Source organism: Numida meleagris, chromosome 7 (assembly GCF_002078875.1).
Source record: "Numida meleagris isolate 19003 breed g44 Domestic line chromosome 7, NumMel1.0, whole genome shotgun sequence".
Taxonomy (NCBI): Eukaryota; Metazoa; Chordata; class Aves; order Galliformes; family Numididae; genus Numida; species Numida meleagris.
Genome location: NC_034415.1, coordinates 4823333 through 4966349, shown reverse-complemented (window position 1 = coordinate 4966349; position 143017 = coordinate 4823333). Strand labels below are relative to the sequence as shown.

At 43.1% G+C, this 143017-nt stretch overlaps 2 protein-coding genes, 2 long non-coding RNA genes and 2 pseudogenes across 27 annotated transcripts; 3 read left to right on the top strand and 3 right to left on the bottom strand.

Annotated features, from left to right (window-relative positions):
* LOC110402702 lies at positions 28000 to 35774 on the bottom strand. 17 transcript variants are annotated; one of them, XR_002441243.1, is made up of 7 exons: positions 35505 to 35774; positions 35303 to 35378; positions 34482 to 35116; positions 33563 to 33688; positions 32787 to 33006; positions 30605 to 31830; positions 28000 to 30492 (listed from the first exon to the last, which is right to left on the bottom strand). It is a non-coding gene; the product is annotated as an uncharacterized LOC110402702 (long non-coding RNA). The 17 variants fall into 17 exon arrangements; XR_002441239.1 differs by having other exon boundaries at positions 34482 to 35147; positions 35505 to 35773; XR_002441233.1 differs by having other exon boundaries at positions 34482 to 35144; positions 35505 to 35771.
* On the top strand, positions 28314 to 34498 carry LOC110402704. Of its 3 annotated transcripts, XR_002441252.1 has the most exons (5): positions 28314 to 28443; positions 30573 to 30861; positions 31275 to 31355; positions 33950 to 34046; positions 34132 to 34498. It is a non-coding gene; the product is annotated as an uncharacterized LOC110402704 (long non-coding RNA). The 3 variants fall into 3 exon arrangements; XR_002441250.1 differs by having other exon boundaries at positions 33950 to 34498; XR_002441251.1 differs by lacking the exons at positions 33950 to 34046; positions 34132 to 34498 and adding an exon at positions 32046 to 32282.
* Positions 39770 to 53962, bottom strand: LOC110402696 (annotated as a pseudogene).
* Positions 70295 to 71234, bottom strand: LOC110402694 (annotated as a pseudogene).
* SUCO (SUN domain containing ossification factor) lies at positions 78436 to 118838 on the top strand. Of its 6 annotated transcripts, none has more exons than XM_021405051.1 (24): positions 78436 to 78695; positions 88624 to 88732; positions 90946 to 91047; positions 92322 to 92467; positions 95410 to 95550; positions 95729 to 95876; positions 97816 to 97936; positions 98154 to 98278; positions 98755 to 98822; positions 99486 to 99593; positions 100080 to 100185; positions 102438 to 102458; positions 102671 to 102726; positions 103743 to 103834; positions 104537 to 104602; positions 107268 to 107342; positions 107939 to 108035; positions 109018 to 110187; positions 111109 to 111196; positions 113104 to 113208; positions 114932 to 115086; positions 115424 to 115515; positions 116645 to 116755; positions 116860 to 117001. In XM_021405051.1, the coding sequence occupies exons 1-23, from the start codon at positions 78631 to 78633 to the stop codon at positions 116707 to 116709; spliced, it is 3321 nt and encodes a 1106-aa protein (XP_021260726.1). In that variant the 5' UTR covers positions 78436 to 78630; the 3' UTR covers positions 116710 to 116755; positions 116860 to 117001. The 6 variants fall into 6 exon arrangements, with proteins under 6 accessions (XP_021260726.1, XP_021260722.1, XP_021260723.1 ...); XM_021405047.1 differs by having other exon boundaries at positions 78437 to 78695; positions 116645 to 116700; positions 116860 to 118838; XM_021405049.1 differs by lacking the exon at positions 78436 to 78695 and adding an exon at positions 79448 to 79467 and having other exon boundaries at positions 116645 to 116700; positions 116860 to 118838.
* On the top strand, positions 118988 to 130971 carry FASLG (Fas ligand). Its single transcript, XM_021405066.1, has 4 exons — positions 118988 to 127383; positions 127686 to 127731; positions 129191 to 129244; positions 129680 to 130971. Exons 1-4 carry the CDS (start codon positions 126991 to 126993, stop codon positions 130072 to 130074), a joined length of 888 nt encoding a protein of 295 aa, XP_021260741.1. The 5' UTR covers positions 118988 to 126990; the 3' UTR covers positions 130075 to 130971.

Below are 143017 nucleotides of genomic sequence, written 5' to 3'. Positions count from 1 at the left end.
AAAGCTTTTTCAGGATGGGGTGAGGACTGTAAATTTAGTTGATTCTTTGATGTCTGTAAATTTAAGACTGGATGATTTTCCCAAGGGAAGCTGAAGACCCAACAAAGGTTTATGGGCTGTATAGGAAGATTAGCGTAGGCTCTCTGGCTTGTATCGTGCAGGAGGCAGTCTTAAATTTAGCAAATTGCAAGTTATTGGGTGCATAATTATTGGTAAACTACAGCTTGGCACTTTCCACTTAGGGACATAAAGGATGATGCTGGAAAATGCTAATTCCCTTTGTTCCATTATCAGCATGCTAGGACTGTGTAAAGAGCTCTCTTGTGATGCGTGTGAAACACTAATTGTTCTGTCACGGGATCGCAATTTTCCCTTGTTTTTAACTATGCATTGTGGCATTTTACTCATGGTAGAGAGAAGTCTTCAAACTGCTAAAATGGGTAGGGAGGCATTAATGATTATGCACAGCAGGAAAAAAAATCATTCAGTGGTCCCTGGCTTTTGCATTACATACGGTACTAAGCCAGAGAGAGAACGAAAACACCAACAAAAAACCTTCTTGCTGACAAGTCGCTGAACACTGACGCTATTTCGGCTAGACTACCCAGGAAACGATGAGAGTTGAGGCAGTCTTTTCCAGGTTCCCCAAATCCCTGTCTAAATAGCACCAAGGTGGCAGGTAGGCTTGCACTTGAAAGCTGTTTCTTGGTATTACTTCCACAGAACTGTTTTTTATAATTGATAAATATATCAACTTTTGATTTCTACCAGTGCAGCTATTGCATAAATACATAAGAATGAAGAACACTATCCGATGATTTCTGCCACTCCTCCTTTGCTTTCTCTAAGTGCAAAATGTTGTTAATGATTCTAAAATTAGCCAGATTTTATGGTTTCTTATGGGAGATATACAAGCAGTGAAGACTGCACCTCAAATATTGTGTTTGGTTTGAATTATCTCACTACAAAAAGGGTATTGAATTGCTCTAGCTCTTGTGGAGAAGGGCAGTAAAGCCAGTGCAGGGACTAGAAAATAAGAGTTATGAGGAGTGGCTGAGGGAATCGGGGTTGGAGAAGAGAAGGCTTGAGGCGGAGATCTCATTGCCCTCTACAACAATGTGAAAGGAAGCTGCCGCAAGGAGCGTCGGCCTCTTTTTTCAGGTGACAACTTACAGGACACCAGGAAACAGTGTTGAGTTTTCTATGAAGGTTTAGATTGGACAACAGAAAGAAATTATGCACGGAGAACACGGTGAAACATTAGAACATGCTGCCCAGGGGAAATGATGGAGTACCTGTCCATGGAGGTGGGGATGTGGCGGTAGGGGTCTTGGTTTAGTGAAGGGGCTCAGTAGGTGAGGTTGATGATTGGACTTGATAGGTCTTGAAGGTCTTTTCTAATCTAGATGATTCTTAGGTTCTATGTGGTATAATTTCATAGATTTAGCACTTAATCTTGTACATTTGCATCTAAGTTCATAAAACATTCAACCTTAGTAGGCCGTCCTATTCCATGGAAGTGAAGTTTAGTGCATCTCACTTAGATGACTGCACTTAATAGCTGTCAACATTAAAGCATGCTAGGTTTTGTATTGCACTATAAGCAGATCATTTTTTCTCTATTAATTCTAGTTAATACTGTTTGTCCAGATTCCTCTTTGAAAGCAGGATTTTATTTTTAACAGCAGGCAAATAAATTCCATTAGATCCAAGCAACCCATAAATAGCCATGAACAGTAACTGCTAAATGTCAGCTCCCAGACAGAAAATTGCTGGGTTGTGTTATGAGACTAATAATTAGACACATTCAGCTGACATCAGGATTGCTCAGAGAACTGATTTCAGAAAGAATAAATTTGCGTTGATTACAATTAATGTCAAACCTGTATCCTGAGAATCTTAATTATAAAGCTAGTGTAGGACCTCTTTATTGAGACGCATGCAGAGGGCTGGGAGCCTTGCCGGTCTATTCTGCAAAGCACATAACTGCTGGGCTCAGGTCTTGATTTCTTCTGATATTAGTGGAGAATCTGTAATTCACTGTGCGATGATTCAGTCAAGGGCTGCAACTCCAGCCGACTGCGTCTGTATATCTAAAACATGAATGTCAGCACATGAGGAACTCCATTTTAAAAAAAATGTATGGATGCATAGATACATACACCTATGTGTTTATTATATGAAGATTTAGATGTATCCTAGTCTTCTTCAGTGGAGGGCAAGGACTTAATAAAAGTCTGTGTCATGGTTTTGTGATTTTTCAGTTGTTGGTATTCCAGATCATAACATCATGTAGCGTATGTACCTGGTTCTCAGAAGAGGACTACTACATTCCCCAGGGTACTTTGCTCCTCTGTCACCATTTCCAGCCAGAGGGAAAAGATAAAAACTTGCAGATCATGAGACCTTGTCCCTTCTCTTTCCACCCATCTCTCGTCCTGGCAGCACCTCACTCCCTAGCCATCTTATCATCGGTAGTAGAGTAAGGCAGGCCTACCTTGATTTTGGACATTCTCTCTGTGTTGTATTTATCAGCTTAAATTATAATAATATTGCATTATAGTGTGTTGTTTTGCATTCTGATATCTTATTTAGTAAATTAGTTTGTTTCTCCTCAGATTGTTGCTGCTGTTTTTGCTCTCAGGCCCATTTCCCCACCCTTTTTTCCCTTTTCCTGGGGGTGTGGGTCCATGGGTCCCCCGTCCTATTTGTCACAGAACCAGGCCAAACATCCATAAACCATTGACAGTCTGGGAAATTATCCAGGAGTCCTTCCTTTTTCAATCTTCTTGATTTTTCTAGTTGCATGTTGCTCACCATCACGATTTCAGTGTGAATAATAACAGGCAGTTGCAGTGCACATGTAGTGCTGAGATGTCCGTCATTTTATTTTGTTATTTAATGAAAAACAGGGAAAAATTGCTTCAGTTGGTACAGTCAATGAATTGCTTTATTTTTGCACCACTGTAATATCACTGATTTCTGAAGTACAATTGTATCCACATATTGATCCACACCATGTCTGCGCAGGACACCGCAGTTCACAGGTACCTCGGAAAGTGCCTTTTGAGGTAAGATGACATTGAGAAGTAGTTTTTTTGGATGGAGGAAGAGTATGGAAGAATCCTGTTGCTAAGAAACACAAACAAAAAACCCAAATCCATAAGATAAGATCCCATACCAGTACCCTCTCTAGTTAGTAGCTTGCTGGTGATGCTTGCAAGCCTTTGCACCATGAGCTCATCAAGAAAGTTCGAATTTCAAACTCTTGTCTGCATTAGCTGAGTCAGTATTGTTAAAGATAAACCCAAATAGTAAACCATACTCAATTTTAATGATTGATGTACGTAGGCTCAAAGTTGAGGAAAAAAATATAAGAGTGAAATGCGTTGGTCTGCTAGTTTTGAACCCTGGATCATTCACATTTTCTCTTGAGTACGCTGAATTTTATCACTTAAAAATTTACATCTTCCTAGTTCTTCTCCAAAGTCTCAGTGCAGACAAATCAGGTTTCCAATATAACTGTACAGAACTGTTAAACTGAGGAAGGCCGGTACTGATAGAACTGCGTAGAAGCCTTTTCAGAGATTATGGACCTGGGGGCTAACAATATTTTTGTTTCCTCTAAACTCATAAAATTCTACACAGCATTAAACATTTTAAAGTATTTTAACTTAAAAGAATTTTCATTAAACTGTATCTAGCAAGTGCATATTTGAAGTTGTCATACATGTGCTATAATGCCACGCTTCTTCAGTTGCGCTCTGCCGTGGGACAGATCAAATAATTCCATTTGACTGATACTGAAAGGCACTTAAAAGAGAAAGGAAAATTGGCTTTGAGACATAGGTATCAGTTGTGCTATTTTGCATCACTTATTCATTCAATACATTCCAATGATAACATTAGCAGATGATGTTAGCAATTGTAACGCTATCTGAGACAGTATTAATGGCATACAGGTGGCTTGGTTGTTGCTGAGCAATTAATACATATTACTAGCTGTCCCTTTCTTGAGTTTCTTCCCTTCCATACCTCTGTGTCAGCTGAAACTTAGTAGAACTCTAGAAGTGTCAGCCCAGAGCATGCGTTCAAGCCACTTCCTCCTTAGCGTTTTTGTAGAAGAAATAAATTTGTTTGCATCTTTTAACAAGTTGATCATTCAGATACTACAAGTTTCCTCATAATTTTGACAATTATTTTATCATTGCTAGAACAATACAAACATAAGGATATTCAGATAGTGAAGCAAAAGAAAATCAGTGGGCAAGATTTCAGTCTAGTCTCCCTTCTAAAAGATGGGAGATACTGATTTGTATCAGAAAAAATTCTTTGAGAGAAAAAGCATTAATAAAAGATAGATGACTAACTTCAATTAGTATCAGCTGCTGACATCTGTTTGCCCAAACTGCAAGCACAAAATGACTGAGCTTGGCAGGGGCCACCTGCTATAGAACTCACTCATTGGTAGCCTGAGAGGAAACAGGGAATCCAGATTGCCTTTCTAGTTAAGACACGTCCTGTTTACAGAGTTACAGGTGTTTCAACCTCCATTACGTGTTTTTCAGGGTGGTTTTTTTTTTTTTTTTGCTTTTACTCGTAATTTTGTTTGGATCTTTTGAGCTTCATTTCTAAAGAAGGAAAACATGATTTCCTTAGAGAAAAATCACCAGAATGTTGAAGGTAAGTTCTGTTTAAACAGGTTTTTAGCTTTTCCTATGGGCTTTGCTTTCATACACCTTAGATAATACAAGAAGTGATGACCTGCATTTAACAAGTAATGTTTTATTCAAATTTACAAACTAATTTTATGTTGGGTTCTTCTACACATTGCTCACGCAAATCAGTAGAACCACTGTGCAATAGCTGATATACAGTGAAATTCACCAAACTACTTTATCTTGACGCTTGAAGACCAACCTCATCTACTGTAGCTCACAGACTCCAAACTGCATGTAAGAGATAAATAAAATGCATTAAAATGAGTTACATGAGTTAATGCTGTACTAGATGAAATGACAAGAAGTGGAGAACAAGGCAAGAAAGATTTCTTGAGCTGAAGAAAGCAAGCGGTCAGCAGTTAAACAGAGCAAAGATCAACAAACCCAATTATTGATGTTTCAAGACCAACAAGGAGTACAGGCAGAGACTGTAAAGTATTCGTTTCTAGACTCTGCGTGGCTTGGAACAGGCTCAGAAGATAAGCTGAGAAATGAATAGATGCAGAGGGCAATTCTTAATGTTGTAGTGCAGCCCATAGTAGGGGTAGTCTGAGTTGACTGAGATGCACTTCAAAAGCTGTTACAATTTTCCCCAAGGAATTTTCCCCTTCTTCTCATTAACAGGAATTTTGCTCCCTTTTTAACTCAACTTTCTCATTCAGAGTCTTTTCCCTACTTCAATAGTATGAATTTGGAGTGTTCTCCTAAAATGACACCGATGCCTATGAAAGGCTGAAGGTGAACAAGAGTAGTTGTCCTTTGATCTTTAGGACACTGTCATCCTAACACCAATCCACTGGAATTTTGGCAGCTTTTTTTGTTGAGAAGATACTGCCAGTCTCTTGGAGAATGTTAAAGCATGAAAACCGATTCCACAAGTAATCACAGCTGCCTTGCCCTTCCTAAATATTAATAACATCAAGATTTCAGAGAGCTATGTGTACTCCTATGAGTTTCAACAAAAAATAAAGTTTGAAGTAGTTAAATTGGAGATGTAGTGGGGGCTTTAATGCCAATTGCATCATTAATCCCGCCTACATTATTCAGTATCCTTCAGTTGTCATGTATATGTTGCAAAACCAAAAGTATGCGGGGAACAAATCCTGCCATTAAATTTATAAAACACATAGTGACATTGCTCTAGACTGTGGGCATGGGGAAAAACAAAACATACTCTTCAGAAAACCAATTACAAGTGCAAAGAAACAATAGATTAAGCACAAGGGATGCACTGCAAGAACTGGTGAGGAAAATCTTGTACTCCATTTTTAGGTGAGATTGATTTCAGATAACTGGGCTTTTTTTAAAAGAAACACTGGTAGAGTGTAAAAGGCTCAGCTGCCAGCTTTGAGTTTTATAATGTTTATGGTAGAAGGAAATAAGAAGCACTGAAGTTTTTCTGAGGTTGATTAACCACTTCAGAAAAGAGGAGAAGTGTGCAAAATCCTTATGATTGCAAAGGCAGCATTTCAAGGTTGTGTAATTAGATAAATCAATCAATAAAATAACTTCATGTCTGCATCCTGGCTACTAGAACTGCACTCACTTTCCATTTGCAATACTGTGGTTTAGGGACATCAAGATTTATATTTTAAGGAGGGTGAAGCTGGATACAACAGGAAGTCAAGCATTTAATACTTCTTATGCCCTGTTTTTTTAAAAGAGGAATTAAGTAGTGTAGCAGAAATGCTAAGTCACTGCTTGAACCAGTAGTGGAGCACCAGGTGGGAAGGCAGGGCCAAGCCAGGGGAGCTCAGGTGCAAGTGATGCACCTGAGTGACAGGAAGGGGTGCAGCCAGGACCCACCCCTTCCCAGACCTCATTTAAGGGCAGGCAGTGGATGTGAGGGGATCTTGCTGGGGATTCCTGCCTACCTGAGGCCTTCTGAAGGTAAGCACCTTCTTTTCTTTGTTTCTGGGCCCACAGCTGTTGCATTTGAGCAAGTCCTCACTTAGTGCAGCCTAGGACCTTGCTATTCTGCTGTCATTGCTGCAATTTCCATTGCCTTTCGAGTTTACATGCAGATTTTAACTGAAGTTGAATTTGAGATAAGTTTAGCCCACTTTATTTCTAGCCAAAAGGAAACATAATTAATAAATATTTAGGTGAATTTGACTTCAGTCTGTACAAAGCAGATGTAAATTATTAAGACAAACTGCCCTTGTATTAAGCTTCTCTTACACAAAAATCAGAGTAACTCATTAAGAATCCCTCATGGGTAAATTTCCTGTTAAAACCAATAGCCTTCAGAGAGAAACTGAAGTAGTAAGCACTCAAGAAGATTCTGTTTTCCCTGTCGAAGTTTCATCCTGATTCTCAGAGTCAGAGCTTCCATCTCTGGATATTTGGATGAATTTTTGTGTTTTAGTCTGCTATAACGGAAAAAAAAAGTTGACTGAACTGCTGTATACTGCAGAAACACCTGAGGATGTTTTCTGCCTCTTTCTGAAAGCTTTAAACTTATGTTTTTCTCCCTGCAACGAGAACAGGATGCAAAACAGATATTGAAATAATGCCCCCAGTAAAGGGGAATTATCTGGCTATCTTGCAACAGAAATTGCCATCAGCAGGATGACATCCTTTATCTCTTCTACAGATGAAGTATTTTAACAACATTGTTGCTTAGGGCTTAAAAAGCAAACATACCAGCTTCTTTCTGTACATCCCCTTGTTTTGCCCAGCAGCCTTATTGAAAATACGAGCTATCCTATTTGAGCTCCCAACCAAAACTAATAATAGACTATCTGAATACCTAAATTTAATTGTTCTTCTATACACCCTGCCTTGAATGTAGTTCTTATTTGTTATTGTACATCATTTGCATAGAGGGCAGGGTATGCATTTATGAAAGTTAATCTCTGTAATTAACAAAACTTTATTCAACGGTTTACAGGCGTTAGGCCCGATTCCGTGACAAAGGGGACGAGGGACCCAAGGGCCCACGTCCCGGGGAAAGGGGAAAAGGGTAGGGAGATGGCCCTGAGAGCAAAGAACAGCGGCAACAATCTGAGGAGAAACAAACTAATTTACTAAATAAAATATCGGAATGCAAAACAACACACTATAATACAGTATAATTACAATTTAAGCTGATAAATCCAATACAGAGAGAGAGAATGTCCCAAAATCAAGGTAGGCCTTACTCTACTACCGACGATAAGACGGCTGGAGAGCGAGGTGCTGCCAAGATGAGAGACAGCGGAAAAAGGGACGAGGTCTCGTGATCTGCAAGTTTTTATACTGCGAGCTTCTGTCTTTTCCCTCCGGCTGGAAAATGGTAACAAAGGAGCAAAGTACCGTGGGGACTGTAGTAGTCCTTCTCTTCTGAGGACCAGGTACATTCACTACATGATGTTATGATGTGGAGTACCAATAACCGAAAATCATAAAACCATGACATATTGTCAACTAAATACTCTTGAACTCTTTTCCACATAGTTGAGCAGAGGTTAGTAGAGATTAAGGTCAGGTGAGAATCTTCTGACAAAATGCCTCTGCATGTGACAAAGTGCGTACTTGTACAGGAATTTTAACCAACAGAGCAAAGTCAGTAAAACTGCACTCACTTAGTTTGTTCCTCTTTGTATCTTAAGTCTTGTTTGTGAAGTCTTACTGAAGCCTCACTGTGTACTAAATAAACATGTAGAAACTTGCAGTTTCTCTGAGAAATTGTGTCCATGACCCTTGCTAGCTCCTTTTGCACAATGAGCTGTCTGTCCCACAAGTGGGACAAGATTATCACATTTAGTCACTTCCAGAATATCTTCCAGCACAATCAGTTCAGCCCTTATTCACAAGAATACAGTGCCTTATGCCTATACTGTTATTTATACACAGGTACCTGGATACAGCATTTCTGCATCTGTGAAGACAGTGATAACCTTCACTGAAGGGTTCGTGTAAATTATAACTGTTAACTGAAGAGCCGTGCTAGGGGAGAGGACTCTGTCCTTACCATTAGTCCTACAGAGAAGTCATAAACAGATAATGGGGAGGGTAAGTCTTGGCCACTCTGAGCTCAACTAAGTGGCCATTTCCAGGAAACAAGCTGACCTCATTTATGTCATGGTTAGATGTACTCAAATGAAAATAGAAGGTCAACACGATTCAGAAACAACCAGCCAGAAGGTTCCGGAAAAGTAGTGTTGGAAAAGTGAACTTTAACTTCCAGCAGCTTAGAGACAAATAGTTTGTTTTGCTCATTTCAATGGGAAAGTAAATGCTCCTCCAACCTCCCACTCCAAGGAGGGAAGGAAGGAATAAGAGTTCTGGAGTTGGTAGTGTTTTTAATAAGATGAATGGATAATAATGAAACTTTTTATTGGAAACACTAATCTTGACTCTTTTCCTGTATATGGTGCAAAGATAAAGTTTTAGGTCTAGGGAAGTGACATTCTAATTGTGCTGGAATTAATTTGAATTAATTCCTGCTTAGTTTTATATGATTCACTGCTCAGCAATTATCTTCAAAGCTGTCAGCGTCAGCCTCTGAATGTGGCAGGAGAGAGATGGATAAATTGCAGGCAAATAAGGAGAGCAGATTCCTAACAGTCTGTTGAATGTGTTAGTGTATACTTGTGCTGTGAATACACAAGGCTGGCAACCAGACAGCATGTGAAAAAGAAAACTTTAAGTAATGTTGCTACAAGTCACCAGTACTATGTTGCCTGCACATTAGAATTCCATCATAAACCTAAGAGAAACCTCATTTAAATTTCTGATGTTCCATTTTTTAATTCTTAAGAGATGAAGCAAAGGTTGTGTTTATTTGACTGCACAGCATAAGAAACAAATTGTATTTAGAGGCATTATATTTACAATCTTGATGTTTGCTATTGATCAAGAAGCCTTAGAAGAAACTGGTTTAATGCTTTTATTTTTCTTGAGAGCATATCATGCATCTCTCTAAATTGCTTGTAATATAATTGGAAAGCACTGACCCATGCCTACAGAAATATCATAGATTCCAGCTTAGTGAATCTTGTAGTATAGACAAGCTGGAGTGATAACGCATGAATTAGCTTATTCTGTCTTCTCCATTGTCTTATTTGTAGGTGTGGCACTGTACTACAGTTCCTCACAGCTTCAAAGCATTACATACACAGTACAGATACAGGTGTCCTTGGTGTTTCAAATATCCACCTCATTTGGAAAACCAGTGTCCATGACATGTGTTTAAAAATTTAAATAATCACTGAGCATATTAATTATGAACTAGTAGGGAACATTATTTGTTAAAATAGAGACATTTTTAATGCTTCAATGTTACTTTTTTCATTCAATGGGAGGTTGTCTCTCATAGAAGTCATTAGAATAACTCCATACACAGCAAAACCCTACTTTCTGGCATTTATTTTTCTCCTTAATTCTCATTATAGTACATTTCATATTTCAGCATGACTTCTACAAGGCTAACAAATGTGTTCAAGTGACATGAAGAATGTAGGAAAATCAAGTAAAATTGAGATATACTAGAAGTTCTTAGTTTCATAGTATTCTATCATGAAAATATTATTTCAGAATAAGAAAGCACTGGAAAGTATTACTGATCTTTCCAGCAAAAAATGATTTTTTTTAAATGTATCCCCTATCTGCAGTGTATATTGAAAGGTACAAGGTACATCATTTTTATCATAGCTCTTCCTAAAGTGCTTGCCCTAGAAAAAACAAGTCATTCCTGTGCAAGATAATTATAATTATTTTAAAAGTTAATATACAATCACAGAGCTTTGAATTAATTAATTATGTAATTAATTTTGGTGCCTCTAGCTTCTTTAAATACAGTAATATTCTAATTACTGAGCCTCCAAAGTCATGTATTCTGATTTGTGTTCAGATGGATTAATACAACTTTGCTAAGGTTAAGAGAGGTAACAGGTAGCTTTGGGAGAGGGAAAACATATCCTAAAAGTCTTCCACATCACACATGTGATGGATAATAACACATAATAGAATAAAAAATTGCAATGTTATAATGGGATGGAACAGCAATAATAGCAGGGTGGAAATGTCTTTGGCTACAGCAAATGAGAATGAGCCCAGACATAGTAACCACAGACACAAAGGGAAAGAGCTGCTTACCTTTGGAAGGCCTTGGATAGGCAGGGATCTCCAGCAAGAAACACCCTTGCCTCCCCCTGCCAACCTTTAAATGAGGTCTGGGAAGGGGTGGAGCCATGATCCACCCCTTCTGTTCACTCAGGTGCATTGTGTGCACCTGAGCTCTCCTGGGTTGGCCCTGCCTTCCCAGCAGGTACTCCATCACTGCTTCAGGCCTTGGCTTAGCATTTCCACTACAAATGCATGCATTTTTTATGGTAGGTATTGGAAAGAAACATTTCATACTCTCTGTCTAGACTTTAGAGAAATCTCTAGTGAATACATTTAAGGAAGGAAAAGGAAGTGGACAAAGAGAGTTAAAATGTGACTACCCATCCAAAATGGATTAAACATATTTTTTCAAAACAGTACTGAGTACAGACCATACGTTTATCTAGTGATGTAGTATACAGTGGTTCAGTGGTTTGAAAAGAGGATCTGCTTATTGGAAGTAACTGGGATTTCTTTTTCCCTCTTTATGACTCCCCAAAGCCCATCTCAAACCAGTCGGCACAATCCAAGAAGGTAAGCAGAGCTTTTCAAAATTTGACATTAAACCATTTAGCTTTTCAGCATCTGCTCATCAATAAGGAATAACAAAGTATGTGTTTCATAAGGGTTTCTTTCTACAAGGCATGAATGACACAAACATCATAGTGTAGAAGCCTAAAGCAAGCACTGGGAAGGTTAGGAACCGTAGAAATCTTCATCTTCTTCCAGAAGACCTTGAAAAATTGTTGGAAATATGATGCCTCCTATAGAAGCTTTGCTGGTAATTCCAGTGTTCACAAAGTGATTCTTAATTTTAAAAGTCATGCTTGATTTGATTCTCAGCTGTGTTTCAGAAGACGAACTGCAGTTCATGAAGTTTTGTAAATTGTGAAAGTGAGTAAGGTGTGTTCAAAAAAAAAAAAAGTTCATTTACTGTTCATTAACAGAGCTGGGTTGGTCCAACATTTGAAACTCTCTTATATCTTTCCTGGATTCTTTCAAAAGTACTTTTTGGTTGAAGTGTCCTATATCAGTACATTAGTCCAAGTAAAATTCCACAGAACAGAGATAATGTCCAGTTTCTTGTTTGCCTGAATATAATTTCTGTTCACTCTGGAAAAAAAAGCACAAGAAACAGCACAGCTTTAGTCCATCCAGTGCTGCAATGAGTCTTCAAATGCTAGGAACCAAGTTTTGAAGTGTGCTTCTCCATTAAGGCAGAAAATTCCACTAGTGAAAAGGTACCCGACCTGTTTCTGCTCCATTGCAACAGTCTTGCAAGTGATGCTTTGCTTTAAACTTGTATTGGAAAGAAATTGAATGTTGTTTACAGTCTGACTGAATATGAATTCTGATAGAGTATGCTAATTAAAAGTCAATTTAGTTACATCTATATGTTTTAGAGGAGTCTGATCTCTCTATCAGTCATTGTTTTTCAACATTTCTACTTCTTGCTCATATCTGCTTGCTTTGCGTATCATTCAAGGAGCCTAACTGTATTCTTTAGCATATTAAGAATAAGTGAGAAATATATTTTTCCCCCTTCCCTACTACTGTAACCTCCATAACAGTTTCCTGGTTTACCGCTCCTGTTTGTGTTACAATCTCTGTCACAGAAACTAGAATGGAATTTTAATGCCAGTGCAGATCGTGAAGCAGTAATCAAGTGCGTGATCAAGTTGTTGGAGTGTGATGTATTAGGTCCATAGTGCGCTTATGGATTCTCCAAACGATATCAGAAAAGAAGATTAATGAGCAAACTAGCAACACTGCACAAGGCAGAACGTTACATTTGACTGTTGGAAGCAGATAAGAAATTCATTTTTGGGGTAGGAAAATTTCCTTGAACTCTTCCTTTCCTGTATTACACCCACAAATTACATTACGCAAACTAAGTTATTTACTGACAGATCACCTGTAGAAAGGTAGTAATAACCACACTACTAGGATCCGGGAAACAGAAAATAATTGTATGTCTTATGCAATTCTGTTTTCAGAATTGGTTTGGTCCGTGAAATGAATTAAACTCATGTATTCATATCCTCCCCTAATTCTTTTGTAACCTCTGACTCATTTTATTTTATATTTTAACTAAGAGTTAACCAAGGGTGAGTGTGTGTTGGGATATATCATCACATAGCTGTCACTGCTGATCAAATACTTCAGGTCAGTTATTCAATTGCAAATATATAATCACAATAACTGGGCTTATTCAAGCCACTTCAGTTTTACACCGTACTAATTTAGATATGAATTGGACTGTTACATGAAATCCTGTTCATACTCAGTGGGCGGCACTCACTGATTTTTATGAAAATATCATTTTGTTCCACGTGCCGCAGGCAACTGCTTCATCTAGTGTAATGTTTTTAAAAGGTTGAAATTGTTGTACGAGTATTTTTTGCCTTGCACTCATCTGCACTACATTTCATGTAATGCCTTTCCTCCAATTTACAATGTGATGCTCTCTCGGAGTGTTTTGTATAATGTTGTCTTGTCTTGGCCATTCTGAATGGTCTTACTTTGTCAGCAGTTATTCTTCATATTTTCTGTCTTTGAAATCCTTTTCATGGCTTTGTGAGTTGTACTTTATTTACTGTCCTTTTTGAAACACATCAAGAGAATGACATACTATAATCTTAATCTCTGAGAACCAACTTTGCTTTGCCTGGCCCAGTTCTCCACATTTTGGATGTTTAAAAGAATTACTGCTAAAGCACTATTGATATTGTTAGTACAATATTACCTACATGATGGCAGCAAATGCTCTGTTCCTCAGCTCTGGTAAAGGAGAGGGAAATGCCTACAGTTAGAGGAATCCTGACAGATGAGTTATCTACAGATGAAGCTCTGTGATTTCCCTGTTCTCTCCTCAAATGAAGATTTAAAAAGGAATTACATTTTTACGGTGTCACATAGCACTTCAGTGAAGGTGGTTTGACAGCCATCTCTGAAAGAGATGGTGCAGGTGAATACTCTGGGCAGAAGGGCAGGTGGTGGGAGAATACTCTAGGTGGATGCTTTTCCTCCAGTAGATCCTTTCATTCCAGCATATAGTTGGTGCAGAAAGGAAATCCACAGTGTAAACTTAGTAGAAACTTCATTTTTTTAGACAGAAGCTATGCTTCTTTATTTTTGGAGGGATTTGAAAACTATATAAAAGATATCTGTTATTAGTTATTTTAAAGGACATTTGGGCAACAGAATGAAATTGTCTTTTTCCCTTAACAATTTTTAGTACTTTTTTAGAAAGAGATGACATACTCAGACATGTGGAAAGTTAGACTTCTGTTTAGTTTCTCCTTTGTGTCCTTCTCCCATCGCAACCTCACAGGATACTTTAAAAGAGGCCATGGAGAACTGAGAAGAGTTTGTTTAAATCTCTGAGGACACAGCAGTAGCCTTGAGAAGCAAGTAAACAAGCGGGTGAGCCAGAGCTACCCTCCCTAACAAAGGAGTATCGAGCCAGGGACCAAAAGAAATGTTCCGGTTGGCCAAGAGAAGATAGGATTCTAGTTTCTGCGGTGATCAAGAGATATTTTTTTGTCAGACCTTTTCAAAGCAGCTGGGGGATGGTGAAGCAAGGATCTAGCTACAGAGGCATGAGAATAGGCTGGTTTTGAACAGCTGCGGTTGTAGTTTATTCTCCAACCATATACAACATTCCCAGTGAGTGTTTTGATTCCAGGTACCTCTGTAAGATTAGTCAACCAAATCTGTCAATCTTAGCACTTAAAATGCCAGGCATATTTTTTGTTTAAAACTTTAGTGGACTTCTTCCTAATTGTACACAGCTCTAAGGGCAAACCTCTTTTTCATGCTAAAGAAACAGTTCTATGCAAACAGCTGCAAACCATAAAACTTGAGCAGGTTATATTAATGAGGTATAACATGAAAGAACCATCAAATTATTCTTCTCTAAAAAATGGAAATATGTGGAAATTGCATGCAAGGATGAGTTAAAACAGAAATGATTCAGAATCTGCTGCTCCAAACTAACTGGGTTTGATGAAACACAATTACTAAAGGCCTCAGCCATTTTGAGAGTGGGAAGGTGGAAAAAAAACATGTATATATTCTGGATCACTTCAATAAATGTGGAAGAATAACATTGTACCTGAACGTAGGAAAAAAAAAGTCTATTGGAATGTAACAGTAAGTGAATGAAGGTTGCGTTGTCTACAGTGTTGATACATGGTTTCCCGCGGTACCAAAAGGTTACACTGGGCACAGATTTAGGTCCTGCCGTTGCTGTTGATGATTTTTATTAGACGCGTGATATCATTTCTGTTCAGTGTACAAATACCCGACTCTTTGAAAGCCAGTATTTAAAAAGAGGTACTCTGTGGCATGAATATATGAAGCCTTCTTTTGGGAAGAAAAGCTATCAGATCACTCAACTTAATAGTGAATATGTTTTCACCACCTTTCGCGTGTTTAAGTTTGGAGTAATGTGTTAGAGATGGAGAGGAAAAAAAATTAAAAAATAAGGTCTTTCAGTTTTTAACCAACTATTTAAAGGGACCTTTTGGTAGTGGGTTCATGGTGGGTTTTTATTATTTAGATTCACTGTCTTTTTTTTCTTATTATTATTTTTCAAGCTGGATGCAAAGGAAAAGATTTCCTTTAGTTTTGTCCCTGACTATGTTGAATTGCTGGTGAATTTCCTGCCCTGCTCTAGCCTTGTTGTACAAAGTGCTTTTTGCGGTGCTCAAAATGGGATGGCCTTTCCAAGTGTACACCATGCCACTTTCCGAAGAGGAGAGTAAAATTTAATTCATAATGCCTCTGAAATTCAGTTGGAGCTGTTGCTTTTTTTGCAGTGTTCCTGCAAGCGTGGAGCGCTGCTGTGTAACCATTAATGCTGAGCGAGTCACTACCAATCAGAGCTCTACTACCCTTCTTTAATGCTAAGGTGATGTTATTTTCAGCCTGTTTATATACAGTTCTACACGTTATATGACACTTGCTTGTTCTACACACTACAGTTCTACACGTTCTACACTACAGTTCTACACGTTATATGACACTTTAAGCAAATGTCATGATCTGTCATGCCGCAGTGTGGTTAAGTTATGCAAATATTGACTTTTTAGTTAAGATCACTTTCTGGATGATAAGACATTTGTGTGTTTGATTATCCATTTCATCTTGAGCTGTAAGGCATAATTCTATGGGAATTAGAGAAATATATCTGGATCTTTAGAAGTCATCAAGTCCATCTTCCTGTCCCAAAGCACGATGATGTAAATCAATTACTTTTTTTCTTCTATCAGATGTTTGTTTAAATTGCTGGACCTTTGAAAGACCTGCAAGAATGGTGACATCCTTCAGTACTTCCCTATTTCTAGAATGCCACAGACTGTTTATCTATTGGGCACCGTTGCCTCCATTGCTGATAGAGCCTCGTATTGCTTCAATAGGTTCTGACAAACCTGTGTACGATGATGTTTTGGGGTGCGAAGAAGCATAAGAAAGGCTTCTACAGGTACGTTAGCCAGAAACAGGGAGTTCAAGAAGGCATACTGTGCCCCAGCGAGCAGTACAGGCAGCCTGATAACAACAGAAGAGGAGAAGGCTGAGGTACTTAACATTTTTGCCTTAGTCTTTCTTGTCAGCTGCTCTTCACCCAGCCCTTGAGTGGATTGGTTGGAAGGTGAGGACCGTGTAGTGGCAATTGCCATCTCTTATTGTTGCACGAGCCGACCACAGATAACATATACAGGAAATACCATAGACATTTTATACACAGGGAGCTGAAAATGCTAAATGCAGGGAAGAGAAGAATCAATTTTTTTTTACTTTGACCATTTTCCCTATTAAAGCTTTAGGTCATTCAAGGCATCCTTTGTTGCTGATGTCAGTGGAAGAGATTAATCTGTGTATAAGTATTCTTACCTTAAAACAAGAAGGGGATTTAAATGTTGGGCTAGTCTTGAATCTACAGTGAAATCTTCAGTATTTCTCTAGCCATAGGTGCCAAAATTCCACTGCTATTACACTGTCTAGATGGCTCTGAAGGAGCAGGCATCGACTGACAGGGAGCTCTGGGCCCAAGGAAATGACGTGGAAGCAGCGCTGTCTGAATCAGTCTCAGGCAGGACTCGGTGGCACAGTGAAACAGAAATGCTCAGTGAAATCAGCCAGCAAACAGATAGTTTCCATTACCATGAGCCTGGTTATTGCTGTTGTCACAGCGTTGGTTGAACGACTTGGACTTTTAAACTAGAATACAAAAATAAGTCAGAAACGTACCAAGATGAGAACTTTATTGATGTAGTTCTAAGATGGACAGATCAACCCGATGCACCAGTTAAAGTTTTGTATGAAGATTTGAAAGGATTTCATTGCTGTATAGTTGAATGTACCAGTTTTGCTTGCTGGAATAACCCCTTAAAAGAAAACCATCTTTCCATATAAAGAATTGGACGGAATTATTCATGGCTGCAAGTTGAAGAGCTGACTCATTTTGTGTAAAAGATTAAGGATTAGGTCAGGACTCTTGGCCCTGTAAGATGCGCTGGCTGTAGTTTCATTCCAGCCACTTAATTCACAGCTTTTGTACTCTAATTTAGCCTTAGCAAGGTCATCTATGCTTTTAAAAGTATAAGAAATAAATATTGAAAGGATAGTTTTTAAGAATCAAGCTGATTGAGTTGTTTTATTTGTTGGATCTTTCACAAATAAGCCACCAGAACACCTCTAAGCAAACAAATACGCTTAGGTGTTCTCTCTTCCAAAGGCTATTTAGTGGTCCTATACTGCTATCCATGGTTTGTTGTTACATCCTCACTGAAACCAAGATTTTACAAGCTTCCTTTTGCTTGTCTTGGCTGAAGCGTGGAACTCTGCTTTGTGTGACTTTGAGTGGGTGAGGTAAAACCTAGGAGGACTCACCTGTATTTTTAAGGAAGCTGTACCTATATGGTTTTTATCTTAGTGTTTCGTAATGCCTGTTTTGATTGCTGAAGTAGCTGTGATATTATAGTCGATAAAATGTGTTAGCACTCAGTATCTATGCAGCACATCAAAGCTGGAGATATATATTTTGAAAGTTCTTCAAACAGCTCTATCGCTAGGATGACGTAAGAAGGCACATTTACAGAATTTACCCTAGTGAACTGTTCATAGCAACAGAAAGGTCTCCTGCAAAATTATGGTTTGAGACACAAATGCAAAACTGTTTAAATATCCCTTGTTAAGTAGCTGGAGGTTTTCATAGGTGCCTTGTGTTTTAAGATGGAGGCGGTAGAGAAACGGAAGGATGTATTCTGTCTCTGTTTCTTGAGTAAGCAGTGAGATGTTACTGGAGATAAACTGATCTGTAAAAGAATACTGACCTCAGCAGACTAACAGATGACGTTACTTCAATTTTAGGTCCTTAGCTTTTGTTTTGTTTTGTTTTTGTTTTTGTGAAGTGAAGGTAAAGTAAATTGTTTCACATTAAATGTTCCTTTTGACACTGAGTGAGAATGAGGAGAAGGAAAGGAAGTATTTAGCAAATAAATCTCTATATTTGATGATACACAATAAAATCATATTCCCTCTTTCTTTTCTTGACTCTGTTGTGGTTAGAGTAAAACCCTGAAAATCTTGTTGTCACTGAAGAAGTAACTTTCTGCTAGAGACTGATAAAATGATAGAACAGCATTCAGCACCTTCAATAAAATACAAATCTTTGGTCTTGTAATTTGGTTTTATTTTGAAAAATGAGATGTAGCTTCATCTTATAATGATATAAAGAATTATTACATATAGAATACATTTAAATTTGCCTTTATAAATAAATAAAGATCACAGAATTAAAGTGTCTTGAGTGAAGCAGTCCATGGCTTATCTATGCAAAACTCGCTAAATCTCCAGTGATTTCCAGCATCAAAGATCACCCCTTCTACTTATAGTTTAGTTGCCTTTACATTAATTTCTTATTTTATGCATCTTTATAATTTTTTTTTACTCCTATGGTTAAATACTGAGAACAAAGTTCACAAAGGACTAGATTTTGTAAAATGTGGTCGGTTTTTTTTTTAGGGACTAAGGAAGTTGTTTTTTTCAGAAAAATCTGCTACCTGTGTTTTCAGAAAAGTAAAAATGGCAAAATTTATCTCTTACCAATGAAGAGCATACATTCAACAGTACTTTTAAATGGCGTAATCCTAAATAAGAGGCAAAATACATGTCTATAACCAAGAATAAAACCAAAGCAGCTGATCTTTGCAGTGCCTCTCAGGACTCTGAACTTTGCAAAAAAAAAGAAAAAATGATAAACAAAAGAAAGATATTTTAAGATGCTGATGAGAACAGAATAGATGAATGATAATGGGTGTATGTTTTAGATATGCTGCCAGGTGGATGAGATGAAGGTGTGCATTTGTCGCATTAATGTTCTTGGGTTTGGATTGTTCCAGCCAATTTAAGCGGCTGTTTCTGAAGCGATGCACAAGTTTCGCAATAGCTTGCTTGGTCTAATAGAAGTTGTCTTGCCACAACCCAGAGAAAAAGATGTTGTTTTTCTCATATGCTTGAAAATAACCTTTCTTCCTTTAAATTCTGTGTACTCTGTCCCATAGCTCCTGCTGTATCTGAGCTTAACTTCAAATTCCTTGAAGTCAGTGACAAACTTTCCATGCAGCTGAAAGATATTGGGCTGATGATCTATTCCTAGGGTGCAATTCTTATCCATTTATTTTTTTGGGGGGAGTAAGTTACATGGTTATTTATATGTGGGAAATGGGATTACTTTATGAATCATATGAATTTAATTAAAGATATTTTGGTAACGTTTTCTGCCAAGAAGCAGTTCCTGATTTTCACTGGCATAAATAAGTGGGAAAAAAAGTTCAGTGGTTTTCCCTCTGATAAAAAGGCTGGGACTGTAGGTTGTACGTGGCTTCAGAGACATACCAAGAGCCAGCAGAATCTTTGCCTTATAACGCAAGGTTTAGACAGCAAACTTCAGACTACAGATTGTTGGAAATATTTCCACATCAGGGACCGTTGTTGAAAAACGCTCCCTGGAAACTCTTCTCTTCCTCTCTTTTCTTCTTCATTTTCCATTTGTAAAAATGAATGTTTTCAAACAACTTTTGCTGGTAGCCTTCCCTTAATGCAATACGTAATTTCTCAGCTAAAGGAAGAAAAAGAGCCACCCCAAACCAACCTGCTTCAGACAGGTACTTGAGTCTCTTTCACCTGGATCCCAGATAAGAAAGCTGAGTGCTAGGTGCCTGGCTGACCTAAATTAACACACTAGTGACATTACTGAGCGATCGTGAGTTTTCCACGAATGGAAATGCTTGCTTCATCTCAATGTTTTCACAAATAGCAATGAAACCATTTACTACTCTTCTATCCTCTTATTTTCAGAACCTCTTTAGAAGAAAGAAAAGCTTAAAGTAGTAGGAGAACTGCTTCCCCTAATTCATTTCTACATTTGTTTTTTGGTTCTAAAATGATCTGTCATTAAAAAGAAATACTGGTTAAAGCCTTTTCATCCACTCCACCCCCAACGAGAAAACACTTCCTGAAGGCAGCAGAAGAAACCGCACCCTGTTCCTTTCTGTTTTTTAATTTTTATGGAAAGAAATGAGAAAGTCTGCAAGCTGACAGTTTCTTTTCTTTGAAAATGAGCTCATTACTACTCCTTTCCCTCTGCTTTTAATCTGTTCAAGTGAATTTCTTCTTGAAAAATTTCATTAGGCATTTCATGACTCTGTAACAAAAGCAAAGTTTAAATGCAGACTCCTTCTAATGAGAGATATAGTCGTGCTTTGCTCATGAAGGTGAGAGTTAAATTCTTGAAGGGAGGAAAAGATGGATGGGCCGCAGAGAAGTGAACTGAGGAAACAAATATAAAATTTCATAAAGGGAGAAAAAGGAAAAGCTGAGAAGCCCTGGGCCAATATTAAATTTGCCAAATGAAATGTGCAGCAGACTACAATATAGCATCAATGACAGATATGTATAATTTCCTAGTGTCATGGATATTGGTTGGGCTTTGATGATTTTTGATGTTAAAGTCTATGGGTAAGCAATTTAATTTGTACAGTGATAAACTGAAAGATAATTTCTGAATAAAACTGAATTTGACCTATTTCAGATTTTCCTGATTTTTGTGCATCTCTGCTGGACGCAATGTTGTGTGTAAAAGAGAATGGTTTGCTTTAGAGGGCTGATGTACATGCATGGCTTTAAATCTATTCATTTACTTGTGTTCATTTATGGGATCTGATGGAATGACCCGACTTAAGAGCGGATAAAGCTGCTTGTCAGATAACACCAGAGATTATTTGCAGAATCACACAAAATTCTACAGGGTTCCATGTGTAACATTAAATGTCCCTTGCTCCTTTTTCCTTCTTCTGAATCCTCAGTTTCAGATGCGTTCATTGAATTATTTTTCTCCCTTCTCACCATCAAGTAATACATACTAACCTGTTTAAAGATGTTATTACTGAGCTTTCTGCTTTCTTACATGAATTAAGACTTGATTTTGCCAAGCAGTGTAAGAATTCAGAAATAAACATTTCTTTCCTCTTTTTTCTTGTGTGATGTTCTTTTCCATTATTTCAGGTGACTCAGCATGTGTCATTTCCATGACGCTGAAAGCACGATTTACAGCTGAGAAACGGGCTCTGAATTTGTGCAGCTGGCAAAAACCATGGCCTAAAAAGGCATCAAAGCTCTTTCAAAATGTTAAAACATGTTCCAGAAAGAGAATTTTTTTTGCACTGTACCGTAGCACATGAGATTAAGATAATGGAAAGAGACTTCATCAGGCATACTCAGAAAGGCATGCTCATCTCTAATTAAGCAGCTTTGGAAGGCACAGCTTGATGCATATTTTTTCCCCGTTGAGATTGCATTTATTTTACACATTTGGTATATTGTTTTCAATATGCTACAAAGTTAATTTTTTTCTATCAGACGGTCACAAATGATGACTGATATCCTTTGGTACTTACGGAAAAAAATTAATATTAATCGAAGTAATAATAGGTGCTGAACTGTCCTGGAGTCCCTGTGCATGCTACAGACAATAAGCTAAATATCTGAACAGCACAACTCGAGGGCTGTAGTAACTGGAAGTCAGACACTTCCTACGCAGGCTGTGAACTAATTTTGCAACTGCGATGTCGGCCAAAAATTGGAGCTCACTGATGAGCTGGTGATTCTCGAGGGTCTCCTTTATGTGGTTTTGAGCAAAACTGTATGCTAAGTTGCTGGCCTTCACTTGCATTCCGGATAATTGATACATTGAAGGCTCCTTTCCTTGTTTCTTGCTGTATGTATATGTTGCAAAATGACTGTACGTAGTGACGTAAGGACATTTTAAAATTGGGATTCTGATTCTTCACTGATTTTCATGTAGACAATTTGTAAGTAAAGGTACCTTATTCCTTCTCATTTCCTTAGGAATAAAATTTTATTTTATTGCCAGCCTTCTCTGAGGTGTTTCCAACAGAGAAATGGATCTCTTAATTTGAAAATCATATCAGATAACAACTGGTCCCCTGAAGACCTAGAAAGTATGCAAAATCTTCATCTTGCACATTTCCATACAGGTTAGCTGCCGCTGCTGCCTTTTTGCTCTTCTTAGTAGTAGGGCTTCTGCTCCTGAAGCAGCCGCTTAGGTACAGATTGCTGCAAAAGCCTGAAAGTGATGATCCCCTTCCCATTGGAGAGCTGCACGGGGACATATATCCTACAGCACTAGAGTGTTTTGATGTCTTTTACGTTTCCTGGACACTGACTTTTAACGGTTATTCAAGCACAATGTGAATTTTCCAGCTCCCTCTATTAAAAGTCATGATGTAATTGAAAATGATGATGATAAAAGATGGCTTTGTGGCCTATGACAGGGCAATATGAGGGAGATGAATCTTCATTTAGAGTCCAGATTCTAGCAGAAACACTTGAGAAGATAATGAATTACGTTACTAAATGTAAACATGTTTTACACTGATTTAAATGCACTCTGCTATGAGTGAGCATGCTGGGTTTTGCAGTTGAACTTCACAAGGCCTGAAACGGAGACCTTTAGAGGTCTCTTTGTTTGAGATCTCTATCAACCACAAGAAAAAAAAAACAATAAATGTTACTGAATAAATAACTTTTCTATAAAAGGGAAAGTCGATTCTCAACTTTACTTTCTGAGGAAAAGTGAGGTTGACAGTTTTACACTGGCTACAATATCCAGAGCAACAAGTCAACGTAAAATAGATTTGTAGAGAGATTCCTGTTCTGAATCTTTCAAGCTTAGTATTGAAAAATGGAGAATGCAGATATAGTTAAATATGAAACAGCCCGGTGGATTTTTTAGACATAGTGCTAGGTAACCTCTTAAAAAGAGAAAAACCCTAGTATTAACATTCATTTTCATTAAGTAAAATCAGAAATTCTTAATACTGAATATTTTGATAAAGAGTTATGCATATATTTTTAAATAATTGTTTAAAATAATCTTGATCTGCTACAAAAAAATAATAACAATTAAAAAAAATTCCAGCAACTTACTGTAAAACTGATTCCAGCCACTTTAAAACAAAGACCACCGTAACGTGTACCCATGAGATTTTCAGACTGAGTACTTCAGGGTCAAAATATAGATTGCCATTTTCCAACCAAGATGCATTATCTTTATTGGTATTTTTTCACCTGTTTGTTTGCTTTAAATTTTGTTTGCTTCTTTATTTTAAAATGCTGAAATACACATTTTGCCTCTGAGCATTCTTTTATTTCTGGATCTTAGGCACCTTGTTTGATCTTAGTCTTACCATTTCTTTTTGTTGTTTTGGACTCACTTTTTCTATCTTGAGTGATTTTGGCACCCAACTTGAAAAGCTGGATATGTACCACTGGGACAAGAAATGGGTGCAAGTTGATGAAAGGAGATGTCATCTTGTTTATGTAAATCTGCTGAGTGATAGAGCATTTCCATTTGGTAGCGCAGCTGATTGCCAGACATTCCTATTTTTCATGCAGTCTGAGTTCTGTTCCGAGCTCATTCATCACTGAGCACGTGCTGAAAATGGAATTCCATTTACATTTAATATATCTTCGTTCAACTTCTTCTTTCTAGAAGATTTGTTAGACTCACTTCCTCCACTTCCTGTCTTCCTCCTTTATTTTCTTGGGTTGCGATATAAGGGCATGAGCGTTCTTCATTACGGAATGCTTTGTCTGTTTCTCTTCCCTCAGCGTGTGATTACTTAGTGAGCTGCTGAAGAGACTTAATAGCCCTCTCAGTGTACAGACAAAATACTTTAGAGAAAGGTAGGTTTGTCAAAGTAATGAAAGTCTGGCACTTCAGCGTCGTGTATCATCTGAGCGTTACCCAATTAAAACTAACACAAAGGACAGAAAGAACTGGATAGGGAAACAAAGAGAGTGGGAAGGAGTAGAGGGAACGCGACGATTGGAGAAGGAGGCATTCCGCAGCGGAGCAGGCAACCCACGCTCAGATAATTCACCCAAGAGGAATAACTTCACCAAAGGGACCGTCGCCTGCGAAGGAGCCCCCACTGAAGCAGGCACGGCCTGAAGGGACAGTGGCCTTCTAGGGGCCCATGTCGGAGCAGAGGAAAAGAGTGAGAGGGAAGGAACGGCAGAGAGAAACCTCAGTGTAGTCCTTCGCTGTCTACTCCATCACAGAAGGGTCTGAGCATAACCTGCAGCGATAATGAGCTCCTTAGTGAGAAGTTAAGCCCGGGAAAGGGGAGGAAGAAAAGTGTTTTCCCAAAGCATATTATTTTTTATTATTATTATATGTCTATTATTATATAAGATTTGAGCATACCACTCAAATCAGTAATTATTTTTTTTAATTGGCAGTCAATTAATTTTCCCAAGCCAAGTCTATTTTTCTCTCGACAGAACCGGTAGGTGATCTCCTTGTTCTTTTGTCGACCCAGAGACTGCCAGCTTCGGATTCAAATGAAGAGGGGCACTGAGGGAATGGCTGGGTGGGATCATGTCCGTTAGCTGCAGCCAGCTCACCGCAGAGTGAGAAACCACTTGCAGACACTCAGACACTTTTAATGTAGAAAGAAGTAGAGCGATTGACTGTAGCTTTGAGCTTTGTTCTAGTTGTGATGGAAGCCAGTTCACTTTTAGGTACTGCCGGACAGAATGGAACTGCGCTCCTCGTCATCCATCTCTGCTGTAGTAAGAAACAGGTAGCAGTCTCTTAATTCTTCTAACTTTGTTTAGAATAATATTTTGAGTTCGACTGAACTCGTACAAAAAATACAGCTTAGAAATAAGAAACTGTTTCCCATCACTGAGAGAATCAATTTGCGTAAGGGAATACATCAAGAAGACAGTAAGTTTTCAGTAGCAGTGAGTAGTTATTCACTTCCAATTAACATAGAAATCATTTCAAAATGAAGCCAGAGAATATGACTTCCACGATAACCAATATGTTTCTGTTGTGAACTGGTGACACAACCTACATGATGGTAAGTACCCTATCTAGGCTTACCTTGACAATAGAGAAAGTGATTTATTTGGTAAATTTCTTTTGTGCAGATTTTTTTTTTTTTGAGTACTTATACAGTCCTACCAATTGAGTTGTTGTATTTCAAGGTGACTTTGCAGTCTGTATTTTATTACTGGTTAGAACATTAATTAGAAAAAGTTAATCAATCAATGGTACGTGAGTTCAGAGATGTGATCATTGACTAACACAGTTCTAGCCTTGCTGGGGACTTGAAAATTGCTGGAGATGCTGGCGCATCAATTGTACAATGAATACTTTTCCAAAACCGAGTAGAATTTTATCAAAAGCAAACTGGATCAAAAGCCACGTCGGCTCTCTGCTCTTGGCTTATGATGTTGTATCTCTATGTAATCATATATTGTGTACGTAAATAATAATAATAAAAAATTGGCTCAGCCTCAGTCAATCTGTTTCTATCGCAGAATGGCTTGGGTTGTAAAGGACCTTAAAGATCACGCAGTTCAAACACCTCTGCCACGGGCAGGGCTGCCACCTGCTAGATCAGGTTGCCCAGGGCCCCATGCAAACCAGCCTCGAATGCCTCCGAAAATGGGACAATCGCGACGTCTCCAGGCATCCCATGCCAGTGCCTCACACCCTAAGTAAAAAATTTCTGCCTCCTAATATGTCTCCTAGATCTCCCCTCTTTTAGTTTAAAGCTATTCCACTTTGTCCTACCTCTATCAGACTGTAGCGGAAATGCCAAGTCACGGCTTGAAACAGTAATTGAACACCTGGTGGGAAGGCAGGGCCAAGCCAGGGGAGCTCAGGTGCAAGTGATGCACCTGAGTGACAGGAAGGGGTGGAGCCAGGACCCACCCCTTCCCAGACCTCATTTAAGGGTTGGCAGCGGAGGGGAGAGTATCTTGCTGAAGATCCCTGCTTACCTGAGGCCTTCCGAAGGTAAGCAGCTTCTTCCCTTAGTTTCTGAATCTGCAGCTGCTGCATTAGGGCTCATTCTCATTTGCTGTGGCCAAAGACTTTGCCACCCTGCTCTTATCTCTGTACTTTCCACCACGTTATAGTGTTACACAGACCATGTAAAAAGTCAGTCCCCTTCCTGTTTATAAGCTCCCTTCAAGCACTAGAAGGCCACAAGGAGGCCTCTTCTTCTCCCACTTAAACAAATCCAATTCCATCAACTCTTCCTCATAGAAGGGGTGCTGCAGCCCTTTGATCTTCTTTGTGGCCTTCCTCTAAACCCACCTTAGCACAGTTCCACGTGTTTCTCGTGTTGAGAACCCCAGGCCTGGGCACAGGACTCCAGAGGGGGCCTCGTGATGTTAGAGTAGAGGGGCATCTTACAGCACCTCGCAGAGAACCTGTTTCACTCAGCATCGAGTCTCCACAGATAACTGTGGTGTCACCTGATCTTTCTGTGGAGATAGCCACTTCCAACGTGTTTTATTCTTTCTAGGGACTCTGTGCATACGGTAGCGCCTCTTTAAGATTAAAGGCACTTCAAAGCGTAAGAATTGTTCTCCAAGGGTGAATACTTCCACAACTTGCTGAAATTCCTCACGGTTGCTAGCAAGGTGAATGAGGTATTCTTCTAGACAGGGAAAATTTAGATCTGACTCTCTTTAACTTGAGGGAGAAATTGGCTAATAAAGTAATTTTGTGTTTGGAAGGCCGAGTTCAAAGTGCTTGCTTCTGTTTCCCTATCATTTGTGAAACTGGAGGACAGATGCAGATGTTCACTTCTAAGACAGAGACAAAGAAAGTGAGCACGAGTACATTTGTTTCAGCTCCCCACTGAAACAGCTTTATTTATTTATTTATTTTCCTCAGCAGATTAATTTTTAGCTCCCATTGTTCTGTAGTTGTCTGGCTGCATGAAGTTATCTGGGGCATGTTGAGAGGATGATAGGAATACAATGATAAGCTCTGACCAGGTAGGATATACTTGTGGAATAGCAATTACAGTGGTCTGAGGAACAAGGAAAGTATTGTTGATCTGATGGCTTTTTTGCACCACAGAGAGAACCTAAGCACTTTAACATAGGATTACCAAATCCAAAAACCTAAGAGCTCAAATATCCTACAGGAGTGCTCGGGGGAGTACGGAGTCAGAACTTCTCCGCAGTGGCTGATCCCTTGGCTGCTAGGCATTAGATTTTCTTTTTGGTTACCTTTTGATTTTTCTTCTTCCAAATGAATATTTCTAATCAAATTCTTCTCATCTTAAAAGTTAAGATTTCACTTCGTTCCTGTAAGGCAATAAATGCTGCCTGAGGAACATGGTAATTGCTTCGCAAAGTAAGGAAATCTTACAGGGTAATGATAGTGCTACAATGTTTTTACACACTTATCTGAGCACATAGTTATTCACAATTTCTTGAGAGAAAGTCAGTCCGACTCTAAGCAAACCCACGTGAGAGGGAAAAAAAACCTTAGTTTTACGATCTCTGAAAAATCTGGAAGGTGAATTCACCTTTCTGAAAACTTCTGATACTCTTGACTGCTTCTGCAGGTGGGCCTTCTGAACGGTGTGAATCTTCTATGGGGAAATAAAATTAAGGATTCTCTAAGCGGAGAACGTATTGTGGTGTTAATGATTTGGGCCACAAAAAAGAATTTTCCTAGATACTTTTTTTTTATAGAAAATTAAACGAAGCACTCTGACTTGGAGGGTAGAAAAATGACATTGCAAACTTACATCTGGAAATCAGATTTGTTGGAAACCCATTTGTTCTTAAGAAATTTATTTGCTATATCCTTATAAGACGTAGATAATTGCCCCATCTCGGAATCGAGCAAATTCTTCCTGCAGCTTTTCTAAGTAAAACCTCAGATTTGACCTCCTATCTCACCATAAATGATTGAGAAGAGGGTTCTGTGAGTCAGATGATGGCTTTATGAACGCGCTTTTCTGTTTGATTGTCTTATTTTATCAAATGCTGGTTAAAACAGTAAAAAAGCCCGCCAGCCTGGCTGTCTCCACAGCTGCCTTCCCCAGCAGTACCACCTAGCAAGCTTATTTTCCTTCCTTGGAATTCATTTGACCTGTCCTCGCGTGCTTTTGTTTGGTTTGTGATCTTGTCTCTTGGGAAATGCGTTTGGAAGGATGAGAGATTCCACTTCTCTCCAGGAAACAGTTCTGCCTGACTTCTTCAAGGCCAGCGTGTCCAGGTAGTGTAAATATCTTATACTATAAGCAATAAGATTTGCAACACTGTATCTGAAACCTTCCTCTTTCCTTACTTTTCCGCTTCTACCACTGTTTCTTGTTGTGTCAAGTACTTAAGAATCTATGAGCCGCTAAGAATCGCTATATCAGTAAAGAAGTTTAAAAGACCTACTGTTGTCCTAGCACACTTTATTTTTATTTTTACTTTTATTTCTTTTTAAATTAAAAAAAATCCCCATAGTTTGACATTCATTGTGTAGGTTTGTGGGGAGGGATTTATTTTCTCAGCTCAGTAACCCAAGCTGATGCAGAAGCGAGATTACTATGTACATAATTACCACACGTGAGTATAGAAAGTGGAGAAGGTTAGAGCTTCCTCGTGTGCTGTGCGATTAGGGATCGGTGCTCGGTACAAACAAAGAAGGAACAAAGGTCAGATTTTTGAAACTGCTTGCAGTCAAATGCTGTTCGTTGTCGCCAAGCCTACGTGAATTAAGGATTAGGGCTTTCATTTCTGATTTATAAGGATTTTTAAAAAATGAGAAAGGAAATCCTTTCTTCTATTCACCAGTGGAGTAGAATACCTAGTAATGTCTGTATCCAGAAAATGTGAATACTAAAATGACTTGGACTGTAGCGGTTAAAAATATCCACATTGGGGTGGGAGAAAGCCTTTACTCATTAGTTATAAATTTATTACCGATTAAAGATGGATCTTTTTATGTTCCTGTCTTAGAGAGATGTGTCCATTAGCTTCAACTGTCTAATGTGCTCTGATTCAGGAATTGCTATCTTTACTTTTTTTAAACTGTTCCTATGAGTTTATCACAGCTAAGCGACATCCAGCTGCTAAAGGTAGCACCCGGATGACAAAAACTAGATGATGCCTTCGCATGTGGTCTAGTTCAAAGCATGTATTATTATGCCTTTGAGTAGGTAAGGATAATCCTAGTCAGGCAAGAGGACCCCAAAACTAAATACTGTGTCAGAAAACAGTCCTTCCTAATTGTACATCTTAAAACAAACAAAACACTAAATTATTAGCCCCATGCAAAAGAGGTTCCAAGTGTTAGGAAAAAAATGAGATTGCAAGAGGCTGGCAGACAGGCGCTATTTAGGCTCCCCGGGGCTTTGTTTCAGGACTGGTTCTCTTTAGTATTTCTATAAATGGTCTGGATACAGGACTTGAATGTGCATTAAGTATGTTTGCTGATGGCGCTACATTAGGAGGAGATGTTGACCCCTCCCGAGTAGAAAGGCTTCACAGAGAGATCTTCACAGGGAGATCTCGGGAGTGCCTTGCTCCACAGCTCTGAAGCCTTGCTTTGAGCACTGTGCAGTTTTGGGCAATGCAGTATGAAAAAAAGAAATAAAACTCTTAAAGTAAGTGTCTAAAGATGAGCTAAAACTCACTCTCTATCACCACCTGAAAGGAGGCTGCAGAGAGGCAGCAGTCAGCTTCTTTTCCCAGGTAGCCAGTGCTAGGATGAGAGGGAACAGCTTAAGTTATGTCAGAGGAGGCTCAGGTTTCTTCTCAGAAAGAGCAGTGAGGTATTGGAACAGGGTCAGCATCCCTGGAGATGTTCATGTAAAGGGCAGGCGCTCAGACTAAACAATCTTGCAGTCTTGTCCAACCTTAATGATCCTCTGATACAAGACACTGAGGGGGCCAAAGGGTGAGATTTTCAGGAAGCTGATGAGGTCCTGCAGTTTTTTCAGCCCAAAGCACAAGAGGTCAAGGGGAGGCTTTGCAGCAGCCTACAGCTCCTCAGAAAGGAAGCAGAGGGGCAGCACTGAGCTCTGCTCTTAGGCAGCAACAATGGGACCTGCAGGAATGGTGTGAAGCCTTGTCAGAGGAGGGTCAGGTTGGAGGGCATGACAAGGTTCTTCACCAGAGGGTGATCAGGCACCGGAACAGGCTCCCCAGGGCAGCAGTCCCAGGCTGACAGAGTTCAGGAAGCTTCAGGCAATGCTCCCAGACAGAGCATTTGCATTGTGGGTGGCTGCGCGCAGAGTTGCAGGTCCATTCTGACCCAGGCTGCTTTATGAGTCTGTAAACGGAAATGGACACTTCCTTGAGTTAGTGTATTTGTTTTTTTAATAAACCTATCCTCATTGTTGTTCGCATTAGAGTTTGCTCTCAGTTTGGGGGAACTAACTCACCGAGATTGGACACGAAGGGTTTTCCCCAGAAGCTCTGGTTCAAGTTACCCTGCTGGGAACCAGAGATAATGCCCAGGGAACCAACCTTAAACAAGGAAAGCAGAAGTTTTTTAAAGAGACAGTCAATGCCGCTCCACTCTCAGGACAGTGCGCCCGCCTTCAAGCTCGGGAAGCTCTACCAAGCAAAGCAACACTACTGTACAGCAATTCAGCTGCAACAATAGGAACACCAGAAACATACTCAGCTATTTCATTTGGTAAGTCAAGCAATTCTGATACATTGTAGTTTTGAAGTAGGTATTTTGTCAAAATATTTGTTATGGATGTAAAGCCTTGCTTTTCAGTTTATTTATTTATTTTTTTTAAAACAGAACATGTAATGCTAAATTGCTGATGGGGTAATTTTTCTCACTCATCTCATCCTCTGGGATAAATAAGTGAGGGTCAGTAGCAAGGGACTAAGTCCCAAGCACAGAAATAGCCAGAGCATACTTTTTTTTTTTGCAGTAAGCAAGGATTTAGTGTTGTGTCATTTTGAGTTGACAACAGACAGGTCTCCACTTCACCACAAAAACTTGAGCTAGCTAAGGCCAGCCATGCCATCTTAGTATTGATGTTGTTAGGCATACTAGTTCCTACCTGTAACACAGGGCATTTCTGTCTTTGGTAGAAACAGTCTTTCCAAAAAAAGCATAACAAGGTGATAGTTCTTCAATAAAACGGTTGTATCACCACCTACTTCCCAGTGCAGGTAAGCAAACTTTGTTTCCAGTATTTTGGGGGCATGTTGAAATGAGAAGAACAGAGTTACACCTAGAAGTTCTCCTCTACAGTTTTGCTTCAGCAAGAAGATACAGATAGTCAGAGACATCTCTCTTAAGAGGGAGATCTAGTTTTTTTTACTATTTAAATTTAAAATCTTCATGCTTTAAGTTGCCTGCCTACTGATTCAATTCAGGGCACTTTGAGAGGCATCATCTTAAATACCACAATTTAAACCTCATCCACACTACAAGATAAATAAATGTAGAAAACTAACTATAAAAAAACACCACAACAATTTGGCCTTGTTAGAGGCCCCTCACAAGAGGAGGTTTCTTAAGTACTTACCTTTTTTATTTTCCCAGACTGACCTTTCATCCCCCCCAAGAGTAGCTGGCAACAAAGTCGTAGAGAGCAGCCACTTTCCTCCTTCCTTATGATCTCAGTCCATTTAGGTTGCTGATCTTGGTGTAAAACATCCATAGCATACAGAGGATGCATACTTGGACGCATTTCCCCTCTGGCTGCTTACCCAAACCCTTTTAAGAGGGGAAACTCCCCCTGCACACCCTGGGGCAAAGTTACTACATATGGCTACCTTTTAAGTCAAGGACCAAGGGTTCTCTCAAAAAAGGTTTTACCTGAGGCTTTAACTAAACTCAGCTTTCTTCTCCCACAGAAGAGAAAGTCCAGCTCCTCCCCATCCCATCTCCTCCCTTCCAGCCCAGGACCAGCAGCACCACAACAAAGCAGCCACCACCTCACAGGAGCCACTCCAGCACCCAGGAAAGATCTCTTCAAGGAGGGGCTCCCCCCCTCACACCCCCAGTCAGGGGAGCCCCCCACAGCCAGGGGGGCTCCCCCCACCCCCAATGGGGGGGAAGCCCCCGAGCCCCCCACAGCCAGGGGGGCTCCCCCCACCCCCAATGGGGGGGAAGCCCCCGAGCCCCCCACAGCCAGGGGGGCTCCCCCCACCCCCAATGGGGGGGAAAGCCCCCGAGCCCCCCACAGCCAGGGGGGGCTCACAGCCAGGAGGGCCCCCCCCAGGGCCTGCCCCTCAGACCCCCAGCCCCAGACAGACATCTGAAAACAGCCACACCCACCCTCCCCCCAAAAATAAAAAAAAAATATATCTCTTTAGAGATAGTGCAAAATCCAGAAAACAGCCCCATATAAAAAAACAAAGCACACACATTCCCCCACACTACAAGCACAAACATAACAGCCCACCCCAAAACTGACATCCAAGCACCCACATCACAAACACCTACAAGATCCATCCCCAATACATTTCACTCAACACAGCAACTAAACTGTCCTTCAGCACCAACACCTCTAAGACAAACCAGCCAACCTAGCCCAACAAGCCACCACAGTTCAACAGCACCCTACAGAACACTGAACACACCCCAAGGCCTACCTCTTGGGTCACCTCCACTTCTTCAGACCTCAACAGGGAGAGGACAGATCCCAGCCAAGGATGAGGGGCCTTCCTCTTCAGACAGCAGCTGCACCACAGGCAGCACTCCACACTCCACCAATTCCACACCTGCTACACACCTTCAGGGCTCAAAGGAAACCACCATGGAGCTTCACTTCAAAACAGAAGGTGCTTCTGTCACCCAGCCATGAACTCCAACCTGAGGGGAGCACAACTCACAAGGCACCAAAGTCACACCACCAGAATCCTCACCCCAGACCTGAACCTGCAGGAAAAGCTCTGTGAACTGCCTTACAGGGGCTGCCAGGGAGTGCAGCCCTTGGATTGCAAGGCTCACACACTTGCCCCCCCCCAATCACTGACCTCCCTCCTTCATCCCACCCAATGAAATCACTCACATATTCAGGCCCATGCTCCACTGCAACCCTCACCCTGGAACAAGCAAAGAGCAGAGGTGCAGGGATTGGAAAGGCCCTGCTAGAGATCATCTCATCCCATCCCAGGGGAAGCAGAAAAACATTCCACTGCAACTTGAATAGCTCCAGTGAAAGACACTCCACCACCTCTCCAGGCAGCCTATTCCACCCCTCTCACTAGGAAAATATTCTGTCTCATGTTCAAGTCCATGAACACTGCCCCCCCCACTCTACTGCTGCACACCTCCCACCTGTGTTCAAAAGACCCCATTCCCACCAGCTAGACTCCTACACCTTAGATACTTACTAACAGTAGTCAGATTTCCCCCTCCATCTTACCTTCTCCAGATGAAATGGCTCCACAGAGGTGAGGCTGACTGGCACCTAGTTGTGCAGGGCACACTTCTTGCCCCTTTTTGAAGGCCACAGCAACGCAGGCTATCCTCCAGTCCTCAGGCACCTTCCCTATAGGAAAAAAACAGAACAATAAAGAGCAGAGGCCCCCACCTACTAAAGCAGCAGGCCCACACAGTCCCAAGTCTTCTTTTTGCTGTTCACAAACTTGGAAGCTTCTGTCATCCTTGACCTCCCCTACCAAAGGTGATACTAAGTCAGCCTTAGCCTTCCTCACCCCCTCTCTTCCTTCTTCCCTTCAAGTTTATCCACAAACTCCTCATTTGCCCATGCAGATCTCCTGCCATTTTTGCTCATATTTCTTACTCTTAGGGATCCACCACTCCTCAATGCAGAGTAAATAACACTCAAGCATTGACAACAGCTCACAGGACCCCTTCCAGTGCTCTAACCCCAGGGATACCTCCAGGTAGGTCCTTTTACAAAGACAAAGTTCTCTCTCCCCTACAGTCCAGTGTTTCAATCCCACTTATTGCTACACATCTTCCACACAGGATCTCCAACTCCACTGTCTCATGGCTGCCACACTCAAGACCGCCCCTGGTCTTCACATCCCTAACTGGACCTTCCTCAACAGGGAGAATAACCTCCAGCAGCACCCCTCTCCCCATTGGCTCCTCCATCACTTTCATGAGAAATTTTATCTTCAGTACATTGCTGGAATCTCCTGGAGTGAGCTTGCCCAGCAGTGTCGCTTTCCTCACAGCTGGCAGGCTGGTTCCAGTCCACCCTGAGAACTCACACCCACAGCTGTGAGGCTACTTTCAGCTGGGTGCAGAAGGTCTTATCAACTGCCTCATCCTGGTCTGTAACAAGCACCCCCAATAAAGTTACCCACATTTACCTGCTGCTTGAGCCTCACACGCAAGCACTCCGCTAATTCTTCATCCATCCCTAGGCAGAGCTCAATATATTCCAGTTCTCTCACTGGAAGAGAAACTCCCCCGCCTTGCCAGTCTGTCTTTCCTAAAAAGAACACAGCCATCCACAACAGCATTCCAGTAGTGCAAGCTGTCCCACCATGTCTCCATGATGGGAATAAGATCACACTCCTGAAGTTACACTTAAGGAAAAGAGGCTGGGAGGAGGGGGAGGAATACATAGTCCCACCCTGCTCACTCCCATTGCTGGAAGTGGGAGGGGCTGAAGCACCCACCAAATCCTTCTCAAGGGAAGAGGCCACCCCAGGGTCATCCTTGGTCTCAGGTGGTTCAGCAGCAGCACCACACTGATCCAGAAGAAACAGAGGCAGCCAAGCAGCAGCCCTACACAAGTCCCAGGAAGAGAGAGCTTACCTTGTGACTCCCAAACACTCACCGCTTGCATGATTTCCCTGGCTTGGGCTGAGAAGAGGCTCTGCTGTAGCCCACACTCAGCCTGTAATCGTAGCTTTCTCCTATTTCAGCAGCCCTTGGTGTTACTTCTTACTCTCAGCAAGATCAAGGCAGGAGGAACACGGCCCCATTCCACTCACTCCCCCTGAGGAGCACAGGAGGAACTGAAGCACCTGCTGAACACAGTGGAAGCCAAGAAGCAACGCTGTACCAGCTCCACTAAGCCAGGGAGCCCAGCAGTAGCCCTGTGCCAGCCCCAAAAAGAGCAGGCTGAGAGCCCAGCAGGCTCCTGCCACAAGCAGAGAGCCCCTAACAACTCCCAGGCACTCACTGCATCTACGGTGCCTTTACTACCAGAACTGCACACCAGTTGGGGCTGATCCTTACCGCAAAGGGTCTCACCACACCTGAAACGACACAACAAACAGAGAATATTAAACAGAATCCCCAGGTTTCCTTTTAAAAGCAGCCCCACATATCATCTTTCAGCCCCAGCAGCACCAGGACCCAATAAAGGAACAAAGCCAGCTCACCAGCAAGCAGGCAAAGAACCCTCTAGGCACTCCCTCTTGGCTCCCAGCAGCCTCCGGTGGAGCTTAAGAGGCTTTGAGGGCAGGCCCTGCCCTGGGCTCCCAGCGAGGCGCAGCTGTGCCTGGGCAGCCGCAGCCCCACAGCACCTGGGAGTCGTTGCTTCGTTTGCACAGGCAGGCCTCGTTAGGGCCAGCCCAGAGCCCTGACAGTTAGATGTGTGGACTCTAGATGTGAATTGTGGACTCAAATTATGCTTTAAATTAATGCTTGTTATGCACTTCTCCTTCTCACTACATTGCAGGGTTCATTAAGAATTTAAATAATTGTACCGAATTTGAACTGATCGCTTTGCATTTGACGTGAATGGAATGATAGAGAATCGCGCTTCCAAAGAACGTCCCCAGCCTGAACGGTTTCAAGAGGCCCCTGCCGTGTGCTTTCTGTCTCCAGTCTGCTGTCTCTTGCCCCTCATCCAAAAGAGAAAGAAAAGGAAAAAAAGTTTGCTAAACCTGTAAAAACTTTTTACCTCAGAGGAAATGTGACTAAAGGCAGCAGTGGGAATACGGGAGCGGTGATGTCACGAATGGCCGAATGGGTTAATGACACGCATGAGAAAATTGCCAGCTGGTGAAATTTGAGGCAGAGCTTTACGAATGGTTCTCTGCAGTGTTGCTTGGGATTATGTTCCTGTTTCACATAAATCAGCAGGAAGACTTTCAGTGAGATTTCAGTGATCTCTAGTTAAGGATATGGGTACTACGCAAAGACTTCAGCGATGAAATCTACTTTACATAGCAGTTTCATTCTTAATTTAACATCCTGAATGTTGGACTGCACTCACTTTTATTTTTTACAAATGTAGAACTGTGAACGTGGTGTACATCGTCACGGATGTATTTTCACAGCCATCAGCAGCACGCGATGGGAAAAGAAGGGACATCCTGACATGCAGAGTGGGGCGAAAGATCCTGCCGAGGGCACGCAATGTATTGCGGCGTTCTCCGGGAGAAGCCGGTTCCGTGACGGGCATCTCGCAGCTGAGCAACGTCCTTACATTTGCTTGAATGCAATAAGGGAATCATTCTGGGAGACAAATAACATCACAGCTTACAACTATCAGCATGAGCTGTTGCTACTTTATGAATAGTAGCGTATTTTAATCAATGCAATAATGAACTTCTAATTGTTGAACTAGCTGAAGCGTGGAGAGGACTTCATATTTCTTGGAGCGAGCGCTTCGCTGGACTCTTGGAAAACACGCCTCGCGTCACTCGTCTGATCACCGGATGGTGAGAAGATAGGAGGAAGCGAACTGTGGGTTACGATGAATCGTATGCAAAGGAGGAGTCGAAAGGAGTCCCTCCGAATCCTGGGTCAGAAGGAGAAGGTACTCAGAGGGAACATGGGCGTTAAACATTCCAAAGAGCTATGACCCCAAACTACTTTTAAACTACCTAGACGTCTGAACTTCTTCATGAAAAAGCCTGTAATGTGGTATAATAAATACTAGGTGGTTTCACACCAGGGTACCTAAATTGTAAATAGTACATTTCGCTGGCAACTTTAGGCCATTGTACTAAACAATTAAAACAAGCACTTTCTCACAACACGTCTGGCTTGGCGAGATGAAGACAAATGACGATAGAGTTCTTCCCATAGGAAAATAATTTGGGGACCAACTTGTGAAAACATTTGCGCTACTGTTCTTCTCTCTAAGTGTAAAGCAAACAAAGGCGATGGCTGAGCCTTTATTTAAGATTCAGGCACCACAGAACAAGGTAGTAAAGTGAAAGGAATTAACTCATCCCTCAGGAAAGGGGGGGTTGAGGCACGGGACCTTCTCTGCTTTGAATCCCGCTGTGGCGGTGGGAGAGGCAGGGAATGGAAGGCACGGGGAAGCCCATGCACGTGCTCTGAGTGCACACACGCTGCCGGAAGCACAGCTGGGGGGCACCGCTGAGACAGGGGAGGAAGGAAGGGTGGATTGAGTTTCCCCCCACCCGCTCCAGGCACCCGGGTGCCCACCCATCGGTTTGGGCCGTGACCCAGCAATTCCACTGCACCCAGCAAAGCTGGCGCTCCCAGAGGTGTGTTCCCTTCTCATTTCTTGCTTGCCACTGGACTCACCCATCCCACCCCAACATGCCAGGCAGCCTGTCAAGAACAATTTAAACTCCTGTTCTGCCGCCTCATGTCCCCATATATTCACACTTCTTCACTTTTTATATTTCTCCAGAGGGTGAATTAAAAAATAAATAACGTGAATTAAAAAAAAAAAAAAAGAGAGAGAAGAAGAAGAAGGAGGAGAAAAAGAAGGGAAAAAAAGAAAAAAAAAAACACCATTGTGAGGTAACGATCAACTCTGGTGTGCCCAGGAGCAGCCATGAACAGCATTTCCCTGGAGCTCCAATCAGTGCCCACAGTGCAGGGCGGGATGAGGCCAGGGTCCCCAGCAGCCGCACCGCAGCTTTGGCTGAGGAGAGGAGCCAGCGGCGCGGCTTCGTGACAATCCTCTGGCGTGCTGGATGCGGCTCCGGGCAGGGCCGTGCTTCCCTGGGGTTCCTAGCGCCTGCGAGCCCCGATGCCTGGGTTCAGAGCCCCTTGCGGCCTTTCCGCCACTGCCCAGGTGTCTGCCCTTCATGCTGACTTTCCAGCTATACCCTTCAGTACCGAGGACGCTGCCTTTCCAAACTATAAAAGCCACACGCATACAAACGCTGAAGTGCCCATGCTGCTGCAGAAAGCAGAATGGCACAACTTGTATAGATCTTTCTCAATCCCTTCACCCTGCAATCACTGTTCCATTCCACGTGGTTAGAGATAAGTGCCATTTTGTCTTCATTGGCTGCTCCTGATTTTAAGAATCAAATCACTTATTTCTTTTTTTTGGTAAATTAAAACTACACTTTTAACACCTCACTGGGATACCGTTCTGCTTTGCTCAACAGAGGTGTCATGGTTTTGTGATTTTTGGTTGTTGGTATTCCGCATCATAACATCATGTAGTGTATGTACCTGGTTCTCAGAAGAGAAGGACTACTACATTCCCCAGGGTACTTTGCTCCTCTGTTACCATTTCCGGCCAGAGGGAAAAGATAAAAACTTGCAGATCACGAGACCTCGTCCCTTCTCTTTCCGCCCGTATCTCGTCCTGGTAGCACCTCGCTCCCCAGCCGTCTTATTGTCGGTAGTAGAGTAAGGCCTACCTTGATTTTTTTGGACATTCTCTCTCTCTGTATTGGATTTATCAGCTTAAATTGTAATTATATTGCATTATAGTGTGTTGTTTTGCAATCCAATATCTTATTTAGTAAATTAGTTTGTTTCTCCTCAGATTGTTGCTGCTGTTTTTGCTCTCAGGCCCATTTCCCTACCCTTTTTTTCCTTTTCCCGGGGTGTGGGTCTGTGGGTCCCCCATCCCATTCATCATGGAACTGGGCCAAATGCCCATAAACCATTGACAAGAGGTCAATAGAAAAATGAGCACTGTCGATCAGTGATAAAAATGGCTGGGTATGCATGGGTGAACCAGTAGAACACTGATGAGTAAGGGCTGATAAAATGGTGCAATATTTCTATTGAAACTCGTGCAAGATTCCCAATGACTTCCACTACCACAGGGGCTGTGCCTTGCCCTCTTCTGAGGCAGGTCCCTCAGGGACAAGCCTACCAGCCCAGCTCACAACACCAACCACGAGCACACAGCTTGGAACCCTCCAGCCTCCAGGGCAGCTGAGCACATCCCTCACCACACCCACAAAGACCTGCTGTGGGTGGGCACCCTATCCCAGATCTGCTCAGATACCCTTGACTCACACCAGCTTCCACATGCAGTGTGTCAGGGATGACAAATTTCCTGCCTCCCTCAGTGCAGCCTTGTCCATACGCTTGAGGTTCAGATTCCTTCCCCGAAGGCTGTTCCCTATGGCAACACAGGCCCATCACATTGTCACTGCAGAGCACCTCATTGCATTGCTGCTGCAGAGGGTGCTGCATCACCCAGAGCCAACCAGTTCCTACTTGGGTGCCCAGGATCTCCAGCACCAGGAAAGAAAGCACAGGGGAAGCAAGCCAGAGCCTGCTAGGCAGCTTCTGCCCCTGCACTCAACCTCATCCAAGGTGAGGCCTGACACAGACCCTTTCGTGATGTGTATCTTCACAGCAGGCTGCCACAGCCCTGAGTCTACAAAACGTAGGGGAGAGAGAAGCAATGCAGATGCCCTCTTGCCCCATCAGTGAAAGAAGGAAGATTTCATCCATTTTGCCCATGCACATATTTATTACAAAAACATATATTATTGTAGAAACTATTCTTATGGCCTTTCAAGTTTAATATTGTAAATTATTTCAGAAAATTCCAAACATCATTAAGCATTTAATTTAACATTTCTGTTGCTTTTTAAGATGAGCCTTCTTACACCACACCATAAAAACCTAAAATGTTTCTGTATTCTCCTGTGCTGCAATGTACAGCTCTATGTACTGCATTCTTCATTCTCACTTGAACATGCTGTGCGTGCATCAGTTTCCCATATTGTTCTCTTACTTCTGGTCAAACTTCATCTGTTTGTCAGTCAGGCTTGCAGCTGAAGCAGATGAACATGAAATGGAAAGCAAACAGCATGCTTTAGAAACAGTCTTGCAAGGTTGTTTTTTTTTTTTGCAATACCATGCACTTATCATTAATTAGACCAGGCTTGGCTTCCCCTTGCTGTCATCCATATTTATACCTTAGTCAGGCTGAGATGTTCCAGGAAACCCACTTAATTAGTAAGTCATTTCTACATTGGAAACCAGCACTTCCATGTAGAATTTTTATTAATACATTTAGAAAGAGGTAGTGTGGTCTTGACTTAAAGGAAAACACACAGATATAGACAGTATTGATGATACATTCATCTAATCTCTTCAAATCTACAGTATACTTACAGAGGAATATGTTTCCATATCACCACACCTGTGGGCGGGAATCCTGTTCACAGCCACCCTTCTATAGCCTATATCAGCTCAGGGAAACAGGATTATGCCTAAAGGCAGTGATCAGTGAAAATATACAAGATGACGATCCCTGTTTCACAGTGCTGATCCTGAATCACCAGATGCTGCAATACAGCTGAGTCACGTGTTGACTGTGCTCTTACCCTCTCCTTACCCTGTTAGATCCAAGTACCATGAACAGGAGATCAGTTTAGATTTCAAATGCCACTGCCATGAAAAGCAGTAGAATCAAAACAGAAGGGCATCTCTCTTCCACTCAAGAAAGTTCTACATATTCATGAAAACAAGGAAAGGTCTTCAGTCAGTAGAACAGTAAGCCCACCCCTACCTGTGGATACATTAGATCATTCACATTTTTCAGAGTAATAGCGGAGTTAAGGCACAACCTACCTGGGCCTTTGCGTAGCTCCTATTCAGGAGGATTTCTGCAGACTTACGAGCTGGTAGGCAGTGGAAACCAATTGTTACTGGAGCTGTCTTGGTAGTAGAGCATCCCTTCATACAATGCAGCACAGGCTCTGTAGAGTAGCACTTGGAATCAACACCTGCAAGCTGAACTGTCTTCTCAGATTTCACAAATGAACAATGCAGTTTGCAAGCTGTAAGAGTCAATGGTAGTTTATATTCTTATGTGCAAAATCTTCAAATCTCCCCAGACCGACCCACCTGCCAGCAATGTTTCACATTTGCAAGCAGATTGCCTCTATACAGACTGAATGCTGATCATAAGCAAAGCAGCATTATGTCACTGACTGACAAGCTTTTCAAATCAGCTAATTAGATACAGAGTTAATGAAAGTTATTCTGAGATGTAACTAGCTTAACTTCCAGATTAACATGTAGAAACAGTCCAAAATACATTCTAATAAACATTTTGCAAAGTAAGCTTGCCCTCTGAATAGCTGCAAAACCACATGCTAAAGCTTTGAGTATTCATCAGGGAAAAGAAGAAAGGAGTGTTTCCAAACAAATAAAGAATTACACTGTTACCACTGTCATTCAGACTCAAAATCACTACAGAGAGAGCAAGGATCACTGCCACCAGCTGGTAATATTGGTCTCCTTTTGGATTCCTGGGGCAAGTTACAAGCATGTGAGAAGCTAAACAAACCACATACAAGGTTTATTCCCAGCATGCCAGTAATTTTCACCATATGTTGCATGGAAACTCAGAGTGCAGTAACTAGCAATAGCATTAATTTTGTGTTAATACCTGTGTACTGCACATACATCCAAAGCAAGTCTGATGACAGGTATTCTTTACCAAGACACACAGAAGAATGGCAGTTAGTATACAGCTAGACATGTGAAAGTCATCTCCAGGTGACAAGCAAGTCCTTCCCATTGTGTTCACAAAGGCACCATGTTTGTTCTCCTCCCTCCTCCATGGTATGCTGTTGCACCATAACCTCAGCTGAGAGAATGGAGCACACTGTAAGATCTTGATCTACAGAAACACTTAACATATAGCCCTTATTTTTTTCCCCCTTCTTTCAACTATGTAATCAAGTCCCTGGAGCCACTCAAGTGCTTGACAGGTTGCACTGTTTCAAAGCTCAGGTGGTCAGATATAGTAATTGCTAGCCTCCATGTGATTTTTTGATGGATCAAACATTGGCTGGAAAATGCTGTTTGCTTACATCAAAGCATTCCATACAAATTTTCTTACTTTAACCTTCTTTCTCATAGTTTTCATTTCAAAGCTGAAAGAGGGGTTTTTATCTCAGCTTGATTCATTTTAACCAATTTTTTTTATTTGACTAACTTGCCATTTCTTATTCCTTTCTGAAGTGAAAAATATTTGTTACATATAATATAACTGAACAGTGAGACCTTTAAGTGTTTTTCCCAATATATTTAAAAAATTTAAAATTTCTGAACAGTATATTTTAGAAACAATACTAAGTTAAATTAATCAGAGCTTGCATACCTCCTCTACATGGTGTTTCCTCCAAGATCCAAGAATGATCAAAGCTCACGGCATCATTAGCTAAATATCCATTGGGCATATGATACTCCCATTCACATTCTGCATATTTTCCACAGATCCCACACATTTTCCCAGCCATGCATAAAGAAACTTGAATCTTCAAGAAGAAAAAAGGGAAACCCATTTCACATTCAAAACAAACAAACATAGCAACACTATAGAGCAGATTTTTGCTATATATGTGCCTTCCAGTATCGTAACATATCAGAGTGGCTTGGGTTGGAAGGGACCTCAAAGGTCATCTAGTTCCAGTATGGCAACACATAAACCTATAAATGTTCTCCTTCTTTGCTAAGAACTCACAAGGATCTCACAGTCAGATGCCAAACTCTGAGTGTTGCAGTGCCCTTAGCTCTGTTGCAGCCTTTAAAACCTGCTGTGCCTGGCTAGCTTATTAAGTTACTATAGTTTTGACTATTATTCTGAAGCCTTTACATGATAGATGTTTTCCTAGTAGGTGATAGATGCAGTATGGTAATACTGGTTTCTTACCATTTCTGTTTCACATTTTTCTAGCACAGCCTTTAAAAGGTGGACAGAAGCTGAAAACTTTTTTCCCCCTGCAGATACACTGCTGACTCAGACTACGTATGCTCACAGGCCCATTTTCCAACACACACTTGGTGCAAGAACAAATTACTGGTGAAAGATTCTTGGGTGTCCTATTAAGAAACACAGAGAAAGACTCTGCTGCACTGGCTGCTGTATCTTCTTTTCGGGTTTTCTGAGGAAAGGCCTGGACAGATTTAGCTTTGCTGAAGTACATTATTGCACACATACATACAGACTCGAGGAGATCCTATGACATGAAATATCTCATCTGGGTTTAAGAGGAAACTATACCGAGAGTGTTTGTCCATCAAAGTTCAATTTGTCAATACCATAGGCTGGGGCAACAAGCACAAGCCCTTTCTTTTCACTGTGAATCCACAGACGCACCTAGAAGAAAAAATAACAATAAATAAAACAACTCAAACAGACCCAAACTGCCTCCTTTAATAGAGGAAAAAAGAAGGTATCACATTTTTAAAAATGCTCTTTTGCCACTTATACTTTCAATTCCTCACTTGTTCTCAAGAAGCACAGAGAGTAAAAAAAATATAGAAGTGTATATATAGATAGGTATATATAGATAGGTGTTTGTGAGAAGTTGGAAAACAATTTTTATTTCCACAGATTTACTTATCTTTCCTGGGGCTATTAGCATATCATGTTTATTCCTAGAAAGGAATACAGAGCTGCTTGTGACTCTTGTGCAGCTGTACAGAACCCTGACTACACTGCTTTGGAGTAAGAAAATACAAAAAACATGATTGTCACTGGAGACATTTTCAGCACAATTAGCACTCTCTAAGTACATAATAATTAGGGTAGAGGGCAGCACTGGCAGATGCTGCCCCAATTTCAGCAAGATTTAGCCTGAACTGTATACTACAGATACAGTCAGGGAACATCTGCATTGTGCATCGCCCCAAATGCATAGCAGAGAATCAAGCAGTGCCCTCCTGTGTCCTTTCACAGAAGAAAATATCCCTGCTTGGAGAGAAAAAAGCAGCCTATTTTTTCCTGTATATGCACAGTTCTCTGTATTTACTCCTGGCAGACTTAAGAACACTAACCAAATGTGTACCTACAAAACAAAATGGGAACATCTTGGATCCACGAGGGTGGTGAATTTTATAATAAATTCAAAACACTTCATCAAGCAGGGCTTGATACTATAACTGATATACTTCTCCAATGTGGAACTCTGGTAGGAGCCACAGTAATGCATGAAACATTAGTTATGCTTTACTTTGTTTGGCCACCTTGAGAGCTTTACACTCCAATCAGTCTCCATATGTGTTCACATGTGAGTAAAACAAATTCTTAAATAACCACCATTCTTAAATAACCACCTGACAGTGAAGAGTATAAATACTTAACGAACACAAACTTGTGGAAGCTCTTGGATACAATTCAAAAGAATTGTATTCTCTAACTATTTCTCCTAACATATACTCACCAGCAGATATGAAGGAAATGTTGCTGGCTGGGCTCTCAACCCCATCCACCAGCAGTTTCACCCGTTTATTCCCAGGATGCGTGCCAGTTTTGCTGTTAAGAAGAGAGTTCTAACCCTGTTTGTGTCACATTCATACACATACACTGACCAAGTGATTTTCTTGCTCACTAAATATCACTGGTCACAACATAAGCACATTTCAACTGCTTAAATTACATCAGGGCATTCTTGCCACCTAAAATGCAGAATAACATCACAGGCATCTCATTCAGGACGCACAGAAAGTAAATAAGGAAGATGCTGGAAATCCACAGGCCGCTGAACCATTGGATCTTGTTATATGAAACTGAGCAGCAAGCTGGTTAAATAAAATGCCAGGGAATATTTGCTTTTCTGTTAAGAAAAGCTGTTAGATGACATGTTTTATTTTTAGTGCTATATTATTGTGGTTTTTTTCCCTACATGATATTTCATATAGATTATAGGGGCTTTTTGCCACCAGCCACCCATAGCTTGAAAATGCATGAAAAACAGTCCTCTATCTAATAAAATAGTTGCCAGAAAGTTTGTTACCACTCCAGATAACTGCCAGTCTTGATTTCTCTGAAACTCTCTCTACTACATTCACAGTATTCTCTCCCAGTTGAACCATCCTTGCGTTATGGCATCCCATTTCCTAATGGACAGGAGACAAATAATCCCAGGAAAAAAAAAAACAGAAGATGCTCAAATAGATGCTGGAGACTGATGACATCCTGCTCCTGAACCTGATTCAACTCTGACCTTTCAAATCCTCAAGCACCACAAAGGGGGCTTCAGCACAGATGTTCCAGATCAGAGGCTGCAGCTCTGAAGCCGGGATCTTGGACCCACAGGGAGTGGCAGAGGAAGCCACGTGGCTTTTTGATAGGTCATCTGGAAAGGAATTCAGAAGCACTGTAAAAGCATAGTCATACCAAGTATTCACAACAAACAGCTAAGCTAGCCTTTTCTCCTACATGGAAATCAATTTTAGTCTCTTCTGCCTTGGTTGACAAAGAATTTATATGAACACAATTATCTGACTCGCTGCCCACAAGCTTTTGCATCTGCTTACAATTTTCTTTCATGGTGTGGGGTCATCATTCAGTTAGTATCTATGAGAGAATGTATCACTTCCTTTTCTAAGGTGTTTATGCGAACACTCAGGGAGCTACTGCAGGTGGAAATGCATGTCTTCGTGAGTACCCACCACACTCCTTTTGCACAAACAAAAACACTGTATGCATATTCTTGGATGAAATAAAAAGACTGAAAATACACAGGAGCTGTTTTCATCATCCACACCCAAACTGAAACTTGCTTTACTTAGCTTTTCCTTCTAAGAACTGGCCCTGTGTAGTTAAACAATACCAACAATCTCACTTTTCCATCAGTAAAACATAGTAATGACAATGTTTCATATTTACATCAGGCAGCTTGACAACAGTACCACACATCCTCGAAGAAGTGAGAGCCATGATCATCCTGGCTTGTCAAGAAGGATTCTTGCCCATTCTCTCAGAGACCCATCATAAACACAGCCCCAGGGACAGACTCATAAAACCTGCAAAAAGGAAAGATCTGGTGAAACAAAGAGGCAAAAAGGGGCACTCATCCAAGCCAGGCAGCCTCACATCTGTGAGGAAGTGGCACACCAGTTCTTCAGGATCATTGGCCACATTCCCACAACCACTCCCTGTTTTACTGGTCAGTGTTCAGTGAAAGGAAGAACCCATTCCCTGGTTTTCAGTATTACCACCACAAGGAATTACTGTACACAGGATGGCAATGTCTCCCGTTTTGTGTCTGAGGGCAGTACTCAGACAGCTCACAGAATTCAAACATAGCTGGTGCTCTAAGCACTAGAACCTCATGGGTGGATACCAGTTTTTTCGCATTTGAACAACATCACATACAAGTGGCACTAAAGGCTACAACCTCACCATTCAACAACAGATCTGACACTCGAAGGAACCTTGGCCCACAGCAGCTTCATTTGGGCAGCAGTGTGCCTGGCAAACCACCCAGTTACAAGCTCAGTAGAAACCCTGTAGTCCTGGCAATTTCGGCCCCATTCCAGGGGATCCTACAATGGAGTGAGAAGCAGTCCATTTTTAAAAACAGGGAACATTATTTTGTTTTTACGTATACAGTTGTATATGATGATTTTGAGCCTTACCACTGCCTTGTCAGCATTGAGGACCAAAGCTTCTGCACAGAGCTGCTTCCACTTGCTTGAATCTGCGAGATTCGTCACAAATACCCACATCAGGGGCATGACAAAGTCAGTATGAGCATACACCACAAGCTGGAGGCCTCCTGTCTTCTTATTGTTACCAGTGCCATGGAGAAAAGCTGCTAACACTGGGGTTTTGATGTCACCTAGAAACTTAGGCAAAGAAGGGGGACAAAGTACACAAAGAACAACATCACAAAGGAGTTATGATGGAGATTTTAAATGCAAGATCTAGAAAATAAGAAACTGAACTACAAATATAGAGCCGCAGATGTACTGCACACGTATCTAGATATGCTTGTAAATTCTCATGCATGTACACCTGTAAACACAGACGGATCTCATCACTGTATTTGAGATAAGCCAAAGTTTGTGCCCTTCACTGGGCTACACCATGCTCACCATGAAAAGCATGTGGGGGATCTACAGTGCGTGTCTTACTCTCAACTGTGATTCAAAACTTGATAGTTTGGTGTTTCTCTGTTCTCATTGCCCTAGCTGCACAATTACTGCAAATGCACAGCCACTCTGCCACTCTTCCAAACTGCCAAAAGCCCCTAACAATGATGCAGCTAACCCAGGAAGCAGCTCAGGATGTGCCACAGCTGGATCTGGTAGAGTATGTGCTGGTAACTTGGTCACCTGGGAGTTTTCTTTTAGGAACTGCAAGAAGAAAACACATCATGCTCATGAAGGTAATTAAAAAATCATACTCAAGGAAATTGCACTAAGCAGAGCTGGAGAATATCCTTTGTTATGGAGCTTATTACTGATATGAGTCTTCAAAGAACTGCCACTGCTGGTTTGGTGTTATCAATACTGCAGATTCCAAGCTCAATTAACTAAGAATAGAAAATTCAGCTCTTCAGTATCTTAAGTGATACTGATAGATCTCATAATACCCCTTGGAAAATAATAAGGAGGAGATCAAAAGCCAAAAGCCTTGGAAGAAAAGAAACGCTGCAATTGCATTCAGATCTGAGCACTGGGAACTATGTCACTATTTCTCTATCATTCATGCATAGTTCTGTACACTTAGTTATAAGCGCATAGTGCAATAGTTGAAATTGTTGAAGTAGTTTATAACATTCATGTTTCTACTTCAAAATTAAAATATAAACAAGTAATTTAAGATATAAACAAGTAATTTGTATAGTTGAAAAAACAATAAATTATTGAAACATGCTTCCCAGCTGTAGCAATCAGAAGGACCACCACGATGGAAAAGGTGTTGCAAATGAGGTGGAAGGACCAACACAAGAGCAAGGTGCTACAAAGGAAGGAGATCACTCACTCACTCACCCACCCACCTCAGAAGATTCCAGGTTCAAGGCAAGAGTTTCCACCAAGGAAGGATCCCCAGAAAGAGATCCCTCCTCACTGGGAGTCAGCCCTTAAATGAGGCCTAAGAGGGGTGGAGCCAGGCTTCCGGTCACACGGTGCATTGCCCTCACCTGTGCTCCCAGGACTGACTGAGTCTTTCCTCCAGGTGCTCCATCAGTGGTTCGGGCCATGACTCAGTAATTCCCATACAGAGATTCATCCTTTTCTCTCTTGAGAAAAAGAAATCCACACACAGAAAAAAATGCAAACAAAATTTTTCAAGACAAGGATTCCTTTTTCACATAATCTGCATCAAAGAATCTCATTAGATGACTCAAAAAAAGATGGAACCATTGTTAACCTTCCACTGCGCAGACTAAGTGATCGACAAGTTGCAGGATTTTAAATGCTTTACTTAATCACAACTCATAATGAATGCTTAATGATGGAAGAGGGAAGGGGAGAGACTTTCACATTCTTTACGTTTCCTCCTTGAATTAGTTTCAACTGACCACTCCTAAACAACCCTCAGATTAGGTTCCTATTAACTTCTAATTAATATTTTCTACATGATGCTGTACATACAAAATCTGATGTCTTACTTCTTTCTAATACCCAGGAATTGTTATATTTAGTCACAGCTAATTGACAATCTTGACTTCAGTAGTGTATTCAATATCTTCTAAAATTTGCTTTTGTAGAAGATTCTATGTAAGTGCAAAATATTGTGAAATAAATGAAGATACAAATTGGTATTAAGTGTACAAAGTATACCAAAGTACTTTTTGCTATTACAGTAAGATTGATTTTTAATGGATTTTTACTTGAAGGTTATCAAAGATTATTAAGTACGTTACTGCAAAATCTAGAGACTGGTAATCTCTTCCATCATCACTGCATGTTAAGTTCAAGAAAATGAGCATTTATTTTTTATCAGTTGTAGGACTTCACAACTGTAACTGCTCAGTAAGATTTTCTTTCCCTGATCTCAGCAAGTTCAGTGGGGAGAGATGCTCTGTCGCATAGATCTCCTGTGCAGTGACAGGTTTTGTGGATCCTTCTCCTCAGTTTCTTATGTAGTCTCTGTATGCAAAAAGGAATTTGCTTAAATTAGGCTTATTTGCTATCAGTATTAGAAAAATCCAAGATCTAAGCAAATAAAGATAGGCTCTACCTGTACATCAATTCATGGCCCTAATTTACTCTATAATTTACTATTTTTTCTATGATTTTAATTTAATTGTCAGTGCCTTTTCCAGCTGCAAGACGTTCCAGGTTACCTTACATGTGTTCAGATTCCCTGTGACAAACACATATAGGAAAGAGAATGGGATACACACAGTTTCACTGAGGAAGAAATATTCCCGCAGTGGCCAAACCCTTTGAATTACAGCCAGCAACTGCTACAGAGAAACGTCCAGGACTTTCCATATGCACGTTCCTCTCTGGCTGCAGCCCAATGAGCTCATATTTTAATGAATAATGGAGCTTTATAAGTATCATTTTTGCCTGCATTAAATGGTAAACTTTCATAACTAGCCAAGAGAAGAGGGAAGAAAGACGTAAATGTTTCGCAGCTTTTACAGCAATCCACATAAAGCATTAGGAGACACTAATTCTGAAAACTAATTATTTATGAACTACCTACACATAATAATAAATGTGATAAATGTAGTTCAAGAATCTAGTCACAGCTGCAATGAGCAAGTGACAGCCTTGCAGCGATTAAAAAGAGATGTTAATGTTAAATGTTTCTAATGTATCTAAGGTACTGTTTTTGCAAACTATCCTGATGTGTTTAAGAAAATGCTTTACGTGGATGTGCAAGTGTATGGATTATAAAAAAGCTATTCAGTGCATGAAGGTGCAGTCTTTGTGTGCAGGATCAGTGGAGCAAATATGTCCTGCAAATGGCTCTCATTAGGCTACAGTTAGAAATCAGCTGTTCTAAAATATCATCTCTGCTGATTCCAGTTCTTCAGTTGAATTCCTTGTAATCCCATTCCCATATCATCTTCCCTTCTTGTTATGTATACTAGCAAATTCAATATATTCTTAAGATGATTGTGTGTAGTGCACTGATTTCTTTGCAGAGACCTGGTTTTGCTAATCTTAAAATGGTATTTTTAAATTCCTAAAATAAACTGAACAGAAAGCTATGTATGAAATGTAGTTTTTAAAGAAAATTACAGTGCTGATTCCACATATGTAAATATGCTGTTTTTTATGTGGGGTTTTTTTATTTATTATTTTTATTTTTAGTCTGAATCTATTGGCACTTTCATTTGGTACCTTCTGTTTGGCCTATCTGTTGAAGACCTCGTTACCTGCTGAAAACCTAATCATGAGGAAGCAGTTTTAGGTCAAGCAAAGAAATTGGACAGAAACTAGTATTCCATGCTATCAGCTTGATACTAAACATTCTCTATTCACTCATTGTCTGAGCCTAAAAATATATGAAAAAAAATGAAATGTTGCTTATTTTGAGACAGTGTCATTTCAACCATGATCACAAGATGGCATTGTTACAAAATCCTTCAAGTCCAGTAAACTAGAAATCTTGCACGTCAGAAACTTTTATCTATCCTTCAATTCTGCCCCCCAGCTGAAACACTGAGTCCGTTTTGTTCCTTTCAGGGAAGTGTCAATCCATTTGAGAGATCTGACGAGAGGGAAGAAGAGTGGTTGGAAGTCTGTAAAGCACATCAGAACTGGGGATACAGGTGTGAACTCTGAGAAGAGCTGAGGTATACATCATCAAATGCTTTTCACAGACAAAAAGAGTATTTGTTTAAAACGCTTTAAGAAGCAATCAACTTTAAGCATAGCATAGTTATATCAGTTTGGATTTGGGAAATAAGCAGAAGAGTGAGGCACTGAATCAATGCTTTGGAAGGTTTTGGGGTCTAGATTACTGAAGTAGTTAAGTACAGATTAGAGATGAAGACACCAGTCAGAAATGACTTAGTTAAAACTGATCTTGTTTTGGGTAAACTTATGGTCTCAGAGTCCTGTTAAGGTCTCTCTTTTTCTGTTTTCTGTGTATATCTCTACACACTCATCTTAGATCACTCTCAGGTTCAAAACAGGCCTTAAAACTTGACATTGCTCTCTAAAGCTCTGAGCAGGGGAAGTACTGGCAGGTGATACCAGTCTCTTTTCCCTGGCCACTGAGGGTAGTACATGAGGGAACAACACTGAGATGCACCAGGAGAGGTTCAGACTGGACATGAGGAAAAATATCTTTACTGTCAGCGTGGTCCAACAGAGTAGCAGGCTTCCTGACAAAGTGTTGATGCTCCAAGCCTGTCAGAGCTCAAGAGGCATTTGGAAAATGCCCTCAGAAAATGCTATCGAAGCCCCTTCCAACTGAACCAAACTATTCTATTCTAGTCTAATCTAACTACTGCTACAAAGCGTCTTTGGCTTTGTTGACCAAAGCAACATGCATAATTTTCCTTTCCATAAGAATGGCATTTTCTGAGGGAGACCAGGAAGCCAACACCTTTACTCTCTTGTATAGTCCTGAGTTCTCTCCTGTATGCTGTTCTCTTATCCGTATGTTGCTATTGCTACATTCAGACAGATGAGCCGATATTCTGTTGGGAAACACCGCAAAAGAGGAAACGTATCTGTCAGGTAAAATGGACAAAACACCAGATGTTTTTAGTTATTTTTTGAAATGAAAACAATGAAGCAGGCTTTCTCTGTCAGAATGGCTGACCGGATACTGCTTGGTGCATTAATTTGCCTTGGATGAGACTCGAGTTAGTTCTTAAGCCTTTTTAAAATGCAGAAATAGATCATATCAGCTAGTTACGCTAGAAGAAAAACAGTAAAGATGCAATGAAACCATTTTTCATTAGCAGGTAATGAATTAATGTATTCATGTATTACTTAGATGTCATTAGTGTAAGTATCTTTTCGTATATGCAGATGGATTTCCAATGTGATTGATGAAGAAAGCATATATCTGTGCTAGTGAATTACTGGTATGCTTCCTTTTCAGAAAATCTAACATTAGGATTTGCCAAATCGCTATCACTCTGTGAAGCTGCTATTACTCTCCGTAGTCAAATATGCAAACACTGTACAAAACATCTCCCTTCAGGTATTAGTATGGAAATATAATAAATTACAGGGAAAATAAATGCTGATAGAGTAATTTGACAGCAAAATATTATATTCCATTTTGGGATATTCAGCCCCGTACAAAGTAGCTTCGTAGTTAAGGAAAAAGTAACAAAAAGTAACATGATGTTTAATAACCTAAAAGTTTCAGTCAAAATGTCTGCGTGAGGTCACTCCAAATGTAATGCCTGCTATTTATTTCCCAGGAAAACGGCAACAGATATAAAGAGCACAGTACCACTATTCAATAGAGCAAATTCACAGCTACAAAACACTATTTTTCAACAGAAGCATGACCATTAACTATGAGTTTTCACCAGTGATGAACAAGAGCCTGCAGGCCATGCCCATGAAAATACGCACCAGAGGAGGTGACCCACTGTTACTGCTGCCACTAGTGAAATGCTACACTAGCATTCTAGCTACACTACTTACAGTAGCCATACCATGTGGCAAAAACAGTTGAGGAATATGGTCACCTGACAGCTTCAGTCTTAATAGAATCAATGAAAGAAGTAATGTTTTGAATAAGGATAAATATTGGAGGGATTGGCCAGGAAGTATGTCATAGCAGCTTTTCATAACGTGAAATATCACAATATAACAACTCCTATGGTTTCATTATAATTCTTCAATACTGTTTGTGCGAGAAATTTGGAGCAGAGTTGGACAGAACAGATTCTTCAGCAGCCTGTACTTAACGCTGTCCCTGAGTTTGCTCCAGGAGCTGCAGCGACTGTTCACCCCTAAGAGGATGGCTGTATTCTAGACTAGCAATAGCATTTTGCTCACCACCTTCCTTCATGTGCTTCTCCTCCAGATGACTGTCCTGAAGACCAGATAAAACAAAATTCATGGGATGGCAGTTATTTATTCAGTCTCATAAAAGAGTACTTTAACAATATGAAGGTTATGTAGGGTTAGAGTAAAGGTGTTTAACAGGAAATTTTTGGCCATTATTGAAAGAACAGATTGAATAATAGTACACTCCTAGCCTTCCTTATGCTGCAAGAGAAAATGTATGAAGTGCATTTAAAAAGAAAGCAATGATGATTTGAACTTCCTGAATCTGTAGGCATTTTGAAAGGTTCTCCTTGAAACTCTCCTGTACCTGCAAGCTGTATTGGATCATTTGTGAAAAACAGGGCACTCAGTGGCTGCATTAACAAGATTGACATGGATAATGTTAGTTGTTGTCATCATGGACAAGAAGAGGTGCTAGTCCAGCTGGAGGTAATAGCCAGGACGCTTGCTCCCTTTCTTGCCTTAAGGTAAGTAAAGAAGAGACAGGCGAATTGGGAAAGGAAGATTAAAGGTCAATGGAAAGGAAGAACAGAGTGAGCAGAAGCAGTTATGGCCTTCAAAGACATCATACATGATTTACCTTGACACAGAACAGTACAGCTGAACACAGACCAGTACAAAAGACTTCAGCTACTACATAAAGATCAGATGTTCCTCCTCCAGATTTTGTGATCCTTGTCGTCATCATCTGCTGCAGATGGACAAAGGAAGAGCAGCATTCAGACTGTGTCACTCAGAACTCCTAAATCTCTCTTCTTCCACGTGGATTTTTGATCCTCTTTGTTGTCTACGACAATGTACTAAGGCTTCCCTTCCGTCCGCACCTCCGTGTGCAGGGGCATACGGGACACATACACGGTATGTAGCGCCGAAATGCCAATTTAATGCTGCGCAACAAGGCTACTTATACCCGTAAACGCAACCGCCCCGTATACCCGTGACCCCCCCTGCTCCTCCCTTGGTGCTCGCAGGCACCACCCATCCCATTTAATCCCGCACTCTTCACCATCCTGACCTTGGATTTCTGAAGGGTTGGGACAGACCTCCTCTAATGCTGACCACACTTGCTCACTTCAAATGTTTCCTGCCTAAAGGCAAATAAGAACACACTGTTTAGAATAATAGTCTTTTTTGGTTGCTCCACTGAATTATTTTTCGTGTTTATTTAAGCTGTCTCTTTCCATATGAGATGTTAATTCCCTAAAATGACTAATTCCAAAATGCAACATTATCTTAAACATACAAACAAGTCTGTATCTGTGATAGATGTTAATTTATGATGGTCATATAGAAAACCCAGTTTGATTTGCAAAGAAATTAATCTATTGGAGGACCGTATTTTGACCTCTTTGTATCTAAAAGGATTGTCTGTATTATGTACAATCACATGCTTTGGAACTGCAGTAATCTTAATGCTTTGGAACAGTGTTAGCATTTGCATTAATGGAGATTTATATTGCTGTTTTATGGTGTCTAGTGGAAGGACACATCCTTCCCATTTGCTGTTTTTTTTTTCTTTCACTGAAAAGAAATAGCATCATATAAAAACACTTAATCTAACTACTTGAACTTGCTTACACTAAACCCAAAAATTCTTCCACTGACAGAGTACTGTTTGAGTCATAGGAAATAGTGAGGTTCAGCTGTGCAGGTACTGGCAATATGGTCACAGCGTGCTCTCTGTGCGTTTGTGGAGCCTGATACATACGTGTTCCGTTGGAGGGCTGCTTCAGAACTGGCAGTCACCTCTAATAGCGTGCTGTGCAACTCAGTGCTTCCATTCCTGACTTGCCCTCCAACAGGAACCCTCCGAGCATGCTTACTAGAAATGCTTCATGTTTGACAACAGTTTTCGGTACAGAAACAAATGAGAGAAACTTTCAGTCTCTTGGACTGTTATGCTGAGGTAAGGGACCATCACACACAGGTGTTCCCCTACTACTTTTTCCTTTCATCACCACTGAGTGTTGTTTCTCATTTCTCCCATAACATCTCCTCCTACTGATTTTTGGGCATGGTTCCTGCTGAACCACTCTTACTGTCATCCTTTTTCTGCTTTTCCTATTTTCTTGTGACTTGTCACTAGTATTAAGTTGCTTTTCTCTTCATGATTTTCCCACTTCTACTCAAGATCCTTCCTCCTGAGCTGATGTTCTGGAGACTCCAGAGCAGCCATGCTGCGTCTGCTTAGGCCAGGATGAGTTTTTAGTAAGCAGAGACAGTAGACTAACTAGTCAGACCTGCAGACCATGTCTTGCCTCTGTTCTTCAGCCATCATGGCTACATGGAATCACAGAATTGTAGGGACTGGAAGGGACCTCCAGGGATCATCTAGTCCAACCCCCTGCTAAAATACAGCATTTTTGCTTCTTGTTTGGATTTTCTGCCAAATGCAGAAGCTGGTGAAGGTCAAGAGGGAACGTATGAAGATAGATTGATAGAAGAATTGGGAAAAGGAGGGCCTAGGTTGTGTGGGTCTTTCAGAATCCTACTGAAACAGAGAAAGTCATACAGAAGTCAGATGAGTCATCACACTATTACTCTCTCAAGGACAAGCCTAGGAAACGGGCTACCTGTATCTCTGAATAATCATGCCAGTGTGAATTGATATTTATTTCCCATCTGAAATAAGCCACTCTTCTGTTCTGGAATGCCTCACATCCAGATTTTTATTGTCACTTAAATTAAAATTTGCCTGCAGTCAGAGCCATTTAGAGATTTTTTAGAACTATTTTCCTGTTAGATTCTGCAAAAACAATGAATGTCACATAACAGGGTACTCTGAGAGGCCTGTGTTATAGGGAAACCAAGATCATAGAAAAGGGAGAGAATAATGGACTTTTGTTTACAGCTTCAGATCTATAGGAATGTATCATACAATACAGTTATGTGCATGCCTTCTGCAAGTGTTCTCTGGTGGTCACGAGCAAACAAGAATGTAAAATGTCAGTGGAAAAGAAAGCCTTTTATTTAGAAGCATGTTATCTGTGCTCTGAGAAGAGAAGCCATCTTCTTAGAATGGGGCCTCCCATGGTAATTACAGCTTTGCTTTACTGAAAGCATATTTTGTGGGCTATGTGTGGGGAGTGATAGCACTCTGCAGAGGGCAAATGCTTGAAGAGCTCCCATATGTTTCTGATCACATTTTAAGTCTAGACTTGCTTTATTTAGTTTCATTTGCTCTGTATTTGCCTAACTGAAGCTTTTTGAGACTTATTTTAAAACAGGAAAAATGGGATGTGCTGGTTAAGGCTAAAAATAAGTATAAAACTTTTCCTTTTTAAAAAGTTTTTGCGTGGGGGTAAGAGTTATCCTCTGTTCAAAACCCCACTGAGTTCTTCAAAGGAGGAGTCTCTGCAGCAACATCAAGGAGTTATTAAATACATACTTAGTCCGCAATTTTCATTGTTAAGTTCTTTATGTCTGCTTAATGTGTGCTAGTTAGAAGAACTGATTCTTTCTGCAAACTCATTTACTCAACCCTGGAGACCTATGATCCCCTGCCCCTTTAGCACTACCTTTTACAAACACTGTTTCCAATTTTTTTTGTTTTTTGTTTTTCCACCTAAAAATAAAGGGGGGGAAAAAAGGCAAACAACTCAGCAGAGTGCTAAAGGGGCTGGGCAGTGGGATTCGGCCCCACAACTAGAAAACACAGTGAAAATGCTTGAGACAATAAGCAAACAGGAATTAGTGCAGAAGTGCCGTTCTTATAAGACAGAGCTTTCTATGAATCCGGAGCAGCCCTTTGCAATCTGGGAGCGAGCAGCTCGGTGCTGCTGACGGAATTGCTCTGATAGCGCAGAGAAAACGCTCTCCATGCTGTCTCTCTGCATCTCATCTTTTGGCTCCAGACTAAACATTTAATTGAGCTTAGTCACATATTTCCTCACTGCCATGGGCAGCCAGTGCAGCCGGACCTGCGGGGGCTTGCTGTGCCGCAGCTGCCCCAGCTGCACATTCATGGGCAGGCTGCAGCTCCCTTTGCTGCTCCGCTCACCAGCCTCTGCACAGCTGCCATTTGGAGAGGCTGGCAATACCATTTATTTAGCCTTTTCTCAACTTCAGGCTCAGAAAGCAGCTGTGCCGAAGCCAGGCCAGGCTTCCTCAGATCTGTGCTTCAGGAGGTGCCCACTCCAGTATCCCGGGGTGGCAGTTTGGGAACATCTGGCCGGGATGGAGGGAGAAGCAGATGCATGCGGGTAGGCCTCTCCTTCAGCCCTCGGGGTTAAGTTCTCTGTTAGAGGAAGAAAAGAAAGTCTGAATTGTGCTCCCAGAGTAAAAAATGGTCATGTAGTGGCTTGTCACCTTGGTAGGGAAATCTAGTGACAGTTTCTGGGCTTGTCCATTCCCTCACTTTTTTCCTTGAGCTCCAGCTCATGCCATCATGACTGCACGCTGGTGGCTAATGAAGGCCAGGTCTCTTCCCAAGGTGCAGCTTTGTGCTGGGCTGTGCCCGAGGACAGCGGGCCATGGCCCATCTTGCTGTGCGACAGGCACGCAGACCCAGATGCTGCCCAGGAGACCATGAATGATGCTTTTGCAGGTCTCTCAAGCCTTGCCTCTTCCCAAAGGCTGCCCAGGGAGGTGGTGGAGTCACTGTCTGTGGCGGTGTTCAAGAACCATGGAGATGTGGCACTGAGGGACGTGGGCATGGTGCGGGTGGGCTGACGGTTGGACAAGGTGATCTTGGTGGTCTTTTCCATCCTGAATGATTCCTTGATTATTTTCTATGAAATATCTGCCACTCCTCTGGAGGGTGCCTCTGACTTCCAGAGTGCAAATCCCACTCTTCCAGCCGTGATGGGATCAAGGAGCCAGAAGGAAGCTCCGAGCAGCTGCACTGCCCTGGGAGCAAAGCAGCACCATTATGGGGTGGAAGAGAGGAATGGGAGCTGAGGAGGTCTGCCTGTGCCTCACTGCATCCCTGTATTTTTCGGAGCAGTTTTGGATTGGGCTTGAAGGAAAATAAAAAATAATGGTCAAAGTGCAGCAGCAGCTCTGGGTCAAGGAAAAATGAGGGCTCAGACCTGATCTTGATTCAGGTTTGGTTTGGGTGATTAAATCCAGGATAACCTCCCCTTGTGCCCTCCAGTTTCTGATCCAGCTGGGCTAAATAGCAACTTGACTAAATTACATTATTTGAACTTATTGTGCTGCATTCGACCTCATATTAAAATGCATGCTTTGGCCTGTAACTTTTAAATTTGATATGAAGACAGATGTATCCATTTTCCCTTGTTTGTAAATTGTATACACATTATATGGTGTTTTCAGTAAGCACTAAACAATGCAATCTGAGCCATTTCAACAAAGGAATAATTTAATGCAACCCAGCAGAAATGCAGATCCTTAGAAGTGGTTCTTTATGAAACTACTAATTTTGGAAATGGATCCAGAAGACCTACACTGGAGCAACACAAGAAACAATAGTTAACACAGTAACATTTTTTCTGTAAGAAAAATACACCATGAAGAAATTATATTTTGCCTATTTTTTTTAGCTTGCTGATTTACTTGAACGCTTTGGTTGTCCTGTTCTCTGTTTGTTGCATGTTAGGGATTAAAATTCTCATTTCTTCACCAAAAGAGAATATTGTCATACAAGATGCACTTTAAGCCAAGCAAGATTTTTTTTTTGTCAAGTGTAAATTTGCCTCATGTATTATGTTCTAGTTCAAAGAAAATTAACACATTATTGTACCCTTTTCATCTTCTATTTAGTTTTAACAGAATGAGACAAATTTTCTTTGTAATCTTCTTCAGAGACAGGCAGTTCCTACTTTGACAGGTAGAGGACAGAGCAGGAGAGGGCCCTGTGGTTTGCTGGGGTGATTGATAGTCTGCCAAAGCTGGATTAGAATTGAAGAGCCCTTGGCTCCCCACCTTGTTCAGGTCACAAGCTCAGATATATGCTCTCATGATGATCTACGTCAGGCTGAGGAACAGAGAGAGCATTCGTACTTCCCATTAAAGAAAATGAGGGGCAAAAATGCTGTGTTAAGAGATGGAATTGAATAAATTGGAGCAGCAGATTGCTGCTGGAGGGAGCTGAATAGCTAGCTAAGAGAGCAGACTGGCAAGGAGATGCAGTACCAGGCAGAAGTGTCTAAGCCAGTGCTGGAGCTGAAGACCAAACAGGTACGTATCTCTCAAATCTTTGCATGGCAGAGGGGTGTTTTAGCCCAGGGGGAATGGAATATTTACAAAAACACTACTCCTAACCAAGCTGATTTATTTCCATGCCATGCCGATGTGGGTCATGTACCCTAAATATATGCAGAAATGTAAAAAGCAGTTGCATAGTGATCAGAGAGTAGCTACCTGCAACTTTAGTGGGGCTGGTGTGTCCCCTTTAACAGACTGAAGAATCAGTTCTGTGGCCACACCAGTGCTGTGGTCCCAGTAAGACCAACTGTGTAAGAAGCCACAGGTTTTAGTTCTGCATACAGCAGCTGAAGTTGCTGCTGGCTGCTTTCCCAAAGGCAGCTGGCAACCCTCATATGTGCCCAGAAGTCCATTCTGTGGCTGGCCAGGCTGGGAGTGACCCCTGAGAAAATGGGAATAATGATCATCCACTGCTGATTTCCCTGGCATAAGAGAGTGGCTGCGTTCAGAGGTTAAGCAGACTGTGAGCTAGAGAATAGAGCTGTCAAGTACATGAGAGAATTGATGCACGGTATGCATGCAGCAAACCCTTTGCTTTCTTCCTTGTGGGTGCCAATATACATGGAAATAAGATTGTTGTGCTTAGGTGCATTTGTAGGTTCATGTAGCGACCGCAAAAGGTGCAGAGTTCGTTGGTAATGTTTGTGCTTACTGTTTCTTCCCTCTTTTTCTCCAGTCGAAGACCACCGCTCTCACCTACTTGGCCCACTCTAATTCGTCCGTTAGATTCATCCCTGTTAGACTAAATGAAGTTTCTGGCATGCCCCTTGTTGTTAACCAAGTATGTAGAAGCAAATTACTTGATAACTGTTGCAATAACCAATGTACTGTCACATGTATGGACACCTATAGGCAAGTAACCAGTTTTACTGATATACTCTCTGTCCATTCTGCATTGTTTACGAGCTCTTAAATGTTTTGGGAAGGTCTGTGCTGTCTTGACTTTTTCTTCTGCAATAGCTGATGTTAGCTAACGTACTGACACACGTGTTCATCCAGGCACCCATGTTCACAATCCTATACAGTCAAAGGAGGACTTGAGTCTGTGTTTCTGCACGTGTTGATTTTAGCTGCTTCTTTGTCTCTTACCTGCCAGGAATCTTGCTTTTATTTGTAACTTTCACATTTTCTGTCACTTGGCATTTTACAGTTGTGCCCACTTTCTTTGTTGATGACTAAACTGAGCAGAGAGAAATGATGTGGTTTCTTATCAAGCTCTTCTGAAGGCCTCACACTTTCATCACTCTTGCAAGAAGCTTGCTGGAACGCTGCTTCTCCTATAATTTTTTCTTATCTGAAGCCAAGTTTATTAGGAATGTCGTTAAACAAGAAGGGTGTGTGTGGGACAATGTATGCTTTACTTTCCTTCCCCTCTGCTGACTGATACACAGAGTTGGTTGGGTGGCTGGTAAGGATCAGGCTGCAGCGCCCCAGCTTGCAAGGTGTGGAGCTGGCTTGCCCTGCAGCAAAGACGTGAGAAGGGCAGTCTGAAGAGCCAGTGCGTGACAGAGCAGCGTGTGCCAGCTTGCTTTGTTCTCTCGTAGCACTCACTCACATCGGTCCTCCCACTGAACTCATGGGAAACCTTGTGTGTAAGTGAGGGCATGTAATATGTATATATATGCTGCGTGGCAGGGTTCAGAGAACTGAGCATTGCATTTTGTCATTTTGTGAAACAGGAAGAGATGTATATATGTATAAATATATGCACAGCTGTAAATGGGCTACCACTTCTCTGCCCGCTGTGGGAGCCTAGATTTGCACCTGAGCTTTTCAAGGGATCCCATTTGGGTTTGAGATATTTTCTCACTCCAGTTGATAAAGTTCCATGACATCCACTAAATATTTTCCCTTTGTGTCTCTTGACATCCTACTCACCTCAGATTAGGAGCCATTTTATCCAAACAGGTGCTGAGAAACGCTCAGCTCTGCATCCTGGCCATGCATTATTTTAGCAGATGTTCACTTTCAGAAGTTCTCTACCTGTTCTTTTACACTGTATATTAAAGTAATTTAAAAACCTTTTGTCTTAACTGCATTACTTAACTTTAGACACTTAAGGCCACTGTCAACCTTGTAGTTTAAAACCTCTCGAGTTGACAGAATTAAAATACAGATGAATTTGGACTTGTGTAGTCAGAATATATTAATTGCTGTTATTGCAATTATTGTTACAGATCCCTAGGCAAAGCAACTGGTGGTTTCAAAATCCCCCACTATAATCAGTCCAATAAATTCACTTATTGAAGCTGTATGTAGGGCTCAGTATGCTGCAGCCCTGTGGTTAGGAAGAATCCAATCAAGGAGCCACAACCAGTGGGGATTTTGCCTATTAAATATTCCCAGGCCGCTGATTGAATAACAGTTATGTTCACTACCAAAGCAAATTGTGTTTCTGCTTGTAGAAGAGAAATGAGTTTGGGAAAGCGTCGTGATTTGTGTGCTAGCCCAACTTTAATTTCCTGTCAACCACATACTCGTGACACACACCTGGGGAGCTGAGGTCAACATCTGAAGCACAGAGGAACTTGTCAGAGCACCGGCATCTCGGTCATCTCAGAAGATTGCTTAAATTGCCGGTGTTTGTTTGGAGAATAGGCTTAGATCTTCCACACTGAGCGCACAGAATCAGCTTTCAAGGATGAAAAGATTGTAAACCCAACTACATTTTTTTATTTTTACTACCAAAACATCCACCCCAAACATATTTTGATTACTTTCTTGTTTTGCAGCTTTCTGCTGCGCAGCACTTTCTTCTGTAAGGTGCAGCCCATCTATCAGATGTCCATACTGTTGCCTCACCAGCAAATCTGTGCATTGTTGTCAGAGCTCTCTGTTACTGATGGGCAGCTGCCTTCTGACAGAAGGGCAAGCGGAGTGCCTCTTCCACCTCGGCCACAGAAAGGCACTTTAATCCCAAATGTTGGTTTTCGTTCAGCGCTACGGCAAACCCATGGTCTGTGTTTATCCCACCTTATCCTAAGCACTTAGCTGAGTTGTCCAAGGTCTCCCATTTCTTCCGTGGAAAGAGGGAGCACCTCCAGAAGTGATGATTCAGACTGCTGTAACTGCCAGGGAGACGAGGGTGGCAGTGCTGGTGAGTTAGGAGCCTCAATTAAATGACATAGGTCTCAGCCTGAAAAGGTCTGTTTAAATCCTCTGTACTTGAGACTCCTTAATTTACTTTAATGACCCTTTCTGTCAAGCATAAGGAAATAGCAAAGCTCAACAGTATCCCTAACTCTGCCCTGTAAGAGATGGTGTTTCTCAGTAACAATCCTGAATTGTAAGTAAAGCTCCCAAGAGCAGATTGAGGAGAGAAAGAGGTGGCTGTGAGGTGCAGTGGCCCCAGTGTCCGCACTGACACGTTCTGCACTCAGTTTTGAGCTTGTGGGACACAGAGTGCAGCTGTGCAGCCTTCCCATCCTCTGCGTATCCATCACATCTAAGTCTGAACCTGCTCCTGAAATACAGAGCTTTTAAATGTGTAAGCTAATAATAGGTGTTGAGCACAGATCCAGAGATCAATGACTGCACCTCAAACTTATTGCATATATGCTTTTTAGAATAAACTACATAGAAAAATGTTCCTAGGAAAAATGCTAATTGCTTCCTAAGAAATTGCCACTTGCAGTTGACTACTCTCCTCTCTAGCTTTGGCCAATTTTTCTTGTGCTGTACAGTGCATGGAATGTGTTTGTTTGTCCTGCTGCCTCCTGATGCTGGTAGGCTGTGTCTCTCCCATCCCTTGCTCTCAAAGGACAAAGTTGGCAGTAGCTTGCTTTATGCCTGAAGGACAGGAGGAAAAGCTCATCAGCATATTCTCAGGGATCTGCTGGGGGGGCCTGGCTGGGACTGGCCCCGGCCCCTCTGTGAGCACCCTTACCCAGGGAAAGCTGAGCCTGGGCTCCCATATTGGAGAAGCACAGGTTGCTCTCCATTTGTTTGATTCCCTTGGGCAAAGAGAAGATTGCCAGGGAGCAGTGGAGACTCCTGTTAAGCAACAGCAAGGTTTGCGAGCTTAGTGAGCTGGATGACGTAGGTAGCAAAGCTTCAGGAGAGTGCTTATCTAGTACTGCATGTAGGCTAAGCCTGGGTCTGTGCCCAGAGAACACATTCCACTTCACCTCCATATGGCTGGCCAGCAGCTGAGGAGCTTGCTTATGTCATAAATAGCTCTTGGCCTTTAACCTCCAGGGATCTTGTATTAGGATTAAAATGATTGTATGTTTGAAGAAAAGGCTTTTGTACATAGTTAATGTGTGTTTGTTTTATTGCCAATCTCATTGCACTTTCTGAGTAAGCCTCATAAAAGTAGATAATTATATTAAAGGAGATACATTACAGGTTATAGCACTTCATGTTAAAGCATAATGTAGAAAATATTGTACTCTGTATTGCAGACAGCTACACTAAATAACGTGTGCAGCATATTATGATTACTGCCTAGTTCCGACTTTCTGTCTTAAAACAGTCCAAACCTCCTGAACTGAAAGCAGAGCAATTCTGCACATGTGGCACTGGGGGGCACCGACTCCTTGGTGTGCTTGTGGCACACTTCCTCCCGCGGTGGCATGGAACCTCCTCCCCTGGGTTCTAGCAGAATAAGTCCCTTGTGTAAATGAATGTTACTCTGCCTGTCAGTCCTCTTGCTTTGTCTGCAGGTGAGCTGATACCAAAGGCTCCTCCCGTCCAGACAGTCCTCCACTCATGCTTGATATATGATTTGTCCCATCTTGCTGGCTGTTTGCTTTCCTTCCTGTCTCTTTACTTTTCCAGGATGGTGTAAACAATGACTTCTTTTTGTAAGAAGCAAACGCTTCATTTCTTACTGAATTTTGCTCTGTATGTTAATGCCTTACTTCGTATGAACCAAAACATCTGCCTTTGGTTTCATAGTCTGTAAATGGTAGCTGGTGTTGATCTTTGAGCACAGCGAGTCGATTCTCGAAACCATGGTCATTACTGAGCATTGCATACACCTGCTGTAAACATGTTATGCTGCATTTCTGAACCTGAAATAACTAACTCCTGATGGACTTTTATTATTACTTTCCAATGCACATGAGTGATCTCCAATCTGGCACTCTGCACTCTGCCTCTGTTGGGACTGCAGTGAGGTTTGACCAGAGAGATGTGTGCTGCAGCTCAGATCATAGAGGTGTCATGGAAAGGGCAGACAGGAGAGAAGCAGCCAACAGGAAGCATTCAGCATGCTGTCCTGCTAGGGGCTTGCAGTGCTGCAGGGATATTTTGCCAAGGGAGTGTTTGTCAGGCAGTACGTGCTGTTTGTTTCATTGCTGGGAGAAGTGTGTTTGGGGGCAGACTGAAAGCTGAGCAGAGGGCCATACCGAGTTCTCAGGAGTTGGAGTAAAACTGCATGTGAACATGTCCTGCTTGGAAAGGATTCCCCCCAAAGCAGTTGTATATGAATGTGCAGCTGCCTCAAAATGCCTTGATTACTCAGTTCCTCCTTCAGGTTAGTGTGAGCCGAGTAAGTGAAATCAGCGCTCAGAGGTGATCTGCATGGCACAGTTATAACAGCATAACAACAGAGGGCATTTCCCCACCAAGCAACCGTCACTGTGCTGCTCCTCAAGTCTTGGGAAAGGGGGAACAAAAGGTGGGATGAGCAAAGCAGTTATGTCCCCATTGTACTCACAGCAAACTTGCTGTAATGCCTGGTGTCATGGGTTTATGATTTTCCGTTATTGGTACCCCACATCATAACATGTAGTGAATGTACCTGGTTCTCAGAAGAGAAGGACCACTACATTCCCCACGGCACTTTGCTCCTCTGTTACCATTTTCCAGCCGGAGGGAAAAGATAAAAGCTTGCAGCATAAAAAACTTACAGATCATGAGACCTCGTCCCTTTTTCCGCTGTCTTTCGTCTTGGCAGCACCTCGCTCTCCAGCCGTCTTATCGTCGGTAGTAGAGTAAGGCCTACCTTGATTTTGGGACATTCTCTCTCCCTCTGTATTGGATTTATCAGCTTAAATTGTAATTATATTGTATTATAGTGTGTTGTTTTGCATTCCAATATTTTATTTAGTAAGTTAGTTTGTTTCTCCTCAGATTGTTGCCGCTGTTCTTGGCTCTCAGGGCCACCTCCTTACCCTTTTCCCCTTTTCTCTTTTCTCGGGACGTGGGCCCGTGGGTCCCCCGTCCCCTTCGTCAGGGAATCGGGCCTAACGCCCGTAAACCGTTGACACCTGGGAACATTCTTTTTGTAATAGCCCCTAATGGATATGCCTGAGGCAGTCTGTGCAGCCTCCCTCGGTAAACAGCCATGCCACATGCATGTCCCTGCCTGGAGTATGATACATACCCCTGTGTGAGCTGTTTCCTGCCGTGTTGGCCAGCAACACACCAGTGCTGTATGCTGGAATTGGGATCAGCAGCCACTCCTCTCCAACCAGGGCACTGAGCAACTTGCTGCCAGGGGTCGCTCCTGCTCGTTTTGGCAGCAGATTCGTTGCACTGCTGTCACCCAAGCTTTTAACTTCCTGAGCAATCCCCCCTCCAGATACACGAGCACATAGATTCATCTTGTTATATCACTCCCGATTTCATCAGAATCTCACTTGCAACAGTGAGAACAGCGTTTGAAACACGTAGCAGTGCAGGTTTTAAGGCTGCTGGGGAAAAGCTCTTTTGCAGGATATTATTTTCTCCAAGAAAATTAGAAAGCCTCTGAGCAGCAACACACTTGTGATGTGATTGTCCTAGCTTTCTGCTCCAGAACATCAGGTGGGAGGCTGTGAGGATGAAAGCCGAGGCTGTGCTGAGATTGCCAGCTGATTCTAATCTTGTTCTTGCTCTTTTCCTGACTGTGCATGTTCTGTGCCTTTTCCTCTTAACCCATTTTATTAAGATCATTTTGTATATGAGTCATTTTATTGTATCTTGACCTTTTGTTTTAAATTTTTTCTTCTCCCCACCCCCCCCACGAATTTTGAGTTATTTTTCGTCTTTTTCCTAGTGACCTCCTCCAGCCGTTCCAGGAAGATCAGCCTAACATACTGTGTTATTGTTGTTACATGCAATCCATCGTCTTTTTGTCCAAATTGATCTTTAATTTGCACTAGTCTATTTGTAAATGAGAGATTTTATTTTCAGATGTTGGTAAGTTTGGATATAAGAAAATGAAATTCTGGCTGCAAAATGAATGTGTGCTGGTTTTCAATGGAAGGGTCTATCTACTCTTTCTCAAAAGGAGCCATTAGTGCTCTGTGAAAGCCTAGGCTCTGGGGAGAGTCCCCACATCCAAGGTGTTGGAGGGAGCGATGTGCTGCTGGGCTTCCATCACAGTGTCTGAATTCATTGACCACCAGGACTGTTCTTGCAAATGCCTTCGACTTAGCATTAGCAGGAGGAACTTCCAACTTCTTGAACAGCAGAGATTGTGAAAGGCTCCTATAAGGTGTCTAATGCACCAGCAGCACCTGACTCCGTGCTGAGTGGAAAACCTCAGAAGATTGCAGCAGTCTCTCCACTGATGAATCTGCACAATTCTAAACACATTGCAGCTGCTCTGATGACTTTTTTCAACCTACATCTGGATTTCAAGTAAGTCTGTCCCTGTGGTGTTGAGTGAAAGATAAAATCTGGAATTTAATATTCAGAAGATGTGCTTGTCCTAGGTGCTAGAGAAGTATATAAAGAATAAGTCTTAAAAAAGAAGTTTAAATTGATAGTTTTATTGATTTTTTTTAAAGGAAACAATGAAGGGATGTCTCACAAACCATACTGATAAATCAGAGGGAATAGCACAGACGTGAACTGGAGGTACAGTACAGCATCAGGATTCCAGCCTGTTCCTTGAAAGGTACGGACAAAACATTTATTTGTAGTAGGAAGGCTACAGTAAGAGCAAGCTGCTACAGTGTTGCTCTGTGGGCAGAAGAGCAGAGGAGATCCCTGTCATGTGTAAAAGGGGCCTGACAACACTCAGGCTGTGCTTAGTTTCAAGCCAGGTCTGACATAGCTTTGCTTAGCTGGGGCTGATTTAGGTCCTTGCTGAGATCTCCTGTATTCAGGAAGCTGCAGCCCTGTTTACGTGTGCTGGTAAATGCCTGACTCTGAGTTTGCTCAAATGATAGGGGATGCAAGCCCAGAGAGCTGTAGACTTGTACAAATTTCTGTTTTCATCTCACTTAGACTTTGTCTTTTGATAGAGTACAGCAGAGAAAAAAAAAAAACAACAAAGATTGTAGCAGGAAGGAGGAAAAAAACCCATGAACTCCACCAACTCTTAGGACAGAAAGAAAAGTAATAGTTCCTGCTAGACCTTTGAATTGTACGTGCTCAACTAGGAATTGCAGGAGCTGGAAAAAGTACAGTGATGGGCAATGTGCTTCCAGCATCTGGGAAAAGGAGAAATGGATGATCCTAATGGTTTTGTAAACATTACTGTCCCAAAAGCCGGGGACAAGGAGTGGAGCTTGGACTGGCTTACCTTGCTGCATCTCTCATTAATGGAAATTGCTGTCATCAGACAGAAGCAAAAAAGCCCTCAACAGAGTTCAGGAGTACAGAAGAAGTAGCATTTGTACCCAGTGGGCTGTTCAAGAGGCAGGACGTTCTGGCCTTGCTTCACCTCCCAGGTAAGAGGGAAGGGGATAGACTGAATTTCACAAGCTACTCTCTTTTTTTTTTCTTGGTTGTTGAAGAATTTGTTCTGCTCTGGGGGCAGCTGTCACTGTTTTACCTCTACAGTATGGCAAGGTACTGAGAGAGGAACAGGTAGAAAGTGGCTAATATTTCAGTTCTATGGCCTTATTATCCACTTCACCCCAGAAACTGCTGCTGCCTTCCTGTATGCCTGCCAGCCTCAATGCTGTAAGGTACAAAGTTCTCTTTTAGGGGCATTTCATAGTGTTAAATCTTTCACGTAAATGTTTACCTTTTTCAGGAGTATTTGATAAAAAATATTGTTGGAGATGGGACTGTTTCCATTTTGCACTGGCATATGTTCTGAGGGTAGGTGGTGAAGGTGGAGGGTGCTGTACCCCAGCTGGTGGTATTATGCATCCTAGGTTGCTTCTCAAAGGATGATATCAGACCAAAACCCAGTTTTGGTTTCCTGCTCACTCTGATTGTTGCTGTGGCCTCTCACAGCATGAACCTATGTGACCTGCAGAGAAAAGCCTAGTGATTAGTGTGGGAACTGAAGAGATACAAAGATCTTACCTTCAAAGACTAAAGCTTCACTGTTTCCAGGCTTCCTAGATGCTGTCCTCCCATGTGGAGGAGGGACAGAGGCCCCTGAGAGCCTGCTGTGGGTGGCTGATGCTTGCCCTCCCTTGCTGCAGATGCTGTAGATGGAGATTCCAGATAGCACCTGTCAGCGACTCCCCCAGGAGCAGGGCTTAGCCCTGGCCAGTGTGCAGTTACTTGCATTTGGGCCAGATTAAATCAAAACAAAATGTCCTGCTGAGATACTGTATCTCAGTGGACTTGGGAATGGCAACTTAAGATAAAGAAACTGCACTTTCTTGTAATGCAAAATAATGTTTAACTCTTTAGAGTTGGTTGATGGTGATCCAGTCACATGCAAGCCAAGGTAGACCTATTTCTTTGCTTGGCCGCATCATAGGCACCAGCCAAGCTAGAGAACTGTACGCTCAGGTAGCAAGTGCTTAAAGGGCTTTCAATTATACTGATGAGTTGAACACAGAGTTGAGACAACGTTTTGTTCTGCAGAGCATATTCTGACCTTAGGCATAAAGATATATTCATTGTAGCCATTTACTCTAGCAGTGTTGCAGAGTGTGCAGTGCTGAAGGAGCTGGGCAGAGAGGCTGTGGCAACTTAAGGAGATGGAACTGCTTGTGGCAAGCTGTACAGGATAAACCCTGCTTCCTGCCTGGAGCGAGGAAGATGTGGTGTGCTGGATCAAACAAAGTCCAGGGATCTAGCCCAAATTCAAGTAATTTTAAACTGCCAGAGACAAACCCATTGGGTTTCAGCTGTGGTTGAGGTGACTGTGGCACAGACACCACATGCCACAGCTGGCCTCTGCTTGCCCAGCAGGCCTCCATCAGCTTGAGGCACTGTCTCCTTCTCCTCCTTTTGTACATGACCATTCCACATCAGAGCAAGGAACCTGAATGTCCCAGCGTGTGCCAGATTGCTGTGCACCAAGCAGCACTGGGACAGCAGCTCCAGACAAGCAGAGAGCATCAGTGAAGGTAAGAGCACAGCCTCCGGATCACCCCGAGTCCTTCTCAGGATCTGAGATGAAGCTTTGTTGGGGTAGCAACGAAGACACGCTGCTTCTTTTCTAGTCCACGTGTTTCTAGCTCCCTTATTGCCCAGAGCTATGTTAGTCTGTGCCCATTGCCACGTGGAATCATACCTGGATAAGTGATGTTTGCACTTTTCCTAACCCGGAGCTGTTTTTTAAGAGTCTGGATTTGAGAAGAGTATTTTTTAGACAACATTTCACTTTGGGTGAGTGGTTCTAGCTTTACTTTCTTATAGCCATAAATCCAGGCTCAAAAAAAAAAAAAACCTCCAAGGCTACATTGCCCTGGTTGCATTAGCCTAATGAATCACCAGACTCCTGCATCCCCCTTGGGCCAATTATGAGGGACAGCTGCCTCCACTGCCTCATGTGCTGTGCCTAAGATGAAACAACTCCTATACACGCACCATTTTGTCACAGTTAGCCTGGATTCTGCATATTCAAAATGGAGTCAGGCTTGTGCTACATTTGACATGCACTAGCAGTTGATAATTGCAAAGGTTTAAGATGGCAGTTAATAACAGTTTGAGGACAGAGGTGTTTGTGCGGCAGCAACTTCAAGTAAACCTGACCACAGATAGGAGCCGTGCTACCAAGAGACACATTAATTGCAGGAGCCAGGCAAGCTAAATTTGATTTACTTCTACAGAGGCTCCATGCCTCTGGCTTGGTGGCTGGACAAAAACGCTGCCATGGGTCTGCCAGCACCTACCTGCTCACCCACAGCCCAGGGTGGTCACAGCACACAGAAATGCAGTCCCTGCTGTAGTGCAAGGGGGTTTTTTATTGGGTTGGATATCCCCTTGGGACTGTGTCCCAAAAAGGCCCCTTGCAGCAGAGGGCACCATTTCCCCTGGGCCAGGCCTACATGAGGATCATGGAGAAGTCCTCCTTGATTTCAGCCTCATCCTACGGCCCATGGATGTTGTCCTTGAGCTGCTGAAGCCAGATGAGGCAGTAAGGGCAGAGGCAGGAGATGAAGAGCAGCAGCGAAGCAAACAGCACCCACGCTGGAGATGCTCACCAGCCCCACAAGGGCCACCAGCGCAAAGAGCACAGTCACCTCCACAAAGCAGCATGGCATCCAGGCCTTCAGCAGCTTCTGCAGCATGGGCCAGAGGGCAAAGATCTGCATAGCGAGGGTGACGATGATGAAGGCATGGAGGGAACGAGGCAGGCGGGAGGCCAGGCACACCGAGGCTAAGATGGCTATGTTGAGTGACAGCGTGCTGGACACGTTAGCGGCGCTGGCACCGTAGTTGAAGAAGATGAGGTGGCCGAGGAGCATGAAGGCTGACATGGTGTAGATGGTGTCTGTGCTGATGGACTCCATCAGTGTCTTCAGCACCGGTGAGAAGCCATAGGTGAAGGCACAGGACACCAGCGTGCTTTCCAGGTCCGTCCAGAGTCCGCCTGCTCTCCTGCCACCCAACCCCAGCGTTGATAGCATCAAAGAGGACATAGCCAAGCAGAGAAGTGAGCAGGGCTGCCCCAAACAGCTCCTGCAGGCTCAGCACCCTGGTGTTCATGTACCACCACGTTACAACAAAGACACAGATGCTGCAGAGCTGCTGCACCACTGCCCCTGACTTGAAGACCACATTCCAGTACTGGTACTGGCGGGCATGGATGTTCTTCCACAGCTCCTCCAGGAACTGCTGGTCCACGTAGTTATTGGGGAAGGGCTGCCGCGCATACAGCACCTGCCAGCACCGCCTTGGGCTCATCTCCACCTGCGTGCAGACCATCCTCCCACGGGGTGCCCTAGGGGAGGCCGGCACAGGGCCCCACTCCTCCACTCGCAGCCTGACGATGCTCTCAGGGACCTGGGAAAGAGCGAGGTGCAGGTTAACCGTGGTGAAGCGTCCCTCCCTTGGGATCCGGCACAGCCACAGGGCTCGGGCAGCCCACCCAGGACAAAAGGCAGGGAACGAGCAAGAGCGGCTGCACAGCCCTCCTCCCTCCGAGCCAGCGATCGATTCCCCTGGCCCGCCCTGCTCCAGCCGCGGGGACGGGGCGCAGCCCCCGCCGCACTGCGCTCCGCTGCCTTCTCCCGCCGGGCCCGGCGCGGCACAAGGGACGCCGGGGCGCTCGGAGCCTCCACGTGGCGGAGGAGCCCGGCCGCAGGTGCCCGCTGCTGCCGGGGGTGGGCGGCGCTGGAGGGACAGGGAGAGGGGCGGTCTGCAGGGGATGCTCATTGCCTGGTTGGTGGAGATCGTAATTAATTTGATAACTGGTGATAAATAAAGTTGCTTACAAGCCGCCAACATTTAGTTAACTGCTTTTTTTTATCGGTGTCTTTCCCCAGGTGCTGTCATCCCACGGCCTGGGGATTTGAGAGTTTCAAAGAAGCTTTGCTCCAACGTGGCAGAAGAAAGCTGTGCCGGGGGTGAACATGGTGGGATGGGGGTGATGGGAACCCCCTGCCAGCCCATCCTGCACTGACGCTGCTTTCTGCTCGCGTTCCAGGTTCTTGGCTCACCACCCCACTGCTGCCTGCAGCTGCGTCACATCGGGCTTGGGTGCTTTCTCCTGTTACTCCTGGGAGTAACTGTGATGCCTGGGGACTGGGAACACGGGGCACCTCTTGCTGCCATGGTCAAGTCCCTCTGGAAAATTCTCCACCTGCGGTCTAAAGGGCAGCTCAGCCCTCCAGGTGGCCCAGACTCTGTCTGCGGGGAATGAATCACCTGCCAGCATAGCAGTCCTGCGCCTGTGACTATGGGACGAGCCACGTCACCGCCTGTCCCTGCCAGCTGGAGGGAACACGTGCTGTGAAGTCACCTCTCAGCCCTCCTACAGTGACGTGGCCTTGGCAGGGATAGCAGAGCAGCTGGGAAAAGGATGTTCCCATCACACCCCGAGTGGTGCCTAAGGTCAAGGATGTGAACCCTTTTGTGTGTGTCTGAATTCCATGTGAGAAGATCTCCCTCACCAGCTGCAGGGAGGTATGTGGACCCCAGACTGGCTCAGCCCTCCGTCATACAGCAGAACGCTTGGTGATGCCACCCATCCTGCCACCCAGTTATCTCCGAGGAGCACCTGGGGCTGTGTTGCCTTAACCCTACCTCCGGGGGACCTGACCACTTCCCCATTGCCCCCCCTCTGCATTTCAGATCCCCATCGAGCTCACTGCTAGCCACAGTGTTGCACAAATGACCCCACTACAAATGTGTACAGTTTCTGTGGGGCTCCTGCACTGTAACATGCTGCTAAAGCTGTTTGGAAGCAATGCTGGGAAAGGTGACAGGCTGGGATGTAAATAGCTGACTGATCTAGGCCTCTGCTAAAGGTATTTGAATATCAAAGTATGCAGGGCATGGGGCTCCTGGGTTGCCTTGGAGCATGTCTGCATGTTCCTGCAGTGGAATGAGCGTGTGTAAGCAGGCAGTTGTGGTGCTCCTCCAAACAACCATGTCTTGCTCGGGGACGAGCATACCAGAGGCTGTGGGAACAGGCACAGAGCCTGCGTGTTCCCACATCCCTCAGTTCAGGCTCTTCCTCATCATCTCACCACTGAGTCCAGCACACCACCAGGTGCATTCTGTGCCCCCAGGGTGTCCCCGCAGTGTGGGCTTGTTCCTTCTCATCACCTGTCTTGAGCTGGTGCTGTACAGCAGGTCCAGCTGCGGACAGGTTCTGCCAGGTGTGGGCTGCAGGGCTGCCTGTGAGCACAGCTACGTGCACACGGGCTTTGTTTATCTGACAACTGATCCCTGAGCTTTTCCCTTTGACCCTGGAGCCGAAACCTCCCTATGGAGGAATGTTTTTGGGGGGAGGTTGATATGGCTCCAGCTGCTGAATTTCTCCATGAACCAGAGACCGTCTCCTGCCTTACATGGCCTCAAAGCATTTGCTGCGGGTGCTGTCCTGCAAGCACCTACTTAGGGATTTAAGTCCCCTGCATGGGGATGGGGGATGGAACTATATGATCTTTAAGTTTCCTTCCAACCCAAGCCATTCAATGATTCTGACACCAGCTCTTAAGCTCTAAGCAGACCCACAACGACAAAGCTGGAAGGGATGCTGGGGCTTGCAGGGCTGGTTGCCTGGGGTACTGGATCCAGGGCCACATCCTGGTCCCAGGGAGATGCCAGAGTGCTCTGTGGCAGAGATACCCTCACCATGGGCAGGCTGTGCTAAGGACAGATGCTCTTGGGCTCTCTTATGCTAGCCAGGGAGTGGCCTTCTTGACCAGACCTTCCTGCAGCTGCCCATGAGCCCTGTGAGCTCCTTTTCAGCATCTGGGAAGTCTTGGAGGACTGTGGTCTGCAGTGTGAGGTTTGCTGAGCCAACAGCAGGGGAGATGGATGGAAAAGGTGCTGTGGAGCTAGGGCAGGAGGGATGCGGTTTGGAAGGATGCACAATCACAGGGATGTGACCTCTGGCTGCGAAACTGAGCTCCCCGGTGCTGGCTTTCCCAGTGGTCAGCACATATCCGTGAAGCCCCGTGGCCAAACTCCCTCACCACCTATGCTGGGAGGAGAACAAGGTGGTCCTGCTGGGATTCCCAGCCAGCTCAAGGGTAGGGGACAACTCGTTCCTGTTTTGAAGGAGATCTCTATGCAGTGAAGGTTTTTGAGTAATTTTTTGCTTTTTGTGTTGGCTTTTTTTTGATGATTTTTTTTTTAAGTCCCCAGGAAACTGCCTCCAAGAATGATGCAAAGGATGCGCTCTGCCAGCTGCAGGTTGGGCAGCTCTGTGTGAGAGGCCAAGTGTCAGCTGCCCAGGTAACCTCAGCTCAACACGCGCTGTATGTGTCACATCCATAGGGAAAACAGACCTTGGGGTGTGGGGCTAATCCTGTCTGCAGGAGCTGTGTGTGGGTTATCACTGAGGTTGGGGGTGAAAAAAGCCAGAGGTGTGGGAGCAAGGGGGTCTCGGGTTCCCAACTCTAGGCAGAGCAGGGCTGGGGCTCCCAGATGAAGCATTTTTGGGGTTGTTTCTGACTGTGTTCCTCTTCATTTTGCCCTGAAGTTGAAGTGTGGGGATGGGATTTGAGGCGCTGATCCAGCTCTGCCATGATCACCTTTGCCCCTCTCCTGCCCAAGCACGTGTGCATCAGGCCTTTAGGAGCTGTGGACCATGCCACAGTCTACCTGTGCCAGACATCAAAGCTCTAGATCAGCGCCAGCTAACCAGAGATGAAAGCAGTCACTCTCCCACACAGGGTCATGCAGTCCCAGCCAAAGATTGCTGATTGCAGTCCCCTCCCCATCTGCCTGGGAGCACTTCCTACCACCCTCAGTGTGGCTGCACACGCAAAGCAGAAACAGTACAAAAGCATGCAGATGTTGGGGGCTGCGTGGGGACAGATGTAACCGTGGGGACAGGTCTGTGTTCAGAGCGAGGGAATGGCTCATTGCCCCATCACGGGGTAACAACCTGTGAGCATCCTTTAGGATCAAATAGAACCACCCTGGGAAGCCACTGGTCTCAAGTTGTGGTGGCCAGGCAGGGTCCCTGTGGATGGTGCAGGGGCTGAGGAGATTAAACAAGTGATATCCAGCAGCGCTCAGTCCTGCCCTGCATTAAGCAAACATAACAAGGTTCTGCACAGAGCATGCCTCTAGGTGACCCTACCCCGCTATCTGCCATTTAATCAGGGTCACCATGGCTGCTGTCTCACATCAAGGAGTCTGGCAGCCCAGCAGCACAGCGTGCCACACTACAAGCTTGAAGCAATGCAGAGGATGGCTTTGGGAAATCAGCATGCATGCACATTTGGGATTGCATCAGAACACAGAACTGGAGCTACTGATAGCCATGGAGCCCTGGGCGGTGGTGACATCTCCCTAACAAAAGCCGTGTATCTCAGGGTGAAACAGCAGTTATCAGCTGTGCTGGAGGCAGTCTTTCTCTGTTTGGCTCTGCAGGGAAAAAGATTCCAACCCCACTTCTTGCACGGCTCATTCCCCCTCATTGTGAGCCCTGGAAGTTTTGGGCTACTCATATTTCAGGATTGTTTTTAAAAGTTTTACACGGTTTTGCCGGTTTCTCCCCTGACAGGGATAACAGTTCAGTTGAAGTTAGAGGAAGTTATCTGAAGCAATCTTGCAATTTATAGCTCTTCCTTCACTAAGTAAGAAACGGTCAGGAAATTAAACAGGAAATTGCATCTGGAAGGAAAACTCAGACAAAAGTTGCATTGTCAGAACAGGCTTAGGAGAGATTTATTTTATTTTAACTGGTAAGGAGCCAAGATCAATAGTCAGAAAAGGAAGGAGCCTTGTGCAAATTAAATCACACATTAAGAAAGTAAAAACATTTGGAGAAAAAAAGATACCTTTGTAAAGAGAAGGTGTGGATATTCTATGATAAATCAGAGATCAGGCTTAGCATTTTCAGCAAACAAGTACTTGGAATTGCTGAAACACAACAGCCCCAGCTGAGAGCTTCATCTCAGCATGGCAGCCTGATTCTTGGCACTGCCCTCACTCCTCACTAAGGAGCTCTCCTTATGGTCTCTGTGTGAGAGAAGCAACAGCCACCAAGCACTGGGTACAATGCAGCTGCAGCGATCCTTCCAGCCATCCTCTTCCAGCAAAAGCAACTGAGATGATGGGAAGGGAAAATGCAGCTATGGGCACCGCTCAACCTTCTGCAGCACTTTTTAACACTCCCAAACAAATATTTGCTCCTAGATCACCTACACACATTGTTCTCAGAGTTAATTATAGGCTCCAGCAGGGAGATTGGGTAATCTGCCTTGTTTTTTACCATTACATTCCCCATCTTATCGTTGTTTGAGAAGCAAGCATAGCGAGTGCTGAGCCATGCAGGTATGTCAGGGCTGATGACCCGCAGCTTCTGCCTGGCTGATGGCACTGAAGTTCTTCAGGCGTACAATGTACAATGTGGGGATTGAATCAAGGAAGCTTTTCTCCAGGATCCTGCCTGCTCACCGTCATGATTTCCTGAAATGATCTATCCTCCCTGACCACTCTTTAATTGTGTTTGGTCTAAGCTGCATGCGATTAATCCCCTGATGATAAGTGGACCGTAACACACGTGGGAGTTGTGCCAGCCCAGAGCAGCCACATGGGCTGAGCAACTGTCGCTTCAAAGCCTTTCCCACTGCTATCAAGGGTTCCTGCCATGGAGGGGACCTGAAGGAGGCAGCTGTGGCCAAGGCTCACATGTCACTGCCTCTCCACAGCCCTCTCAGGATGATTTTGGGCACTCTCTGGCACAGTTAAAATAGCTGTGGGTGCAACGTATTCTGTTACTGAAGGCACTGAGGAAGTTTTGAGGAAATTCCCACTGCTGAGGCACCTCACTGGGGCTCAGCTGGAGGACTGCAAAGCAGTTTTACCCAAAGGAAGAACTTGGAGCTTGATACACATTTCCAAGGGGCCATTATAGCAAAGGGCCACCCTCCTCCTAGAAATGCTATTGTCTGACTTGGCAGCATGTCCTGAAGGCGAGCACTGCTCTCCCATCACCTTGCCCTTTGCAGGAGGAGGTTGAGTAGTTCTGCTGTAAATAGCCCCAGTGAGGTCATCCACTGCGTTATCTCCCCGTCCCTTCAGGAAGGTATGACAGCACAGAAAGGCAGACAGCAGCACAGCATCAAACCATGGTCAGAAATGTGGCATGGGACTTGGCAGGCTCAGGAGCTGCACCATAGGGTGGCTCTGGGAGGGAGGTGGCAGGCGGGTGTCCCACCTGCAATGGGTGAGAAAGTGTTCTTTTCTAAAGAAAATATCTCTGTACCACAGAAAACACAGTGCTGTAATCTGTTCTTTGGCTCAGTGAGCTGGATCTTCTGCTTTCCCCTCTCCCCCACACTTCCAGGCAGGCCTTGAGGTCTGTTTGCTGTCCTTGGCATGCAGAGCTCTGAGAAGTGCTGAGGATGCCAAATGTTTGTGAAAACCCAAAAATGCCAGGGCAAAAATCAGCAAAAGGAGACACAACGACCCTTGTGAGCTTTCCACCTTGGCAGCACAGAGCTTCAGGTGGGCTGTGCTGCAGAGCTGGGACTCCTCCTGGGGAGCAGCCACCCTAGGGGCAGGGGCAGAGCTGCCCTTCCTGCTCAGGGCCCTGACACACGTGCATTTCCAGTACAGCGCTCATGACTCGTTCACCTGTGTACGTCAGGGCTGCTCGCACACTCTGCAGAACCATGGGCAAAGCCAGGCTCAGCTCTCTGGAAACCCCGCAGCATTTCGCTGATAAATGTCGTGTTTTTCCTCAGAATACCTAAAGGTTCTGTATCCAGGTCAGCAGACTCCTGCTGCTTTCTAGACCCATGACATAACTGTGCAGCCCCTATTTCCCCTGGATAACGCCTCAGACAGAACAATATTGCGAAAACCCATCGCTATCACACCGGTGGGTCCACCCCTACTCTTTATTTAGCGAATAAATCATTTTAATACTGTTAACATTTATCTGGCACTCTCTGTCCCAGCTCTGTGTCCCGGTCGCCACAGCCGCCTCGGGCTCACCGCCGCCCGGAACAAAATGGCCGCCAGCCCCAAGCCCCCCACGCGTCCCCCGCGGGGCAGCCCATTCCCTCCCGGAACTACAGATCCCAGCCGCCCCCGCGCACCCTGCTGGGAAATGCAGTTCTCCCCCCGCCCACCTCCGGGCGGCTTTTCTGCCGGGGGCCTCTGTAAACACAGCGCTCGCCTCGGTGGGGCGGCTCGAGGAGAAGCCTGATTAAAAAAAATAAAAAAGAAAAAGCAGAGTCAGAGCAGAACGCTGTTTCTTAACGCGTCCCTCGCCCCAGGGGTAGCGGTGCCTCCCGTTCCTCGCGGGCTTGCTGCCAGCCGTCCCATGTCGCAGCGGTATCTCGCTTTACAACGGCCCCTGCTACGCGGACACCTCAGAGAGGTCCTTGGGGGGGCGGGGGAAGAGAAGTCCGCTCTCTGATTCGCCATCGCTTTGGCAGGGAGGAGCCAATGCGAGCCAGCAACGGGCCGCAGGAGGGCGGGGCCTGCCCAGGAGCGCAGGTGATTGGTGACGGCGGGGCGCGGAGCGTGACGCGTATCCTTCCAGCTCAGCGCGTGAGGGGCTGAGGGGCAGGGGGAGGGGCCGCCGGACTGTAACGGCCGCGCTCCCGCCGCAGCGGCCGCGTCGGAGCGTTGCTAACGGCCGCGCACCTCAGCGGCCGCTTCCCGCGCTTCCCCCGCGCTCCCTTCGGCGGGGAGGATGCGCCGCCTCTCCACGGCCGCGGCAGGTAGACCGGGGAGACGATGAGGGAGCCGCCCCGCCGGCTCCTGGCCCTGGGCTCCTGCCTCTTCCTCTGCGCGCTGCTCTGGTGAGTCCCGGCCTGGCCTGAGTGCGGGGGGAGGGGGGGGAGGAGGGCTGGTACAGCCCTGCCAAGAGCAGTGTGGGGCTGCGGGGTCCGGGGGCTGCGCCGTGCGTTCCGTGCCCCTCCGCGCCCCTCCGTTGTCGGTTTCTTTCCTTTCAGAGCGAACTTTAGCCGTGTTCTGTGTGAGATAGTGGTGTTTTGTTCGCAACAATTTTCTGTGGCTGCTTTTGAGTCGTGTTATGTTGAAGTTAACAGCTCTGTTCGTTTTTCGCGCTGATTGTGTTTGACAGCGTTTTCCACCGTGTTCCATCACCCATACCTCTTCCAAGCGTCTTGTATGCTTTGTTTCTCAGCATTCTTAAAAGTGACCTTTACTGCAACACAAATATTAGGAAGGTATAGCTGTGTAAGCTCTTTAACTTTGGCCTGTTTCAGGCTCCGTGGCACAGTTGGAGCAGTGCTGGCTAGTCTCAGCAGTGTGCCCACAGCAGGTGTGAGGAGCCTGAGCGGCAGCAGCTGCTGGAGGTGGTCGTGCATGATGGATTGTGTTAACGCTTTCTGCAGATTGTTTGAATAGTCTGCTAAGGAGTAATGTTGGAGTGGTCTTGAAACTTGTGGCTGTCTCAGTGAGCCTTGCTGGGTGGCTGTGGGGAAGCCCAGACACCTGTCTGTATCGAGCTGGTTGCGAAACTGATGCTGACACTTGCATGAGTGGGTTGTCCAGCTCCAGAAGCGAGCTTGGTTTGTCGTTGCACTTCTGGTTTTAGGAGACAATGTGGTGAGTAGGAAAACAACTTGAAAGCTTAGTCTCTGAGTTTACATTTAGCAAAGCTTTAAAAGAAACAAAAAGCTTCTCCTGGCTGTGCCCATCTGACTGTGAACCTGGTGTGACGGTCTCCAGGCAGCGTTTGGGCTCTGCTGGAGAGTTACATATCTTCTCACAGAAGGTGCCTCCTTGTTTGGATTCTTGTTAGGGAAATATCTTTTTGTTTCTTACTGTTGATAATCTGTTTCTGCAGTGAGGTATGTTGTTAAAGGTGCTGTTTCATTTTAACAATGGATAGATGGGGTGACTCTGTTGTTTTTAATCTCCTGTTATAACAGAGCTTTTTTAAGAAAAAAATCAGGCATTGATTTCATATGGATAAGAGAATATCAGGTGTAGTGAGCTCTTTAAATTTAAAGATGCTTGGTTTGTAAAGACGACTTTGCATTCATCTCGGGTATGTTTAGGAGAAAAACTGCCTTGAGTTTTTTCCTTACTCTTTTAAAAGATCACTCTTTCAAGTGGTTGTGACTGATCTCAGAGGTTGCACTGCATGTCCCAAAGCAGTGAAGTTCATCTTGTGTTCAGAATGCTCGCTCTTCTTATTAAGGAGCTGCACAATTAATTCAGCTGTTGCTGAGGTTACAACTTGAGTTCTCTAGTCTGTTGCACAAACGTTAATTCATGTGAGATAGTGTAAGATTCTCTGTTTGCAGAATGACACTGCAGCTTTGCTTCCTTTCAGGAGCCACGTCAGGTGCATAGTTGGAAAGTGTCAAAGTCTTCCAGTCCTGCATTGTTGCTGAGCTACGTAACCATGAAAAGTGCGTTTAACTTAGTCCCACATAGAAAATGGTCACCTTTATTCACATGAGCTATTACACAACTCTTAAAGTAGTAAATGGAAGGCTTTGACTGCATTACAAATGTTGGCATGAGTAGCAGATGTTGACTCCTTAAACCTAGTTGTCTTGAAGTGTAACCTTGACAGGATTTAAATGCTAAGCAGGAGCGGAGCTCTTCTTACAGGTCAGACTCACGGTCAGCAGGTGATCAAAGAGGAACAAAAAATGTAGGAAAACACGAGACAAACAGAATTACTATAAGAATGCTCTTGAGGCCGCTTGGATTCATTCTTAACTTGGACTTTGATTTTATTCCTGGATAGGTGCTTGCTCCCTTTATTTGATGAGATTAAACTTTAAATAGTTTCTCCAACGGAGAAATACCCATTTGGATAAAGGTGAATGATGACAGTGATTTGACAGCTTTCCAGTCAGTTAAAAAAGGGCTGTGTGTTAGGAAATGTATAGAAACAAGAAGGTTGAGTTCAGGGACTTGTCAGCTGGTGCCTTTTCAATAAGGGCAGCATGATGCTTGTTGGGCGTGTAGGATCACCATTAGAGTTCTAAAGACTTCCTGAAGCAAACTTTCTGGGAAGCCTGAGCTGGTGTGGCTGTTGCAAGGGGTTCAGAAGAGTGGAATAGCTGCAGGGTTTTAGGTAAATATTTTCAGTGGAAGTAGGGCTTGGAATATACAGCTCTAAAAATAACACTTCTGTGCAGATTGCAGCTTGAACTATGTGACAAATGTCTCCTGTTCTGAATTTACAGGGTTTTTTTGTTCTGTTAACCTCTTTCTGTGGATGCTCACTATGGAAAAACAAAAAAAAAAACAAAAAAAACCCACTTTTAAAACTTGCAATGTTTCATAGTTTGATGCAGAGGAAGCTGAATACATGGAGGAGATATAGAAGCTCCCAGTTGGCACTCTGTGAGACCAGCCCTGACAGCTGTTTGAGCAGGATCCTGTGCAAATTGTTCTGACGTCAGCTTTTGCCTACCGTCAGCATTTGTTTACCATGTTAGCTATGCATTTAATAAAGAAATCATGCATGTGCTAATTTGTCTTTCTATGGTTCATTCTATTCCAGAAAGTGCTTTGACATCCAGATCTGCTGAGCTTTTATGAGCCCTTTAATAATTCTCAGCTTTGCAACTATGAATAAAAGGAAACTGGGTATAAAGTGCACGTATGCATCAGGATTCTTCAGTTGTAGCTGCCCGTGAGCGTGCTGCATCAGTGCAGGAAGGCTTGTAGCAAAGCGAGTGACCGGCAGCACCATGCTCTGTTGTGCTGGAAAACCTGGGTGCCCTGGCTCTAAGAGCTGTCATGAGAAGTGTGCCTGCAGTCAGAGTGGGCCGGGATGGGCACGGCGTGGCCAGGGCAAGTGCTGATACATGCCTGCGTTTCAGTATTGCTTCGAATTCCTCCCTGTAGCAGCTTAAATCTGAGGATTTAGGCAAATCTTAATGAAAGAGAGTGGTTTAGGTTTCCTGGTCTTTGGTTTGTGTTTATAGCCCTGTACGTTTTCCAGGGAGTGCTTGCTGAATGCTTCTGCAATGCAAGAAGAGCTCTAAAAGGCTGTGTTGTGCTGGCAGCCTGATAACATCACTGGTGTTTGTTTTGCCTCCTCTGTCCGGTACAGGCAGTAGCTACGTTAGTCGCACTAGAGATCACAGAAGCACAGGCTCTGCTAACAGAGCAGTTACTGGCCCTATCGCTGGCTTCTTCCTTAAACCTTCAGCTTGCTTCTGTTAATAGGGTGTTGAGTGGCAGAGCTGGAGAATGAGACAGATTGAGGATAGCATGGGTCTTGTGCTCTAGAGTGCAGTGCACCTCTTGTCGTGGAAATCCTCTTCTCAGCAGTATGAGGCTGGCAGCAGGCCCCAGTCTGGGTGAGTGCTGTTGAGGTAACTTGTCGCGGTGCTCGCAACTTTATCTGGGGATTCTCCTCTTGTGTGAATACATAAATCTCCCCCATAAGACTGGTGCTGAAGTAAGCACAACATGTATGCATTTCATGGCAGGAAGAAGGAAAGGGACTTGGATACTTCGTATAATCTAAACTCCTGTTTCAGACTGCTTATTTCAGAATGAGGAGTACATTGTTAGATACAGAGTGTCTTGTTTGGAAGTGCCTTTGCTCTGTAGGTGAAACTGGGAGAAAAGCTGCATTGGAACTGTTGGGCTCTTAAAAGTCTGGGTTGAACGTGCCTGGCTCATCCTGTTCAGATTGGAGGTGCTGTGCACAAACAGGGGCTCTGGTGTCTTAAATTAAAACAGGTCTCCATTATTTACCCTCATTGATTTTTCAAAGATTTTGAGAAATACTTTCATGCCACGTCTTCTGGAAGGTTTGTCCTAGAAACTTCAAATTAGTTTGCTTGTTATACAAGCGGCGTGCCACGTGGTGTGCACCCCTGTGAGGTGGCTATGTGATGTGCCTGGCTTCAGCACTTAGCTTCATCTTCTGATATGCCTTTCTCTAACCTGTTATTATTTCTTCACTTTACTGTTCTTGTTGTTCTCTGTATTTTCCAGAATGCTTTTTTGCTGTTGCTCCCTTTAGCTTCCACAACTGAAGGGGAGGATGTACAGCTGCTTCTGCAGTTAGCATGGGCGGGTGCTGGCAACCCTCTGCCCGAGGAGGGCAGCAGGTCTGAGCATTGAAGCTGGCATGTCTTCCAGCTGAGAACAGTTGTGCAGAGCTGTGAGCCCATCACAGTGTCTTTCAATTCTTTGGGAAAATACTGAGCTGTTAGAAACTTCTTGGCTTGGATGGATTTTGGAATGGTAATCAAGATACTGCTGAAGTCTGTTAAAAATACATTCTGAAATGCCTGGGAGTTGGGTGATAGTTTTACAATGATCTAGGGCAAATTCCTGTTGTTAAATTTATGCAAAAATTCCGCTCCTTGGCACTGTGTTGCATTTTCAATGAGTGGAATGAACATGGAGAGATGGTGCAGAGCAGCTGATGACAATTCTGAGCCTGTCATTGCAATGCTGAGCCCATGTTGACAAGAAGGGAGGGAATCTTCAAAGAGATCTAAGTTAAACGCTGCTACAGACTTTAAAAGCCTTAAGGCCTAACTGTAGTCTTCATGGTCACCATCAGATTTTAGGGTTTTATTTTCAGTATATGTTCTTCTCCCAAAACTCAAGCATGGAAATGAATAAGTACAGTTGGACAACGCAGGGTGAGGCTCTTAAGCCGTGATCTTAGTGCAGAAGTGTGTTACCAGGGATCGCTTGGAGCTGCGTGCTTTGCTCAGCACCCTTTGGGGTGGGACTCCTGCCTTGTGTCGCTCTTTTTGCCCTACGGTACGGTACCTGGGGACTCGCCAGGGAGGGAGGGAGAGCTATCAAAAGCACGTGGCCTGGCTGCAGCCTGCCTTTGCGTGCTCATGCATTGAAAAACTGGGAAAGCAATACTTTACACTGCAAAAACTGGAATTTCCTTCTTGAAGTTAAGGAATTTGGCATCGTCAGAAGTAGCTTTGTGTTGGACTCCTCTTATAAGTGAAGTAACTGTCATGTTTTGTGCAGCATTCCAGTTAGGAGGTGCTTGGGAGAGCGCATTGTTTACAAAGAGTGGCCAAGATGCTAAAAACCTGTATTAACTGCAAAAGAGCAATAATTAGTAAAGGCTTTGCAAAAAAAGCTCCACTTTCAGGTGGTTGTTTGCACGTGAATCTGGGATGTGAGAACGTTGTTAAGTTGATGGATAGAGGTGGGAAAAGAGGTGGTGTCAGTGCCTTTCTGGCTGCATCTGTGCTTGGTCTGTGTCTGTAGGTTTATCTTCAGCTTTCTTCTGCCTTAAAGAGTCATCATAACTTTTAAAATACTCTTGCTAATGCATGCTACTCTTCTGTGGGAATAAATGGCTTCAAATAAATGGAATGTCTTGTTTTTTTTTTTAATGAGCATTAAGGAATATTAGCAGCTCCTCATTGTGTTTATCAGCGTTTATTTCCAGTTCACATGGAGAAGCAGTACGGTGTGTGGGGAGACTGTGCTCAAGCAACCCATGCCTTGCCAGCTCCTTTCTTTGGGCTGGCTGAAGCAGCGTTGCCATCCTGAAAGCCCAGTCTTCTTTTTCTGACACTTCCATCCTTCTGAGAGTCCTTTTGAATGCATTTCTGTCTTGTACTCTTCTGATAAACGGATTGATCCCACTGAGTAACTGGGAGAGGGTGAAGGTTCACTCCTCCTTTCCCCGTCTCTTCGGTGGCTGAGCAGCAGCCTGCTTGCTTGCAGTCCGCGTTTGGATCTCACTTTCCTTTCTCACTGTCCTTTTTTTTTTTTTTTTTTTTTAAGCGGTGAGGCTGGCAGAGACCTGCAGAGTTTGTGGAAGACAAACCACTTCTTCCTTCCGCACCCTTTCACAACTTATCTCCCTTTTAAAATGATGAATCCAAAACTGTTATCAAGAAGGTGAGCTCTGCAGCCAGCAGATGGGCACCTCTCCCAATTCCCTGGACTGCTCTGATCCAGATCCTCCCCACGTCTCTAGCAGAGGACTGAGCTACTCCTGTAGATGTGCAGCAGGGAAGTGCTGCATGGCAGGACACCTTCGTTCTTCATTCTAGCTGCTGGGCGCTGGTGCTTCTGCACTTGTTGGTAATACAACCCTCTGAGAGGTGCAGGAAATGTCAGTGGAGGAACCGTTCCCTTTGTGTTCAAGAGAGTCCTGGTGATCAGTGCACTCGTGATAGCTCCTTGTTATTTTTTCTTTTGCTTAAAATTACTGTCTGAGATGTCAACTTTTAAACTCTGCTGAACTGCTTCACTCCCTGGTGTCCAAAAATAGGTCTCATTTGGGGAGGATTTAAGAAAACTCTTCAATCATTTAGAGGACAGATGTGTTTGAACTTAGTTTTGTGCAAATGTCGCTGTTCTTGTATGGAGTGTTTGGGTAGGAAAGCTTAGGCTGCTTTCCTCTGGGAAGATCAGGTTGTGGAAGAACTGCCCATCCCTGTCGATTTTGCAAATCACACAGGTTGCAGCTGACCAGGTTTTGGTCAGCTGCAACCTGTGCGATTCATTTTACTTAGCAGTTGTTTACCCTCAGCTTGATGCTTATGCCTGTGGGAGCGGTTATCAATGGCCGCACTGAGGTGCAGCTCCTGGAAGCCTGCGGCAGCTGCCTCCTCGTGGGGGGCTGGGAGCGAGGTGAGAACTGGACGGGCCTTCACACGGTGCCTACGCTGCCATCCCAATGCCACCTGCACCTTTGAATTTCAGTGGGCTCTCTTTCAAAGGCCTGACAGCCATCAGCAGACCTTAGCTAGTTTGTATAGCAGTAAGTGCCCCCTGCCATTCCGATAGGGGTGAGCAGACCTCTGCTTCAGTAGAGAGCCACAGTGTGTGCCTGCTCTGCAAAGAGTTGAGACCTTTTTTTCCCTCCATGTTTGGGCTTGCAGCTTTTGCACATATCAAACTGGAAAGTTCATGGCGTATTAATGAAAATAGCTTTTAAAATACATTAATGATAATACTGAAAGTCTCGTGCTTAAATTTCTTTGTTCTTTGTGAGATTTAATAGCTATGTTGAGTCATACTTAGCAAGAATGGAACTCCTGAAAGCTTCTGTATCCCTGTTAGGTCACGATGTGTTAGGTAGGTGGTGGCAATGATCACTGTGGTGTTTCTGCACTCACCTGGAGCACACCTTGTGCCTGAGACAGTGTGTCTGGTGATTGATTGATTGGTGCTGTCTGGCATTAGGGCTGCTTGCTCACACGTTGATGTTAGAACATGGCTCCTGTGAGAAAGGAGAGTCCAGATCCGTGCATACAGCTGCAGAAACTACAGTGCTTACTAAACTGAGGAGAGATTCTGTTCTCAGTGAATTTGCACTTAGCTTTTCATATTCATTTTCTTTCAAGACTTAAGGAAAGTTTGGCAGTGGTGCTGTGTCATGTGGCAAAAATTTTCTTACGGGCTCTATCGCTTACCAGTTCACGGCTAAAGAAGCCTATTGAATGAACATATTATGACAGAGAGGTGTGAGGGGATAGCATAGTACCGAGTGGTCCTGAAAGGTGCTCAGTCTACCTTCCCACAGAAGGGCTGGTCTTACGTGGCCTTGGCTTCTGTGCATCCGCATTCCTGATGCTCAGGCAGAGCTGGATGGCAGCCATCAGTCTGCCCTGACTTTTCCTCTGTTGCAGCAGGTCCCAGGTGTTCCTGTGTGTGCATGCTAATGCCTGAAGAATTCTCAGTCCCCTCCCTGGCTTAGAGGGCTCTTGGCAGACTTGAGGCATCGCATTTGAGGTGGGGATTGACTGGGAAGGATTTCGGGAAGTAAGATGTTGGACACAGCTTATTATGTCAGAACTGCTTAAATCAGTGGGCTGTCAAACTGCATTCATGTAAACGCTGCTGTCATGCCCTCATAAAGCATGTTTGGTTGTGTTTGAAGGCAGTGTGCTGGTATGTGTATGAGTGGCACTAAATGTGTGCCTGCCTTCTGTGCTAGGTGCCTGTCATGCCTGCAGATGCTCAAGTAGGTATTAGTGCAGTTGCAAAAATGTACCTTGTTTAAAATGCTGTTTCACAGGCAGCTGTAACTTTCCTTTTCTACGGTAAGGGGCTTAATGTTGCTGTGTACAGTTTCTGAAGATCCCCACCTCCCTTAGTGTAAGCAAAATAGGAAATAACATTGGTGTGTATGTGTAGCAGGGCTTGAGTGAGCTAATGCATGTTTTTCATAATTATTCATCTTTACCTTATACATTTATGAAGAAGTAGGGAGTTGTCATAGCTGGAACAGGAGTTCAATGGTGCAGAAAATAAAAGCATAAGCATTTTCTCTGAAAATAAGAGACTGCTTGTATCAACATAACTAATTTTTCCAAGTGAGAGCTAGGAAATTAGAGCAAGAAAGACCACAAAGTGTAACACTGACCTTAATACAAACAAGTAACTACGTGATGGGAATTTAAGACCCAGTTCCTGGTCCACTGCTCTGCTGGCTGCAAGGGGCCTGGCTAGGAGCGGTGGCACCTGCCTACTGCTTCCCCTGGGAAAGAAGCAGTGGCTTTACATCAGCAGCAAAAGTCTGCTTTTGTGATTGCCTGCAGCCTGAAGATGTAGTGCTCTGCACGGCTTCGTTTATGTAGGAGGAATGACACTACATCTACTTCCCAATAAAGGTGATCTCCAAGCTGTTAAGGCAGGTGGTAATTCAGATTCTAAACGCTAGGCTCACGTGTAATGTAAGCAAATGCTGACCTATTAATATTGTTTCTGTTATGACTGCCTTAAGGCTATGTTTAGCTTTCAGATCTTATGTCAGAACGTTGCTGTATGCAGTTTTCTTATGCTTGAAGATCTGCAGACTTGTGTCTCTTCTTCTTTGTTGTTTTTGTTTGTTTTTAGGGTGTGCAGTAGTTTGTGTGAGTCCGTGTGGGGTCGTACTGAGCACCTGACCATCCCTTCACCATTTCCTGGACAGTTGTTGGCTTTAATGTGGCAAGGGACTCTAGTGTTTGAGTACATCTGAAAACCACACGGAGTGCTAGATCTCTATAATATTTCCATCACATTCTCAATCTGCATGAAGACTTTTTCAGCCTTTGGATCTCCAGGTGTAGATGACTGCTGTGTGGATGTTACCTACAAAGTGAAGGGATCCCATGCTGTATGCAGCAAAAGATGCTGCTTTGATGCGGGTGTTTGTGTAGTTATTGGCTGCTTTACTACAGAAATAGATCCTTTCTCGTTTTCTACTCTGAAGTTAAGCTGTTTGAAAATACACTTCCAGAGTTACTATATTTACTGTAAGTGAAGCCAGTATCTGGTTTTCCATTTGTCTGTTTCTATTAAATTTTGCATGGGCCTTTTTTCTAGTAAGCTTGTTGTTGCTGATCATCTTAAACGTGCTTGATGCTGTTGACAGAATAGAATTTTCTCGGGTATAATTTGTATAGGGAAATCAGGTGCTCTCTTCTTAAACAATGGCCTTGGCTTTTCCGTAATAATTGCTGCTAAATCTTTCTCTACTATGTGGTTAATTATTTCTATCTTGTAGTAATTTGCGTTAGCTTCTACTTTGTGACGTGGTATCACCACAGTACGTGTTTTGCTGATACTTCTGTTTTTTGAAAGTAGTAAATATGGAGTGTGCTTGCAACTAACTTCTTCAAGTTTAGTCCTCCAATATTATTGGTAAATGAGTTTTTGTAAAGAGCACGTGGATATTTTTATTTCTTAGACAATTCTTGGGAATGACAAAAAAGGGAGATGATGCTGAGGGAGTAGTAAAATATTTATACATTTGAAATCAGGACTTTGACTTTTTTTTATGTTCTTTCACAGGCTTCCTGTTTGGCACGTCTTTTGTAAAGACAGTCTTTTATCCACAGTGCAGTATGCTTCCAGTGATGCTTGTGTCTTGGGAAACGATGGCGAAAATATCCAGGAAAAGGTATGTTAACTGGCTGCTTAGTCTGACTTGGTATTTAAGGAGGTAAAACTGATCCGTATGCTTTGATTCATGGTCATCCTGGCTGAAATGTTTAATGTACACACTTCCTCTGTGAGAGGGGATGATATCTGTCCAAGTTTTTGTTTTTCTTTTTCTTTATTGGTAGTACAGCTTGATGGTTTGTGTGTTGGAGGGAAACCCATAGTAAAGGTGTTAGTGGTGGCCCAGTGTTCTCTTATCTGCATCCTGGCTGTGAGAAGTTGGATTAGGGATGATATGTGGCTCCGAAGAGACCATGACAATTGCTAATGACTTGTTTAAGTCTAGGCTAAGTATAGTCATTGCATCTGTGTTGTGTTAGAAACCCAGTGCACAAATGACTGCTATCCTAAATAGAAGATTTAACACTAAGTCTGTCTTCATCATTTTTTCCCCACCGATTTAATGAAAATTAACAAAGCTAAAATACATTTTTGAAATTGCTAATAAATAAGATTCTGTCCCTTTCTTACTTGTGTTACTTGGCACTATTGAGGGTGATGTGTTCTACCGTGAAACTTGTCATGAGTTTCTGCATATTTCAGTTTCATAGTGAGCTTGCAAGCAATTGCGTCCTATCAAAGTCATGGTAACTCAGTTTCTTTATTTACATGGATAAATAGTGTGTCCTGTGCTAAGCACAGATAATGTTGATGTTAATGGGCGTCCTGTTTCCTCTCTCAGTTGGTAGTAGTGCCAGTCATGGTCTTCATTCCAAGAAAACTTCTACATGCCACATGTAAAAATATTAAAAACAAACAAAATATATTGAGAGTTCTAGGTGACTCAAGGAGAGAGCTGTCTGGCTAGGAAAAGTTATTTTTAATGTGGTCTGTTTCTTAAGCATTTCAACATCTAGGGCAGCAGTATTTTATTTGTTTTGTCAACTTGTACATCCAAACAGCATTCAGTCCTATTCTTAAAGCTGCCTGAATTTGGCAGGCAAGCTGTGGTTTTAAAGCCATAAGAACGTGTAATGTGTGGGTTGGTTTTTTGTTTGTTTTAAGAAAAAAGATGTCCTACTCCAGTTCAATGGCTGATGTAATAAACCTGGAAAGATGAAATGAGCTTTGAGACTGGGAAACTACTCGTGTATATTTTCCTGTTCTTTTTGCAGCGTTCTTCCTTCATTCCATTAACATCTCTGCATTATTAAGTAGGTTTCTCTGCATAAAAGCAGAGAAAAGCTCATACATCATACTGTACTTATTTTTACTCATTAAACAAATGTATTTTGGGTATATGAGAAGTCTTATGCATGTGTCTGTTACTCCTAACTAAGCTGCTGGAGATGTCCTGCAAAAGTAAGAGCAGTCTTGCAGTTCTTGTTCAGTTTTCCTTAGATCAGTTGCCTTCCTTGAGGCACTGATGCTGTTGAATCTTGTGCCTGTTCTGAGTCTGAACACCCCACGCTTTCAGTATTTGACAGGAGGATTTTTGATTGCCTTGGTAAAACTAGGGGCGTGTACTTTCTTCCAGATTTATTCATGTATTTTATGTGTTGCTGCAGAAAGGATAATCTCAGAAATGATTTGTACGTGTTACAGTCATTCTCCTTTAAAATGAGAGACTCTCTTTCAGAGAGTCAGTAAACTCATTAGTTCTACAATCTGAGGTTTGTGAAACTTTTTTTCTCAACTGCATATTTATTTTTGCTCACTGAATTCCTTGTACTTCTTTATGCAACTAAAGATTTATAGTCAGAAGTTGTTTTGAAAGGTTACATCAGACTTAATCTAGCTTTGCTGATAAGAATGCTTTAACATAAATGTGACAGGTGTTATTTTATTGTCTGTTTTAATGGTTATCTGTTGCAAGTCCTTGTAGGATTGCATTTCCTCTCTGCTTCGGGTAGCACAGGGAGAGGGAGGATTTGTCAACCTTGGAAACTGGCAGAACAGCTGATTTGCCTTAGCACACAAACTGAATGGTCTTAAACTTGCCTCTGACAATTGAACTGAATTGTTTTAACATGCTGCAGCCTTTGTACTGATAAGCATTTAAACATGCATGGGCAGTGGCTTTGAAGATTCATGTAGCTTAACTTCTTGATAGTGTTCTTGGTAGTTAGAAAGGTAATGTTATTTGGTTGCTACCGAGGCTAGCTCCTCTTACTATAATAAAAGGCTTTTGTTACTGCGTATTTACTGTTGGTTTACCTTTTAATATACTAGGGGAAGGAGGCTGGTCCCAGACTGGAGCCGGAGCACACAGATTCAAGTACACAGACTTACTCCACAGAAGAGCTACTTGATGACTTCATAAAATCTGAGCAGGCAAGTCTATTATTTCATTTACTATCTCCATACACTCAAGTGCTTCTTGTATTTTAGTCTTTCCTTTGGGCTGTCTAAGATCCTTGGAAAACATCTCACTTCTCACTTGCTTGTAAGGTTGCTGCCAGATTGATGTTTCTGTTGTAGGAGAAGAACTTGTGAATCAACAGGTCTTGCATTTCCCATGTGCATAAATAGTAGTAATTTAGTAGTTTAGTCCTGACTAAATCTTTCCAAGGTAAATTAAAACTTGATGTTATAGGTATGAATGTCTCAAAATACATATTTAGAAAAAAAAAAATCCTTCTCACGGAAGTTTTATATAGGTCAGACTTGGTGATTGTAGCAGTTGTTCTTAGCTTTGATCTTCCAGTGCTTTTATCAGTTTTATTTCCTTTGTTTAAAACCCAGGCACTTTCCAAGGGGTTGTTTCAATTGTATACACAACTGATAACATGTAACTAACACCTGAGCACTGACTTATCCTTGGGAAGCCTGCCCTTACAGGTGTTTTATTGGATATATATTTTTGTTCTGTAGGTTACAAGATAATGTCAGTAGAACTTACTTCTGAACAGGCACTGTGTGGTTTAAATGTGTAATTCAGTTGTATAAACCTTCTCCAGAAGGCTCGTCATGTCTAGTTACTGATTTAGAGCAATCCTGGTATTGACAGGAGGCTCTTGTTTAAAGAGGCTGTGTACTTTTCCAGATTCAGAAGTATGTATCTCAGTTGTCTAACTAGTGCAAGTGCTTATTAAAACTGAAGAACCAGTGTAAGTACAACTCACGATTTCTAGTCTCTCAAGTGATAAACAATTCACTTTTCATCAGTTACAACATAGAATAGTATAAATGTGTTTCTGACCTCCAATAGTGTATGTAAAACTGAAAGCCTTCCCACAATTCAGCTGAGGATGAAAACAGTTTATATAAATTGTACTGTATTGAAGCATACAAATAGAACTGCTTGCTTCATTTGCTGAAATAGTCAGGCTTTTTTCATGTTGCACATGCTTTTCCGATTAATATTTTTATGCTATTCTTGTAGACTATGAAAGAATGTTTTAACTGCCCTGAAGTAGCACAGAGTGCCAGCTAGGTTTGGGAAAAAAGAACTTGTTTCTGAACTGTCTTGCTGTCTGATTTTCAGGTTCATTGTTGACAGAAACGTTAATTACTGAACTGTTAAATTTTCATACTGGATGTTCTTGTATGAATGCTTTCTCTATGCAAGTTTTGAAAAACTTAGTTCATCTGCAATGCTTTCACAGGCTGCTGAAATGAGTGAAACGAGCCAGCTTGAAGCTCAGAATCCACCTTCAGCAGATGTAAATGAAGCTTCGTCTAGCATAGTTGCAAGCACTGAAAATAATTCCAGTTCACCTACCTCAGAGATATCTACAGTCTCACAGCCCGAGTAAGCTTTTCTGTGTTATTGGTTTAGTTTTGGATGGAATACTACTTTTTCTGAGGCTGTTTAAAGGGGTTCCTGTTCAGGTTTAGTTGGGATAAGGAACCGTTCTTCCCTAGGCTGTTGCATGCTGTTCTTTTGCAGTGCCTTCGTTTATGGTGTCATGCTAATGGAATATGCCATCACTTACTTGGTCCATAGAATAAGAGTTGCATATTTGCTGAAGTGTAATACTATTACCATTATCAGTTCTGAGCTACTGCTTTCAGAGAAGAAAATATAACGTCTCATACTACAGAGTCTGTATTATAAAAGCCTCCAGGCCTTCACCACTAGGATTTGTGCTCCTCTCAGATTCTCAAGTGTCCCAGCTGCTTGAGTGATGGCCTCTGCTTTCAGTTAAGGATCATCTTTGGAGGATTTTGCTCTAAGACTTGCAATAGAACAGTCTTAAATAAGTTCAGATATAAAAAGACTTCCAATAAAATAAGAAATTTTAGTTTAAAGACAACCGAAGTTGTTCGTACTGGTACTTAGTAGTGTAGTGCAGAGCTGCCTCTGCTGCGGACAGTTCCTTTAAGAGTTCATTTCCCTGCTTTTGTTTCCCTCCTTTTGTGGCATGCTGTGCAATCAAATGTGGATGGTAGTTTAGAAATCCACATGTATGTACTTCTAGGTGCTTTCACAAAATTCTCCTGGTCTTTTAAACATGTGCTAAAGGGAATATATTCTTCTGTTTATCTGCTTACGAACATCTCGTATTTTAACAGATAAAAATTATCCCACTGAAAATGAAGTAGAATTCTCTTGTTCTCTTTTTTGTGTTAAGGTTTTGCTGGCTTACTAATTTGGTCTTTTTACCATAGAAAGGTCTGACAATCTTGTCTGCTGACTGTTCTTAATTAGCCTGCTGGTGCTGATGCTGACTTGTGGTCCTTTGTGGAAGTCTTTCATTGCAAGTCTTGGAAAATCAAGCTCCCAGAACTTACAGTTTCTGTAAACCAAAACTGGAATGTAATTCCTGTGTTTCTTTTTATAGCTTTTGTTGACGGCTGTACTGACTTGCTGGTATAACTAGATGCAGGCCATGTGCTTGTCAGGTCCTGGAAAGAGGTTCAGGATCTAACTGATTACCAAACATTAGCTTGGTATCTTGTAATGGTTGAAATTAAATTTGCGGAGTACTAGAGTGGTAAACTGTGAAGACTCAAATTAGCAAGCAAATTAGTACTGAAACTTGTTTTGAGGCACCTGATTTATTAGTTCATGCTGGGGAGTAGCTCTCTGATTCTAGTACCATTAACAGGAAGAAGGAGTAGGATGAATGTCGGGTACAGAGGTATTTATAGGTGGGTTTGTTTTGTTTTTTTCAGATTTCAGTTTGGCTTTAAATAGTAATAGGTAGTCTCTTTCCATGCAGGCTAACTCAGTATCAAAATAGACATCAGTTGTCCTGTTTCAGGTGCTGGTTACTATCAGTGTCACAAAACATGGCTCCCTTAGATGTTCCTTGTCTGATACTGCAACAAGACTTTTAGGTGCAGAATAATTCAGCTGATTTTATTCCAAACTACTTAATGATGTATCCTTTTTTAGGACAGCGTGGTGACTGTAGCTTATCTATGCATACCTGATTTGGGGAAAACTAATTCAAAAATAATCTGAGCTCCTCTTGTGGCTGTAAGGGACCACAACTGCAGTGCATAGTGAGCTTGGTAATGCACTTCAAAAATGATGGTGAGGCTGCTAACAATTGAAAGTGCCTGAAGCAGAGGGGATGCTGCAGCTTCTAGCTCATGCTATTTGCCTCCTGCCAAAATTACTTCAGGCTGGTCAAGTACACCCTAATATTTATATATTTTAAGTTCACACTTGTTCTATATTTTGTTCAAGTGATACTGTTGTCTTTCCACAAAGATCAAGAATATCTGGAGCTTTTTAATGTCGAGTACAATGGTTAGTTACTAGTGTTAGGTGTGGAGCTAATCTGCATATCTCGAATGTCTGCAAAACCAGAAAGATCTCCTTTCAAGTTGCTGACATTTGTTTGTGTTTTTGCAATTCTCTGTGCTTTGGTTGAAATGCAGGAGGCAGAATAAAGGCTTTTGGTTAGATCTGGTTTATAACCTCCTAGATCAATGTCAAACTCATTCCTGCACCAGAGAAAGAAGTGAATTCACAGAAGTTGTCAACTGAAAGTTACCGTTTGTCCATCTTCCCCTTCCTACCCACCCCATCATTGCTAAAGAGCATGCAGGGAGGCTTTCTTTTCATTTTTGCCTTAATACTTGTCTTCCTGGGAAAGAAGAATTCAAGTAATGGACAGATTATTGAGTTCAGACTGTTCATACACTTTACAGAATTACCTCATTTTTATTGCACTGGTGAGGAAGGAGAAGAAAGCCAGTGAGGAAAAAAAGCCTTGCTGACTGTCTGTGCTACATACTATTGTGCCACACCGTTCCTTGCATAGGCTTGTCCATAGCTGCCTACTGACACAGTAATCTTAGGAGGTATTAGTGATGGGACTCAGTTTCGTATTTAAGATTCTTTTTCCTGAAAGGGGAGGAAGATTGCTGGCAGCCAGGTAGTCATGAAGCCCTTAGTTTGTAGTGATGATGGGGAAAATTATCTGTTGCGACATTCATAATATGTTAAATGAAAATTCTGGGAAAGGAGAAGCTAGCTTCTAGTTCTTTTGCTGGGAGTGATGGGTGGAGAAATTCTTTCTTACACAGCTGAGAATGCTGTCCCACAAATGTGCTTCATTCCCGTTCTGTTTTCTTAATTATTTTCTCAGACTGTTGGTTTTCTATTTTTCTTTTTTTTGTTGTTTTTTCTTTTTTTTTTTTTTTTAACTTTGGAATATCTTTAGTTTGTGTAGTTCATTAGCAGGATTACTTGTATTATCCAGAAGGGTAAAAAGCATGTTATTTTTTTCCCTTCAGTGCAATAGAAAATACCCGTGCTGATATCCCTGTAGTCAGCTCTATTGAAGCTGAGCAGTCAGAACCTGACTGTGATATTGGTGGGACACTTGAGGCTGACCCTCAGAGTGAGCCTTCCTCTTTTGTCAGTCCGCAAGAGAGGTGAGTATTGAAGTAGGTTGTGAGTCTGAATAATTTAACGGTAACTGTTTCTTCTGTCCTGGCCTTGCAACAGAGATTTGCATGCGCTTGCTTATCTCCATTTGTGTGTGTGTGTTTAATATTGGATATGACTCGAAGTGTGATCATTTTATACGTCCTAATGCTCTCAAAACTTTAGCCTTGCAGGCCAGCATATAGAGAACATATCATCTTCACATGGCAAGGGAAAGAAGACAAAATCTGAGTTTGAGTCAAAAGTTGAAGCAGCTGAAAAGGGGGCAGATCAAAAATCTGCTCTGAATGCCTCTGAGAACTTAAAAAGGGAGGTAAGCAGTACTGATACCGTCCGCTCAGCGCGCACACACACAGGAGCATGATGACCTCTGTTCAGTTATCTGTTAAAGATGAATGAGCTCCGTCACTTTGATTGCCACTGTATAAATTCACAGCTCATACATCGTGAGCGCTGTGTGCAGATCTAGTGTTGCTCTCTCAATAAAGGTAAAATAAAATGGAAGAACAAGGCGGTGAGGTTGATGGTTTGTCACAGCTTTGGTTTTTCTCAGCTGAGTCTTGTCATATACAAGATTGCGGAATTGAAATCAAGTAAAACTGTCTGGAGCAGAATCCAAAGGAACTGTTCTTCCTGCAATGGGTTGTTAAGTTGGGACTTTCTGCAGGATGCTGACTTCCTTTACGTATGTTAAAGGAGAAAAAAGAAAAGGGGGATGAATGGTGGTTCAGACCACATAAGCCTGTAGAAGTCAGCACTAACTCTTGATTGCGGACTGAGTCACGAAGTTCCTGAGTAGCAAGCAGATGGCTAGAGGAAAAGATGGCACTTAAAGAAAATATAGGACATTTTATGTGTTTTTATTATTTCCTAAGTATCTTATTTAGCACCTGTTAGAATTGGGTTACTTATCTAGACAGAACTTTGTGTGAACTGTGTGACTGCTTTTATGTTCTTACTGCAAGGTGCTTCCTAAAACTTGCTGGTTTTATGTAGGTAATGTCCATAGCCACAGTAATGCTATATTTTCCTATTTTAGGGTCACATTTAGATTGTCATTGCTCACTTGAATATTCTTTTTTAATGTGTAGTCTGTCTGAGAATTTTTTCCCAAAGGTATTGAACAGGGTACAGTGTGCCTTAAAGTAATTACATGCAGTCAGCAAGAGTCTTCTAGAAAACTTACTGCCAAAAAAATAATGAACTTTTTCAAAAGTTTACACTAATGTAATATTTCAATGGCTGTGATGTAAATAATTGCCTCTTTGGCCTGATGGCATAGTTGTGCAAAAGCATTATTTATTCAGTTGTTTTTTTTTTTGTCTGACTGCTAATTTCCATATAGTGCAAGGAAGATCACGTATTTCTGAAATGAAGATGGCAGAGTTTTGGTCCTCTCATTTTAAATTATGTGTAACATATATCTGGGTATGCCACATCTAAAGTTCTGTTGCAATGTGAGTCGTGAAGAATTCCGTCATGTTACTTTTTATCTAAGTAGGCATTTTTCCTCTTTTTTTGAGGGGTTTCAGCTGTAGAACTTTCAGACATAGTTCTTGCTTTAAGTGCAGAGAAAATGTCAACCTTCAGAGCTGTCCTTCTGAAAACTGTAAAATACTGGCTACAGAAGAACAAATCTTCAGTGCCTGAAATGTCTAGCAAAAGGTCCTGGCACATATGATGATGTGCTAGGAGTGTGCCTGTACAAAGGGGAAGTGGAGGCTTCAAATGATTGGTATGGCCTATGATTAACTTAAAAGGGTCACTACTTCGGCAAGTCCAAAACAATGTGTTTTTTTAGTATTAAATAACATGTTTTCAGATAACACCTAATTCTTCTGTTAATTTTTTGTGGTATTCAGAAACTCCATAGTATCTCTGGTATTCTGTCATGATCAGCATTTCTGTTTGAAGTTTTCTATTACAGAGAAACATTTTTTTTCCTTAGGGGAGAAAGGCAAAAATCTTGAAGACATAGCAGATGTTTTATTAGACAGAATGCTTACGTTGTACTTGAAATGTGTTAGTTCAGCCTCAAAAATTATCACCATCTCAGTGCCAGTCTGTAATTCCAGGAGGAAACAGTCCCATGTTTATTTGGCTTGTGAGCATACCTTGGCACTGAGTTTTCAACATGAGTTCAGATGTTGAATTTGCTTTTGACTTGATGTACAATATGAAGTTTGCTTTTGTTTCAGCATTTGCATTGAAAAATATTCACAGTCTGTGGCAACTTTTTTTCCCTCTTCCAGAAAGACTATAAGAAAACAGGGGAAATTGACCCTACGTCTGTCATAACTCCAAAGGACCCTGGAGACATTCCAACATTTGATGAATGGAAGAAGAAAGTCATGGAGGTAGAGAAAGAAAAGAGTGAGTTCTGGATTTGTTTTCTTTAAATAGAGACCACTTTAATCTTAAATTTGAATAGTGAAACTGTCTGAATTCAGAATGCACCCAAGAAGTTCTCTTTCCTACTAAAATGACACGAGCGGTAGCGTTTATCATGTAAAAGCCGTAAGCAGCACTTTCCTGAAAGGGAAAACAGTTATTGTGTGAGCATTATAGTACTGACATTTCTTGTTCCTAGGTCAATCAATGCACCCTTCTGCTGCTGGTGGACAGCATTCCACAAAAAAGGTCCAGAAAAATAGAAATAACTACGCTTCTGTGGAGTGCGGTGCCAAAATTCTGGCAGCTAACCCAGAAGCAAAGGTAAGCATTCACCAGTTATTAGTGTGCATTACTTCAGTTTGCTTGCTCTCATGCAAGTAGTAATGCCAAATACAATTATATAAAACTGAACACTGATTTCTGAAGTAGTTTTGTATTTTTTGAGTTTATGTTCTATTCTTATAAGCCCAAAGATCACAATAAAGTATGATCTGTATGTCTTAAACAAAACAGATTACTACAGAGAAAAGTTTCTTTGATGGAAATATTTGGAGAGGGAGCAGAGTACTCAGAATAGAAATTAAATGAGGTTGTATTAGCTCACCATAGTAAATAAGCTGTGATTGCCCAAAATTAGTGCAGTATGCTGTCTCCTATATTTTATCACGCTTTGAATGTTATGAAACCCAGTATTAGTTCATAGAAGTAATATTAAATTCACTTCTGGGAAGAGAGGGGAAAACCCTTGGTGTTATCATTGTCTACCTAAAATACTAAGTGTCCTCTTCTTCATACAGAGCACTTCAGCTATTCTGATGGAAAACATGGACCTTTATATGTTAAATCCATGCAGTACTAAAATCTGGTAGGTTGCTTAGGTTTGCTTGTATGTAAAGATTAATTCTAGTTTCCCATCATGATGAGAGCATGCGTATACTGTGGAACTGACTGGATCCTTGGTGTGTCTCTGCCTTTGAAGTGTGTGTAAGGAGCTTTAAGGGATTTAGCAGAGGATACTTAATTGTGTTCCCCATAGGATTGTCTTTGCTATTGAGTAGTATGATTAAGGGGATAACTTTATTCACTTCAGCATATGTAGTTTTGATGTAATCAGCATCTTTCAGAAGAGCTGTGTTCAAGTCAAGCTCTTGGTTTCTTTCCCCAGCTTTCCAATACTTGTAGGGCTTATTGAAATTTACTGTATATAAATAACTAGTTTGTCAGGTGTGACGTTAATAATGGTTTCTATTGTTGGCTTTTAGTTCTGTGATGTATTGTCTTTGAGCACAAAATGGATGAAGCTCTTCTAGCTGCAGGTGCTGTCTGGAGTTACTAAGTTAGATACACCTGTCAGTTTCACTTGAGTGTCACTGGTGATTGTTGAAGGGAGCAAGAAGTGACGCCTCTTTATTCTGCAGTGTTTCTGTAGTGTTCTTTTATAGCTAGTGAAGGATCCAGCAACAAAGGACCAAGGGGTGCAATTGGACGGGTGAAGTGCTTTTATTAATGTTTCGTTTTTGCCTTCAAGGTTTGTTATTGAGCTTTGTGAACCAGTCCAGGTGAAACAGCTTGACATTGCAAATCATGAGTTATTCTCTTCCACTCCTAAAGACTTTCTGGTGTCCATTAGTGACAGGTATGTTATCAAAACCAGCTCTGCTGAATGAAGAATTTAAATAATTATTGAATTGATGGCTTCTTGTTTATGTGTTTATGCAAATTGAAATGTGTTGTGAAATGACTTGGTTTTCATTTTGCGTATACAATCATTTACTAGCTTCCCTTTCCCCCCTGCTTCCTATGTTTTTATTTTTTAACCTTGCTTCTGTCCCAGGAATTTTACTGGCTGAATTTCAATAGTTGGATCAAATATAGGGTTTCATCCTTAAATGGTTTAAACACTGAACGAAGCATGTGAAGAGGTAATGCTGACTTTTCTGTGGAGACTGGCATGTTATCTTGCAATACTTCTCTGCATTAAAAAGCATAACACGGCTCTCATGCAACTTTAAAAAATACTTTATTTCTTGTGCAAAAAAAATGTTTTGGAAAGCTTAAGTCTGTAAACAGTGTGTTTTGGAGTTTTGTGTTTCTTTATCTGACTATATTGTTTTTTTTCCAGGTATCCAACAAACAAGTGGATTAAACTGGGTACTTTCCATGCCAGAGATGAGAGGAATGTCCAAAGCTTTCCTCTGGATGAACAGATGTATGCCAAATATGTTAAGGTAACTTAATGCTGCCAAAGCATTGATGCTTCTCAGGAAATAAGTGTTGATCTTATCTTTTGTAACAGCATCCAGAGGCATGTGTTATCAAAGCACATTTTACCATAAACTGTGTTAGTGTCCCTAGTGGCCACATACTGAACCCTTGTCACACAGTCACTGGTGTGTTGTCTTCCTCAAATAGTAACTGAGAATGCATTGGAAAGTACCTGTTACCTTGTGTCTAAGAACTTTTAACTGCTATATGAATTAAGAAAAATGCAGACAATATTCTGTTCCACTTGACCTAACGAGACATACTCTAAATATATGATTCTGAGTATCAACGTATTTTGTCTTTTGGCTGTACCTACCTGTGTGTCTATATATGTGTGTATGCTCCCTGAAGCACAGATCAGAACTTGTGTATTTCCTGATACTTTTGTGTTGTGTTTTGCTATACAGTTTTAAGGAATCTGAAAGAATAAACATTTAAATTCTGGTTCTCATCAATAGACAGAAAGTGTAGCTTTGCAGTTAGTTGTAACTACTTCTCACGCAAATTATTTAGGCTTGCTCCTACTGGAGCTAAGTAAATCATAAATTTAGAAGATTTTCTTCACATTACTGTAGCACAAGTTTGGGGGGAAAATGTTGACATTGTGCTGGCTTGTTTTTATCTGACTTTGTATGTGAATTCAGAGGTAAAATTTCATTCCAAATGCTGCTTCACTTAAAATGCCTTCATTGTATAAAGCTATCATACTTAACAAGTACCTGACTGCATCATGTTAAAGTAAGCACCGGTGCAGCATACAACTGACTCTTAAAGCTGAGGTTGTAGTTTAGTAAAATAATAGGACCCGTTCCCTTCCTGTGTTACTGGGGCAGTTAGCAGAACTGAAACAGAAAGCAGCTGCTTTCCTGTGGTAGCTGCTGAAGTTAGATTTGTCCTATTCTTAAATGCAAGACAGAAATCTCTCCGTGATCTCTGCCCTATCAAAATAACTTGCAGCAAGCTATTTTTATTCAGAGGATTCAACCAGAATGAAACTCTGAGTAATGCGGTACTTGAGTAGGGTTAAAAGCTTTAGTGAGAATGCTGGGATGAAGTGGAGCTATAATTCACATGGAATACAAACTGTTTAGGCCCTTTCTACTGAGAGCCTAAAATCCACCCTGTAATGGTGATGCTTGGAAAAAAATAAAAATCGAATTGTGCTACTGAATTAAGATTTGTGCTCTATTCAAGAGATAGCTGGGAATGATAGTTATCTGTTGGACCTCTGTATGCAGAAATTCTGCATGAGTCAGATAAAGATTTCATTTATTTTTAATTCTGCTTTCAGGCTGAATTAATGCCTCAAGGAAGCTAGGATCTTGCTTGTCACTGAAGTTCCAGAGTTAACACAGGATGCTTCAGCACTTAATCCCCTGGAGGATACAGTGTTTTGCCTTGAATAATATAGCATGGCAAAACTTAGAAAGGACTGTTATTGTGATGTTTGTATTTCATAGCACAATGTAGAAGTGAGTTTTAAGTGTGCTTAATCTACAAGAGAAGAGTCCAAAAATTTTCAGGAAGTGTGTTTTTTTTTTAATTGGCTTAATAAAAGTATCAGAATTGGTTTGGTTTTTTTTTTGTAGGAGTGCTTTTATGGAACTATCTTGATATCACATGTAAATTAGTGCAGTTCTTCATTGGGAGCATCTATATAGTGTTTTAATGACTGCACTGTACACTTCTAAATTGAATTGAGACTAAATATCAGTGTGTAGCCAAGTTGTCCTTAGAAATACACTGACTGAAGCTTTGAAATACATCATAAGGTGCTCTGTGCATCATCTTCTAGTAGTTTCCATAAATTGGAGCACGCTGTGTTGAACTTGAAGCAGTAGCAGAATGCAGAATGCATGCTATGATGTTTTTTCTTTCTAGTCACTTTCTGTAATCTGTGCTCTTTAAGGGGGAAAAACTACATAGTGAACTTAACTCACTGCGCTGCTCTGTCTGGCATCAGAAAAATTGAATAACTTGACTGATTTCATTAATAAAACGTTTGTGTTGCATGTTACCTCCTGTCTTCAAGGTGTGAAGACTAAATCTTGCTACCTAAGGCAGATAAATTAGTATTGCAACTTTGTCCTTCATTACTTGTCTTAGGCATTATCGTACTGAGTTAAAAACAGTAAAGCTCTGTAGTTGCCTGTGGCATGTGTTCAGCCTTTGTACTGACATCTTTTTTTTTTTCTTTTCCTTTCTCTTGCTTCAGATGTTCATCAAGTACATAAAGGTTAGCAACCTCTTCTTTTGGAATGCTGAATGCGTAGGGCTTGAGGTGTTCTCTGCTGCGGCTCAGCCCATTAATGCATGGCAAGAATAAAGCTTTCAGCCTTCTCTGTTCTGGGCAATCTACAAACCCCCTGTAAACAAAACTGTCTTAAATGGACTCTCTTAACTCCATGGGTCTTTGGTCTGTTATTTGAAGTACCTTTCATTCTTTAGGTGGAGCTGATATCACACTTTGGATCAGAGCATTTTTGTCCCTTAAGTCTTATAAGGTAATATCTTAAGTGTTTTGCTTTATATTTCTACCTCTTTGCAGTGAAGATTAACGTGCTCTAATAAAGCTGAGAAACAAATTCTAGTTTTTTGTATACTTTAGTTAGCAATATAAATATAAAATACTGCAAATTAAATTAATTGCCTAAGTTGACCTGCTGCATAATGTGCTGCTTCACATGTGTTTGAAGAAGCCTTGAATCTTTGAATTAGTTTCCTGTTGTGTAAGGAATGTTTGCAGGGAGCGGGGCAGGGAGGTTGGGGAACAGGAGCACAAACAGCCTCTGAGGAGGGCATGAACGTTTCAAGGCTGACCAAGCATAGCAAGGCACAAGTGGTACGGTAAAAAGGGCAGGTGTGGTGAGTGCTGCTGAGAATCTTCTTTGTTACATGACACCCCAGGTGTGTACTACTGACTGTAGTCAGTCATACCTGAAGCACCTAGATCAGAACAACTCTATCCGTAGCTCACAGGATAATGGCATCCGTGTTGTTCGTGAAAACTACTTTCAATTCTTCTGTTAAGGCTGTGCCTGGATTTGAACCTAAGAAACTAGCATCATAAGCAGAATATTTTTGAGTGATAGTGCTTTAAATTGGGTTTATTTAAATTGATTTCAGCAGAGCAGATCAAAAAGTATAGCACGCAAAATCAAGTAGTTAGGAGGATGTTCTTAAAGTTTGTTGAAGGTGAAGCTGAAGAAATGTTCTTGTCTCAAGCTCCCCACAAGCTCTTACATCTAGGTAGTAGTTCAAGGTAATTCCAAATCTCCTTGGAATTATTGGAATTAGAAACTTTCTTGTTTTGGTACAGCACTTGAAACATGCAACAAAATGGATAGAAGTTTGAGGAATGTATTTGTTCCTAAACGAAGGCAGCTATTGCTTATCTGATGTATTTGTTGCATATTATGTGACATTAATGTTGCTTATCTAATTGTCTGTCCGTTGTGCCAAGTAATTACATGGCTAATAGACTAACGCTTGTTTTTTTGAATTCTAAAACTGTTCATAGGGTATTTGGTACTAGCATGGTTGAGGAGTATGAAGAAATAGCTGATTCTCAGTATCAGTCTGAACGACAGGAACTCTTTGATGAAGACTATGGTAGGCAAATAACTTCTACTTTTATTTTAGCCATTCAAGCATGCCTTGTGCAAGTCTGACTTAAAGTAAATTTAACAGTCAAATCCTTTCAGTTTTGTTTGACAGCATTTAAGCATTTCTGGGCTTGCCCAAGCATCCTGTTAAGTTTTAAACTGTTGTAACTATTTTGGAGGATTACTTTAAAGCACTAGTAATAAGCCTCAATTTCTCTTGGCAGGCTAGACAACAATATCCATGTACTGTTACTAGCAAAAGATAACTAAGATAATGGAAGTAGCTCACACAAACAGCTTTATCTGTAGTGACCATAGCCCTTTTCCTAGGGTTGTTGGGACCATTGGTGCTGCAAACAATTGGGGAGGGTTTATGTTGGCTAGCAGGCTTTGTAAAAGATGTACAAAAACATCCTCCCTCCTCCTCCAGCCCTCGTGAGGAGGAAGATGGAAACCCTGTGTAAGCCCAGTGAGCTGTTGGCTGCATACTTCTGAATTCAGGGGAAGCTGAGGATTGAACTATGAATCTCTCTGTATTTCTCGTTGCATTGAGCTTGTTATTTCAGTATGGCATCTCTGACCTTTAACTCTATTTCTGTAGCTTTATTTTTACACTGTCAAACTAACAGTGTCGAATGATATGTTAAATCTTGATGTTTGTTTTCATTGTTCACGACATTTAATTTGATATGTGTTCTTTTTTACGTAGATTATCCATTGGATTACAATACAGGGGAAGAAAAATCTTCAAAAAATCTCCTTGGTTCTGCTACAAGTAAGTATGACTTACTAGATAAAGCTGTGCTGAAATAAAATGGGCTATTTCACAGTGGAATGACACTTCCACCTGCAATGGCTATGACTTTCTCTGTGATTTTTCTATTGAAACTATTTGTTGTGATTCCTATTTAATGGCATAGGAGTAAATTGTAGCAATTACAAGCTGGGTTATCGTTCTTAAAATTTTCTAAAAGTAGAACTTCCTGGTTTTCAGATTATTTTATTTTCAGAAACCTTATTTTCTGTGCATAAGGATACCGAGTGCTTAAAACAATCTGAATTTTACATGGGGCTGTAAACAACCAGTACTAACATGCAGTCACACCTTAATTATTCAAAGCTTAGAAATCCATGCATAATTAAGGTGCCTTATTTATGGGAGGCAATATAAAGATTTACTTCCACAGCTTGAACAGAGGAGATGGAGGGCACTTTCTGAGACGGGCTTATGCAAATCTTGTAGCTTCTGTGTCTTTCATGAGAGCTGAATAATTTTTGGGCGGAATTAATGGGTCTTGGCCATCTCTTGTCACTTTTCCCACTGGAACGCCTCCACGTGTGGGTATTGTTTGGCCAAGTATACTTGAACATTCAGTTTTAATGGTATTCTTAACTTCTGAATTATTTAGGATAATATCAGCTGCCACGCACCCTCTTCTATAGGGCTCTTTCCCTGTGCCACTCTTCCTTCTGGCACAGCTAATGAAGATTTGTTACTGTCGTGTAGGTTTACAGTCACATGAATGTTGTTCAGATTCAAGACAGCAAGTTTAAGGGCTCAGTTTTTTTTTTTTTTTTGCTCCCTAGTGTATCAGAGCTGCAGAGTTCTTCACTGCTGTTTCTGAGAATGTAGTTGTTGCTTAAAGAGGCCATGGCTATGAATATTGTGCAGCTGGGTGCAGTTCTGAATGGGGCAATAGTGGAAAAGGCAGCTTATTTCTGAATACTTTCCTCTCACAGGTGCGAGAAAGCAGGATGCTCTTCCATGACAATAGTTATCTTTCATCTGTGGCTGAAATCAAAATTTCAAGGCAGTTTTCAAGTTGTGGTCACATAGCCTATCCACAGCTGCTGTATTCCCAATCTTTTGTTCACAGTCTGAAAAAAAAGGAATGACTTTTGTAAGGTGTTTTTCTTTCTTTGTTTTTAAGTGTACTTAAGACTGTGATGAAAAGATTTGCAGTACCTCTTTGAGCACTATTAGTGCTTTATCAGTGCAGCTGAGCACTGAAACATTGCAGTGGCCATTACTTAATCCTGGCTGGTATATCTTGGTTTTGAGGCTTTTTATCTTCATAAGCGGTGTTACTTTCTTTTAAGAATCCTGAGTTTGTTTTTGGGATTTGTGTGATTGCTTGGACAAATGAGACAGACAACCTTTCTGCATTGTCTTAAAATAAGGACTGATGTGCAGTGAGGGAGAGGGATCACAGAGGAGGTGGGTATAGTGACCTTCTCAGATATTTCAACTAAGAAATATTTTAGTCTTTTGCTAGTCTGGCTTGTGAGGGTAATTGCTCTTCCAGCCATTCTCGTAAGACTGTCAGGCTTCTATACTGACCTTTAATTCTCCCCCCTCTTTCCTTCCCTCTCCATCAATGATGAGGAAAAAAAAAAAAAAACTTGATTACCTGCACTTTTCCAAGAACAAAAATCCAGAGGAATAGCATAATTCAAGAATGTGGTTTCTGACCCATTTGGGGCGAAAGGCAGCACTAAATTTCTGAGAAGAGCTTATAAAATCTCTAAAAGAAGAAAGTGGATCTTTCTTCTCTGTCTGTCCTGCTGTGGACATTGTGTTTAAAGGCAGAATTCTGTCTTGCACATGTAGCAAATGAGCCTTGACTCGCTTCTTGAGTGTTATCATGACAAACTATCAAATCTGTTCCTCAGTCTGAGTATTAAAACTCTTTTAAGTTTCTGGCTTGGGACCTCCTTCAGTCATTCACACGCTCAGTTTACCTAAATAATTGTCTGTCTGTTCTACTGTTTCCTAGTTGCAGTGGGAAAATGAACAGTCAGTGCTTCCCACCAATTCTTGCCTGTGTTAGAAGGCCTAGCTGCATGATGCAGGCTTGCTGTAGTTAATTTAGTTTGGAAATTGTTGCAGCTTTTTCTGTGAGGGAGTTTTGTATGAGGAGGCCAGGTATTTCCTTTCGACAGGAGTTGCCAAAGCCAATACATAAAAGCTACATCTAGAGTACAGAGTAAGGCAGTGTTGAGAGATTTGTACTGATGTGTGTGCATAGTCAGCTCATTGGAGGTACTGGGGGAGACTTTGGTTAGCTGCTGGAGCCGGTTCTAGTTGGGTGCCTACATAGAGTGGTACTGTGTATTAAAGTTATTTTTTTTCTCAGTGTTTGTGTATCCCATTTTCCATGTAAACTTTATTTTAGCTGCCTGGAAGCTGACTGAAAAAGAGATTTCTTTGCCAGTCAGTCTACTGATTAGGTAGTGGTTTTCAAATACAAGTTTCTAGCTTTTAAACAGAAGTCTCTTATCCGTCAAAAATGAAGGAACATTCAGTATAATAGAATGACTATTTATTTAATGTATTGTGGCTTGTTTCAGATGAGTGTTATGTAACAGCAGATTGCTCTGTGGTGTAATCTCTGAGCCCTCTGATTATGTCCTCATTGATCACTTGGTTTCCATTTCAGATGCTATCCTCAGTATGGTGAACATTGCTGCTAATATGCTTGGAGCTAAAACTGAAGAAACTTCTGAAACTGAAGGTATTTTTTTTTACTTACATTTTTTATATTAAAAGCATTCTAGAGAGTCTCATCTGATTGAGCTGTAGGTGTCTGTTCATTGCAGGAGTGTTGGACTAGATGACCTTTAAAAGTCCCGTCCAGCTCAAATGATCTTATGATTTCTCTGGGGGGTTTCTTTTGTTCACTTGCTAGAATTTTCTGTGAGGAGTTGGATGGTCTGCAATTAAATGACTGTTCTTCACCCTCTTTTATGGCACATGTGATCAGTGTTGTAGATTACTTACCCTCTCGACAGCAAAACATGGAGCAAAAGTTTCTTCTGTTGAGAAGGGAACAAAAAGACCATATACTTGTTCAGCCATATTCTGATTTCTCACTCTGTCACCCAGTTCTAGTTGCAGAGTCTAACTCCTTCCTGGAAATATTTTAAGGCTATCCATAAAATCTTTATGTATAAACTGTTGCTAGTACTTTGAGTTAACTGGAACTTCAATGACTTGCCGCTGTTACTGGAGTAGTGTTAACATCTAACACACACAACCCCACTCCAAAATCATGGAAGACAAACATGGTTCTTGAATCTTTGTCCTATTCTTTCCTCCATCCCACAACAGGGAACAAAAGTATATCCGAAAATGTCACGGCCACCACCCCTGCAACCTCAACAGCTGCACCAAGACTGCTTGAACCAACTCCTGTTCCCTCACCAGAGTAAGTTGTGTGTTTTTCAGTGTGCTCCTAGCACAGGTTAGCCCATACCGGTCAGGAATAGATAGTAGGTAGGTAGTCTGAGTTGGTAGTAGATTACTCAGATGTGGCGTGCTGCCTTAAACAAGTAAACTAAATAGTGGCGAAGCAGGGGAAACTACTAACCAGGAAAAATGTATTGCTTTAGTAACTACTTACAGCTCTTTTCCATTATATATTTTAACACTTGATTAAATATCAAAATGCTTCCATAAATGTTTTCAACTATTTGTGTTACTTCATTTGGAAGAAATAAGAGGAGCTGTTCTTTTGTGGCTATTAAAGATTCCGGGGTGGATGCTGGCTTAATATTATTAGGTTTTGCAGGTTGTCTCCTGCAAGGGATACTAATTAGGAATGGTAGCTGTATTACTGAAAGTTCAGTCAGATTGTACTGACAAAAATTCTGGTTTAGAACCATATATTGGTAGGCTCCCCTTGATGAAAACATGTATGCAAATATATGGAATTAGGTGAGGAGGGGGAGTGGTATCTATATCATCTGTGCTTTTTTTTCATTTGATTTGTTGTTTAGAGTTGATTTGGCTGCTTAGAGCTGAGACTTCTGCTGTGTATAGTGGTATTACGGTTTTTTAGCACTCAGACTGAAGAAAATTAGTTGGAACATTTTGATTCTTGCACTTAAAGATTGAAGTAGAAGAGCAAAATGCTTGCTGTGTGAAAACTTAGTGATATTTGAACTGGTAACTCTTCAGGGGTGAGGGAAGAGGGACCTATCTGATTGAGAAGGTTTGCTGCATCAGAAGGCAGGCCTGAAATAATTCGGTGGCAAATCAGGTTTGAAACATACTAAGGAAGAATAACTTGCATGATTTCTGACTGTATTCAAACTGACCTTTGGTCATGGGAATAAACTTTGCAGTCTTCGAGAGCAGGCATGTAAAACTGTTGAAGTAACATCCGATGTTTAACTCTCTCCGTGTAGACTTGTCATGACAGATATCCCGCAGATGGATAAAGAGCAATTACATGTGGACTTGACAAAAGAAAGTCCTATTGTTCAGCTAGTACAAGAGTATGAAGAAGATACAAGCCAGTCAACAGTAACCTTGCTGTCTAGTGATGATCAGGAAGAAGAAAAATCTGCATGGTTTGAACTTGAGACAGACGTGTATTGCTATGACTTGGCAACAGTTTGTTGCATTTCTACTTTTTCAGAGTATCTCTTTAAATGGTGTTCAGTTACAGTAGCCATCCATCGGCAACATAGTAAAACTGAAAGTAAACAAGAGCTGGATGACTCTGCTCATGCTCAGCCGCCACAAGCAGTTCTGCCTGAGTCTGTCCATGTGTCAGTAGATGAACCTCTGCCTGAGCAATTAGACAGCAAAGCTGAGAGGCTGCCTGGCTCTACTGTGGCAGTTGATTTTAGCAGTGTGGTACATGAGATCATCAGTAATGAGACTACAGATACTATTGAGCTGGAACCAAGCCATCCTCCAACTGTCTCTCAATCTCTGCTCTTAGAAGTTGCCTCTGAAGTTAAGCCTTTGCCAGCAACAGAGATGGTGCTGGAGCCTGCACAAGAAGACGCAGGCCAGGAAGCACCAAGGGTCACTCCTCAGGTGGATTCAGCTGAGATCAGTGCAGCAACAGAGAAGGCTGAGAGCTCTGTTGCAGAAGAAGCTGTTTCTGTAGTTTCTGAAACGAGTGTGATCACCGAAGGAAAGGAGACGAGCACCAGGGAGACTGCTGCTACTCCAGTGATTTCAAAGCCTATGGAGACTGTTCTGCAGCCTGAATATACAGTGGGCATCTTAGCTAATGATGGTGGGGAAGGAAAGGAAAGCACTCCAGAAGTGCAGAAACCTGTTTTGTCTCCAGTTGAGTCTTCTGTATCTGTTGAAACAAAAGAGGACGATCAGGCAACTGAAGAAGCTTTTATGTCAATTCCAGTCTCTGGAGGGCCACAGAGAACAGCTACAGATTTCTATGCTGAGTTGCAGAATTCAACAGATCTAGGCTATGCTAATGGAAATCTTGTTCATGGATCTAATCAAAAAGAGTCTGTCTTCATGCGCCTTAATAACCGCATAAAAGCCCTGGAAGTGAATATGTCTCTCAGCAGCCGTTATTTAGAAGAACTGAGCCAGAGGTAAGTCTGCGGAAGACTGGGGAAAGGTCTGCAGTCTGTAAACGTGATTTTAGCCAACTATTCGAAGGAATTATTTTATATTTGTATGCAAAGGAATATATGGAAGTTACTACAATAGGAAGCCTTATAGGAAACTGAGGTAACTACCTAATCTTGAAAAGCTATCTGAGACCTAGCCATCTATGTGTAGCTAGGGTGCACTTTCTATGTTTTCAGCTACAATCATATTTAATTTTTGTTGAAGAATATTGATGTGTTGCGGTTGGGTTATGGTGGCGTTTGTCCTTTTTTTAAAGGATGAAGTGTTGCCGGCTTCAAATACTAATCTTCTCTATAATTCCTTCAACAAAAGGGCACGTTCTCCTGTTGCTGTTGAGTGACGCAGACCTGCAGTGCCTGTTACTGGACTATTTAGTTGCTCACTTCCACTTAGGCTACTGTGTTATCTGTAATGACTTGTGCTGAAGAAGGGAGCATGGGGAAGGAACCCAGAACTTTCTGTGGGGGATGCACATATACTAGTGGTTTATCTGTGATTCTACTTAGCTGTAGGACAACCAGGAAATGTACCTGTTTAAGAGTTGGTTCCAGGGAAGGGTTCTCTGTCACATTTACTGTGTTGTCTCTCTTGGCAGTCAGTGTTTTGCAGAAAATTCTCCATAGTGCCAGTAAATTAGCACTCGCCTATTGAGATGCTATGAAACGATATTTGACTTGAAGCTTAGAATAAAGTCTCACAAACTAGGAATATGTTTCACTGTATTTGTCTGAAACTGGAAAAGGAATACCACTCCAATTTTAAATAAGCTGCTTTGGATAAAAACAATTTCTCCTTGCATAGAATAGTACTTTCTGAAGAGAAGCCTAATGCTGAGGGGTCGTATGAACTAACATGTCAGGTCTTTGCACTTTTTGTTTTAGGTACCGAAAGCAAATGGAAGAAATGCAGAAGGCTTTCAATAAAACAATAATAAAACTTCAGAACACCTCAAGAATAGCAGAAGAGCAGGTATGATTTGTTGAAGTAATTTCCTAGTTAGGAAATGCTGCTTCTGAGAATGTTACAAGAAGATGCAGAAATCCTTTTTCTATTGAAGATTTTTCTTAGCTGCGTATCTGCCTTGTAAAAGCAAGTCCATTCCACATTTCCCAAATTCTTCCCTGTAATAGAATTTTGCAAACGTGTTCACAGTCTCTTTTTAAAATAAAGCTATATCCAGTTTGTTTCCCAATTTTTTTATTTGGGGAAATGTTGTGGTTTAACGCAGCAGGTAGCTCAGTGCTACGCAGTCGTTCGCCCACTCCCCTGCCTCCCGGTGGGATGGGGGAGAGAATTGGGGAAAAAACAAGGTAGAATGCATGGGTTGAGATAAAACTACTTCCTAAGATAGAGGAAAGGAAAAGGATAATACTTACGACACACACATATATGATGCACAAGCAATTGCTCGGCACCCCCTGACTGATGTCCAGCTAGCATCCGAGCAGCGGGAGAGAGAGAGAGAACTCCCACCCCCTTCAAACTCCTTCTGCGTGATGTCATATGGTATGGAATATCCCTTTGGCCAGCTTAAGTCAGCTGTCCTAATTCTGTTCCCTCCCAGCTCCTTGGGCCCTTAGCTGAGAATGGCCTCTGGTCTGTACAACACTGTGTAGCTACAACTGTAAACGTTGGTGTGTTATCAACATTGTTGTTCTGTTATTCTCCTAGAACCAAAACGTAGCATCACAGCAGACACAAAAAAAACAGTTCCATTCCAGCTGAGACTAAGTCAAGGAAGAAAATCAGTTGCCAGCTCTAAATGGCTACAAATCTTTAAGTGTATTTGTCAATGAGTTATCCATGTTGCTTCTGACTGTAGTTTCTTGCAGTCAAACTATATATTTTTTTGTTTTCTTTTTGCAACTCTGATTTTTAGTACAGATAGACAGTTACCCTGATGTTGCTGAAGAGACCTAGCCCTAAAGGGAAGAGAGGTCCATTAATGATTAAGCCAGATTTGCAATTGAAAGGATAGTGCATGTAGCAGAAGTTTAGTTCATTCTTTAAAATGTGATTAAAGGATGTGGGAGCTGAAGGAGAGTTTTTTCCTGTTTTTTTTTTGCACTGCTATCCTAGCTTTCATGAGCAGCTTTCAAATACAGCATTAACTATGTGCTGAATAATCACAAAAGTGCTTCTGCATGTGTCACAGCAAGTTTAATCAGAAACTCTGAAAATCTCTGAAGTGCCATGCCAGGACTGTAGTTTCTTTATCATCTGTCAAAAGCAAAGAAAATCACAACTTTCCTGAGTTCACGTGCATGCTCTTTTTGGCTTGTTTTGAATATTATCAAATGCTGGTCAGTCTGAGGGCTCTCTCCTTGGTTAACCTCCCTGATGTTCTGCTCAGCTTTCCCACTTTCTCATAAGATGAAGGATCTTGTAAGGGCTTTCTTCAGGAGTGGATATCTTCAAAGCGCTTATTCCTGGTTGGCTTGGGCTCCTGTTGTTAAGTATCTGGCCACTTGATCACAGGGCAGAAGCAGTGTTTCAGCCTTCAGATTTCAGCTTTGTCTGGTCATCTGCACGTGTTCTGCAACATGATGGTACTTACTTTCCTGATAGTCATTGTACAGAGCTAACCACTTATCCTGCCTTTAATAAAGGTGGTAGTAGTAGTCAATGTAATGAAAAACACTTGGCATAATGTTACAGAACATTGTTTGTTGTGTAAAAATGTTGATGTTTTGAAGTCTTTCTATGATTAATGCTACATAAACAGTTCCAAATGTTAAGTGAAAGCTTTGTTGGAAATGTGCTAAAAAGATCACATGGCTCCATCATGCCTGGTTGTGTCAGATAGAATGCTAATGTTGTGCTATAGTACGGGATAGTGGAACTAAATAGCATGGGCATGACTCTCCTCAATACAGGATCAGCGGCAAACAGAAGCAATCCAGCTGTTACAAGCACAGCTCACCAACATGACGCAACTAGTTTCCAATCTGTCAACAACCGTGGCGGAATTAAAACGTGAGGTAATTATAAATCAGCAGTATGGTGCAAGATCTTGAGCAAAGGAAATGGATGCATAAACATATCTCAGTTTGAAGGGGCCTGGAGTCTTTTAGCAAAGCTTTTCAGTTGTTGCTTCCAGCCTGCTTCGGCCGCTGGCCTAGGGAGGAGAAGAAAGGCTGAGTATTTTGAGCTGTCTTGTGCACAGCAAAATTGGTAATAGTTTTTACTGCAGCCCTGCTAGTACTGTAATTGTAATCAGAGCTCGTTATAAAAGAAAGAACTTGCTTGGAATAACTGAATATCTCAACCTTTCTGTAGTGCTTTGCAGTTGATATTGTCCTGTAAAATGATTCTCAGTGAAATTAGAAGGCTAACCTCTGACTTCACAATGGCAGCAGTAGGATTTGTTACACACAGTGTTTGAAACATGATGAGAGTGGGGGGATGATACATCCTATTCTTCAAGAACTTCTCTGGCATCTAACATGTTGAATAACAAGTTGTATTGCACGGCTTTATCTGTTTCCCAGCTTTAGTAAAACAAGGTTCTTTACATTTCCAGCACTTATATTGACCACTTGAATATTAACAACCTTGCAATAGGAGATCTAGTGTGTGAGTGGGTACTGAGCACTGCTGCATCTGGACTGTGATAACCACCTCCTGGGTGGCAGACTAGCATGACTGAACCCCCCTTCTCCTTTCCTCTCTGGCTATCATGATCTTAGGAGATTAGGGGAATCTTGGCACCAATATTAGGAACATGTTCTTTCAAATATTTACATTCTTCAGCCTGGGATTTCAGACCATATTTTAAGTATGACTCTTTTTGTGTGTGCTGCCAAAGGTGTGTCCTGAGCTGTTTTCTAGCACTTAGTGAGGCACCCTCATTGACTCCCAGTTGGCTAACCTCCTGTTAATGAGTGCTGTGCTTTTAAATAGGATTTGACAATGGTGATCATCAGGGTATGATAGACAAATATCCTGGGATTTGAATACGCACTTTCCCTGAGCTCTAGTCACCTGAGTCTATTTGTCTGAGACATTTCATCAGTACAAGATGGGAAGTAGTGTTTCTTGTCTTTTCTGAAGTCTTTGTCTTCTCATCCCTTAGTGCACTTGAGGTACATTGTTATAGGAAACTGCTATTTATTTTGAAATGTAATTTGCAAAATACCCCTGAATTTCAGCTTCTGTGCAATTCTAGTGAACTTCATCTGTGTATGTTCAGAAATGAACATATTGGAAAGATCCTGCTAGGATGTGAAAATGAATAGTCTGGAAGATGAAACCCATTGAATCAAGTGAACATAATAGGATTCATTCAGTACTACAGTGTCAACTGATGAAAAGCATAATACTGAGATATTATGTATCAAGTGTAAATCAGAAGTTACGTTTCCACACTAGGTTGTGGAAAGTATATTGCTTTCAGATAGGCTTGTATGTTCATTATGGGGGGCAGCTGTTTCTTTAAGCAACAGTAGTACCATAGTGGAATCTTGTCCCACATTATCAGGTGGTGGTTTTCAGCCTTTAGTCCTTGAATGCCATGTAGTATTGCACTAAGTCAAACCTCTGGAAAAACTACTCCAACTTGAATGTTGGTATGAAGTGGAAAAATAGGGAAGGTGACTTGAAAACATTTCAGTTCTGTTCTTTTGAAGTTTTTGTGTTGAAAGCAAGGTAATAGTGCCATTGCATTACTGGTTAGTCTTTAACGGCTGTATCAAATTTTTCCAGGTTTCTGATCGACAAACCTACCTTGTGATTTCTCTGGTTCTCTGTGTCATTCTGGGCTTGGTGCTTTGTGTGCAGCGGTGCAGAAGCACATCTCAGTTCTGTGAAGGTTACCTCTCAAAAATTCCTAAAAGTAATCACTACCCTAGCCCCAAAAGGTAATGTATTTGAAACTTAATTTTTCGTGCAGCTTTTATTGATATTTCCTAAATCTGCTGGGATTGCCAAATCTGCTTCAATCCCACATTTACTTTCTGCGAACTCAAAATTGATTGTAAAGTGCAGTTACTGCTCTGTAGCAATTGTGGAGCTAGCAAACTTAACGTGCCTTGATAGCATGCTGTAAAGGGAGTGCTGTGTCTGTTTGCCTGGCCTGCTCGGGCACCTGCGTGAATGACTGATTCTGTTCTTCTGCCAAAAATGCTTCTTAATGGAAAAGTGTATAGTCCTGAGAGAGACATGTTTTAAAAAGCTTTGTGTTTTGCATTGCTTTAGATGTTTTTCCTCTTATGACGATATGAATTTGAAAAGAAGAACTTCTCTCCCACTGGTCAGATCACAGTCTTTCCAGCTATCCGGTAAAGAAGGTACGATCCACCTGCAACACAGCTGGTCTGTGGTATTACTCTGGGCACTATACAATGTGTGTTTTGTTGCAAGTGTGTATGAAAATGGCATCACATCTTAACGTCAAAGTACACTGAATTGTAGTAGTTTGCTGATACATTCTGTACAACAGGGTGATTCGTTAGTGTTACTGGGCACTCCCAGAACTGTGCTAAATAATGCTAAAATCTAGTATTAGCATTTGTAGAGTATAACTGAGATTAGTAACAATCAATGCAGGCCTACAAAGCTAGCAAGCTCCTAGAAAGTGGTATTTTTTTAATGCCAGAAACCAAGTCTGAATGCCCTACTTCTTGGAAGTCCTAAGTAGTCGGTGTTGAAACTTAGCGGGTATTTATGGATCCAAATTTATCAGCTGTATTAAGAAAATTTAGATAATTTATCCTGGTTTGACTAGGAGGAGCTATCTTGTCGCTTCAGTATTTGTGTTAGATTCAGAACAAGTGAATTCTGCTTTCTTAGGCCATCATCGTCACTCAAAAACAGAAGCGGTGCAACTTTATAATGACAGTAACTACTGGGTATGCAGCAAACCAGCTCCACAGTTCTTGTACAGTGAATAAAATTGCCTGGAAACTCATTACTTGAATTGGAAACCTGTTGCAGTAGAGATGAGCAAGGGCTTAAGTTATTTTTTTTCAGTTGTGTTTTTCCAGTCATCTTTGCTGCTTAGGCTCGGAGGAAAAATCACATCAGTCTGAATATCTGTTTTGCTGATAGATGCTTTTGCTTCTAGGTGCATATTAAGCACTGCTACGTTATTAAGAGGTCATATGTTAGAAGCTCATTCCTGCCAACCACTCGTTCCTTTTCCCAAAGGGCATTCTGTGTTCTGCTCTTATGGCCTAATCTGTCAGAACATCAGATGTTTTCAAGTATCTGTCACTGACAGCTGCCATGTCAGCGAAGGGGACTTCCTCGGTGTTGACTTCACTTCCACGTACATGTGGTGTGTGTCCATAAGTCTATAATGGCAGCAAAACTGTCTGATAAATGGAATATTTTATCTTCCCGCTTAGTTAGAATGGTGTTGTTCTGGAGCTGACATTATTGGTTAGAACTGCTGAGTTTTTGTGCCCTTTCTTACAGTGGATCCTGAGGACCTGTACATTGTAGAACCCCTGAAGTTCTCCCCAGAGAAGAAGGTACAGTAGGTGCAGGGAGGCAGGCTGAGCGTGAGCACCGTCCTGCCGGCAGGTGGTGTGTGTCTCGGCTGCTCTCTGCTGCCCTGCTCCCCAGGGTTGGGTGTTAGCCCTGCTTCCCTTTCAGAAGCTGACTGTTTCTCTTTTTACTTGTGGTTTCAGAAAAAACGTTGCAAATACAAAAGTGAAAAGATAGAGACTCTCAAGCCAACGGCAGAGCCTCCTCATCCCATAGCCAATGGGGAAATAAAAGGAAGGAAGCCGTTCACAAACCAGAGGGACTTCTCTAACATTGGGGAAGTTTATCACTCTTCGTATAAAGGTCCTCCATCTGAAGGAAGCTCAGAAACGTCATCGCAGTCTGAGGAGTCCTATTTCTGTGGCATTTCAGCTTGTACGAGTCTGTGCAATGGACAAACCCAAAAGACAAAAACTGAGAAGAGGGCTATAAAACGAAGACGGTCTAAAGTTTCAGACCAAGGGAAGCTCATAAAAGCTCTAATACAGACTAAGTCAGGGTCAATGCCAAGCCTGCATGACATAATCAAAGGAAACAAAGATATAACAGTGGGAGCGCTTGGTGTCACGGCAGTTTCTGGACACATCTAAAACTAGCTGAACTTCTCAAACAGGAGAGTGTTTGTTCATTTGAGAACAGTCTGTGGTATTCTGTGGGAGGATGGTGGGAGACGAAGAGCTCAACGAATTGGAAAGTATTCAGAAATTTGGTTTCTGCCTTTTTAACTAGATGGGATTGTGTCAATCTTGGCTATAAGCTGCAGCTTTACGAGGCTGAAAATTTCCTATGAGAACAGCTTGGGGGGAGGGAGGGCAGGGTTCATTTTTTAAAGGTTTTTTTTCCACAGTTCCTGGGGCAGAGATCTTTTGAAACCCAGTTTGTTGGGTGGAATAGGGATAAAAGCCTAATCCTCTTCCTTCAGCTTTGTTCCTATTTCTTGCACCTTCCCATATTTATGTGCCTTTTGTCTATTTATAATGCCACTGGAAGAGGGGAGATACAATTGTTTGTCATTTGATTTATTTTGTAATTTCTCTAGCTTTTTTTTTTTTGAAGATGTAACACTACAGTGCTGTAAAGGGACATGTGTTGGCTTTCAGCTGGACTCAGTAATGTGGACTGGATACTGTAAAAATACTAACAGATGGACTTGCCTGACTGGATTCTGGTTTTGCAAACTCCATTGAGAAAAATATCTCACTGGGAATGGTAGTTACGTTTATTTCTACCTACAGGCACAAATCAGAGCTGTAGTCCGATGTACTGAACAAATGACAGTTGCTCTTTAGTATTTCTTGTGAACAATGGCATCTTGTGATGATGAATGCTTTTGTTATCAAAATTGACTGCTGTAGTTTTCCAGAAGAGCTGAATGGAGAGCACTCCATTTGTTTCTGTGCTAAGAGCTGAGGAGAAAGCTCAGCTGGAGAACACGAGGATGCCTTGGGGCAGATGAGGCAGAGTTTTCCAAGGCAGCTCCGGGTATGCTGCGTTTGCAAAGCCTTGAAGTCTGACCAGTCGGGTTGGTTCAGAGTGGGTATTTCTGTAGCGTTTGCTTTTGTATTGGCTAACAAATGTGCAGTGTTTGTATGGTTGATATTTTTGTACAAGAGTTTTTTTTACTTTTGACTGTGACTGTATATTTGGATACTATAGAATGTGTGACTGGTAAAATGTTGTGTGTATCTGAGTGAGTGGAACAAAAGGTTATTCCTTTTGACAAATGTTACAGGTTCACGTTGTTTAAAAAAAAAAGTTAACTTATTGAGCACTTTTAGTGGTACCCTTTTAAACAGATCTAATGCCTTTCCTGGGTATTGTATGTCATGTGACTTATTTAAAGCCTTTGTTTTTGGTGTTTTGGTTTTTTTTGCTGCTTTCTTGTTAGTTTATGAATACTTTAAGGTGATGTACTTTTGGATTTGATCTGCACAATTAGCCAGTCAGAGCACATGAACCAGACTTGTTGAACGTGAATTTAAGAGTTTTTAATCTGGATGAAGAAAATGCATACCATCTGAGTGCAGCATACGTTGTTGTGGAACAAGAGTATGTAACTACAGAGCTGTAGTGCCATTAGAAACTGTGAATTTCCAAATAAATCTGAACACTTTGTCTTTAACTTAGTGGCACTTTTCCTTTGAAAATCTGTCTTATGACTTAAATGCATCTCCAAGGAGGACTGATCTTTACACTTCAGTGTGGGACCAGGACAACTTATTTGCAGCAAGCCTAGCAGCACTGTGTGCAGCCAAATGCCAAATTCATTGGCAGTCCAGTCCCTTACTCCTCAAATGACACCTCCCCTGTGCTAATTTCTCTCGTGAGAGTCTCTAGCTTCATCATGGGAATTGCTTTGATTCAAAAAAAGAATTGAAAAGTGCAGGAGGGGCTGCTTTGGGGGTGTGTGGCTTTCTTGCGGTGTGGATTTTCTGTTTCAATTTACCTTCCTTCCTCTTGATGCGTCACTTGTAGGAAGTTTGCTTTCTTTTCTGTCCTCGTTGTAACTGAGCTGTTTTTCCCATCAGTCAAATGAAGCTGGACACAACCAAATTCTTAGAAAAGCCCATCTTTGCTATCATGTGCTGAAACCTCCAATTGAGAGGTTTAGAATGAGGCCAAATGACTGATGATGCAATATGCAGGTGTCAAATACATCTCTGACTACCAAGTTTTTACTTATCCTTCGTTACTGGTTTAAAAACATTTGATGTACCTATCCCCATCCTCTTTAGGATGGGTGATTCTTGGCCTCAAACTGAAACCCCTTCTTGATGTTCTTTTGCTGCTGTGATCTGTTTTGTACCTTAGGTGTTGGTAGTTGTGAGTAGGCTGCATGTTTCAGTTCCAAGCAGATGTTCAGATTTCCATGTCAACAATTTTAGATGTGCAACTAAATTCCGTTCAAACGGTCCTTTATTCCCTACTATCTCTTGATGTTAAAGCTGGGCAGGGCTTAGTAATCTAAGGAGCTGCTGTGTTCTGCAGGGAAAAAAAGATAATAATACCAGCAATAAAGTTTTATTGTAGTGAACATATAGGGAACATGCCATGGGAATAATGCATGTCCAAGATAGATCAGAGGTCTGTTTCAGCTATGTGATTTGAAGTCATATGGCTTGCAGCTCACACGGGAGATGTGGCAGGTGCCGTAAGGGGCAGCTAATGTAGGGTCAGGAATGTTCCTCTCTCAGTCTCTCATGTTTCAAGACTGTCTTGGGAGGACCTCACAGCATTCACAGTTCTGAAAATGTTCTCCAAAATCAGTATTAAAAAAACCCACATCGTGATGTGAGCTGCGTAGATTCGCTTTCCTGAAGGCTCCTTTATTGTTCCTAAGAAATGCTGCCTCTGGGCTCTGAGTGTACAGGAACTTGTGTGAATTCATCTGGTGTGATAGGGAGAGAAAGCACTGCCCACAGTGCAGGCTTCTCCAGTTTTTTATGTATCTAGTTCACAGGAGCCTGGACATACGGTGAAAGACGTCAGCCTAACAGCTCTGTTGTGCTGCTTAGTGGAAATTGATGTTAGCAGTAATGATTCCTGTCAATAAAATATTTCTGTCATAGGATCGCTGCTGGTGCATGTCAGTTGAGGAGCAACTTTCCATATTCTCATAACTGTTACCTAAACACTTCAACTGTGTCTTGGTCTAAACTTTCCAGCCAACCACTTCATGCTTCAACCACTGGAAAAGCCCCATATAGAGGAACCTCCTGGGCTGCTTACGCTATTGCAGCTGTGTGTTTGCTTCTGGCAGTAGGATGGAACCGAACCACAGCTTCCTCTTGCAGTGCTTGCTGCTTTTAATTATTTGTAACCACTTTTTTATTTTCTTTTTTAAAAAAGCTCCTAAAATCACATTCTTGTTTGCTTAAATGCTATCCTTTCATGTGGGCTCTTGAGTAATTTTTAACTTCCTATTTCACTTTTAATAATATCACACTGACTAACCTGATTCTTCAATGAAATAAAGTTTCTCCTAAGTTGGTTCTACTCTGCAGAGCATGACCTTAGTCATGAAGGTGGTTTATAAAGCTTGACAAATTCCTGAGATGGTGTGGATACTTCAGAGGAGGGCCAGGTCCACCTTGTGATATATTTCGTGTTGTAAAATGCCACGAAAGCAGTGTGCATGTTGAGCAATGAGGACTGTATCCTTTTTCCCTGGCACGTGCCAAATTGGTGATCGTTCCCAAGTCTCCTGCGGTTTAAGAGCTTGCTTAAGCACCTGTCCTGCTCTCCACTTTCCTTAGATGGGGTGGTGAGTGTGTTGTGCTCTCAGGATTTCCACTGGAGTGCAGCGTTCCTTCTGGGCTGCACTTGCTCTCCGAACAGGAGACGGGCTGCGCCTGCTCTTGAGATTCAGGCATGCAGAGTGTCCACCTGCTGAGCTATGTCTAAGTACAGTTTAAAGGGTAAAAAAAAATCTTAAAATTAGATGCCCTGCTTTAAAAACAAAGAAACAAAAACCAACTCAGTTTCCAGCCGGCTGGTAATGAAATAGAACTGACCTCCTGGCTTTCGTTGTGGCTTTCTATAGTCTTTGAGTTACATTGTGCTAACCTTGCTCATTATATTGTTTAAAACCAGATTGAATTAGCCATGAGGAAATTGCTTTTGCATTAAAGCATATCTCAGAGTAAATAAGCTGTTGACTTCGGCAGCAGCCTGTATAACGAGAAGTCTGGCTGCTGATTATGTAAGTCAAGGGTCTCATCTTCTAGGACATAGATGTAGTACATCTGTGGAGGTGATGGCAGGGAGTGAGCCCTTAGCAGGATGCCAGTAGGAATTCTGTGGTGCTGTTTGAGCTCCCGGGTCTCTGCCACAACCTCAGTGTGCTGAGGTGGTTGTACAGACGAACCACAACACTCAGCTAGCAAGTCAGGTGGTCACCCTGAGGAGCCTGTCACAGCAAAGAGAGCTCTTGTTTCCTGTTGCAAGAAACTGTTGCACACAGAAGTGCTTGGAGCACTTTGATCTCTTCATGCAAGCCCAAGGGCACCAAATATTTAAGCAACGCAGATGTTTCCATCAGAGGAGGCATAATCACAAACATGCATCATATAAAGGTATTACTAGCCATGTTTGCTGAAATAAGACATTTTGCTTATATGCATTAAGCATCAGAGTGGAAATGCAGTATCTTTTAAACATGCAAACTCCATTAGCTGTGTGGTATTGGTAGAGAGAGAACTGAAGTGTAAGGTGGCTTCTGCTTTTGCCAACATGCAGCGTGAGATGGGATGGAACAGCTTAACATGCTTCACTTGAGTACAAATGTTCCACTGCATTTGGAACAAAGTGTAGAGCTCTGACCACAAAGTGCTGTGGGTAGGCAGCCATCAAGCAGCGTGTCTCATCTCGTGGAAACCCTGAGTGTCAAACAGCATCAAGTGTTGCTAAAGAAATGAAACTTAGTGGGGTTTGTATCAGCTTGAGAAGAGCTAATGTTTCCAGACCTTTTTCAGATAAAGTGGGTTATCTTAGGAATGGATAGAAAAAACCACAGATCTTTTTTATGTATCCCTTCCTCAGTTTAAATAAAAAGGGCCTCAGAACAAGAAAGATGTGAAGCTGGTGGAGCGGGTCCAGAGGAGGCCACAAAGATGTTCAGGAGGCTGGAGCACCTCTCCTATGAAGAAAGGCTGAGGGAGTTGGGCTTGTTTAGCCTGGAGAAGAGACAGCTCTGAGGAGAGCTCATTGTGGCCTTCCAGTACTTGAGGGGAGCTTACAAGTGGGAGGAGTACCAACTTCACATGGGCAAATAATGATAGGACAAGGGGGAATGGCTTTAAACTAAAAAAGGAGATTTAGATTAGATGTTACAGAGGTATTTTTCACTTGGAGGGCAGTGAGGCGCTGGCACTCCTGCCCAGCGCTGTCGGTGCCCCATCCCTGGAGGTGACCCAGGCCATGGATGGGCCCTGGGCATTCTGAGCTGGGGGGCAGCCAGCACATGGCAGGGGTGGGACTGGGGGATTTTCGAGGTCCCCTCTAACCCCAGCCATGTGGTGTTTCTTTGATATGACTCTTAAGGATATAAAAATGGAAAACAAATGCTGGCCATCTTGATGCTAGTTTTTTCTTTGATGTGTGGGTAGAGAGCTTGGATCCTACTAGGCCCTCAGCAGTCTCACAGCAAAGAAGAATCTCTGTATATGACTCTTACAAAAAATAACTTGAAACAGCTAGTGAACATCAGTTAGTTATAACTTGGCATGGTTACTGCTGTGACTTGAGGGTTGCATACGCTGCCCAGGAGGCTACCACACAGGCATGGTCAATGTTTGATAACCAGGCCGAGGCTGGCTGTGTGCTGGCAGCAGGGCGCAGGGTATGGATTCCCTGCAGGGTTTGTGAATGCACTTATTGACTGTCATGGGGAAAATGGGAAATCAGCATCTGCATGTTCGCTGTAGTCTTCCTTGCAACCTCTGAGAAGCCACAGCAGCTGTTCCATTTTCTCATAACTATGTCCAAGCAGTGGATCGCGTTACCTCATAGCCCCTAATTTTCTTGTTTTTATTACAGATGCAATCAAAAGAAATGAAATCTTACTCTGCTGCTTCCAATTCTCTTCTTGGCTGCTTTGGCTCTTTGTGCTGCTGGATTGTCTCTTGCCTCGGAAGGGCCCTGCACAGCTCTGTGCCCCTTCTGCTGCTCCCAGTGCTCAATGGGAGCAGGGTGCGGTTTGCATGTGCTTAATGAACAAGAGAGCAAAATGTCTGGCTTGCTGGAAAAGGGCTGTGCTAAGCATTGCGGTGCCATAGAGCTGTCAGAAATGGGGTTTGAATGCTGCACTTTTGTGAACATGAACACCTCCCTAGCGAGCTCCTGGCACCGACGCACATCTCAGCATGTGCCTTGTGTTTCTAGTGAAGAGTTGACTGTAGAGGGAAGTGGAAAGCATCACCCTTGACTGGGAAATCAGAACTGTTAAAAAAACATGTAATAAGGAAACAACACTAAGATGTCAGTGCTCACCGCAATGTTGTGTAACCCAGGGACGCTGTGAGCTGCTGCTTTCTCCATGAGCTGCCCTGGGGCAGGAGGAGCAGACAAGAGGAGAGTGCAGTGAGATCCACCATACTTGTGCTTTACCATGCAGGGGAGGCAGCTGGGAGCACTATAGAGCTGTGTAGGATCCTCAGTTATGTCCCTGCCACTCTGCTCTCAGATAAACCAAGGGGTTTGGTCACACTTTTGCTGTCTGTCATTCATTGTCTCTCCTTCCTGAGCTCCTCTGAAGCTGAATTTCAACTTGCAACATGCGTTCTGGAACTGTCTGCATCTTCCCATTTGTTAGCCCATGCTATCTGTGAGCTTGAGCTCCTGGGGCCTTATGCTTTCCCTGCTGCAAAAAATCCAGAAGCCTTCTCTTGCGTGGTGCTCCCCATTGCTCTTTCCGAGGTACCCATTAGTGAGCGTGCATGGGTGCATCTGTTCTGCCAGATGTGGCTGGTACTTACCGGTATTGCCCTGGCTCTGGTTGCCAGGCTTAGCCCGGGACAACAAAGGGCTGTCGCCTCCAGAGTTAAATGCTTCAAAACAAACACAACCCTGCCTTTGAATGCTGTCTTTTTGATCATTTCTTAACTACGAGTTCAGTTGTTCTTGGGTGTAATTTATGCAGCCTGTGGGCTTGCAAGAGTTGCTTTTTAGCATTTCTGCTAGTCATTATTGTAACAGGAAATATCATCTTCAGATACATATTTTACTATGTCCAGAACCTAATAAGTCTTCCTCCTACACACCATCTTTTTTTTTTTTTTTTTTAAATCCTTGAATCTATTGATGCAAACTTGTATCTGTGTTTTTCAGCTGCTGGCTCATTCTGACCATTGTCAGCACAAACTTCAGCCTAGTGCTGTGTGCTGTTAACAAGAGCTCCCACCTTTTCTCTGTGGGGGGGATCAAGAGATGGGGAAGATCCTTCTGAGCACATTCTCTTTTTCTGCGCACGTATCCGTGTCTTGTCTTTAGCTGTTCTTTGCTGGCAGACTTGGTGAAAAGGGGGCTTAGGAGGCAGAGAGATAAATCTGGTGCCCTTTTTGCCCTTCTTTTGTCCTTTTATCCTGCTTAGCTGTTCCTGACTCCTATGTTGAGTGAGACCAACCTTGCCTAAATTTTGGTTCTTGGCTTTCTATCAAAAGAGCTTGCTGTGAGCTGGGTGTCTATCTGCAGCAAACTGTCTTGCCATCACTTCAGAATTCTCGTGAAGGCAGTGTATGGCTTGAGCAATAGGAAGCCAGCAGAAGGCAGAACATGCGGGTGCCGTGATGTGCCACATGGATGCGCTCCCACTTGGCACTGCTTTCCAGGTGACCTCTGCAGGTGGCCACAGGCGAAACGGAGAGTGTGACAGCAGGCTCAGTAATAGCAGAGAGTGCCGGGAAGGGAGAAGCCTCTGAAAGCGTGCTGTGCACCGAAAGGGATTCTTTGATGGTAAAATAAGCCCAGTCTTCGGTTTGCCACAGCGTGTGGTGTTAGAGGGCTCTTGATTTGAGCAGCCAAATGAGAAGATGCAGCAGGCAGGGCTGAAATGGGGCTTTTATTCGCTTACCCACGCATTACAAAAACATACGTGCATCTTGGTGAAAATAGGAAGCAGTGGGTCAGTGACAAGCACATCTGTGACGTTTAAGGGATCTTGCTCACGTGCCCACAATCCCACCTAAATGAGCTGTCTGCACTGAACTTAGTCAACATCAGAAAAAGGGGTGTGGGGGCCAGCCCGGAGGGGGAAGACACCTAAAACACCTAACCATCCACCTGGAGGAAGGGCAAAGATTGCCTGGTTTGAAGAGAGAGTGCGGGAGGGAGAAAGCTCTGGGCTTTGCCCCCTGTATTTTTACAGCAGTTGAAGGGCCCCAGAGGGCATTAAAGAAATGGGGACTCCCTGGCACCCATGTCTGTTTTGCAATGAGCTGCAGGCACGGTGTCCTCAGCGCTCTGAGATGGACTGAGTGTTGAGTAGGCTTGAACTGGTGGAGGTGAATTTACGTTACTTTTATTTTTTATGTCAGAAACCTAGAAGTACAGGACCCTACAGGTTGCTGAAATGGTTTGTGCTGTGTATTGCCGTTTCAGCAAGGGGCTGCGGTGAACGTTTTCAACAAGCAGTGGGGTGGCTGGTGGTGCAAGGTTTTGAGGGCACATCTGACTGATTGGTGTGGTTGGAGGCACAGCTCAGCCCTTGCTTTGGAGAAACCAATGTGCGCACATTGTTAGAGCATGCTGGCCTTGAACTCTAGATTTTGATGTTCAAGATCAAAACCTGTGTGTTGGGGCTGCTTTTTTCAGCCACATAAGAGACAAAAATGCTGTTTGTTCTTGCATTAAACATTTCATTTTTTAAACGCTGCCGTCCTACCAATGCACACCCTTCATTATGTCCATGAAATGCAAGAGCAAATAGCTATGGACAGTCTTCTGTGTGTATCTGGTAAATTTATGGGAAACCTCCTTGCCACCACTTAGAAATCTGTGGCCACTGAAGACTTAATTAAATTGAGAAATGGAGATGCTCTCTCTCCTTGTGATTTGGCAATGAGCCTTTAAGAGTAGTGGTCCCTGCAGCGTGCCTGAACTCTGGATCCTTCCCTGAAAGGCAAAGAAGTTCTACCAAGATGAGTAGTGCAGTGTCAAATCAGGGACACCCAGCCAGGTGAGGTCCTGCTGCAGCACTCACCGTTGTTGTGAGGAGAACACTGAAAAACAACAAGAATTTCCCTAACATCACTTCAAGCTGGAAGAGGACAGCAGACAGCAGTAAGTAATTTGTCCTTAGCAAAACAAAGCAATTCTTGAGTGCCTGCTGCTGTACTTGGAGTAAGACCTTCATACTTCTGCTAAGGAGAAAACTCCTCAGCTCTGTCTCTCACTTCTCATGCAGGATGCCAGAAGCAGGAGAGTCTGTTATTCCCCCTGCTTGTGGTGCAGGACACCACAATGGAAAAGCAGCTGCCTCTGCCTGAGTGGGTTGCTGGAAAGGGTGGCTGGCTGGTGGGTGTGTGCTGGGCTGATTACTCAGCCCCTGCCTGACAGCACCGTGCTGCTCAGTGCACCTCCTTCCTGGGGCTGGTGCTGCGCGAGTGCAGCCTGCCGCTTGCTCTGTCCAGCTGCATGTGCGTGCTGCTGCAGTGTGGGAGGAGCAGGCGGGTGCCCTGAACTTGCAGCTGAGGGCGGAAGCTTTTTGGGGTTTGCTGTTGTTGCTTGAGGCTTTCATAGAGTTGCAGCATCTTAGCTGGGTGATCGCTGCTGGAGTGATGATGCAGGCACAAAGAAGCAGAGCTGGGTCTTCCCCCAGGGCTCAGTCTGGGCCAGCCTCGGCAGTTTTTGGCTGCCACATGGAAGATCACGCAAAGCGCGTCCAGCCCATCCCACTCCCAGCCATGCAGCAGAACTTGAACTACATGTACCCACAGATCTTTTGGGTGGATGGCTGTGCTGATGCCAGTACTTCCTGCCATCCAGCACCCCCTGTCACTCCCTTCCCACCACCGGTACCTGATCGGAGGAAAAAGCCAAAGAGCAACAGAGAAAGAAGCAGCGTCGGCTTCCTGGTGACCTCCTTGCTGATCCTGCTGGCCCTCACTGGAGTGGGGCTGAGCATGTTTCAGATTTTCCATCTGGAGAAGGAACTGGCTGAACTCAGAGAGGTAAAGTCTGCCTGCTGGCCATGCAGGCTGTGGGGAGAAGCCGGTGGCAGTGACATGTCTGCCATGCCAGTGTGCGTGGGGCTGTTTGTTACTGTGAAGGACTGCTCTGTTGGTGACTATGGTACATACTTAGATGTCCTGATGTTTGAGTGCTGCAGGCTCTCCCTCCCTGTACATTTCACCTTGCAGCTCTGCATGAGCACCCAGAACTAGACATTGTTGAGATAGTCTGGCTGCATCTAGATGGTGCCTTTATGCTCTCACCCTGCTCAGAGAGCTTGTCACTCTTCTTTTTTTGACAGTCTGTCAGCACTGAACGCATCCCTCCAGCTCTGGAGAAGCTCATAGGTGAGTTGATGTATGTAGAGGAACTCCTCCTTGCCAGCATGTGTGAGTGCTCCTGCCAAACTCTTCCCTCCCCATGTCAGGTGCAAAAGAAGGGCTGCAGCTCTGATGCTCTGAAAGTGCTTGTTACATTCGCTTGGCTTGAAGAAGAGCTTTATCTCCTGCGTGTGGGAGGGGGCCCTGCATCCTGCCTGCTGGAATGCTTAGTGGTGTCAGTGTGGAACAGTTTGTTTCTGCTTTAGGGCCTCCCAGGCTCTAGTGGGGTACTGACGCCAGGAGGTATTCTGCTGTGGAAGTGAATTTCTGGCTGTCCTAATACTCTGAAACAACGGGCATAGAAGGAGGAGAGCAGAGAACCGAGGTGGATGCTGCACGTGTTATTACTTTTTCTCTTTGCTCTTTAAGATTTTGGGATGACACAGAGTTTTGTTTTCTTTGGGAGTGGGAGATCCACTTGCTCTCTCTCAAGGGTACAACTTTTTTCCTAAATTCTTTTGGTACAGTTTCACTTGCTGCAGCCAAAGTTAGTTGCGAAGAACCTGATTCTACAGTGGTTTTCTCTTTAAAAAAAGTCATTTCAATGACATTGAAACTTTCCAAAAGAACCTATATTTTTTTCCCCTAAATTTAGAGGAAAAGAAGTGGTTTCAGTCTCAATGGAACAATTTTAAAATCAAATTTTGAACTTTCAAACTGTTATTTGACTTTTACATTCTTTGTCAATGTTATTAGCATTGAGATCCTTTTAAAGAAGGCCAAATAACTGGCTTAAGAAAATAAAATTTGAGAACTTGATGCTCGGAAGTAGATGCTGAGAGAAAGGGCAAGGTGGAGTGGGACCATGCCCGGTCACTGTAACCAGCCCATTTCTCTAGGACTCAAACCCTCCATGGAAGGCAGAATTTTCTTACCCATATTCTGCCTCTCTGAGGACAGGGTCTGCCTGGCTGGACGGGTGCTTTGCAGGATGTCTCAAATAGCATCTCTAGTCCAGTTGTAAGGAGGTTTGGTGCTTGGCAGACAGATTTCGGCTGCTGTAGAAGTGCTGGGCTGGAGTGGGGCAATAAAGCAGGTATGTCTGTGACAGGACATGAGCAGTCACCTTGACACAGACTAAAGATGCCACATAAAGGCACAATATTGTCCCTCTCTGAAAAATTGAGTGAAAGTCCTCTGCTTGAGTTCACTGGTCTCCACCATTTTAAGATGAAAACTTGCCTTGCTCTTCTGTTTTTTCCTTTTGCTTTGGATCACATCCAATCCTTTGCTTCAGCTCTTCCTTTCTGACTCTCCCTATTGTTCTGTAGCATTTGGTTGAGCGCCTTTCTATCTCTTCACAGCAAACCATGGCACCTATGTGCCCTTTGCTGCTGGGAATCTACCCCACTTTAGCCTCTATTCTTCTCACTGGTCTGGCTTCTCTATGGAGCTTATGGCTAAACTCTCCTCTATTTTCATGCAGGGCAGGAGGGTAAGCCAGTGAAAAAGGAAGCAAGGAAGGCAGCACACTTAACAGGTATGTGCTGAGTGGCCAGCAAGATTTGGGAGCAGAGAACAGGGCAGATGTTACTGAGGTGGAAGGGCAGCCTGGCTATCATTGTAAGGAGCTGCCTTGCACAGTCTTTCTCAATTTCCTCTAGAAATGTGTGTGCTCTGGCACCAGAAATTATTCTACAGCTAAAATATTCCTCTCATTTAGACTTTTTAATGAGAGCTCTATTTTTTGCTTTGGCTTTTGTTTTTTTCAATGAGGTGCTTTCAAAAGCAGCTCATCGTCAGTTGAGCATATGGAAGGTGAGAGCTCCCACCTCCATGAGGTTGGGACAGACTTCTCACACTGCACACAAGGACACGGAGAACAGGTGACTTGGTTGTGATTTGGGGTGTAACTTGAGGGAAAACACGTTAATGCTTGTACTTACTGTGCCTCCCCTCTCGTTCTGGCTTCCAGGGAACCCCACACAGCGGAACCTCCCATTGGAGTGGGAACCCATCTCTGGTCATGCCTTCACCAGTGGCATTCAGTACCGTGGCCAGGGCCTTGTGATCAATGAGACTGGTCTGTACTTTGTTTACTCCAGTGTGCTCTTCCGGGGAAGGGACTGTGACAACGAGGTGTTGACCCATGTTGTCTACAAGAGAAACCCTGCGTCGCCAGGTAGCCATGTGCTGATGGAGGACAAGCGCATCAACTACTGCATTAAAGAGAAAATGTGGGCCCGGAAAAGCTACCTGGGGGCTTTATTCAAGCTCAGGGAGAAGGACAGTCTGTATGTCAACGTCTCCAAAATTGATCTGGTTAACTTTGAGGAATCCAAGACATTCTTTGGGTTATTTAAGCTTTAAGTGACGCTATTGGAGTGTAGCTGGAAGCACCCCAAACACCAGGACATGCAGGGCACAAGGGCGACTTGAGAGGCAACACTCTGTTGCCAAAACCATAGCAGGGTCTCACTCCAGGAAACCCATCAAGAAATCATGTTTCAGCCTTCTGCACAAAAGCAGGCTCAAGCAACTGGTAAAGGCTTGAAACCAGACCGCTGGGAAGCACCTCGGCTGTCCTGCATCTATCTGAAGAGAATCACACATTTTCTTCTTCTGAATAAAACAACCAGCCTGAAATGTAGTGCGTCAGAGACCCTGTTGAAACTCACTACTTGCTCAAGAAGACTCTGCTACCTGAGAAATTGCCAGGGCCTCAGCAGCACTGGCCCACACATGCTGTTGTGTCCCCAGGGAGCTTAGGCCATTTGGGGACATTTGGCCAGTGCCGAGGAGGCCCTTAGCCTGAGTTGTGCTGTGCCACACCATGGGCAGTGACGTGGGAGTGAGCTCAGGCTGCCTTCCCTGAGCAATGGTCTGCCCATCCTGCCTGGACACTGGGCACTGTAACTTGTCTGACAGGCACTCATCTACCAGCTGGCTTGTTAAGCATGGTAGGTTTGTTTTGTGTTAAGTTATCGACTGTTCCTTTCCCAGAAAATATCCCCACCCCTTTATTTAACTCACCCCGATGGCCTTGCAAGGAATATGCTGGAAGCGGTGATGTCATGAGGGGTCCTGGCCCTGTGAAGGAAACAAGGTCTTGCTGAATCCTCTCCATGCTGTGATGGTGGGTATAGCAGAAGGGGCCAGGTGCCCTCCTCACTGACAAGACCTGAGCAACCCAGCCCCAGCTGAGCATGGGATGCTCTCTCCTGAGCAAAACACAGATGGTAAATAAAGGTATATTTTTCTAGAAAATGGCCCTGTACTCTCCTTATGTGGGGCAGCAGACTTTTTGCGATGGCCAAAACCTGGAACACCTTTGGTCAGTGGACAGGAGCCTGCTCCACCTCTAGCAGTGTGCCAGAAATCTGGCACCCTGACTTCACTTTGCTCACAGCCTGGTGGGGCACTGGGTCCCTGCCACTGAGCTTTCAGGCAACCAACAATTGTTGGGATCTGGGGATCAGGAAGGTGTGAGGTGGGCAACTCAGACTGGGTTGCTGAAGCCCTGTTTGACCCTCAGGGAGGGGACTGATCTAGAAACGCAGGCTTGAGCTCAAGTAGAGAGAAATATAGGTAGCAATTTTTGAAGAGTGCCCCTGTGCTTCGTAAGTATTGCTCTGGGTGTGATTTGAGAGCTCTGGTTTGGATGTGGGCGGCTGAGAGCTATCCCACACATGTTGAAGGTAGCGGTGTTTGGAGCTGGACGCAAGCTTTTCCGCACCCCCAGGTCTGGGCTGGGTGTGGAAGTGCCTTGGGAGCAGCACACTGGTTGCTGAGCACAAGTGCTGCCATCCCCCAGTGCACCACGCTCCTCTCCGTGCCTGCCAGCCCCAGCAGCACTTAATGTGGCAGACTGAGGGGTAAAGAGAGGAAGTCATGCTTAGCGTTAAATAACATTTGCTCACTCCTGCGCTGGTCCACAAAGCTCCTTCCTTGCAAGAGTTAATCTCAGAGCTACTTGTCATGTTGTCACTAGGCAGTACAAAAAAGCTGTGCTGCATCATTTTTGCCTGTGGTCCAGGCTTCTTGTAACTCAAACAGTCGCTTTCCAGCAGCATGTAACATTTATTTCCTTTTCTCTGGTGCTGCCCTCTGCTCTGTGGTGTGTGGCCTGTGGTTGCTTGCTTTGTGGAAACATGTTTCTTTGAAACTCAGGAATGGACAGGCTATTGGTGCAGCCAGGTGAGGTGAACAGTATGCCTCTGCTCACGCAACTGGCCCTGCAGCACTTGGAGCCTTCCATTGCATTTCTCAGGAAGGAAAGTGCCTCTAGATGTCAATGGTTAGGAATCTTTTTGCTTGGCTAATGCTTTCCCACTGCTATCAGAGGCGCAAACCACTTAGTGCAGATACAGTGGTGTTGGACCCAAACTTTTCAGGAAAGGCTGGAAGCTTCTTCCCTCTTCTGGTTCCACTTTGTGCTGTGTTGCTTTCTAGACATCCATCTGGAGAGTGAGTGTGCATCTCTCTTTACGCATCTGTATGCTTGCAGCTATTTCTGAGCACATTGTATGCTTCCTTTCTTTGCTGGAGATGAACAGCTTAGTGAGATAAAGAGCATTCAGCACCCAAAGGAAACTGATGCTGAGGTTATGCACTCTGCTAGTATTGTATTAGCAAAGGGCTGAAGAGCTCCCAAAGTTTTGTGTAAATCGGCACATGGCAGCTCAGCCAGATTGAACGTGAGCTCTGGGGCAGGATGTGGCAGTTGCTCTACTTCGCATCAGGAGGGGACAAGGATCTGTTAACATTTTTATCTGATGTGCTGACAGGAATGCAGACCTGCAAGTCTCAGAGATGGCAGTATGATGAGCTGGATAGAGATGTTATAGATTGTACTGGGGTCTCTTGAGGTGGACAGAGCTGCTTTTCCTTGTGGGACAAAGCTATGAGCTGTTAGCCTTGCTCCTGAGTCAGAGAGCAGCTGCTACTGCATTGAGTCAGCAGCACAGATGCCAGCAACATGTGTGCTTCTGCCTTGTGATCCCTTTCTCAAATGTCACTTCAACCTGTCAGTAGAAAATCCACTACTTAGCTCATGAGCTGTGTCTAAAGATTCAAAGTAAGGTCGTGACACCATCATACAAGTTGAACTGCACAGAGTCGATTCATAGACTGCTTGTGCTGGAGCAGCTTTATTAAAGCCATCTGTTTGATTATCTGTCTAAGAAGCTATTCACTGATTTGAATATTTGCTTAATGTTATCATTAAATACTTAACAACTATTTAATGTTGGCATTGTTAATGCTTCTGTGACTGAGAGAGTGAACATACTCAGAAAAGAGTGGTGGTGCACTGGAAAAGGCTGCCCTTTCTGAGAATAAATGTTTCCTAATATCCAACCTGAACCTCCCCTGGCACAACTTAAGGCCGCTCCTTCTCGTCCTGTTGCTGCTACCCAGGAGCAGAGACACTCCCACCCCACCACAGCCTCCTTTGAGGCAGTTGTAGAGAGCAATAAGGTCTCTCCTGAGCCTCCTCTTCTCCAGACTGAACAGTCCCAGTTGTCTGTATAAGCCAAGCTCCTCTGTCCTGATGGAAGAGCCTGGGCCACGTGTGGAGGTACTGCAGGGCTTGGGCAGTGTTTAACAGCACTCCAGGAAACTTCTCCTCTGTAGAGAACATAGCTGAGAAGGAGCAATGAGTCCAGAGCAACTCCTGTGAAGCGGCTTCTGGCCATCTCCTAGTGCCTGGGGGTCTTCTGCAGTTCCCAGCCTCTCTTCCTAGGCACAGGCATTCTTTCCTACGTGATCCAGCTCAGAGCTGATCCAGCAAGTCCACTGCAGGCACACCAACTCATGGTTAGCTGAACCCTTTCCAGGCAATGCCTGTGGGTCCTGGGTGCTGTAGCTGGCCAAACCTGCATGACATAGAAGTGTTCATGCTGCTACGTGCCAAGTATAGCAAGCTGCTTGAGTGTGATGGGCTCTTTCGTGGTTGATGCATATCAGGTGCTGCATCCTATTTATCTACCCTGGTGGGGTAAATAGCGCTGCTTCTACAACAAAAGTGCAGGAAGCGAGAGGAGGTCTGGCAAGCTCTGAGAGGCAGAGGATAAGTGTAAGAGGTGGGATGAGTAATGAGCAGGGCTGAGGTTGGGTGCTGCTCCTCACAGACCCGTAGAGGTAGGAGGTAGCATGCTGGCAAGCAGTCCCAACCAATTCTGCTGCAGGCAGCTTTCCCCCAACAGAGAAACTACCTTCAGAGAAGCAGAAATGGCTTCTGGTAGCTATGGCCAGTGTCTCTCATATCCTTCGTATTGATATTGCACCTGTGTCTTCTGACTTTTTACTAGCCTGTGGTTACTTGTGATGCAGAGGAAGGTCACTGGCACACAGTGAAGGCCTGAAGGGCTCTTGTAACACAGAAGTGAAAGGAGCCACTGCTGGTCAGCAAATGCAGCAGTGTCAGAGACATGAAAAGGAGGTACAACATGGACTGGCTCTCAGCAGGCTCACCCAGATATGCATCTTGGCTCAGACATTGCACAGATTAGTTGTTATAGTTAGCTGAGATGTGTTATATATGACACTTTTTGTAGCCCTCCAAGAGAGAAAAGAAAGCACAACTAGGAATGGAAGAACCAATATTTTTTAAGCTACTCTCAAATCCTGTGAGTTAAGAAGCAATCTTCTTTCTATTTGATCAGACAAGCTTCATTGTTGTTGCTCTCTATTTTTCCTTTTCTTTTTTTTTTTCTTTTTTTTCCCCTAAAGGCAGCCTTTATGTTTCCAAGTTTTGATTACTGTCTCTTGTGGGGTTACTTCTAGGTCACGGTGCTGTAAAGAATATATGAGCCAGATTGTGAAGGAAGCTTAAATATTACTGTTATTTTTCTAGCACTCAGAGGGGTAGGCACGTTACGTCATGGTTACAGAAGTGTAATTTTAGGCATGACTAAGTGACTGAGAGTTAATGCAAAGGGGATGAGGTGAGTAAAAAGGAGGAGCTGGTGTGCAAGGTGAGGGAAGTTGCATGTGAATTTCTTGTTTATATTATTTTAAAGATGAGGAGGAAAGGCTTGACAATTTGTTGCTGACTCATCTTTTGGGGTAATGTGAGATTCTGATATTCCATTCCCAGCACATAACTGAAGCCCTGATGCATGAGAAGTAGGACTACATGTTGTGGTGGACCTCCTGCCCTGTCCTGCTCAGGCAGAGGCAGGGGACCTAAGAGATGGGGAGGAATCCTAGAATCATAGAATTAGCTAGGTTGGAAAAGACCTACAAGATCATCCAGTCCAACCATCCACCTACCACCAATAACCCCACTAAACCATGTCTCTCAATGCTATATCTAAATGTTTCTTGAACACCTCCAGGGACGGTGACTCAACCACCTCCCTGGGTAGCCCGTTCCAGTGCCTGACCACTCTTTCAGAAAAGTAGTGTTTCCTAATGTCCAGCCTAAATCTCCCCTGGCACGGGTTGAGGCCATTCCCCCTCATCCTGTCACTAGTTACAAGAGAGAAGAGGCCGACCCCCAGCTCACTACAACCTCCCTTCAGGTAGTTATAGAGAGCGATAAGGTCTCCCCTGAGCCTTCTCTTCTCCATGGAATGGAAACAAGTCTCAGCATCACAGGCAAACCCCCTCCCTACCTCCCTTAATTCCACATGGACTCTGTGTGCTCTCCTGAGCCACGTACTGAGGGGGTATGCATTCCACTTGGCATAGTTTGTGAGATTTATGTTAAGACGGAGATTAAAAAAATTCAGAAAAAGATGTCTGAGAGGGAGATTTTTCCCTCCTAATTTAAACAGCCTACAAGATAGCTGTTCATGCTGGTATGATGGACGTGAAGTTCCCAAAGAAGGGTGCAATGTTTTTATGACTGTTGCAGTTCTCAGCTGTCAGAGGGTCAGCCAAAGAACCAGTATGAACTGCACAATCTCAGCCAAGGCTCCAAAGGACATGCTGAAAGACTGACTTGCTGCTAATCTGTTTATCCATGCTCCCTGCTGACGTATCTGCAATGGAGAACGAGTATCCAAGAACTGGCTTCCATTAACGTTCTGAAAGAGGAATCCAAATCACAGAAGATTAAGAATGCTTAAGCAGCAAAAGAGGATGTGATTTTCTCTAATTCTCCTGCTTAGTTTCAAAAGGACAGTAGCAGGAGAAACTCAGCATATTTAGTAAATAAATCCCACTGCTGTCCTTAGCTTGGGCAAGGGCAGGTTATCAGGCTAGTTCTCAAATAAGCCCAAAAGTGTGTTGTTGCAGCCTTTGTGATGATTCTTGCTTTTGTGCTCTGAAATCAGTCCTGTACACTGCTGAGCAGCCTACTAAGTTGTGTGCGACTTTGCAAGTGTGTTTCTTTGCTGCTGCTGAGAGGAGCAGGAGGTAGTTGTTGTGGCTTAGTGAGCTACTGTCTGTTAGCCGGCCTCTTCGACCACTGCAAACATGAAAGAGTTGTCGAAGTTTTTTTTTTGGGGGGGGGTTGTTGGCGGGAGTGTTTCTGCCTCCTGCCCGCAGCTGCACTTTCTTGTTTATCTGAGCTTACAAGAATTTGAGTCAGGCTCCTCTGTCGCCCTACTTACTCTGAATTTGCAGCATGGGTGGGGAACAATCGTTTTCAAGGTTTGCTTGAAACTCCCCACTCACATCCTGTGGAGACCCTGCTTGCTGCACTGGAGAACGTGAGTCAGGAGAGGCTGTTGAAGGAGACAAGGGGATGGTAATTGCTTGATCCAGCTGGGACCGCTTTAGGTATCATTAGGTCTGCATGTGGAGCCTGTGTCTCCTTCTTCCCTGCTCTTGAAGCATTTATTATGTACTTATATGCATTCCCTTCTGCACAGGGGAATGCTCAGGGGCAAGACATGGTATGATTCATCCAGCAGTAACTGCATCCATATAGTCATTGTATCCAGTGCTGTCCCAGCTACACAGTTAAGATGTTCTATACCTGGCAAGATCATCTAGACAGTGATACAACAGAAATTTACTGGTGCTGTGCACTGGACCTTGAGATGTGTGATTTGTGTTTTGATGCCAATGTAACTTGCTGGCCTGACTGCTCCTGGATCCCAGGGTGCTCATATGATAGTAAAGATACAGTGATGGATGCCCAGTCTGTGATAAAGTCCTGGTGCAGCCTCAACAAGTATCAAACTATGACCAGGACATGGCATCAAGCCTGCCTAGAACATGTAAAGCCATCCCACACAACTCCTGCCTTTCTATTTTGCTAGGAAATGTCATTAAAAACCTTTCTAAGGCTTTTAAGTATAAGTAGTGGACTTGTGGGTCTTCTGGGAGTTTTGTAATTTCCACTCTTTTAGTTCATATGACAGGTTGAGAAACAGCATCAGAGAACCTGAAAAAGGGCTTGGAACCTTGTTCTGATGGCCCCCAGCAGCACTCATTCCCTCTGGTACCAGGCTGTTCATCAGAGGCTACAGGCTTTACAAGGTGATGTGAGCTCCTGCCTTTGTGCACTTGTCCCTCTCTCCTGCAGGACACTAGCCTGAAAGGTCTAGGTGCCATTTCAGCCAGATTTATTCACACCACCACCATACTTAGACTTCTTAGAGAGCTAAGTGGACAAAAATGCTCATTGAAGGGAGCTAGATGGGCTGGGGAGATGGATGGGATGGTGATGACTGTGGCAGACCACAAGGATGCCATGCTCAAGGCTGCTGTTTAGGACTGTTAGGGGTGAACGAACAGCATACTAAGAGCTGTACAACCACTGAATTCTTTGAAAAATCCTAAAGTGGGCACTTTGGTAGCAGCACTTTCATTTCTGTATTTCAGTTCATTGCCAGTAAACCACATTTAGCATGTAACTTTATTGGACACTGTGAAGAAAAGCATGCTAAGTTTTCCACAGTACTCATAGTGGAGTTACACCAAGCATCAAAAGTGCATAAGGAAACTGTGCTAGTTGTGAGTCTTGCACCACTACCCGCCCACAGCCAGGGCAAATCAGCAGACCTAGGTATTCAGAGGGAGAGAATAAGGTCATAGGAACAAAGGACATGGCTTAGAGAAAAGAAACCAATCTGTATCTTAAATCATTGACTTCTAGTAATTTCAGTTGTACAGCAAGTATTGCTGTACAGACTTTCGAGAAACTTGACACTTCTTATTTGCGATCAAGTTGCTCTCTTTTGCTATCTTGAGACTGTTTTCTAATGATCTGCACCTTTGCAACACTGGTCCTGCTGCTCAATACTTTGCTTTTGCTCTTTAGGGGTATGAAAACCTTTCACAGAACTGCTACACTGCCTGTTAGCAATATGCCTTGTGTAACTGGTTTCTCAGTTTGGTCTTTTTTCGCTCCTTTGACTCCTCTCATTCTTTACCTTTGATTTCCTTGGGGGGATGGGGGGTGGAGGAAAAAAAAAAAAAGCTACATTGACCCTGTAGCTCTGCTTTCTAAAGTGCTATTTCCTGTGGTCTTAAAAAGCATGCTGAATAGATTCTCCTACATTCTCCTTCTCTCATTGAGTCTAAGTAGGAGCGGGAAGGCAGTGGAGCCCCATGCTGACTTCCAGTAACCCCCAGCCTTGCACAGAGCTGCTGAGTCAGTAGGACAGCATCTGCTGGGAATCCCTCCTTCCCCACACCACTGAATACGGTCACAGTCTCCAAAGGCCCTGTCAGCCCTGCAAACGTGTCTCCATTATAGATGAAGATTGCTTTCCCTCTCACCACCCTTGTGGGCTAAACAGGGATAGATAACCTCTTCATGGAGAAGCAGGACTGAGCCACGTTGAAAGTTCTGACTACCAGCTGGAATATGCTGTAGCAGGGGCACACCTTAAACCTGCTCAATGATCACTCCACACCTGTGAATAGTGAAAATTTAAATAAGAATTGGTACCTGTAGAGGGCTGGCCCTGAGCAGCTCTCCAGCACCCACCCAGTGACTCTGCCACAACAGGCTCAGGAGAGAAAAGAAATGGAAAAGCTTGTGGGCTAGAGAAAATTAACTTACTGCCCAATAAAATAGATTTGGATAGTGAAAAAATAAAACAACCCTTCTTCCCCATCCCTGCCTGTTCAGCTTCATCCCTTCCCTCGTGCATCCCCTGCTTGGTGGGGCAGTGGGTTGGTGGCTCCAGTCAGTCTGCAGTGGCTCCTTCCTCTTTATGCTTTCCCTCTGTTCCTTCATGGGTCCTTCCAGGGGCTGCAGTCCTTCAGGACTGCTCTCCCCAGGGGCTGCAGGGGAACCCCTGCTCAGTGGCACCATTTTCTTTCACCTCAGTGCTGCAGAGCAGCGCCATTTTCTGTCACCTCAGTGCTGCAGAGTGGCGCCATTTTCTCTCCTCACCTCAGCGCAGCAGGGCAGCGCCATTTTCTCTCCTCCTCTCACCTCAGCATTGCAGGGCTGTTTCATTTCACATTTTCCCTCAGCCCTCACTGCCTAGCACAGTATTTTGCCCTTTCTTAAACACCTTTATCCAGAGCCCCACCAGCATGCTGCTGGGCTCAGCTGCAGCCTTGGTGTTTCCATTCCTGAGGGTTCCGGAACCTTCCGGAACTCTCTGCAAGCAGCTGTGTTCCACATGAGGCAGCCGTCATGCTCTCCTCACAGAGACCCACAGCCCTCACGGGGCATGGATGCCCAGCACCCCACCTGAAATAAAACTTGCAGCCTGTAAGGTTTGGGAAGCAGCATTAACAGGGAGGGCAGTGCAGCTAACAGTGTGCTTCTGACGTGGAGCTGTGTGTGGAGGTAATGCCCTGTGTCAGGCTGGGAAGCAGACGCAGCAGATGGAAGGATCTGGAAACGATTGCTAACGGGAAGAAACATGGTCTTACAGGTGCAGATTTGTGAGAAAGATGGCTGTGGTCAGGATATTAAAAATAAGCAGTTGCGGTCCTAGTGGGAAGCAGAGTGAGCTGGAAGCAGGGGCACAGAGCTGGGGCTTGTGAGGTGGCCACGTCTGCCCTCAGGCAGCTGCCGCCATACTGCAGCAGCCCCTCACCTGGCACCATGGCATGAGGTGGCTCTGCAGGGCTGCTACGTGTGGACAGAAGGCTATGTTAGGGGTGAAATGTGTTCAAAACATCCCCGCTGTGTAAAAAGTTATCGAGCCTGAGATCTGCAATGGGCTATTTGGTTGTTGGTGAGACTTCACCCATATGCACTGCTTGGTGTAAGGTTGTGGCAAATTCAAAACTATTTTAATTGAGAGGAAAGGCTGAAAGCTTCACTGTAAAATACAGAAGTTAAGATATATCAAAAAAAAGGTGGAGCAAGCCAAGGGCATTGCACCAAAATCAAGAGAATTGAACATTTATCAAAAAATTAGTTACAAATAAGTACTATCTTTGTTCATAGACTTTTCCCTCCTTAAAATGAAGCTAACTCAAACATAATCACAGCTAGCACTATAGCAGATAAAACCATCATTAATTTAGGCAGGAACTTGCAGTGTTTGGAGTTTATATTTTGAAAGAAATAGCATGTAATCATACTATAACTGTGGCGTAATGTTTTTGCTTCCAATAGAAGCTAGTCCTCTAAACTTAAAGCTAGTCCACCAAACTTAAAAACAGAAGGAAAGGAGGATTTTTGTGGAGAACTTCTGTTAGATTTGTGTTTCCCGCTGGAACTACCAGGGCTACTGATGTGAGTTTTAACCAAATGTTAGTGTGTACGTTGAGGACGGGCCAATAGTCTGTTACAGATGAGATGCTGCTGTGATCTCAGCGCTTGTGGCTGGAAAGGAAAGCCTGAATAGAAACTTAGAAATGCTTGCTTTTAGTAAGAGACCACTCAGAGCGAGGAGGGAGAACAAAACTCAAGTGTTTGCCTGCAGCGCTCCCCCAGGCCACTCAGTCCTGTCAGCCAGGGCTTTGGGCTGGGCCACTGGCACACCCCCATTGAGGCCTCCATCAGCCCCAAGGCTTGTTCTTGAGTCACAGGCTGGCACCAACTCCTCCCTGAGACTCCTCTCGCTTCCCTCACCACAAAGAAAGGACAATTTCCCCATCCCTCCCTGAGGATGGGGCAGGTTTCCTCCTGCCCTCCTCTTAAAAGCAGATGACAAATGGTGAATGCACAAAGCCAAGCGCAGCCAGCTAGTAGGTGCCTTGGCAGCAGATGCCTACCTTCAGTCTCACTGCTGGGCTGGAAAATGTGAATTCATCATCACAGTAATGCTGCTACAAGTGTCCTGGTGGCAGATATGGGAGGAAGACTTCTGCAGGGCATACTGTTGTGCTTACTGGCTACCTGAGGAGAAGCCTGTTTTGCCTGAAAGCTGGTCTGTGAACCCAGAAGAACCAAGCCCACCAAGAACAAATGTTCACTGCAGCTGTCTGAAAGGAATGTTTCTCCTGTGGTGACCTCCTTGAAAAACAGCATAGAGGAAAATGGGTACGTTACAAGTTATATTATTCATTACAAAAATTGTATATTACTATATCTATTATGTTTTACAGGAGATGAAGTCCCTTACATGAGGCTTTATGGAGATTTTGGGGCAGTGGGTCAACAGAAATTTAGTCTAACCGCAGAGCATGGCCAGTGAGCAGTAGATAAGGTCCATCCCTCCCCATGACACAGGGCATTCAGACTGCTTGCTCACTGAAAAGAGCAGGGCAGAGCCCTCAAACATGGGGCAGCCAGCAAATAACTCTCTGGGATGTTTTATTTTCACACTCCAGACTGGTGTCAAGCACCAAGGTATGATGACTGCCAGCTGCACACTTGCTTGGTGGGACATCCAAAATGTCTCTAGCAGTTGCACGAGGCTGCAGATTGGGAAGACAGCTGCAGACAAGTGGGACGCTGCTTCATGGAAACGTGCTAGAAAGTGCATTTCCCAGCTACCTCATAGAATCTTGCAGCCCCTTTTTGTGGCTTGATATCCCAGGAATGCTCTGACCTGTCCTGAAACTGAGCTCTTATGCATTAAGGACACGCGGGGGCTTCAGAGCTTGACTGCAGTTGTAAAAGCATGGGAGGACTGTTTACCTGTGCTTTAATTTTTGCTGGGCCTCCTTTGTCACAGCCAGTTTCCCCTCTGAAATTAGAAAACTTTGAAGCCTGGAGTAGTTTGGTTTTTTTTTTGCCCAGAGCAATGTTTGTTTCCCAGGCAGTATTTTCCCATTCAGCCTTTGCTGACAGCTATAATCTGTAGGTATGTTTTGTGCTCTGCACTGTATTTTTCTTTGCTCTTTACTTCTGGTTGCTTGTTTATTTATTTATTTATGATGCCTTTCCAGGTGACGTATGATTCTTGTCTTTAACCTGTTTGATGATTTGCAGTGTTGTTTATCAGCATTTAGGGTGCTATGATGCATGGTGGCATCATGGGGTGTGTGTTTGCACACCTCCACGTGTCACTGAAGTTCTCTCAGTGATCTGCGATGACTCATATTTTTCTCATCATCTTTTTTGTTACGCTTTTTTTTTTTTCATCTTTGTTAATGTTTGCTTGAACTCAAGTCCAGGACGTACTTTATTTTAAAGTTCCCTTCAAGGAAGATTCTGACATGTGGTAAGATATTAGAATGAGTAGCTGACAATGCTAAGGATATGAAGAGTGCAAGCTTGACTGGAGGTGCAATACTTGTAGGCAGAGAAATAGCTCAAATGCTGGCAGGCAGCAGCCAATGGTGCATGTACACATGTGGGTGAATGTCCAGAAGTAAACTAATTTCTACCTACCACAGTTCCTAGAGCTGATGCAACAGCTCTAAAGGCATATTCTCTCCAAGCAGCTGTATGCCCAGGTAGAGGAGAGTACATGACTGGAGGTGGAGGAGGAGAATGCACAGTGGGGAACAGCTTCTTATGCCCAGAAGAGTTTCATACATTGAACTGCAGCCCTCCTTGTGTTGGGGCAGTAAGCACATGCAAACATTTGCAAATGAGGAAGAAAAGATAAAGCAAAGTTGCTAATATTGTATGAGGTGTTTATCCCATCCAGAGGTAGTTACACTCTGTTGTTGGAGAGAAAGAAAAGGCAGTCTGTAAAAATACTTCATGTATCTCAAAAGCAAGGTTTTAGCATCCTTCTCCTTTGCCACAGAGCTCTGTTTTGCCTACACGAGGTGTGACCTGGATGCTGAGGAGTGTGAGCACCACAATGGCTGTATTTGCAAGACCTGGTGAAAAAAGTGAGTTAAGTGAGTAGGCAGGAGATGTGTTTGGAGGACTGTGAAGCGTGAGGCTGTGGTAAGTTCTGGGGAGTGGGAAATGCCCTGAACTCCATGCTAGGAGGGTGAAGCTGAGGGGAAGGTTTGGGAGCCGACCACACAGCAGGAAAGAACAGTTCAGAAGCTCTTCAAGGTCAGTGTGAACAGTCAGAGATCTCAAGGAGGTGCT

Bases quoted from the DNA above. Each gene is read 5' to 3' on its own strand.
- SUCO (XM_021405047.1), top strand. From the start codon at position 78,631: ATGAGGGAGCCGCCCCGCCGGCTCCTGGCCCTGGGCTCCTGCCTCTTC. The intron at 113,209-114,931 runs GTAATTATAAAT...AAATTTTTCCAG, and splicing joins TGGCGGAATTAAAACGTGAG to GTTTCTGATCGACAAACCTA. The intron at 116,701-116,859 runs GTACAGTAGGTG...TTGTGGTTTCAG, and splicing joins AGTTCTCCCCAGAGAAGAAG to AAAAAACGTTGCAAATACAA.
- FASLG (XM_021405066.1), top strand. From the start codon at position 126,991: ATGATGCAGGCACAAAGAAGCAGAGCTGGGTCTTCCCCCAGGGCTCAG. The intron at 127,732-129,190 runs GTGAGTTGATGT...ATTTTCATGCAG, and splicing joins AGCTCTGGAGAAGCTCATAG to GGCAGGAGGGTAAGCCAGTG. The intron at 129,245-129,679 runs GTATGTGCTGAG...TCTGGCTTCCAG, and splicing joins GAAGGCAGCACACTTAACAG to GGAACCCCACACAGCGGAAC.